The following is a 144,179-nucleotide window of genomic DNA, read 5'->3' on the forward strand; positions in this document are numbered from 1 at the left end:
CATTTTGCAGTGACTGCAAATACAGGGCTTATTCAACTGTCAGTGACATCAAGGTAGTCCAGTCACTGAAGAATATTTGCTTAAGGTGTGCCTGCTCTCTGTTGGATTGTTTTCAAGTGTCACATTTGTCATTACATTTGTCTGCCTCCACAGATGAGATAGTGAGACTCAAAATGTCACAGGAGGTGTTTAACTGTTGTTCAAACACAAGTCTACAAGCAAACACCAGCAGGTTCAGGCCCTTCTGTCACATAGGCAAACTTTTGTAGCAAGCACATATTCACAGACACCAACAAGAGGCTTAAGAAATGGAACCAACATTAAACACAACCAAGCACTGCCCATCATTTCTGCTGTGCTTCCCTAGGCCAATACCCATTTTCTCTGGTAGCCAGAATAAGACTGGAAAAAAAAAATCCTTTCCTGCATTAAATTATACAAAAGGAAGTCTAGAAAATGAATATAGGTGCTGTAGCTGTGATGATGGAAGGATAAAACGCAGAAGGCAAGCCCTACCAACTATAGCACTTCAAAATCAACTGGGGAAATTTTTCATGCCTGGAAAAACATGAATACTCCTTTAAAACCTTGTTTTTGAAGATTTTCTGGACATGAATCCATCAAACTCTACAGAAGCCCTGCACTGCAGAGGTTGCCCTAACTGAGGCTGTGTGACACTGCACACAAGCAAGCCCTGCAGCCCCCTTCCTCCCTGCAACATTGCTGAACATGTTGAAAGCTGATTCAAGAGAGTTGTGTCCCGGTTCCAGCTGGGGGAGAGTTCATTTTCTTCCCAGTAGCTGCTGCATTTCACATTTAGTGTGAAAATAAGTTGATAACATAGATTGTTTCAGTTGTTGCCAGGTAATGTTTATGCTCAGCTGGGTAGAATTCATTTTCTCACTAGCAGCTGCTAGCTTTTAGATTTAACATGAGAAAAGTGTGTAAAATGCACTGATGTTTTCAGTTGTTGCAAAGAACTCAAGGACTTGTTTAGTCTCCCCAAGTTTAGCTAGTGCAAAGGTGCAGAGCCAGGGCAGCTGAACCAAACTGACCAACAGAATATTCCATTCCACAACATAATGCTCAGCATAACAATGGGAATTAGGTTGGGCAGACAATCTGGGTTCTGCATTCAGGGCACAGCATTCTGTTATTATTGTGTTGGCTGAGATCTTTCTGCTCACTGCTGTCACTGTGCAGGATGGGCTAATCATTGGGCAGTGAGTAGTTGTATCTTAAAACATTCTTTTCTATAAATAAAATAGGTTTTTTTTACTGTTCTATTAAATTTGTCTTTATCTCAACCCACGAGTTTTCCTTTTCCAATTCTCCTCTCCATCTTTCTTTCTGGAGTGGTGCAGCAGGAGTGACAGAGGGACATTTGGTCAAACAGAAGTTCTGTGCCTTGCAAAGTATTTTTCTGTACTAGGAGAGAAAGAAAAAAACACTGCTGAAAAGCAGACAGGAAAGCAAATTGAGAAGCTGGCACATACCTACAGATCTGCTTTATGGTTCCCTCCCCTCCATTTTTTTGCCAAATAAAATGCTTCAATTCTTGTTAAAAGTATTTTCCCTTGGCTTCTGAAAATTGAAAAACATCAACTTGCTGTTTTCTGGTTTCAAGTTTTCCTCCTCTCCTCTGTTGTTATCATACAGTCCCTATCCAGAGGGATTGAGGTTGGATAAGCTACTAGAAATACAGAATTTATAAAGATGGGCTGCCTTGTAAGATTTTAGTCAGAAAAAAAAAGAAATCAAGGTGGTAGAAAAGTGGGATTGAAGAGACCTGCTTAAAAGGTATTCTGCAATTTGAATGCTTATTCTCTCATTTAGAGCAACTACTTTGTCTTCCTCAAGGGTACGTACACAGTCTCTCAAATAACATTCACAGAACAGCCAAAAAAATGTACTCAAACCAATTTTTGGTTTTTAATGAAATTTTCATTCAGCTTTAAATAGCACCAAGGGCTTTGGGGAAAACTTGTTTATTTTCCCATTCTTTGGGACAAATGCTTGGCTACTGCAGGGTTTGCACCTTTGATACCGATGAGTTTTGTTTCAGATTCATATACAACTGTTTTAGAAACAATGGGGCTGACCTTTTCAGTTCAGAAGTATCAACGAAACAGTAATGTTTGTTTACTTAATAGAAAAACAGCCTTGTCTCAAAATTTCTTTGCTCAGGAGAAAGAGACGTCAGCAATGGCTCCCAAAATGCATTTAAATTGAAAACTCAAAGATAAAATTTAAATCTAAACACAGGCTTGAGTTTTATTCAGAGAAAGAAAAAAAATAATCTCCTTAAACCATTTGTAAGACACTTCTGCTAAATTTGAGCGCTCCCAAGATCAGCTTGAAATGAGTTTTCAGCAGCCTCCAAATAGGACTCCAATGATATTTACCTGTGCCTCAAGTAAACATCAGAGATTACTTTACTTTCAGCATTCAAGGTTGAAACATGGAATTATAGAATAGCTTGGGTTGGAAGGGACCTTAAAGATCACCCAGTTCCAACCCCCTTGCCATGGGAAGGGACACCTCCCACTAGATCAGGCTGCCAACCTGGCCTTGAACACCTCCAGGGATGGGGCAGCCACAGTTTCCCTAGGCAACCTGTTCCATTGCCTCACCAGTCTCACAGTGAAGAAATTCCTCCTTACATCTAGTCTAAATCTGTCCCTCCCCAGTTAATACCCATTGCCTCTCATCCTATCATTACAGACCTTTGTGAACAGCCCCTCCCCAGCTTTCCTGTAGCTCCTTCAGGTACTGAAAGCTTCTGTAAGGTCTCCCCAGAGCCTTCTCTTCTCCAGGCTGAAAAATACCAGCTCTCTCAGCCTGTCCTCGTACAGAAGGTGCCCCAGCCCTCAGGTCATCCTTGTAGCCTCCTCTGGACCCATTCCAACCACCCTATATCCTTCCTGTGCTGAGGATTCCAGAACTGGACACAGGACTCTCTCACAAGAGAGGAATAGAGGGCCAGAATCACCTCCCTCAACCTGCTGGCCATGCTTCTTGTGACATTTAAAGGAATTATGAAATGAGATCTCACATCTGGTGTCTGTATACAATTTGGTCCTAAGGTGTTTGGGGGTTTTTGGTTTTGGTTTTTTTTTTGGGGGGGGGGGGGGTTGGGTTTTTTTTGTTTGGTTTTTTTTTTTCATTAAGAGGGGCAAGGCCTTAAACATTGTATTTTGCTCTTATCTCCCCTCATGCTCACTTCATATGTGTGTGTACGAACTACCTCAACAGCCTCCCAAGACAGCCCTGTTCATTAACAGATTTAGCATTCACCAAAGTAAAATCTAAGACCTTTAACAGAGATTTGAAACACCACAAAAAATAAAATTTGCAAAGAAATCAGAATTAATTATGCAAGGAACCCAGGATAATGTCATTTTTGGAAATGCCATAAGGAGGAAACACAGCAGTCTGGGAAAACCCAGCAGGTCTGTTAGGAGAGGAAACAGTTAAAGTAAACAAGATTCTCTCATTACACAAGTATTTGAACAATGGTTAGTTTCACTTTAGCTGCTGAACTTTTCAAAGGCTGGGCACACTCATAACCCAAGGTGCACCAGCCTCAAAAAAACATCCATCAAGCAAGGCAAGCGCAGTGGGTTTGCACTCACTTGTTGAACTTTTTGACTTGGGCTGCACAGTTTTGAATCAAAGTGTCATAACTCTGGGCTTTAGCTTGGATCTGTGGCTTTTAAAGCTGAGTATAATTTCCTGCATCCCACTACAACCAGCCCCCGCATCCTTCAGAACACACGCTGCACTCTCGCTTGCGGCTGCCTGGATTTGCCGCAGCGCACAGCCTAGGCTCCCAAGGAAAACATTGGGGAATGGGTGTGCTTCCTCAAGATCGTGCTCAACTTAAAGATAAGCCAAACAGAAAACAAAGAACACATTATAAGCAACTAGAATAGCAGCTTCTGAGGTTTCCAGCACTTAAATATGTTTAAAGTAAAGTGATATTAATGACAAACAGCCACTTTCTTTTTACTATAGGAATCAGGAGAGGACAGACCTTTTTGATAACAATGCATTTGGCTGAAGATATGTTTGTGATGTTCTGCATAGAGGAGAAAGTCAGTAACACTGTAGTGCGTGCCCACTGTAGGAAATACAACCTAGGATACAGATTTACAATTACATTTACACAGGTAAATGGAAAATGTTTGTTACTTTTCAATGCCTATCAGAGCTCCACAAAGCCTTCCAAGAAGTTCGTTCATTGGAGTGGAACATTAGTGAGGCATGTTGGGCAGCACATGCTCTAAATGGAGGCATACCATACATTTAACTATGTTCAACTATGTTGAAGTCTTCCATCATAAAGGAGCCTAACACACATTTCTCAAAAACCTCTCCCATCCCTAATGTTTGCAAAAAGCTTCTGATGCTTGGCAAGCAGAGCATCTACAAGTTAAAAAAAGACCTTGTCTTCATCTCATTAAATTCTTTGGTTCACTTTGATATCAAGTTGTTAAAAATCTCCATTTCCTTTCCCTAGCCTACCAAAATAGCAATTAAACGCAAAAGGTGGCTGATTAATGTCTCAAAGAAACACACATTCTGGCATGATTTTGGCTTGAATCACAGAATCACAGAATAACCAGGTTGGAAGAGACCCACCGGATCATCGAGTCCAACCGTTCCTATCAAACACTAAACCATATCCCTCAGCAGCTCGTCCACCCGTGCCTTAAACACCTCCAGGGAAGGTGACTCAACCACCTCCCTGGGCAGCCTGTTCCAGTGCCCAATGACCCTTTCTGTAAAGAATTTTTTCCTAACGTCTAACCTAAACCTCCCCTGGCGGAGCTTGAGGCCATTCCCTCTTGTCCTGTCCCCTGTCACTTGGGAGAAGAGGCCAGCACCCTCCTCTCTACAACCTCCTTTCAGGTAGTTGTAGAGAGCAATGAGGTCACCCCTCAGCCTCCTCTTCTCCAGGCTAAACAACCCCAGCTCTCTCAGCCGCTCCTCATAAGGCCTGTTCTCCAGCCCTTTCACCAGCTTGGTTGCTCTTCTCTGGACTCGCTCCAGAGCCTCAACATCCTTCTTATGGTGAGGGGCCCAGAACTGAACACAGTATTCGAGGAGCGGTCTCACCAGTGCCGAGTACAGAGGGAGGATAACCTCCCTGGACCTGCTGGTCACGCCGTTTCTGATACAAGCCAAGATGCCATTGGCCTTCTTGGCCACCTGGGCACACTGCTGGCTCATATTCAGTCGGCTGTCAACCAACACACCCAGGTCCCTCTCCTCCAGGCAGCTTTCTAGACAGACTTCTCCTAGTCTGTAGCACTGCATAGGGTTTTTGTGCCCCAAGTGCAGGACCCAGCATTTGGCCTTGTTAAACCTCATGTCATTGGACTCTGCCCAGCGGTCCAGCCTGTTCAGATCCCTTTGCAGAGCCTCCCTACCCTCCAGCAGATCCGCACTTCCACCCAGCTTAGTGTCGTCCGCAAACTTGCTAAGGGTGCACTCGATGCCTTCATCCAGATCATTGATGAAGACATTGAACAGGGCTGGACCCAGCACTGAGCCCTGGGGAACCCCACTTGTCACTGGCCTCCAGCTGGAGTTAACTCCATCTCCCACCACTCTCTGGGCCCGGCCAGCCAACCAGTTTTCCACCCAGGAGAGTGTGCGCCTGTCCAGGCCAGAGGCTGACAGTTTCTCAAGCAGAACGCTGTGAGAAACTGTGTCAAAGGCTTTGCTGAAGTCCAGGAAGACCACATCCACAGCCTTTCCCTCATCCAGCAGCCGAGTCACTTGGTCATAGAAGGCGATCAGGTTAGTCTGGCAAGACCTGCCTTTTGTGAACCCATGTTGACTGGGCCTGATCACCCGGTTCTCTTGCATGTGCTTCATGATAGCACTCAAGATCACCTGTTCCATGACTTTCCCTGGCACTGAGGTCAGACTGACTGGCCTGTAGTTTCCTGGGTCCTCCCTGTGGCCCTTTTTGTAGATGGGCACAACATCAGCCAGCCTCCAGTCCAGTGGGACTTCCCCAGTCTTCCAGGACTGTTGGAAGATGATGGAAAGGGGTTTGGCCAGCACATCCGCCAGCTCCTTCAGTACCCTAGGGTGAATCCCGTCCGGCCCTATAGACTTGTGACTGTCCAGTGGGGCTAGCAAGGCACTGACCACCTCCTCTTGGATCACGGGAGCCTCATTATGCTCCTCTAGCTCCTGGGTTTGTACACAGACGGAACGACCCTCCTTAGGACTAAAGACTGAGGCAAAGAAGGCATTAAGTACCTCAGCCTTTTCCTCATCCCCTGTTACTGTTGTTCCTTTTGCGTCCAATAGGGACTGTATGGTCTCCCTAGTCCGCCTTTTGTTATTTATATATTTGTAGAAAGATTTTTTGTTATCTTTCACTGACTTGGCCAATCCAATTTCTAGCTGAGCCTTAGCCCTTCTGACTTTTTCCCTACACAATCTCACTTCCCTCCTGTAGTCCACCCAAGAGGCCTGTCCCTTCTTCCAGAGGCCATAAACACTTCTCTTCTTCTTGATATCCCTCAAGATCTCTCTATTCAACCAAGCTGGCTTTCTCCCCTGCCGGCTTTTCTTCCGGACCACGGGGATGGCTTTCTCCTGAGCTGCTAGGACCACCCTTTTGAAGAGCTCCCAGCCCTCCTGGGCTCCCTTGCCCTTGAGTACTGTCTCCCATGAGACTTGAAGTGATAGTCCAATCCAAACCCCTCACTAGTGCAACTTGAGGCCATTTCCTCTCATCCTAATCCTTGTTCCCTGGGAGAAGAGAACAGCATCCACCTCACTACAACCTCCTCTCAGGAGCTGCAGAGAGCGATGTGGTCTCCCCTCAGCCTCCCTTTCTTCAGCCTGAAGAGCCCCAGGGCCCTCAGCCGCTCCCAGAACCCCTGGGCTCCAGCCCCCTCCCCAGCTCCATTGCCCTTTAAATACCCCTCCTGCGTCTCAATACAGCAGTTTGATTTTCATAGAATCATAGAATAACCAGGTTGGAAGAGACCCACCGGATCATCAAGTCCAACCATTCCTATCAAACACTAAACCATGCCCCTTAGCATCTCGTCCACCCGTGCCTTAAACGCCTCCAGGGAAGGTGACTCAACCACCTCCCTGGGCAGCCTGTTCCAGTGCCCAATGACCCTTTCTGTGAAAAATTTTTTCCTAATGTCCAGCCTAAACCTCCCCTGGCGGAGCTTGAGGCCATTCCCTCTTGTCCTGTCCCCTGTCACTTGGGACAAGAGGCCAGCACCCTCTTCTCTACAACCTCCTTTCCTTTGCTCCACGTTTATTTCATGTCCCAGCATAGCACAGAAACAGTGAAAAGCAGGATTAAACCCACAGTTTGGAGGGGGAAGGGGAAGTTCAAAACAGGATTGGAAAGATTTTAGGAAGCATAGAGGAACAAGCAAAGTATGCAACTTCCGTAAGACTTGGTTTGTTAGTGTTATTATGGACTGGTGACCACGAGGTATTAAAAACAAACAGATCCTGGAAGGCATGTGAACAGAATCATGGCAAACTTATCCAAACTGAGCCTTCTGCACACAGAGGCTTCACAGCTCCACACTGCTGCTTCTCCCATGTGGAGAACTCCAGTTTGAAAAAACTATCTACATCTTTATAATCTTTTCTTTATTTGTCAGTCCAAATGCTTTAAGACTTTATCGGAGTAGGAAAACATGTCTTATTTTAAACTTCCTCCACAAAGATCACACTTTCAAACACAGAAAACGGCAAACTTTAGACTTTAAACATCTTTTATGAACACCCACTGAGAATGGGGTGCAGACAGATTTTCCCAAATCTGAGAAACTTGTGCTTTGTCCTCCCAGCTTCCCTTGCATGTATGCCTGCAGAAGTCCCTATCGCTACACTCAGCTTCTCAAGAACTGATGAGAAGGAAAGGAGAGAGAAATGCAATTGCTAATGTCTTTCACAAGAATTTAGGCAAGTACCCATCAGGAACAAGACAGAAAGCTTAACTTCCCTCAGCCATTGAGAAGTGCAAGTAGAAGGACAAAGGTCCCAGAACCTTGTGAGGTCTCAACAGTTCCTGAAATCTCAAAAAACTCAAAAGGAACCAGAAAGGCACAGGTTTCAAAAATAACTCACATATTTTTCTGTTTGCCTACAGTAAGTACAAACCACAGGAGCAAGTTGAAACCCTGCTTTTTCTTTGCCCAGTTATTCAAGTGAGGCAAAAATTCTCTCTCCAAGGTGAATAAACTTAAGCCATAAGTAAAGCCCTGCTTAAATATTGACACAGAACAGTATATTCTTTACTACCCACTGTTTTGTTAGCAATTAAAGTATTAGATAACAAGGCACATGTACACAGCTGGATGAAGAAACCTCAAATTTCTGAACAGCGTCCCAGTTGCAGGAGTCAGCAGAGAGTCAAAACGACCTTTATCTTGCCAGTGCTAACAAATTTAGATTAAGTACACAGATACCAAATTCCTTGCATGATTTATTGACTAAGTAATGCTCATTTTTGTACCCACGCAGTTTGTACAGTCCCATTTCATGGGTACTGTATGAAGCAATGTGTCAGCTTATGACAGTATTGAAGACTAATCAGGTTGTTGGTTCTTTTCTTGGTTTATTTCCCTCCAAAAAATAACCTGTGAATGCCTGGATAACTGGAAGAGTGTGTGGTTCAGTTTGTAGATCAGACAGACAGAAGACTTAACCACAATAGGACAGAGTGGGAGTCCACACGCAAACAAGGACCTGCCTGCAGATGAGGACTCCGCCCATGGGCATTTTTAGGAGAGAGAAAGAGATGGGAACAGCAAGTTTCATTCGGTAGGTCAGAAAGAGGTGAGAATGCAGGCATTAGACCCACAACAGAGCTGGCCTGATTTAAATATAGCAGCATTAGGAACAAAAGGTAGAGGTATGTAGGTAAAAGCGGAACTCTGAATATTGCTCTCACTTTCTTATGTTTAAACCTCTTGTTAGGAGTCCTGCCATACAGATTGCAACACAAATGTGTTTATTTCTGGTTGACCTCTTAGTAGTATTTCAGTCACATATGTTCATATGTTATAGTTACATCTTTATATTCAGCTCCCTGAAAGAATTGCATTTTCATTTGTAGGTTTAGTCTGGCAGTCAGGATGCAGCAACATCGGTCTTCCTCCAAAACCCAAGCCATTTTAAAAGGTTTCCACCTCCACACCATCCACACGTGCCTGTCACCTCTGCATCCCTGTTCACTGTCACACTCTGAGCACATTGTGTTATTAGTGAAGTGATAAAAGCCATAAAACAAAAACTCAACCCTACATGCAGCCATTGTATGGACCTAGTTTGTTGAACTGGATTCCAAAAGCATCCTAGCAGGAATTAGGTGACTGCATACCACTCTGTCAAGGGAACTGTTTGCCAGCAGACCTCATGCCGCAAGACAGCATGAAAACACCTCCTTGTATTTCAGAATAAGTCACCTGAGCCTCTCAGCCTTCAAGAATTTGATAATAAACACCAATATACAACAACACACTGAAGCTCTGCCTCATGGGATACCACCCTTAAAGAGCAGCAGCAGCAAAGCTCTAGTGAAAGGTTGCATATTTAACCACAGTCACAGTGATAAAGAGAGGCAGGTCAGACATAACACTTATGTCCCGGTGAAAATAAGCTTATTAAATCAGGTCCTTTCAGTAGTATTTCTAGCTTTGTTTGTGTGCTGGAGCATGCTGCATCTCTGATTCATTTCTGTGAAAACTCAGAATAGTTATTTTTACAATTAACCAAACACAGCTTTGCATAAAAGAAGTCATTGAAGTGCACAATTCCCCGAGTACAGCTGTGAGGTCAGGAGGGCAGGCACTCATTCCCTCACACTTCCCCATCTATAAGCTGAAATATCATTAGCAAATCACACAGCAAAAGAAACAGACGATGGCTTTATCATCGTCAGTTGAACATTTCCCCAGAATTGTTGGCTTTAATAGGTTTGCTCAATGCTAAGGATACAACAAGAAGCTCAGACTTGCTTAATGTGCTGGTGGGGTGCACAAACCACTAACCTGTGGGATGGGGGTTAGGTGACAGGATAACTTACTACATGGGCTTTGCTGCCTGCAGCAGAAATGCCCAGTCCTCCAGGGAACATAAATCTGCTGTTCCTGTTTTCCTGCCCATTTGTCACAACAAAGAACGAACAATCACTCTGCTGAGAGCAGTTCAAAGTCAACTGGTCTGACTGGGGTGGACTGGGGTTGCTCCAACAAACCTGCAAGCATTCATTTTATTTTCCAAACAGTTAAAAATATAGTTTGTGAGAAAGATGCACCGCAAAGCAGTCAGTTACAGTTTATCATCCATTTTAATGGCAAGCTCTCCTTAACCTAGCCTGTTTCATAACACAGAACGCAAACACAAATAATCAGTTATCACATGTGATGTAGCACAGGATCAAAACTATGTTTCATAGAATCCTAGAGTTTGGAAGAGATCCATAAGCTCATCCAGTCCAACCATCAGCCCATCCCCACCTTGCCTGGTAAACCACATCCTCAAGTGCCACAGCTACATTCTTTTTGAGCACCTCCAGGGATGGAGACTCCATCACTGCCCTGGGCAGCCTCTGCCAGGGCTTCACCACTCTGTCAGTAAAGATATTTTTCCTGATATCCAATCTAACCCCGCCCTGGTGCAACTTGAGGCTGTTTCTTCTCATCCTGTTGCCTGTTGCTAGGGAGAAGAGCCCAGCACCCATCTCACCACAACCTCCTGTCAGGAGCTGCAGACAGTGATGAGGTCTCTCCTCAACCTCCTCTTCTCCAGGCTAAACAGCCGCAGGGCCCTCAGCCACTCATTAGATTAGTGCTCCAGAACCTTCACCATATCTTTTGCCCTCCCTCATTTGTTTAGGGCATCACTCACTTTGTATTTCTAGTGAAAAATGTACCTCAAAGTCAGGGAGGGTTGTGAGGGCATTTGAAACAGGGACTAAAAAGCACAGAGTCCCTGGGCCAGGGCCTCTCCACCCTCGTTGCAAAGTATTTCCTACTTGTGTCAGGTGTCAATCTTCCCTCTTCCAATTTAAAGCCATTCTCCCTCATCCTATCACTCCGTAACTTTGTAAACAGTGCCATCCCCCATTTCTGTCCCCCGCTCCCCCCAGCTTTCTTGTTAGCCCCCTTCAGGGTGTAGGATACACCCTAGACCAGCACAACCCCAGCCCTTCCTACCCTAGCTCACCCAAGAGAGCTTGGCCTGTTCCTTGTAAGCACTGAATTTCCTCCCTGTATGCTGTGTAAATGGGAATATTCAATACAAAGGGTTTGACTCTGCCCCCACTCTTCCCAGTATAAGTCAATAGTAATTTCATCAGAATATAATGAACCATGGAAGTCAGGATCTGGCTGGCAGGATACAGGCAACAGAAATAAAACATGACACAACTTGTGAGATTCAATATTGGCTACCATTTATAACTGCATGACAGTTCATCTTTGTGTGGCTTAATGAGCTCCAAGCACCCTAAACCCATGAAAATAAGTATTTGTATGTATTCCTAGAAAGCAGGTCATTGGGTTAGGTGTGAGCTTATAACAAAACACAGTCACGAATTTAAAAGAGAGTGATAAAATCTGACTTCACAAAGGAACCAGTCCAGAGTGCCTGATGAGCAGTGCATTCCAAACAGCTTGAATGATACATGTCTGGTGACATCAGCATCTACAAACTTGTCCCTAGGAAACGCATCAGTTGAACTGCTCTTTGAGATAATTTGCTGTCTTCACCTCATGGTTTCACAGGGCAGCTTGGTGGCTAAACGACAGCTCCTGCAGGGGCAGCTGTGTGCTAACCACTACAGAGCCCAGCCAGCAGTCACCATCACAAATCAAAACACAGTTTTTCTTCAGCAGATGTTAAAGGAACAAACTGCTGGGAGTTTCAAAACACAATATTACTGCTACACAAGAAGAAAGGAACACCTATATTTACACAGCTTTCTAAAGAAAATATAAAATTATGTAGCTTGCTTCAGGTTTTGTTGAAGAAAGACTTCAGAGGAGTGGGTTTAGTCACTTCACCAATACACAGAGTTATCAGACATTACAATTTTTACCACAACGCACATAGCTTCCAACCCTGGGCCTCGGTAACATCTTAGTCTTCACAAAAACAGATAATCAAGCAATGCTTCACAGGTTCTTTCCAAAACACTGCCATAATGCCCAGTTACTTGGTACCCAGAACAAACCCTCAGCCAAGCATCTGCCTAACGCCAACAATGCGGTAGGATAGAGGTGTCACAGCACATGGTCAGCTACCCCATGGAAAGGGCACTCTATGCAAACAAGGACAAGTTCTGAAGAGCCAAGACAACCTTTCTGAGGACACAGAGACGCGCAACATGCTCACACGATAGGCCAGGGACCAGCCAGTGCACTCACCTTGGAAGAAGGCTAGACACAGCCATAGCATAGAGCCCTTCCCAGGGCAGATGTAGACCAGGGGGAGGGGCACACAGCTCTATAGGTCTCTCCTCCCGGTGACGCCTCCAGATGGGGGCTCTGCTTGCACTTCTGCCACTTGCCAGACAGCCATGCCAGAAAAAGGGCAATACCTGCCCTACTCTCCCTGACCCCCCAACCTCCTGCATAGCAGTCCCACAATGAACAAAACTCTGAGGAAGAAAGCACCAGCAGCAGCACTTATGCAAATACCTCATCACCCAACTCCATCCACCTGCTGAGGGTTACAGCAAATCCCACCCCCCAGGAGGTGCACATGATCACACAAACACAGGTGCTGGAGCACCTCAGCCTCAACATCCTGCTTTGGCATCTCAAAGTCATCTTCAGGATGCAAAATGTCACATCATTGGGGTTACCAGAATGTCAAAGGGCTCCTTTTCGTGTTTACTTTTGGTGTTTAGGCTGCTTTGGAGCACCATCTTGGGCAGGTGCTCCTCATCTGGCTGATAGTCATTAAGGTAACAACAGCTTTAGCATGGGAAAGAAGTGCCCAAGTGGGAGAAAAAGCTAATAAGGAGATAAAATAAAGGGGTGTGGCAAGAAGTTCACAGAATTGTTTGTAGTGGTGATTTAATACTCATCCAGGGAATGTTCAGACACTGTAACACAGTGACTACAATCCCTGAATATCCAGATTGTTTCTGAGAACAGAGGCTCAGACTAGTGCTTAGCCTGATGATATAATCTCGAAGACATCAGTAGACTGGCAGTTGTAAGCTGCTTTTTTCTTTCTTTATTTCGCTGTTTAGCCAGTTCTAGAAAGGGGATCAACATAATTTTGCTCTCAGGATCACAGATGTAACTGTGTCCAGCATCAGGAGGTGTTGAGGTGTTGAACTGTTCCTTGAGCCCTGTGCTTTTAAAAGCCATTTTAAAAATGACTCTAAAGCAAATAATCATGACTCTAAATCCAATAATCTTGTCTCCTCTGAACTATTACACAACGTACAGCTTCCCGCCAGGCTGTGTTAGAGTGGAGTTTTAAATCCATTGTGCTCAAGAGTATACTCAAAAACATGAAGAAAGGGTTTGCTTATTACTGGATGTCTTCATATGAAAATCCCAAACACTAAATAGATGATTTGTATCAGAAGAAAACTATTCCTTTTAATTACAAAATTATTTTGTAATCAAATGACCACAGCCAGATCCCACGACAATAAGTTAATGACGTAAGAGCACACAGCTGACACAAAATAAAGCACAGCTCACAAACTCGGACTGCTTAAATTAATACAACTTCCTTGGTTCAATTTATATTCTTTTATTCATTTATACTTGCTGATGCTCTCATTTACTTCAGCAATTCAGAAACTTAATTTAAGATGTAATATGATCTCTGGAAAGAATCCATAACCCTCAAACATCTACAGAGATAGTCAACGGATCGATACAGCGATGGCATTGGCATGAATTTCAGCAGAGCGGAGCTGAGGGCTCGGGTTGAGCTCTGAGATACAGGGTGGTAAAATATTTATTAATAAAATCAATCTCTTCTGAAAGGTAAACCTAATCTAGCAATTCAGGATCCTGTCTCTGGTTTAAAGAAAACCAGATTTACCAGACCACCATTGGGAATCTCAGCTATTGGTCTTATGGCAGCTGGCTCTTCTTGAAACTCACATTTGTCTGTTGCTTTATCTGCCTGTACGATGACCTCCATGGTTGCTTAAATCAACGTTCAAGGCAATGAAGTGTTTGTCAGATTTAACCTCCCTGAATGCAGAGACTCCATGGACAGATACAAGTGGTTTCAACATTCTCATTATTAAAACTGCACCAGGATTTCTTTTCTGTTTCTCTATTTCCCTTCTTTTAACAATTGTCCATAGGGCTGATAAATGCTTTATGCTAAAGCTATTTTATCTGATACTGAGCTGTAAACACCCAGTTTCTCTCCTACTCCCATCTCCCCAGCTGTATTTTCCAGGAACCAGTACCAGTTCTTGCTGCCCGAGTCAGACCAATACCTACGTTTACTCCTGTACTTAAGACAACCCAGGCAATAAACCCTCAACGTAGCTCAAAGACAAGTACACAAAGGTTATCTGCAACAACAGAAACTTTCTTCAGGGGCAGCAAAACTGCTGTAGAGTCCTAGGTCCCCTCTTCTACCCACATGCTTCCCCCTGACATCTCCCTCTCCCTTGGTACCACCTGACGGTTTAAGAACTGATCGAACTCCTCTCAGTGAAGTGTAGCCTAGAGCAAAAGGCAGCAACAAATACATTTTCCTTTCCTTTTATACCCTCAAAATTAATCTTCTGTTATGCTTACAAGGCAAAAATTATCAATGTTAATATCTTGTTTGTTGTCCCTGTTGCCATCAGCCTGAAATGCCACACTCTCTTTTTCCTCTCTTCTTTTTGGAGAGCTGTGCAAATGTCTGTGGTGCAAACATGGCATATATAAAACTTAACTTCTGCTGAAGCAAGGTTGTGTTTCTGCATGATCAGAGAGGGCAGCACTGCAGTGCTCTGAGCTCCAAAGGAGGAGAACAAAGCCAAAGTGAATTCAGTTCAAAAATCCAAACAAATATTCACAGAATGCTTTGGCAAATATTCCCCAGGTCCAGTTCACCTCACATTTTTTAATCCATGACCTTTTCACATTGCCAAACTGATGAGACACTCCTCCTGTCTACAGTGCTGTCCAGAAGAACATCTTCATAATACAGACTTTGGAAGGTGATTAAATAAACAAAAAAGCCCTTCCAGAATGAGTTGTCAGCTGCCAGAAGTGATTTGTTTACATTTTTTAAGGACCTTCTCCTCAGGACAACATTGTCTTGAGCACTGTTAGCATCAACAGGGGCAGGAAGGTAATCCAGAGCTACGGTGCGTCTTGCATCTGCTGAACATGCTCCTGTACCCAAGGAGATACCTGCTCCATGGCCCTGTGCCTGGGTCTTGCTTGACACGGGGCAGTCAATGCACCTAAAACCACTGTTCTGCAGGCCTCATTGATGCACAAGCCCTGAATCTGGTCTATGATCACAGGATTTATGCTGCAGCTCCACTGCAAGGGAGAGGGAACCTCTCCACCTTGGAGTTTCAGAAAGCCCATTAAAATGAACAAGGCAGATACCCCTCCGGTCACATCTCCCAAGTTTTGTTTTCTGTTGGGAAAAAGTGAAGCCTCCGGTTCCAGCTACAGTAATGAGTTTCAGCCTTATCTGCAAGAGCGTGGTGTCCATGCACTTCATTAAACCCTTGGTGGAGGAATTAAAAACCCAGCAAAAACTAGTTCTGTCTTAAATAGCTGAAGCACAAAACAAGTCGCTTACAGCCACTGATATAACACTGCTGAGAAAGAATGAGCAAAATATGTACATGGAGCATACTTGATCCTCTAATAAATGATTTACAGTATGGTCAAGGTGGAGTAACTTAGAGGAACAGGAGAGAATTGTTCCCTTTCTGCATTAAAACTCTGCTCATTCTCATAGTTGTGGTTACCTACCAGTACAACTCCTTCAAGCTGAAGTCTGGTTTATATACCTAAACATTTCAGTTTGCAACTACACTCATCTGTTAATGCCTTCTGATCTCAGTTTGCATGCCAAGTCATCAAAAAAAACCCAACCCAAACCAAAGCACAAAGCCTGTCAGTGTTGTTAAGGGTGCAGTCATGGCTTAATCATTTTGGATGTCTTTGTAAACTCCCCCAAATCCTCACTGGAGTTCCTTATTGCTGCTGACTGAGGCCAGGGTGCTTCATCCAGGCAACTGTGCTGGATCCTGAAGCCTTCAGAGGCTGCTGACACTCTCGTTGCATTATGTACCAAGTTTGTACTATCTGTGATTTTACAAAATGCTTTAAGCATCCAGATATCCTGCTAGTCGTAAGTGTAATTTGAAAGTAAACATCCAATGAGAAGATCTTCTCTAAAGGCTGCTCCAACAAGTTTGTGTTGCTTTAGGAGGTTTTTGCATGTGCCTCTTGCAGCCCCAATGTTAAAACGACATTTTTTTAAAAGTTCATTTGCCTCTTTATCTAAAGCAAAATGTTCTGCAGTGATCAAATTGAAGAGCCAGTCTTTTCAGATACAAACAAGAAGTTGCTCTGCTGTGTGTGAAGTTGACTTCTACCCCGAGAAGGCAACTTCTCCAGGCAATTAATTCCACCCCTACCAATTATCTCTTGTGATGGAAGAAATTTTATCTGGTAGAAACTGTATGGAGAGCTGGTCTGAAAACATACAACATTTTGCCAACTGAACTCATAGCAGGGACTCTACTGTGCATATCTGAGGTCTCAAACTATTTGAATCTTAACATCTTCTCCAACCAAATGCAAATAAAATATAACAAAAATTGTCTAGCAAGTTCACAAATGTTTGTATTAATTTAATTAGATCTCTCATTTAAAGCAAGAGCCAGACTTGATACAGTTGAAGAAGTAAGCCATCATCCAATGAACAAGTTATCTTTCTTTACAGTCTATTTTTCAGTAAGTTTCTTTAGAGGAACTGAGAAGAAATGAATTCCTCTCTTACAGCAAGTCATTATTCAGAGATGGCAGTAATGGCAATGAAGTTTTGGCAACATATTGAGCTCATCACAACCCTTTGTAAAACTTAGAAAAAGAGCAGGTTTTGTGCTCTCTGCGAAGCTCAGTGACAGATGTAAGTGCAGCATACGAGGTCAGTCAGAGAAGGCTAAACTCAAGTGGATGCTTTTCATTGCCCGCCAAAACACAGCAGCCTTGAAACGTTCCTGTAGGAAGAGGGCGATTTAGAAGTGTCTTTCTGAATCCCACTGTTCCAGCTGCTTCTCAGCTTTCTGACTTCAAACTACACTCCAGCTGCTGGGATTTTCATTTCAATTATGTTTCGAGTGTTTTTTAAAGAAAATATTTTCATAGAACAACTATTAAGAGATTTCATCACGATCTGATTTCAAACAACAACTGCTTACTTTAATTGCCGAGATCGGGTCCAGGAGATGTAGAAACGTGTGTTTGGAGATTATAAAAATGTTAAAAGGCTTTCACTTGGCAAGCAGAAGCCTGAGAGCACAGTTTGACTCAAGGGATGCCAAAGCATTGAGTGCTGTGGTAAACAGTAACCCAGCCCCCCCGTAAGCTGTCCATTAATAAGGGACCTGAGGGACCCATTAGATAATTAACAATTGGAAATGTAAAAGAAACTCCAAATCCACCAGAGTGCGTGCAGTGTCCAGGCTATATGGTCCACGCAGTAGCTGAAAATTATGAATAGGAACAGATTCTTGATCTCCTCCGTAAGGTTCAGCTCAATATGTGGACTGCACAATGAGCACAGGCACTCGTATCCGAGTATCTCTCCCTTTTTGTACTATATGAAGAGCATGTACTAATTTATACACTCTTCTAGTTGTGACACATGTGAAAATAACATTGACACTGCATTTATTAACATGTATAACTTCACAGAATGCTAAATATTTCTTCAAAGGATAGACCACGGATGATGGACTCAAACCTCCAAATGTTTTGGACTCACTATAAGAATATCACAGCTGCTTTGAGGAAAAAGGATTGCATTCAACAGAAAATAAATAAATTAAATTAAGCTGCTTCTGCTTGATGGTGGCTTTCTGGAAGTCAGTTGCTGGGTGTACATAGAAACACCGTGGAAGTCAAGAACTCCAAAGCTATTTAAGACAGTGCTTACAAATTCAGCATACAACTTCACAGTGTTTGTTTGGTGTCTCTGCTGGTAATTAATGAAGTGGAAATGTTCCCCCCAGGAAAGGAACATACTGCTCATGACTGCTCCGAGTGAAAGCAGACATTGCGCCTGCTGCAACCATAAGTGACTTACCACTTCATCATCTTGTGCTCCATCTACCCTTGCTCCTATCCCAAGGCCAGCAAACCTCTGGGTTCTTGTCTTCCCCTTGGCTCTTTATGTCTTAAAAACTACATTTAAACCTTTAGGGGTGGGTTTGGGGAGACTGAAAACAACCTGGAAAAAATACCAGCTCATCTTTGTTTTCGCTCCTCGCTTCTCAAAGCTCCAGCTCCAACAACGTTTGAAAAGGACTCTGCAAGCGGTATCTGGAAACTTCAGCTGAACTGATTGATCGTGTTTAATTGCATTTTGGTTTCATAAACGCAACACCATAAATCTCCTGCTTGTCAAACAGAGGGGGTTGATTAATGGAGCAGTGGCTATCTGCAGTTGGGTTAGCAACCTCAGCAAAACAGGACAGTCTTTGAGGATGAGTGGGTTTTGACTGTTGTGCTGTGGGTGCGAGGGCAGGAGGCTCTAGCAAGAAAGATGCTGAACGTGGTGCTATGAAAAGCATGCCTCTGCTGCCTCTGCACCTCTCATCTGTTCTGCAATGAGTGAAACAAAGAGGAAAGAAAACCACAGAGGGTTTTTCCCCCTTGTTTATTGCAGCATCAAGACTAAAGGATGCTCAGCATGCATAACTACGCTGTTGTGAAGCCAACTTACGTACATGGAAAAATAGAGATTGCGAGATCTGAGTCTGGATCCGAGTAACAGCCTTTGTATTTAGGCCAGTTGGTACTGAAAGAGAGATCAGGCACGGAATTCTGGGGTGACTTTAAGACTTGTTGGAACCACTCTGAATGTAACTCTCGTTTCCCAACTATTAAGCCAGAAGAGGATCCACTGAGTATTTGTGAACAATGAAGCAAAAAGTCAAATAAGGAACAAGTAAAACACTGCCAAATACTAAGAGGGAAAAAAAAACCCCAACACTTCCAACACTTTAAACTCACAATAAAAACATTTCTCCTTCAGAATTTTTGTCCAGTTAGTAACATTTTTTCACTGTGTCTTCCAGATCCCTGTCATGATTACGTCCATTATTGACTACTGAACATTTTTGTGGCATTAACTTCATAATTTAGCAACCTGTATGGCTAAAAAATCCTTGTACAGGTTTAGTCTATAAAGATAATTCAGGAAAAAAATACTAGTTTTACTGAAAAATAGCAAAAAAAAAGGAGTATGGACCATTAAAAAACAAACCAGTGGGTCATACTTCATTGACCAGCAGATAAATAAATAATACAGCTCTGACACGAATTGAGACTGGGATTACATCAGCTGAGGAGGGTTCACCCTTTGTTAGAACAGCTGTCAGGGAACAGGTCTTGGAAATTTTAAATGACAGGGGAAATATGAATTTAGAAAAACATGTAGGCAAAAGCGTCTTACTTGCAATCCCCTAGCAGAAACCCTCGGGTATTTTTCTTCCTAATCTGTGACCTAAAAAAATGCAAATACTTTAAAAAAAAAAGAATTATTTAAAAGTATATGAAATATAATCAAGAAAGCTGGTAAGAAGAGGGAGCATTCATGAAAGAAAAGGCTTCAGGGAAGTGGGATGTGACAGCAAGATGCAGGCTGGCAGCTTCATACCAAACCCACTGGCAGCTCCACAGGAGATGAGCACACAGGCGTTGGGGCTGGCAGCTCCCAGGAGCTCATGAAGAGAAAATAGACAGTTTCATCAGCAAACACTTAGAATTCAGAGCCAGTGCCAGCTGCACAAGTTTTTCTCTCTCACCGCTTTTTCTCGTAGCACATTGCTCACTTGTAGCAGACCATTGCTCTCCCTTCAGCTTGCATCTTCTGCAGAAACAGTATGAAAGGCTGCACCTAGAAGATCCCTCATCTCTGAAATTATTTTGCACCAGCAGGAACTGGACACCGTGGGCTCTGTCTTGGCCGCTCCAAAACCAGCTGGTCGAGCAAAAAATAAAGGCATCCTTCTGCCACACTGCTGAATTGGTCTCCTCAGGAAACCTCATAACAGACCAGCTGCAGGTATGTGGTTGGTTCCCTCAGGAGCACTAGCACCAACATTTCAGGGTGGCACTGTTCTCAAGTGCTCCTGCCACTTAGGACTTAAAACATAACGCCTGAAATTCAGGCATGATCTAAAAGATGCAACTCTATTTTCATCAGTGTTGTCACACCCACTTTTTCCAACTTGGATGTAGCCTGTTTTTCTGAATACACAACCCATCATCCCCGTGGCAGATCCCTCACTTAGTCAACTGAGCACTACAGCAATATTCAGCTTTCAGCTTGTGCACCTCTGTGGCAACAAGCTTTTGGAGAAGAAAGTATTGTGTGCTGCTGAACAGCCCTAAAATAAATGATAGTTGCGCCAGGGAAGCACGTCTATACAAAATATTGCACCTTGGCTACCTTCTCCAAGAGGTCTTTACAATGGTCCTTGGCAGTATTGACTTTCTTTCCATAAATTGTACTTCACTTGGGTTCTAGTATAATGAGCCATAGATTTCTCCAGACAGCAGTGACACCAGGGCTCTCATTTGCTGTCCTATTTCTCCAGTCTCTCTGTGTTGCCTCAGACAATTCAAAGGCTCGAAGCTAGAGCAGAAGAGATGAGTTGCTCCTGTGCCACAAGGAAATATTAGTTCTCTCTGGAAATTGTTACTTTCTAGCGTAAAAAGGGAAAGATACCCAGATATAAAAAAAGGGATATTGAATGACAAGAAAACAACAGAAAAAGTAACAAAAGAGAAGCTATATTCCTGTCTGGTGTGTAGATCCCATGCTACTTGCTATATTTTAGTAAAACAGTAGAAAAAATCCAAAACAGGCGATAGGACTTATGTTTATGGACTTATGTTTATGGACTAGAGCCACAACAAACCTGATCTTTACATCCGTATTTTCTCATATATCACACAGAGTTGATTTGAATCAATATCTAAACAAGGGACGAGATACAATTAGGTGCTGCAGGAAACCAATTACATAGAGAACGTACTCCTCATTACCCATATCAATACAAATCCATTTCCTCACATAATGCTACTCTTCATTAGTGCTCCTGTTATTAATAGCAACTTTACTTTTAGATGATAGAAATCAATCTAAATTCCTAACCTCTACTTCTCATGAAAGAGCCAGAGGTAGGCATGGCAAAAATCATTTCCCCTTCGGACAAATTTCAGTGCCAACTTTTATATTCTGCTGCCCAGTTTCCTCTTGCAACTCCACCCACAGAGGATGTTGCATGAAAGGGAGTGCTTCTGGGCCCTGCTCTAGAGGCAGGGTTTTCCTAAAGGAAATTGGCCAGCAGGTCACGGAGAAGAAAGCCCTCAGATAGCTGTTAAGAATAAAAGCTTAATCCTGGGATTACTCTATAAAATACACTTGAGCCAACACTTATGAAATTGTGGTCTGTCTTCAAGGTGCAAAGCTAAATCTTAGCAAGTGAAAACAAAAATGAACAAAGGAAAAGCAAAGAAACTGTCTAAAACAAAGTCAGGATAACCAAATACATTCCCATTATTTAATAATGCCTTTGCCTTCATGTGTCCGTCTGTTGATGTTCTGTAATTTTAAAGGATATCAAAGCAGTAAAGGTGCATTTAAACTCATTTCTATATGAGCAGAGCAAGACTCAAGACTGTCCGAGATTCCTCAAGAGAATCTTAAAACCAGACATGTGTCATTAAGATGACTGTGGTTTCTGTCAGACAGTAGCAACCATTGCTGCTAATCATTAATAGATATCGCAGGGAAAAGGTACTGTTGTTCTGCAGCAGAGCCAGAGGGAGTTTTTCAATCAGATAATTCTTCGCTGAAAAACACCAGTTTTTAACAGGCACTTTTTTAGAAAGTTCCTTGGGACCGGTATGGGATTTCTGGTCAAAGTAGGAGGAGATGAAAAGAAACCAACAAATAGTTTGGCATCTCAAGCCCTTGTACAGCATGTGATTAAGATCAGGTTTGATAACCCTTTTCTGGCACACCTGCACCAGCAATGTGACCATAAAGTCCCTGTTTCTGTCTCAGGCACTAGCTATTTTGCTGTCTTCCTTCTGTTTTCAACTGAAAAAAAACCCTTTTATACTCTTTCCATGATGACTCCCTTTCCATCCGTTATGAGTTTTTATGACCATACAAGTGGTCCTCCAGCCTTTCCAGTAGGAATGAGAAACCTCACTAAATAAAAGGTGCAACCTGACTAAAGAAAAAGAGAATATAGTTTATGTCTATACTATGAACGCTTCAAACCATTCTCTAGCAAATAATGCTGCATCCCCCAAACACCAAAGATTGTACACATTTACTAAAATATCCCATGTTATTAATGGCCAGACATTTTGTAAGACAGAGGCAAAAGCATTACTACTGAAAGAATTCCTTTGTAATGCAGGATCTACGATGAGGGCAAAAGGAAGCATTCCTGGACGCGTTCCTTCACTTGATGTTCAGGAAACCATTTTGTATGACACCAAGGATTAGGAAAAATAAGCTGCATGACATTTATTTTGTAATTTTAACATTAATATCTGTAGAAACATTTTATTGTCAGTACAAAAGTTAACAGATTTTAATACTTCTTTGACCCAATTTAAAAAAAAATAAAAAACCAAACCCAGAAAACACCACCCCATAAAACAGTGGGATTTGCATTCCTATCGTGTGGCCGTATCAGTGTGAGTGTTCTGAAAGTAAAAAACACAAGAATGTCATTAAAAAAAAAGCCAAATAAGAGTGATATTTTAGCAGAGGCCAGTGCTGCGCCTACTGTTACGGAATGGATCAGAAGGAAATACTGGAGTCAGCACGAATTAAAAAGATGCTGATATTCCTATGGCAAAGTGTCATTAAAAACAACTACTCTCTTTTTAACTTAAGCTACAGTAGAGGGATAGTCGAAAAGGCAAAAGATCCAGGCCAAAAGATCTGGAACCCATTACTCAGGCACAGGGAAGAGAATTGCAGTTAATTTGATGCATGTGCAGCTCTGGGTAGAAGCTCAGCTCATTTTGGAGCTGTACGGTCTGCTCTGGTTATAGATAAATTCATGTCTTTCCTTCCTTTAGGAGCCCTCTTTAAAATTGTATTCTTATTTTTCTTTGAGTGTGGGGGGTACGACTCTGCATTTGGCCATGGGAAACATTGCTAAAAGTGACAGGTACAGAGAATAAAAGCCTTTGTTGTTAAAGGATTCGGTTTTGATAAAATAATCATCTGACACTGCAGCTTTAAACACAAATAAATCAAATGTTTAATTCCCCCACAATTAGTTATATACTGTAAATATTTCTTTTTTTTTAAAAGATCTGAAAACTAGTAAAGTCTGAGCAATATATCTACTAGTTCTCTGTGCTGCCTGCATAGAAATGCCATTTAAATTACAAAAACACAACAACCCTATAAACGATTAACTGTTTTGTACATTACCAATTAGTTAATAAATTAACGATATACCATTTTCCCTGAAAGCAAAGTATTTTCCACCTTTGGCTGGTGAAAATTAAGAAATTCTGTGTAAGAACAGCATTTAGCAAATAGCTGTTAAAAAAGAGACTAATCTGCTAGGTGGATTGGGACATCCATTTTTAAATCAATACAAAAAATAATTCATTGTAAATATATATATAATATATTTATACATATTTTGAATATATTTACATACATCCAGCACCTATATACTGCATCTGTGCTCTGTAAGTGTGTGCCAACATATATTTTCTCCAAATATTACAAAATAAACAAGAAAGGCAGACGCAGGGTTTGCCTCGAGTCCAACTGGTCCTTTGTACAAACAAAGTCTGCTGCAGCTCACAGGAAGCCAGGAAATGGATAGCGATGGGTACACAGCTCCTAAACATTCTTCTTTGTTGGGAATATTTAGAAGTCGCAAGTTATGAGATTCTTTATGCACGTTCTGACTGATTTCCTCCAAGTTCTCTTTTTTTTTTTATCCTTTTCTTGGTTTTTTTCTTTTCTCATATTTCATATGTACAAGCAGAAATATTCCTGGAGAAAAGATTTTGTTCTGTATACGGTAGGTAGCTTGATGTTCTCATTTCTTTCTCCCTCTGTATGATTTCTTTTCATGTTTTAACGCTCCCATTCATGTGTTGGTACTTGGGAAGACAAGGTTCATAAGGCATTGGATCGGGAGAAAAAACAGAGTCATCGCCTGAAGAACACGAACTCCTCGTGTCAGGGTAACTGGGTGAATACTGCTCGAGAGGTCCACTGAGGTCCAGATATTCCTGTGACAGAAGAAACAAACTGCATTTTTAGACAGTGAGTAAAACTGACAATAACATGTTACTGCTGCTCCGATCTGGCTGGATTATATAGTGGGTAAAAGGACAGTATAAAACTGTTTCTGTAACGCAATCACATTCCAAACTGCTTCTTGCTAAAGAGCTCATAAAACAAGGAGCTTGGGTAGAGAAAGGAATAACAAACCAATAGCACAGTGCTTTTCTGAAGCTCAACATCAGCAGCATTAGCCGCGTCAGTGGAAATAAACATGCCAACCACATCAAAAGAAGATGCTTCACTCGCAATGATAAAAATGAAATTTCATCCTAAATAGAACCATTTTGCTTTAGCACATGGTAATGATTTGGAGAGGGAAAGACACTTCCAACTTTATATTCCTTTGGTCACTTTGAATATCTGTTTTATATTCTGTGATATTCAGTCTGTGTTTCAACATACAGTGCAATACGTGCGAAACAGAACTGAAAGGAAAGCAAAATTAAAATCACTAGGTTTGGGTTTTTTACACTACATATTCAAGTGTGTGTGTGTCTGTGCGTCCTCCAGAGCAGCCATGACCAAAGCAGTCATTAAAAAAGGAAATAATATCTGCTGAACCCAAGTTTTGGGTTAAGGCTCTTTTGCTAGAAACAACAGTTTTGGCAGGAGAATAAAGTTATTTTTCCCCTTGAAATGTTCCTTCTCTTTCAACTTCTAAAGGCAGCTGCATTCATTTAAATGCAATCTCTTCATTTGCTAAACCACAAGTTGTGATCCTTCTGATGAGACGAGTCTTCCACCTCAGTCAGTCCTCTGTGCTGCTGTGCCTAAGTCTGAGGGAATTTAGCTCTTCAGCTTACCAATTTTTAATGGCACACATTCAACCATAACCATGCTATAGTTAAAAAATGGTACCATTTTAAAAGGGGTGTGTGTGTAATCCAAGTTTTAAAATGCCAACAAATACAGTAAAAGCACAAGTGAAGGCAGAGTGGATTTCTGATTACAGACCATCTTGCTGCCCGGTCGTTTAAAGAACACACAAGGGCAATCTTGACACGTATTTACTAATTAGCAAACCAGTCCTTCATGACAGAAATAATCAACTGCTTTCTCGATAGAACAAGAAAATACTCCAGTATTTGAATAAACCTGGCCTTGCCAGGCATGGCTCGTCCTATCAAAAGACTTGATTTAATTCAGTTACAAATTCAGTATTGAAGGTGGGATCCTTATTCCCTCCCCAGTCTCCCTAGCCAGTGCCAAGGGCCCAAGTCACATAAAGGGGCATAAGGAGTTTCCATTAGCAGGGTGGTTCTCGTGCTGATACAACAACTCTTGGTGACTTCTGCTCACATGGCTTGGGGAAACATTGCTCACTGCTCTGGGAAACGTGGGAAATACGGCCTCTGGGGGGAAAAAAACCCACAAATAAACCCCCAAATACCAAAACACCAATGAAAAACCCAATAGGTGGTGATTCTGCAGTGGGAAGAGCAAGTCAGTACCACTTAAGATGAAATATTTCTTTCCACAAATGCAGAAAAAGATATTCTTGGCTGCCCTAGCAATTCTTTGAGTTGTTAGGTAAACCAGCCTGGCCCAGTATCAACAGCGTTATTTCAGGGGAAAGGGAACATGCCACTGTGGAGAGGATAGGCAGAAGTGTTGTCACACTGATGCAGGAAGGACCTGCACTTAAGAAAAACTGTGCGATTACACAAAATCAGCGCTCTCCAAAGCTACAGAGGAAAACGGGACACACTGGAGTGCTCAGGAGACACTGAGTGACAGCATGAGAAGTTTTCAGGAACATAAAATGTGCTGCAAAGTGAAATAATTTGCCATCTAAGCCCAGAGCAGGTAGGACAAAAATGATATCATGTGTGGAAAAATCAGAGCTTAGAAAAGATTTCAAGAAGTGAGGGCAATGAAAGAAGAGACTGTCAGGGGGCGATGCAGAAACGCAGCGCTGGAGATCTCTAGGGACAAGTTACATAAACATCTGTCAGGAATGACAAACGTATAGTGGATCCTGCCATAGCCCGATCAGACAGACTGGATGTGTTCCTGAGCCTTTTCCAGCCGTTTTTCCTAGGATTCCAGTCTAAAGTAATTTATATAACCCTAAAGGCCTTTTCAGGTTACCTTTGAGATCATTCCAGGACCACGAGCAGTACAGAATTGGGAAGGCAAGCTGGTTAAACACACACAACAAAGAAAGCAATATCCTTTCCCAGGCTCAGAACTGCAGCCCAGAACCTCCCTCTTGAATTTGCAAATGCAGCTCCCGTCCAAGCCACCTAGCACTGCGCAGCGGCCGCCAGCCCACCTCCAACCGCCCTTGTGAAATCAGGCAGCAAGAGACACATTTGGGACTGGATGAGGGGAAAAGAGTTGGATGGTCGGTGTTACCAACTCCATGGGGAGAGCCTGTTCCTGCCTCACCTCTGAGCCACTCCTGAAGGTGCTGCTTTTCAGAGTTAAACCATACAAAACCAAATCCAAGTAAGCTTATAGCTGCTACTGAAGCCACAATCTTTTTCAACCACATCTCCTGGGCAAATGATGATCACAAAACATGGCATCTCTTTACTCAGGATCTCCCATCCTCTCTGTGGCAGCCTGTTTCTCCTAATGCTGCTCAAGAATTCACCTTTTGTTCTCTAACAGATCTGAAAACTTAGAAAGTAATGTTGAGGACAAACAAAGTGATCCAAATCTTGTTGTTCTACCTTCCCCCTGCTTATAAAGAAGGGCTGTAATCATAGCAAACCTGAAATATTTATTTTGAAATTATCAAAACAAGTTGTTGCAACTTTCCGCCGTAAGAGTTTTTTTCCTTTATTCCCCCGACCCCACACATTGCACACAGAATTTCTCAGAAGTGCTAGGGAGTTTTAAAATATTCCTGGGACACCAAGGATTTTCTCTCCAAAGAAATTTCCACCAAAAGCATCACCATTTCCATCACTTGTGATCTTCTTCAAAGGTGCATGTAATTTAGTGATAAGAGAACCAATTCCTGTGTGAATATCCTCATCAGCATGTTCCTTACTAAAACTAATAATATCTCAGAGCTCCGAAAGAATGCTCTTCAAATACAACCTCTTTGCATACCTCCATCCCAACCTGCAGCAGTGTTAGGCAGGACCTTTGGATAATTGGATGGCTGTTTGCATGCTCCCTGTGGGCCCTTGTTCCCTCCACAGAGAGGGATTTCACTGAACCTAATTCACTCTCAGATATATAATCAGGAATCTGCCACTGACGATTGCTCCTCTTCTGACCTACATATCATGGCTGGGAATCAGAGGCAATAAATTAAAAGCACCATGAACTCTACGGTTTCTCCTTCATGTGAAATCCATGTTGAAACACAAACTGTGCCTCTCGCCCTGCCACGTGTAGTCTCTCAACACTGCTACACTAAAAACATCAAAAGATGTAATGAGAAATAAACAAGAAACACTTTAAAGATGTGCTTCTGTTTAGTCACACAGATCAAGGCATCATGGCAAGAAAGGGAGGATTTCATAGGATACATAGTTTAGCTGCGTGCAACCTCAGGGGACAATGACAAACAGAACAAGAAGAGAGCTTGAGCAGGATTTCAGAACTGAATAAATTCCATCTGTCTCCTGAAGCATTTATCCTGATCAGGAGCTTATGAAGGAGAATGATTTACCTACCTCATTAGTTGTGAGAGTAAGAATCCGATCCAAGTCTTCTACCAACTGTTTAAAGGTCGGTCTCTGGGAAGGCACAGCATGCCAGCAATCTCTCATCATCATATAGCTGTAAGAAATACACATTTTCTTGGCTTAATTAAAATCACGCATCCTTCTCTTAAACCTTTGCATACACAGACAAGTGTTCTTCACCACAAGTCGAGCACCCCCAGCCCCACACAGGGACTGCAGACTTTCCCAACGTTGTGCAATGCCCCCTTCCCTCCACAGCGCATTCCTACTCCTGTATCTGCCTTGCCCAGTGTCTAAATTACCTTCGTACGGACCAGATTCTGTAGCCTTCTGTCCCAGGAATTTCCACAGTATTAAATTACACATGCCTAAATGATTTTTACATAATGAGGGTTGTGGTCTTTGTGAAATGAAGAAATTAAAATGAGAAAAACAATTAAAAGCAGTTATGAGCTACACTGAAATACCAGAGCGGTAAAACGCCCTTCCCTCATCACCAGGAGACAATGCTGGGTTAACACTGAAGTTCCCAGATCTATTGCTGTGTACAGAAATAGCTTGATGTACCTTACAGATGATTAGTGATACAAGTGCCATTTAGGAACTTTCACGTTAATATGATTGAAAGCAAACATACACGAGTGTAAAACCACTGACGGAGACTGGCTTGAAGGTGACCTCTTCTTCCTTCAATGGGATCCCAGCAGGGTGTGTTAAGAAGAACCCTCTGTCAACACCTCCTGAAAACCTTTCCTTTTAGATGTCTACAGACACATATACCCACAATTTGAGAGTCAAACAACTCTCAAAGTGTTTGATTCTGCTGGAGGTAGTGTTAACCATGTGAATTCAGTACTGTCTGTGATCATCAGGCCTGGCAGAGCAAACAAAGGGTCCTTACAGTTCATACAAAGGGTCCTTACAGTTCATTGGTGCAGTTGGCAGGTTTATCCATTCGGTGCCCTTCTTTCAGCAGCTTAAAAAGTTCCTCCACTGGGATTCCTGGGTAGGGCGATCCTCCTAACGTGAAGATCTCCCACATTAACACGCCAAATGACCAACTACAAATCAAAAAGAACATCACATTAGAAGATCTGCCTTCCTGCTGGAAATGGAGATGTGTGACAGATGTAGTGACTGCAGTCATACAGTCATGGAACGGTTTGGGTCAGAAGACCCCATCCAGTCCCTCCCCCTGCCATGGGCAGGGACACCTCCCACTGGATCCGGTTGCTCCAAGGCCCATCCAACCTGGCCTTGAACATCTCTAGGGATGGAGCAGCCACCACTGCTCTGGGCAACCTGGGCTGGGGCCTCCCCACCCGCACAGGAAAACATTTCTTCCTCAGATCTCATCTCAATCTCCCTTCTTTCAGCTTAAAACTGTTCCCTTTCATCCCATCCCTGCACTCCCTGATGCAGAGCCTCTCCCTAGCTTTCCTGAAGCCCCTTTCAGTATTGGAAGGTGCTCTAAGGTCTCCCTGGAGCCTTCTCTTCTCCAAGCTAGAAGTCCCTCTCAGGAGATGCTTCAGTCAGCATCTGCCCAACCTCCCTGCATGGGACATCAGTCTGTGAAATGCACCAGGTGCAACTGGGACTGACCCAAGCACGTTCTCAAACACACTCCTCGCCTTTCTCTGCTGTGCTCCAAGCATCTTTGCAGCTTAATTATTTACAGAACACTCAGAGCTGAGCTGGACTGCAATTCTGTGGCAGGATATTTTGGAAAAAGCAGGCAGTTCAAAGCAAATATATTTTGCGCCATTCTGCTTTTTATTATTATTATTTTATTAAGTTTCGTTAGGAAACTAAGGAAGGGACTTTTAAGCCAGTTTTCCTGCCTGCTCGCCGCCTCCCCCCGAATCTGCCTCATCACGCCCTGCTGGCAGCTAAGGGCTTTCTGGCAGGGTGCTTTGCCAGGTGAGCACCGCATCTCACTGGCTCCCCAGCCTCCCGGAGCTCCCCTAGCTGTGCAGCCATGTATTTTAGTAAACTGTTTGCATAAACTTACAATAATATTATCTTTAGCCGTCTTCAAAGCCACCACAGGGCCAACAGCCTCCAGGTTCCAGCACTGCAATGCTCGTGCTCCCTGGCTGCTGAGGAGCTCGGACTGACTCTCAGTCCTGAGCCAGTGAAGTAATTTACTTCACATTGACTTTGATTTTGCCAAGATATTATTTTAAAACACAAGTCTGATTCCCCCTTAACCTGTGTATACAGTTTCCTTTGTAGATAATGCAAAGATTGCAGGAAAAGCCTCAGCAAATGCTTTTCTTAAGGAGAGAGCAGCTCCAGAACTGCACTCAGGTTAAAGAAAGTGGAGCTACCTCTTATTTTCTTCTTTTTAACCCTGCAATGGCATGCTTAACCTTTTACACCTGTGCTGGGAAGCATCCAGCTCTTTAGAGTTCACAGCTTCTCTTGGAGGAACAGAAACCCTAAGATGTTCATCTGCATTGCATAAGAAATACACGTCTGCTTCAAGCACCGTGCACACAAGTGCTGGGCCTAGGAAACTGTAAGAAGAAGCAGAATAAACCCTGAGAGGTTGCATCAGCCAGCGATTCTGTGCACACATGAGAAGGTTTTGAAGTGTCAGAGTCTGATGATTTCCTACTACACGTGAAGCACTGCTGGGAAGCAATGACACTTTGAAAAACCAGAGCAAATTCTTCCAGTATAACCTATGTTTTATCATCCCTAACCTCAGCGTAAATTCTTATAAAGAGTTTTCAAGAGCTTTCTTGTCCTTCCTTTTCTCTGTCTCTCTCTTTCTTTTTTTAAACCCGAAGGAAGTCCAGAGTGCGGCAAAAGCCAAGAAAATTAGATAGACTCTTTGTAGCTGCACATCCGTAAATAAGTTCAAGGGGGGAAACTTCCGCACTGACAGAAGGAGGTTAGCATTCTCCACCTTTCATGTGCTTTGAAGCTGGGCAGATTAGTAACAGAGCACTGGTTAGCAGTCTACCATAAAATCCCCACTTTCTAAGGGCAAGTCCTGCTCCAGCTATTAATACATGAAACAGAATGAAAATGCTTAAAGGTAAAGGACAACAGGAAAACACATTTAAAAGAGCCAAACTTTAGCAAATACAAATCAAAGCAGCCCTCCTTCCCGGCCCATTCAAATAAGGCCACTTACACGTCACTTTGATGCGTGTAAACTCTGTCAAACAGAGCTTCTGGAGCCATCCACTTAACTGGAAGTCGTCCCTGCAAGTTTGGAGGGGAAGGAAAATATAAACAGTAATCATTTAGAGGATGATGTCAACACTGATCTTTTTACAAGATTTATCAGACAACATACCAGCCCATAATTAGCTTTAAAATTTTCAAGGGGAAAATAGTAAAACAGACTAAAATAGGAAGAAAAATAGATATAAACATTGAAGATAAAATTAAAAGCATTGAGAGCTCCCAAACAGTTTGCAGAATGCTTGCTAGAACAATAGGATAAGCAGCTCAAAATTAAAAACATCATTCCATTGTGGCTCTGTAAAGATAAAAAACTTAATCAGTTATCCTCTGAAAAACAGGCCTGCCTGCAAAAATGGGTTGATGACTAAAACCAGGAATTTTGTTTTCCCGTTCCACCTTTTGCAGTGACTGCAGTCACTTTGTTGCTTCCCACATGGCGTCTGCCCTGCTAGGAGCCCAGGAAACCACTGAATTTGATATAAAACCAGTTTGATTCCCTCCAGTGCGGACGCACCTGTACCGAGTTGCTCTGTCTTTTGGAAGTAGGTAGATATCACCATTAAAATGCCATTAACTATTTAGTGCTTTAGTTTCATAAATAAGCCCCTTAATAAAATTGCTAATAATAATTAATATTTATTTGTACAAAATAGACTCATGCGATCTGTAGAACTGAATGAATTCTGCAAAGTCCCCATTGAAACCCAAGTGCAGTTTGCCAGGATCTTAAGAGATCCCAAGAAAAGGGTGTAAGCTGTTCAAACCAGGCATCAATAACTACATCTGAGAACGTCTCATCTGCTTGATCTAGTCCAGGTTAAACAGCAAAATGGGGACAGAATGGGAGTAAAACTCAATTTTCTCCACCTCCAGGCCCACTCTGATCCTACTGCCATAACCAGTGTGTAACAAGCAAAGTCCAGGTAAAAGGTATAAAGCCGTACGTGCAATGACCACCTGTAAACAGGAGTTTTATGATGGTTATTGCCAGCACTGTTTATACAGTGGTTTTCAGGATCCTAGATGTCCTACAAAGCCAGCTGGAATCTGCAAAGATATTTCCACTTATTTCAAGTGAAGGAGTCAGGGAGAAACACAGAGCTATTCTTGCAATTTAGCATTTCCAATAAATCACCCAATACAGAAGCTCTCTGGTTATCTTTTTAACTGTCACGTCCTTGATCCTTGTTTTCTCTCTGCAATGAAAAGTGAGGCTGCAGTACCAGAAGCCCATTAAGTTTATAACATAGTTCTGAAGTGAATCATTGAAAGAAATGCTTGCTTCCAGAGATAAGGAAACCATCCACTTACATTAGTAGTCTTTTTGTAATAATCTATATTGTTGATGTCCCTGGCTAACCCAAAGTCTGCTATTTTCATGACGTTATTTTCAGTCACCAAAACATTCCTCGCGGCCAAGTCTCGGTGGATACACTGGAAAGAAACGAGAAATAAAAGCCCCACGAAATTAAACTCCTGTGAAAGTGAAATTACTCCTACACCATAATGAAGTCTACTTAAAATTAAAACACAAGGCAGGAAAGACACACAAGCCTGTGAAATAGGACTGTTTAAACTACTGCAACCCATCTCCTCTGCTCGTGCTTCCAAGCTGGTCAAGAAGCCTCTTAGAAAACCTTGTTTTATTTAAACCTTGTTTTGCAACTAAGGTAGAAACCTTGGGTGGTGACCCAAGCTGTGCCACGCAGTTTGTGATTCACACGTGCCGAGGTACAGGTATTGCAGCTCCTTCATTACAAAAACTGGTAATTAGTCCTTCATTAAGTTGCTTCTCCTAAATTCTATCATCTCAGCAGATCTAAAATCCGACAGACTGGATCAGTGCAACCATTTTTTTAAGTAAGAGATCTTAACGACATACATATCCACAATATATCACTTTAGCCAGATGCCAGGATGTATTTACTTAGAACTTGAGACTATAACAATTTCATTTAAAACAGAAAAAAACCTGCAAAAACCCAGAAACAAATACCAAAACCCTTGAACCAAACACTAAACCACCACAATCTGAGCTGGGCTGCTTGCCCTTTTCAACAGTTTTGATATTGAAACTAAAAATGTTATTTCCTCAGAGAATTCTCCTTCACGTCAGCACTATCCTGAAAATTTGGATTCTTGACAGTGAAACGCCGCGGTGACCGCCCTGGACATCACTCTGGTGTTTCAGTAGCCTCATTTGGGTTGATGTCAGCAGGAGCATGGTAAGAAACATTGCATTTAGAATCCCTCCAGGATATTCTACTTCTTTTCAAGGTAAATATCCCCCTTTTCTCCTCCTCAATCTTGGATCACTCTTCACGTTGTCCCCTTTATTTCAGCGCATACATAGACATGCTGGACTGAACCACTACAAAAAAAACTGTACAACAGCTAATTTCTTTGTAGCATTATAACTTGCCCCAGCAATTTTCTGAGATCTCTGAACCTGCCTGAGTAAAACGAGCCTACAAAGCTCCTGCTCCTCACTGGGTTACTCATGGGGAACCGCCAGGAAAAACCTGCTCCAGCACTGCCTTCGTGTGTGCAGGACCAGACAACAGCACATGCTTTCAGCATCAGATCAGCCTCTTAATTCAGCATCAGTAGTGCTGCAGTGGCAGCAACTGTATAGGTCAGCCTTCCTCCTTCCCTTTCCCTGTTCTCAAACCCTACAAAGAACATCCTCAGGAACACTAGGAACTCAGTTCAGTTGCCTAAACAGAAGTACATATTGTCGACAGAGCCGCCCTGGGACCTCCAAGGTATCTTGATGAGACTACCAGGGACAACACAGGATCCACAGCAGACACGTGCCCTTCCAGAGCATCAGGCTGGGGGTACCGCAGAGCATCTCAAATCATAGAATCACATCACAGAATTATGGAATGGTTTGGGTTTGGCCCATCCAGTTCTAACCCCTGCCGTGGGCAGGGACATCTCCCACTGGATCAGGGTACTCAAACCCTGGCCTTGAACACCTCCAGGGATGGGGCAGCCACCACTGCTCTGGGCAGCCTGGGCCAGGGCCTCCCCACCCTCACAGCAAAACATTTCTTCCTAAGATCCCATTTCAATCACCTCTCTTTCAGCTGAAAATCATTCCCTCTCATCCCGTCCCTGATCAAGAGCTCCTCCCCAGCTTTCCTGGAGCCTCTTTCAGCACTGGAAGCTGCTCTAAGGTCTCCTTGGAGTCTTCTCTTCTCCAGGCTTAACAACCCCAACTTTCTCAGCCTGGCCTTATAGGGAAGACCTGTAACACCTCTGTGTGAATACACCAAACAAGTTGAACCCCATCATCTTCAGTCAGTACACTCCTGTTTTCTCACATCCTACAGTTTACCAGTTGAGATTCTCCTTATCTTCAAACTGGTGTCATTACTGAGTTCCATAACTGACAGGTTTCAGAGCTGACCCTCTAGCTCTAAAGATTTGCTGTCTTTGCAGTGATCTGGGCCAAGCCCTGTACCTGGAGCTCCCCTGGGGTTCTTGCGCTTCTGAACGATGGAGAGAACACACGAGTTTTAAAAAGCATCCAGCCAGCTTAGGAACAACATCCACTTTCCAACAGACAATTGCTTGTAAGGCAAAACGTGCTGGTAAGGCAAAAGGTAGGCATCCAAAAATCTTCTTTAAATATTAGGGTTTTTTTCTTTTTTTCTGCTTTTATGAGGTCTCGGCAAGCTATTGGATTGAAATAACAAGAACCCTGGCCTTCTCACAACTCCTGCATGATGGAAATACCATGAGAAGGCCAGCTCTATTATTATTCCAGCTCAATAAATGGATCCCTAAGGGGAAAAGAACTACTGAAACACAAACAGAAATGGTGGGATGTCTGAAGAACTCGACTGTGCAGTTTTCCTACGTGCTGCCTTTGTTTTCCCTCCGCCCTCTGCCTTGTGCAACACCTCACATTCTGTCAAGTTGGGCGCAGCTCTGCTCAAGTGTTTTTGCCAAGGAACTGGATCATGGACGAGTGGTTCTGCCACGGGCATCTGCACCAGCTCACACCTTCTTGGCAGAGTCGTACAACAGCACCTCAAAGCTTCGCAGGAGGATGCACGTTCTCAAGATTTGCCTATTAAAAGATCTATTTTTTCCTTTCACAACGGTTCTATTTTCTTCAGACATGGCTCCTTGCCAGGCAAATGTTTCACTAATCCTAAAAAGAGATATCCAAAGGTGATTTATCTAGCACAGTATTCACACTCACTCTGTTAGAGTGTCTTGGTGTCATGCACATTGCCCTGTCTACCCTACTACACTAAGAATTACTGCTCCAAAGCAGAAGAATAAAATCAAAATTACACGTTGATCCCCTCTTTCCCCAGCCTCTTCAAGTGCAGAGAAGCAATAACAAAAAAATCATGACTCCATATACCAGGACTGAAGATTTACACTCAGCTCTGGTCTTTGGTTAAAAACAACTCCATACTTGGGAGTGGACATAACTGGAAATGGGCATAGATCCCACTGAGCACTCCACAGCTTGCAGGAAGCACCCATCGCCAATATCTGGTGCTCTGGTTTGGACACTGGATCCAAACACCAGCCAGGGTATTCATGACTGCTTGTCTACCAAGCCACAATATGTTTTCAGAGTCAACTAGACAGGACTATTTAAGAGTTCATAACTATAATTTAAAAAAATTGCCGGTTAAAAAAATTGTTTGAGGAAAAGTTGAAGGAATAAGTGTCTGGGGACATGACAGGACAAATACATTCTGTCAACAAGCTTGCTCTCCTGACAAACATCAGTTTTTAAGTAAAGTGCCTAATTTAGGCAACTAATTCACTCCACTTGTTTTTGCCTCTTCTGTTCATAATTTTTGCCCTGGCATCGTGTGGTCTTCTCCCCTCTGCCTGCTATCATTCTGTAAATCCTTTCACTGCCTGAATTGGTTTATTTTACATCACTACATGAGGTGATTTGGCCAGTCTGACTGGCAACAGAAGGCAAACAGTGCCTGCTGTCTCACGGGTGGCGTAACGTGACTTGTGTAATCCAGTGCCCACCTGTGAATTCAAAGTGCAGATATGTACATAATATTTAATTTAAACACGCTATTCGGGGCCTCATTTTAGCAAGGCCACTAAAGACAGATTTAAAAATTGAAGTGTATGAGTTTCTCACTGATCGTCAAGAGTACAGATCATGCAACTTGTTTGAGATAGAAAGGTCCTTCTTCCAGCAAACTCTTGAATACAAATGAGATGAGAACAAAAAAGCGCTGAACAAATATGTTTTGTGTGGTATTTGCTGAGTTCTACCTACTTTTTGGGAAGCCAGGTACTCCATGCCTCTTGCCAACTGGTAGGTGCATGACACCAAGTCTTTGAATGTCATCTGCTCTTCTGGTACTCTGTTGATATCAAAGGAATACTCCATCCCTGGGGGGCGGCGTGCTCGCAGGTATTCCCGCAGGTTTCCTTTTGAAGCATATTCTACTATCACGTACAACGGACCTTGGGATAAAAACCGTGGGAAAACCGGAGTGAGGTTGCAGGGTAAGAGGTATTCACGAAAGAAGCTTTCAGTGTTCTATAACAAATTAACTCAATTAATAAATGTATAACTGCATAATCAGTAAGCACTGCTTGGAAGAAAATGACGTCTGGACCTGGCCAAGTGGCTGGTAGCAGGAGAGTGGCAGAGCCACCATCACTGGCTGGAAGTACATCAACCCTTCTCCAGTGCTTGCTCTTCCCAGACTATGCCGTGTACCAAAAAGCAAGCATTTTCAATCAAAACATGCTGCAAGATCTCAGAAAGTGCTTCCTAAGACTGTTTTCATTTCCAGAGGTTTATGCCACTCTGCATCATTTTACATGACTTAATTAGCTTTTAATAAAAACACTGTGGTCTCTAAAGAGTAAAAACACTCATTTCAGATGCATGTGGTACAAGTTCCACTAAAGCAGGACTGACAATTCAGAACAACAGTCATAGCCAAAGCCCCTGTAAAATGTCATTTTTCCCTACAGTAAAGGATTAGAGAGTTCTCATATGATATAGTACCCTTTCTCATATTAAAGCTGCAAGTATAATGAGAGACAGAAGTTAAAATATTGCTGCTAAGCCAGGGAAATATCTAAAAATCCCATCACAGCATGACTGCTTCCCTAAAAACCCTTGAAAAATTATGATTAATGAGACTTTTGCAGACCTGCTGGAAAGTCCTGGTTTAGTTTTTTCTTTCTACTCACCATCCTGGGTACAGGCTCCAAGGAGATTGATGATATTTTTATGCTTCCCAATCATCTTCATCATCTCCATTTCTGACACCAGGTCAGACAAGTCTTTTTCTGTAGCATCATCTGTACAAGACACAGGGTCAGTTCATATTTTCTAGCGTGCCAGCCTAATCTTCACTGAGGCTCACCAGTTGGTATAAAACATATGTGCTTCAAAATGCAGAACACGGGAGTGGTTTTTCAGTGTATGCTGTACGTTATGCACAGCCGTATACTACGTCTGAACAAAAAACAGCCTCAACCTCTCTGATGGACTGAGCACATCTTCAGTGTTACATGTTAAGAGGCAACACAGTAATATCAGACAGAAAAACACTGTCCTTAGCTATCAAAGTTTCAATAATTATGCCTTTCCTGCAAACTAACCTTACAATTCAATCCAAAAGAAATAGTCCCCAACCCCTGGGACCGAGTGGGCAAGGATCTACACATGGGCAGCCTCTGACATGAAGTAAACCAAAAGCACCACATGATGCTAATGGATCTCCTGGCTCCTAAATACTCCCTGCTCAAGATAAACAGGCTGTCAGGGGTGCAGATTTACACCCCAGACGGCTGAAGGCTGAGGTCAGCTATGTGCTCTTTGACCCACCCCACGATGACTGAGTTCAGATGCCACAAAAGAAACTTTTTGTGGATGAGAACTGCCGTATCACCTGTTCTGCTCCCTAATCACCCAATTTTCTTACCTTTCAACATCTTCACTGCCACAGTCACTGCTTCTTTTGGCCGGTCTTTGTCAATTCCCACTGCTTCAGCCATGACAACCTGCCCAAAGCAACCTTCTCCCAGGGGTTTACCCAGCGTCAGCCTGGAGGTGGAAACAGAAGATTAACACACAGCATCTGCTGAAGGGATGCAGCCAGTGGAATTCCAGGGCTAAATATAAAAAGCTTCCAGCAACTCGCTGCGGTGTGAAACATTTATCATATGGAACTAATGAGCCGCTGGGCACGCATCAGCTTTCATGCATGCCACAGTGTGTTTGCTTAGGGATGGTAAAGCAAGCGTCTCATATGGGGAGATCACTTGCTAACCCCAGCTTTGAAGCTCTCCCTTTCCTTGTAATAAGAGGCTGTGCTGTACAGCCAGTGGGGTGAGACACAGCGCTGAGGGGCAGAGCTCTCAGAAAGCAGCAGGCCACGGCTGATATTTAGGAGCAGCCAGCAACACGAAAAATTCTCCTGTCACTGAAATACGGCTGGTTGTCTTCTTTTTCACAAGGAGATGAAAAAAAGTTTCTTTGCCACGTGGTCGCTCTAAGGCAGCTGATTTGTGTTTCATAAATGAGGGCACTAAGAGCAGGAAGATGTTTTAAATATCATTAACTCCTGTGATATAATGGCATGGTGCCAACAAAGGAAAACTAAACATGCTTACAGGCAGCTTAATTTGAGCTCAAAATTCATATTCTCACTTTCCGTTTGGGGACATGAGCCATGAACATTTGCCTAATGAACTCTTGCACCGAAAGGATTAGACAGGGCAGAGACAGCGAGTCAGTAGACACCGTGTACGGGTGCAGCTGTGGGTAATGTATCTGTGGGTAATTATCACATCCGTTTCTCTGTCGCATGGCTGAGGAGGTGGCCGGAGAGTTGTCATCTTGTGGCAGAAAGGAGGGAGGATGAAGGGACAGGAGAGGGAAAGGGAAAACAGACCAGCAACAAGTCTGCAGTGAAGGCTGTGGAGGGGTTACTGCTGCGAGGTAAAAGCGGCTGTGATGCTCACGCGCCTTGAACAGCTGCCAGGAGCTGCCCCGGCCACCGCTGGCTCCGCTCTTTGGCTGCAAGTCCCAGCGCTGCTCATGCAGAGGCAATGCTCGCCCTGCCTGGCCACACGAATGGTGCCACAAAACATTTGGCACAGCCAAGCAGCTCCTAAGAGCTGCCTTCTCCACAACCGCTCCAGCCACAGCAAGATCGCTCCTCTGCCATCCTCACGCATTGCCCTAGAGCTTTGATCCTTTAAGAGGCGAGACGGGACGCGTTATTTACCCACGGCTGCATCTAGCACAGAGTCTATTTCTTGGCTGTGGGCTCTTTGCTGCCACAAATGTCACAGATGAGGGAAATACAAGATGCCTCTTATCTGCAGCACTCGGGCTCTGCTAGGAGAGCGGGAAGTAGAGACGGTGGAAACTAAAACTCGGTCATAATCACAGTATCAGTGTAAGAACCCTTTCAAAAAGAGCAGTCGCTAACTGGGCTACGCAAATTGCATTTTGTGGAGCATATAACCTGGCTGCAAAGCCAGTAAACAGATGGACACAAAGATATTGATCTTAATTTCATGAAGATAAAGAGACAAAATTAAAGATAAACTTCAAAGCCTCTGGGCAAAATCTTTTTTGTTCCAGCCTAATGGCCAGATTCAGACTTCTTTAATTGCAGACAGTATCACCTAACATTGTGAAGAAAAGCCACGGTAGAAATCAGGGAAGATGCGTGGCAAGTTCGATGCTGCTAACGTTATCCTGTACAAGGGTCAGATTTGGATTTGCATTTTCATAACAGACTTAAGGTCTTGGCTTTCCATGATCAAAAGCAGGATTCACACATACGATACACATAGGGACTTATCCTTGAAAGCATGGACTTCTGTCTTCCTGCCATGAAATACAGGGAGAGGTGGTCATACCGTCAGTAGAAGAGTGCTGGGACTGGGGCTAAGAGGGTTGAAACCCCCTCTTATCTACTCTGGCAAAAGCCAGAAGCAAGAGGTGGGACGTCCTGAGGGCAGCCCACAGACTCTTGCCCAAACGCAGTCTTTGTCCCAGGGAGAATTCCTGGAGCTGTTTTGGACTGGTTTCTGTAGCAAACATGAGTTTAAGAAGGTGCAAAGGCTGAGGGGCAGCACGTGCTACACTGAGGTCACCCCACATTTTCTACAGAACTAAAACTGAGTTTAGGATCTTGGTAGAGCACAAACATTTGCATTGGAAACTGGTTAATTTATGTCCTATAGCCCTGCTCGGACTAAAGTAACAAACCCCTCATTGTGTGGCTCCTGCCCCCCAAACTAATAAACTGCCTCTAAATAGCCTCCTTTCATTGCAAATCCGCTCCACCTCCATTTGTGCTGAATGCTGGGTTTAAATGTTTAGTGCTCTAAAATTTTCCGCATTTAGTGTATTCCCGCAGGGTACAGGCTGACAGAAGCACATATACAGCCCCCACTGTTGACTCGAACACTGCAGGTGGCAATTACAGCATTTTGCACTAGGCTTCAGCTACATCGTTAAAATAATTTCCAGAACAGTTGTCAGAAGGTTCAGAATTACAGCTCTTCCATCCCAAAGTTACAGCCCTGAACTTTCAAAGAGAACTGTTCATGATAAAAGGTGTTATTTCTGCAAAGCCACCTCAAGACTTCTTAAATTTAGTACTACCTTTAATATATAATTGTGCTTCTACCTGTGTTAATATTCTCTCTCGTGCATGTCTTTTTTAAATTAAAAAACACAACTTTAATTAGATACTAGAATCATAGAATGGTTTGGGTCGGAAGAGACCTCAAGGCCCATCCAGTTCCATCCCCTGCCATGGGCAGGGACACCTCCCACTGGATCAGGGGCTCCAAGCCCCATCCAACCTGGCCTTGAACACCTCCAGGGATGGGGCAGCTACCACTGCTCTGGGCAACCTCGGACAGGGACTCGCCTCCCTCACAGGAAAACATTTCTTCCTAATATCCCATCTCAATCTCCTGTCTTTCAGCTGAAAACCATTTCCCTTCATCCTATCCCTGCACTCCCTGATCAAGAGCCCCTTTGCAGCTTTCCTGAAGCCCCTTTAAGCACAGGAAGGCTGCTCTAAGGTCTCCCCAGAGCCCAGAGAGGTAGGAGATGCCCAGTCCCTGGGAACATTCAAGGCCAGGTTGGTTGGGGCTTAGAGCAACATGATGCGGTGGGAGGTGTCCCACTGGTGATTGAGTTGAAGATGTCCTCGCTCACTGCAGGGGGGGGTGGAACTGGATGACTCTCATGGTCCCTTCCAACCCAAACCATTCTATGGTTCTATGGTTCTGTGATCATAACAGACTTTTTTTAACTAAAATAACCCTGGGAGACATCAGGAAAGATGCTTCCTCCCAACTCGTGTCACGTTTTTCAGATGTGCGCAGGCAGCGTTAAGGGGAATGGGCTACGTACTTATCTCTTGGAAACTCCCATTTGGGGTCTTCTGGCAATTCATATTCCGAGACTCCTGCCAGCATGGGGGCATCGGCAGCAGAGGAGAGGCGAGTAGTGATTCTCACCAGAGGTGTGTTGGAGTTCATGGAGGAGCTCGAGTCGGCAGACACCTGTGGTTGCAATACAAGATGCAAGAAGAGAAAAGAAGACAGAGATGTAATCTTAACCCAATAACCGAAAACCAGCAGTACCCGATAACCAAGCCAGCTCAGAATGGTGGTACTAGAAAGTGGCTGAATCCACAGTCGTGTTTCTAGCACCTTGTCCTCACACATTCACTCTCCCTTGCAAGCACAACACTGACTCGAATCACTGCTAAGGCTGTAACTCTGTCCCGTAGGTCAGCCTCCACGTAAGCTTTAAATATGTTCACAAAGAAGATAAATTAAATGCACTTTTCCCTCTTTTTGTTCATCAAATTAATATTCTTTAATTAACTAAGACTATTTACACCCCCACCCTCAGATACCCAAGCTGGCAGCTTATACTGGGTTACTAATAAGCTATCTTCTTCAACTTACTGCTAGCTCTCTGTGTCACCACTTCTTTTCCCAAATCAGCAAATAATTTATTATTTTTTGTGTAACTAGTAAATTGTTTAATTGAAAAATGGTATTTCTGCTAAGGCTCGCATATTTTTCATGATCAAGATCACATGCATATCACTGGAAATAGGAAATGCCATATTCTCTCACATGTTTTCTAAGTATTCAATATTGAAAGCATCAAAAGACTATCACCTTAATTGGGGGATACTGAAGTTTTCAGTTAACTAGATTCTTAATTAAAGATTCTACAAGCAACGTGGAGAAGAGCTCATAAGAGTAATTTATGAGGTCCAATGCTTTGAAGTGTAATTCACTTTGGAGTACAATATCTCATCAGCTTCAACACCACCACGCTTTCCTTAGAGCAGCAGTGGTACTTCATGATAACTGCTTTGAAGAAGGAGGCAGCTACTCCCATCCATGTAACAAACCTTGTTCTGGTGTGAATGGTGTGAATTCCACAAGGCTTTTTCTACAAACCTGCAAGCAGCAGCTTGCTCTCTGCTGACCTCAGAGTTTCAAGTGAATACAAACACAAATCAAAAATGCTTGTATTGCCACTCTGTCCCCTCCTTGAAGTGTGAATCCTCCTTCTCTCTTCAGGTCTTGACAGTCTTAGCTAAGCCCAAATCTGGTGGCCAAGGTAGGATGAATGTTCCGCACTGTCATCGCTGGTAGCTGTCCTCACACCAGGCAGCAGGAGGTGCTTCTTGGCCAGTATGGTCAGGACCCTGACCAGGCTGGAAGCCTGGGGCATAAGAATAACTACCACTCTCATCCTTTGTCCTCATCACCTGGAGTCAACCTTGACACCAGGTCTGCTTATGTAAAGTGCCACCAGGCTCTCATTTTGTTCCAGAGGTCTTATAAGTAGATAAATGAAAAGGAATTATAAGCAAACAGATCCTAATAGCATTAGAGTGCAAATCAGTGACATGCAGCAATATGAACACAAACTCTCCTTGTCTCTATGTCACCTGATAAGCACAACTTAATGATCCCTTATTTCAAGTCCAATTAACAATTACAGCGTCTCAGCCCATGTAATTACCTGAGCTCCTCAAAATCAGGCTGAAAGGCTTTTGCAACCACATCATGCTCTTACACAATGTTTGGACAAGACAAGGCTGAGGCTCGCCAACAAATTTCTCATCACGACTCTGACAACCTGCTTTGTTTGAGAGGTCTTTTTGCAGGTTAACACCCTCAAACTCATCTCATCCAATGGGGTTGGATCTTTGACACATTTTTCTAAGACCAGTGATTAAGACTGGAGAGAGGTTTCATAAAGAAGAAGAAAGAGTTAGGGACTGCTGTCAAAAAATTAACCTGGGTCAACAGTTTTGCCGCTGACTGACAGACCTTTCTTCATATCAGAAGCTTCTGCGTGTGAGATGTGGTATCTAAGGAACAAGAGGCAGCCATTCAGATAAGAGAGGTAGACTCTTATCCCCATTGTCCATACAACTGACGTTAATGTTAATATTTATTTTAAGCAAACATAAACCTGGCACATTCCTCTGGGATAATAAATACGGTGACCACTTGGGATACAAATAAAAACTCCTACTAAGGCAGCCTGCCTACCTCTAAATAAATCGGTAAGTGAAGACTGAAGAGTCCTTTGAGAGAGATGCTGCCATGCCCAGCCCAGAGGCAAACACACCTGCTGGAGCTGAGCAACTTGCTCAGAGCTGCACAGCAGGTCATCATGACAACCCAGGCTGGAATTAGGACTGTTACTTATTCCTTGCTCATCTTCATTATTTTACTACAGATACAAAATATTGCTTTGTGGCACGAATTGGCTCAGCACGAAGAAACACGCGAATCTCCATGCTGTAGCTACTCTGCCACCCACATCCTCCTTCCCCTGAATTTCATTTCTCTCATTTCTGGCTCCCATTTTTAAATTTCTCTCACTGCAAACCTACTTCTAATACTCTACAATCACTTCTAATACTCCACAACCACCTCCTTCACATTTCCAAAATCCACCCACCAGCCATTCTACCAAAATCTTTATTCAAATCCCAATTTATTTATCGATTCATTTATTAATATTGCTTTACCTTCTCACCTTCCTTAGTCATTGCAGCCATTGTTTCCATGGGACATCAGAAAGGCATGGAAGTTAAGCTGCAAATTTGAGATTGCAACCTTTACGTATCAGAAATGGCGCACAATGCTCTGGGGACAATTTTTCCCATGAATACAACATTTGTCTTAGACCTTGTTCAGATCTCTGCCAGGGTTTCATCCTTTCACTACCTCTTACATTCACATTCAGCAGCCTTAACATGCTTAAAACCTATTAACGTCAACTTGCAATAAATTGAAATACTCTGGTGATGCACTTCACACACAGAAGTTAAATAGCAATAAATTAAAAAAAAAATTATGAAAGGGCTGCCAGTTTCCCTTTTAACACCAGCGCATGTGTTTACTTCACACAATAACTAGATGGTTGGCTGGAGATGCTGTTGGTAACCCAAAGGGCATTAACGTGGAGAGGTATGATGAGAAATCCAGAAGAACTACTCAGTGTCTGGGAGAAGCAAAATGGAATGCACTCCCAGGGAATAGTCTTCTGGTTGATTAACTGGAGTCGTACAAGGAGTTACAGGAGCTCAAGGGCTATAAAAACCTGCTCCAGAAAAGACGAAGCCAACTCAGGCTGGTCTGTGGTTGGAGGAGATTTTCTGTTTCAAAACGGCCTTTCACTTTTTCTGCAACAGCAAAGGATCAACCTTTGAATGCATCCTTTAAGTCCTTCCATGCAGGTTCAAGAACCAGTGACCCTCCTGCCACAAATCCTGCGTTTCAGCATGGAGTTGCTGCCATGTACATGGATGCTCTCCTTGCTTTGTCAATGGAGTCAAGGTGCATAGGACACAGGCACAACAAAGACCATAGCGAGTTTCTGCAGTGATTGTACATGGCCAGCCTACAGAATCCAGGGCCACTGGTGTCTACCAGGTGCCAAGAAAACCAGCTGAACATCCAGTCAAAATGCATGAACGCCTTGGCCAATCACCCCGCTCATCAACATGTGCCTCAGAGATAAAGGAAATAAGCAGAGCCAGGGCAGAGAAGCAAGAAAAGGTATCTGATGCAGGTGAAGCAGATATCTTCAAGGTCTACTCAGTGTGTTGGTGACACCTCTTTGAAGTGATGACATGACACTACAGTAAGGAAGAGGAGGTTTCAACTGAATACTAGGAAAAAATTCTTCACTGAAAGAGTGGTGAAGCCCTGGCAGAGGCTGCCCAGGGCAGTAGCGGTGTCTCTGTCCCTAGAGGGGTTCAAAAAGCATATAGATAGAGCACTTCAGGACATGGTTTAGTAGGCAAGGTAGTGTTGGGCTGATGGTTGGACAGGATGAGCTTAGAGTCTTTTCCAATCTCAGTGATTCTGTGATTCTATGATTTAAAGTGCTTAATTAAAGCAAGGAATGTCGAAGTCAGCTTGACTTCAGCAGACCACTGAAAGGACCATTGTGGTATAACTTGACATTAACAGGAAGGCAGAACTCCATCATAAACTATTCTTCCTGTTCTTTCTTTCTGCTTTTTGGAGGCCAGAACCAAGAAAAGTGCCAGTCCCAGATAGATCTTTAGCTCCATATTTGCACTTCAGAGACAGAAAAGCCCCGTGTCAGAAAACCTCACACACCAATGCATAAGGATACCCTCATTTTAAGAGCAGATTTTTCCTTTGGCCAACACACTGTATTTAATCAGCTCTGAGATAATGCTTTACAAGCATTTCTAAGCAGTGGAGCATTTAAAACAAACAAATCTTTGCTGGAATCTTTAAACGCCATGTGGCAAAATCAGCTGCAGAGCAGTGTGTAATTGTCTGTAATTGATTATGAAGGGTGTTTTCCTCGGCTGATAATTTATACCATATCCTGAAGCTTAGATCTGTCAGTTCTGGCACTCACGCTGGGCGAGTTTAGCAGCCATGCAGAGATTTCCTATAGTTGTCAGTCTTTTTGAAAGCCCTACTATGAAAAGTTAATTTGAAGTCATATGCATATATGTAGATGAATATAATTAGTAATGCTATTAGCTGTTGATAGAAACAGCCCCTCTGAGTGACTGGACCTAGGAAGACACAAGGTTAAATGCACCACATGAATCTGAGGACACCTAACATGAAATATTTACCTTTAAAACACATGCACCACCCCTTGTGAAACACAACAAAATAACAAACGTGTATTGCTAAGCAAATCTACGGTTTCCATATAGAGAAATCCAAGGAAAAAGCAAGAAATTCAAAGAGATATTAAAGTAAGTTCCTTGCAATATATCCTATTGACAGATGTGTATTAATCTTTGTATCATATTTCAGAGTCTATTCCTTAAAATGGAATTTTATTCCTAGCCAGGGGAGGTTTAGATTGGATATTAGGAAAAAATTCTTCACTGAAAGAGCGGTGAAGCCCTGGCAGAGGCTGCCCAGGACAATGGTGGAGTCTCCATCCCTGGAGGGGTTCAAAAACCATGTAGACGTGGCATTTCGGGACATGGTTTAGCTGGCACAGTGGTGTTGGGCTGACAGTTGGACTGGATGAGCTTGACGATCTTTTCCAACCTCAGTGATTTAATGATTCTATACTTCTACAGCTCAATACTACATGAAATACTACACTACTTTACTTGTTCCTGATTAATTTTCTTGAAAAAAAGGAAAAAAAGTTCCAGTTGCCATCATCATTTTGAATCAGCTGTTTTGCTGGGTAAGCTGAAGGCTTTCTTTAAACCAATCAGCCTTTGTTCATCACAAAGGCGCTCAGTGTACCTTTTTGAAAGATTAGACTCAACAAGGACAGTAGATATCAATTAATGGGGATGTATTTAAAACACTAAGCATAAGAAATCATTAATCACAGAATGGCTTGCTTTGGAAGGGATCTCAAAGCCCATCCAGTCCCGCCCCCTGCCATGGGCAGGGACACCTCCCATTGGATCAGGGCATCCAAGCCCCATCCAACCTGGCCTTGAACATCTCCAGGGATGCGGCAGACACCACTGTTCTGGGCAACCTGGGCCAGGGCCTCCACACCTTCACAGGAAACGTTTCTTCCAAAGATCTCATATCAATCTCCTCTCTTTCAGCTTGAAACCATCCCACTCATCCTATCCCTGCCCTCTCTGATCAAGAGCCCCTCCCCAGCTTTCCTGGAGCCCCTTGCAGTCCTTGAAGCTGCTCTAAGGTCTCCCTGCAGAGAGAGCACATATACATCCAAGCTGAAGGTGTCCAAAGTCAATAGATTAACTGTGATAGCAATGCCAGAATGTTCTACTGATGGCGAACACTTGTATTTGACTTTAACTGGGCAAGGGACAAGCGATACAACTACCTTTTTGTTCGTTTCAATTAGAATTTGTGAAAACAGAAGTGAGGTCTACCAACCAGATGTATCAAAGCCTACTTTTTACCTCCTGGTTCAATGAACCTGTTGCCTAAAGTCTGTACTGCAAAGGAACTTGTGGTATCCAATCCTCCAAATGCTTCTCCCTGCCCCCTCACAAGCTGCTGCTTCCATGCAGACGATGGCTGCTACCAACAAAGCACTGCCCCTCTCTGCTTTTGTATAAAGAAGAGGAGCTGCTTGCTTGGTTTCCCCGTGAGCAGTTTCTATTTCAAAACCCAAGTCTCAGATACTAGTGAGGGGGAGGGAACTGATAATTCCCGACTTCATCATGACCCTTCTTATGAATGTGAAAAGAACCGCAGTTTGGCAGGAAAAAACATGCCTGCATGTGGGGAATGATAAACTCCTGTGGTAGCTCAGACTAAATAGTGCACAAGAATCCAGACCTGCAACCCAAACCAGATGTTGCTCAGCAAGACTTTTATCCCACTTAGACAAGAAGGCATCACAGCCCTACCAATGCCTCTTGGTGAACCAGGATTATTTTCATACCCAGATCCTTAGGGAGCTTGACACAGCAGCAGAGAGCTTTGAAAATAAGATCAAGAATTCCTCAATCTATGGCCTCATTTCTCTGGAATTCCAACAAATTCCATCACCCAGACCCAGACCTCTGTCCGGCTCACGCAGTCTACCTGCCAGGAGCATCTCCCTGCTTGCTCTCACCCATCCTCTCTGCAACTTGGCCAGTTCCTTCCCTCCCTCCCTCCTCTGCACAGCACAAAGGCAAAGGAGAACCTTCTGTGATCAACAGATAGATGGAGGTTTAGTGAGAAAACCATGCCAGGATAAAATAATGTGAGCCTTACAGTAGAACCGAGTGGGGTAATCCCAAAACACACATCAATTAAATAAAACACCTCCTGCGTTATTTTTTTAATTCGTGCTTTGTGACAGCAATTCTGAAATCCAAACCCAGCTTTAAAAGATGCAGAAACAAAACAACTGCTGCAGCCTTAGAGACCAAGGAGACATTCACTGGAAATGGAAGGAACCTTCATTTCGATGAGCAAGTTTTGCGGGACTGCTCATCTCATCCTGCCTTTCCAACGTATACAAACAATTGGTGAAGTGATCAGTGAAATCATCAGAACATCTTCTAATGCTTACAGCAGCCGTGTTTTCCTCTGCAAAGATAGGACAGTGGAGTCCCCTTCAATGAGAAACTACTGTTCATAAAAAAGCCCTCAGGAGAATCGCGAGTAGTGCAATTTTTGCTTGAAATACAAATTCAAACATATACTGATTTTCAAAAGATTATTCCCACTTTTAAAATCAAAATGCTATTTTGCTAAGGAAACCTATAAAAAATAAAGCTAAACCAATAAAAGCCAATCTGACAAGTGTCTCATAAGACAAGGGTTTTTCCTCTCTGAAAACAATAGCTTTGGAGCAGGTCCATATTGCATCACTGAATGATAAATAACTGAACTGAGGGCAGCGGTTGGCACTGCTGTCGCATGCAATGAAATAGCGCTCTCCCTCCAAGGCACCATTTCCTATTGGTAAAACTGAGGTCACACCAAACCATAGACATTTTTTATGCTGTCAACTTACCTCTGAGTCATTATTAAATCTTTCATATTCAAGCAGAAATCTCATAAATGCCTTTCATCTAAGCAGCTGATAGGTCTGTATCTCTGGTTAAGTATACACCATTTGAAAAGCCTCCTTTGTCCAGAAAGCTATACTGAATTTTAGCTATAGAGATGTGTAAATTGAGCACAGGGCTTCTCGTCCCTCTTTCTGATACTCAGTTTCCTCGGAGGCAAAGTCCCTCCCCTTCCTAGTGATCCCCAAGCAAATGAATAAAATCATAAAATAACAACAAAAACCCAGTAGCTGAGTCAGACAAAATCAAGAATTAACATTTTTGCTCTTAAACCGATCGTTTCTCAGCTCAAAAACTTCACGTCCCCCGCTCCAAGAGCTTGTACGACACTGCACTTTAGAGGGAGATGGCTAATACATGAGCAGAGGGATGGCTCTGTAACATTTCTAACCAAGGAGATTCAGAAACTCTGAAAAAATGGTTCAGGAAAAAGTAATAATGTCCAAATGCAGTTGTGTGCATTTGAAATGTGACATCTTCTTTCCCTCCTCACTCAAAACCATCAGCATCTTAATCAAACTGCCCGAGATCGGTTACAGTATCTCCCCTATTTTCACTTTACTACACTATTTTTTCTATTTCGGGGTGGTTTCTGGATGCTCAGCTATGAAATTCCCTCCCTCAGTCTTAAAATTCTTCCTGAAAAACACCTCTCTGTATCTGGTACCTGGTTACTGCGATAACAGTCACCTTAGAAACATAAATACACAATTAAATAGGATTCTGTTCCAAAGTCCATTAAGTCAGTAAAATTTTTTCCACTGCCTTTAATGAGCTGTGGGATCAGGTCCCAAAATACTTTAAATACATCTTTTTTTCCATCTGTAGACTGCTTATACAGAACCCATTCCAATTTTTACATTTCTCCTCTAGCACCCCTGCCCTGATGTCCTTGACTTGAGACATGTGTTGCTGTGTTAGGATGGAATTCCTTCCCCTATCCGATTCCCAGGTGCCAGGTTAAATCCCACCCCCAGTACAATTTGATTTAACGTTTATTTCAAAACTTTCATTAGAAGGATGCGCTGGCTTGGTTGCTTGGTAAAAGGTCTTCAAACTCTTTATCTACTTTCTGTTACCTGTCTGCGCAGAGGGATTCGCTTTGTCAGCTTGTGGACGGCGGGCTGGCTGCTGAAGTCGGGTTTCTTAGTGGTGTTCTTCATGCGACACATGATGACAGTCAGCACCATGCAGGCGATGAAGAAGACCCCTACGCAGTAAATTACAATTTCCACGTAGTCGGGAGATGTCGGGTATTCTTTTTCCTTCTCCGGAGCTGGATTGGAAGTTTTTAGGAGGGAATAATCATACCACAAAGTCAGCACACGGTACACGCATAGTTCAGTACAGCACTTGGAATGAGATGAAATGGTAAAATGTCAGCAATTCTTGCAGTGACTGGTGACATAAAGAATACTGCAAACGTTTAGGTCATCTTGCAAACCAAGAGCAATTCCTCTTTCCAGATCACTGTTTTGATTTCTCAGTTTGCCACCGAGTGTCAGCTTGTGTATGTATGTATAAATATGTAGACCTATACATGTGTCAGGTAAGAGGCTACATACACACACACACACACATATATATAGGATAATCAAGCATAATTTTAGGGGAAAATAAAAAATTGAAGTTTTCAAAACCAAGCTCAGGTTCATTTTGTTGCTCAAGTCAAACTTTATAACACATTAATTCTTTTTAATCACGTAAAGATACAACTAAAGATAAAATATGGCATTAGCAAGCCTAAAAGAAAAGTGGCTAAATTCACAAGTAGACATTTGGGCTTGAGTCTGCATTGCCTGTTTATCCAGAATTTCCCATAGGATCTCAAAATCCAAAGGGAAGGCAGGAGGAGTGGGTCCCTCATCACATTTCTAAATCTAACGGTTAGAGATTTTGAGTGTTTCAAGGACCTGGCTGCCCAGCCGCTGAATTCGCTGTGGTTCATGCTGGGTGTTGAACTCCCCTGAGGTCCTCTGAAGAGCCCAGTACGGGATTAAAAGGCATAACACAAGCGAAAGCCGAACTGCTAGCAATACACTAATTAATGAGCCCTCTTTTGTGAGGGCTGCATATTTCCAGTGCCCTCCTATCAGCAGTTACCAGTCTAGGAGATTAGATTTTGGTGGGAGTGGTTCTACAGAGCTGTTGCTCCGATTGAAACCATTTTGAAGTTATCTTTGAGACAGTTGTATGCGCAAACACTGTCCCTAATCCCTTATCTGGGATCCAAGCCCCGGATAAACAGCATTCCACAGCAATCAGCAGTCACTCCACAAGCAATGCACGTTCAAGCTGAAATTTCCTTGTGCTTCATTCTAGGCTTATAAAAAAATATTTCATTCAAGAAAATTGGTTAAAAAATACACGCTGTTCAAGCACTTGTGAAATGCAAACGCTGCTAAGCAGAAGCGAGCTTTCCACAAGCACTGCTCTGCCCGCTCGGTGCCAGATCACGCAGGCTCCGTGTTCACGTAAGAGTTAGATGTGATAAAATGCCTTGTTTGACAATATTTTAATAAAGGCTAAGAAATTATTTGTAGAGAATGGGAACATTTCACTCCCATACTGTGAATGTCAGCAATATGCACATGCGGGTTTGGTACCTTTTACTCAGGATTAACAATTAATAATAATAAGCACAAGATGACCCAGCAAACCTCAGGTGGTTCCTGTTTTTCCCAAGGAACTCCTAAGGCTGCTGCCAACAGTTATAAACGAGAAACTTTAGCGTCAAAACCAACTAAGGTTACATCTTCTAACAGCTGAGAACAATTTTCAGGCAATAAAAGCACATTGATGTTTGTTTCTTTTCAAGACAGAAACACCATCAACCCCAGAACAGCGAGACATGCTTTGCAGCAAAAGCAAATGACTACTTTTCTTAGAGCATGCGATGTTTAAAGATGCACAGAGCTGATTTCAAAGATATGGAAAGCACTGCTTCTGTCCACAAGCCATTGGCATTGAAAATACTATTTCCATTAGAGTTTTGGGTGATAGGTAAAAGCGAATTTAAGCACATTGATTAGCTTGGGTATTTTGATGAACCAGTACATGGTTGTAGCCAAATTAGTCCCAAAGCTTCATAAGAAACTTTGAATTTCCTCCTCTTGGAAAAGTTTACAATGATTAATGTGCTGATTTTCAGCTATCTCACTGAAATGCTAAGGAAATGCAGCTCTTCAGCATTTCTGATGAACATTTGACAGCTGTAAAAATATTTCAGCTGAGTGCAATCAACATTCCCCACCCCCTCTTTTTTGTTGTTTTCAGGTATTTTGAGTTGCAAATCTGCAACAAGTCAATTCATTGCCTTGAGACAGCTGGGTTTAAAATAAAATCATTGTAAAAGTCCTTTTCTGAGACAGAAGCCGTGCTGATTCTGCAGCAATCAACAAGGGGAAAAAACAAAAGAGGAAAAACCAAGGAAAGAGAGCAGTGTATACCTGGCAGAACTGTCAACCATGCAGTGTGAAAGGATATCCCAATAGAATTACCCGCCAAGCATGTATACTCCCCAGCATCCTCAAAAGTTACATTCCGTATATAGAGAACCTCAATTTCTTTGTCCGTGGTGTTAACACCGGCAGCCTACAAAAAAACAAGAGGGAAGCAAGAGAAAAAGCTAGACATTGAGAGAATTTTTGTGGATAGGGAGATGGAGCCACAGGGCTTTGCTCTTTGTAAAGGCAGAGGTGGAGAGATGCAAAGCTCCTTCCCCATCCACAATCCCTCATCCAAAAGGCGTTTACCAACAGGGCCCAGCTCACCTCAGAAAGTAATTGACACCCTTCACCAGACCTAAACTCACCACCTAGACATGCATGCAATCAACTGACATGGAAAAATTAACCCACAAGGCTTTATTTTGTTTCTTCTTCCTTTTTACATACAAGAAATTTGAAAGAAAAGCAAAGAGAAAACAAAGTAGGACAGAATGAGGCATCCTTCAGGTGTAGTTGCCTGCTTCAGAGGAACAAATATAGTACAAAAATATTCTCCCGAAGGGTTTAAAAAAGGGCAAATTCTGTTCCCAAGGACACAACTTAGCAGCTGCCTTAAGCAGCGCATGGTCCTTGCATCAGCCACTGCACCACACTTCAATTTTGTACATTGTGCGGTGCTGCCTGATCTCAGTTTAATCTGAACTCTGGGAATGTGTGGTGGGTTGCTCAGAGCACGGTGGAGAGACAGGAAGGAAGCTCAGGTCTTGTTCAAAAGACATCAGTCATGGCTCTCTGAGATGTGGAGAAAAACAGGACCCGAAAGGTTCAAAAAGGAGTATATGGAAAAAAATATATATTTTTCTAAATCTTAGGGAGTTAAAAAAATAATCATCTAGAAGGGTTTTTTCTAGTTCCCTTTAGACTTGTGGGAGGTGTCCCTGCCCATGACGGGGGTTGGAATTGGACGGGTTTTGAGGTCCCTTCCAACACAAACCTCACCATGATTCTATGAACTTCCCAGCCATCCCAAGATGAGCCCAGCAGGGCATCAGCATCAAGATCTCCATGATGGAGATTTTAAGAAATTATTGTTTGCTGGTTTTCGTCTCTGTTCCATTAAAAAAGATGTTACCTTGAAACACATGTGGAGGCAATCAGCACAGACCATTTCAAAATAAACTGAGTTGGGAACTGCAGTCACAGTGTTGCCAGCCTTTCTTGCTATTGCTGGGTTATTCCCCAGTGAACAGCTGGAAAACCATTCCACCTTGTGCAGTTGTAGGAGATGTGGGATGGTATCAGTGACCAAATAGAGCTGACTCGTGCTTCAGTGCCTACTTATGTGAACATTTCATATATATACACAAACACACACACACACACATATATATTTAAACATACCCTAATTGGGTTGTAATTACATTATTCAGGGAGTACCCTATAAGCACACTTCAAAGCATGCAGAATTAACAACACTGGACACAAAGACACAGGCACAAAGACACAAAACACAAGAGAACAAAGACCAGTGTCAGAAACCAGTGCCTACAGTACACACAGAGTATTGTGGGAATTTTTCCATGGCTGCTGGCGTAACACCAGTTGCATCACCGAAGAAGGATTACACATAGACCACAAGGCCAAAGAGTTATCCTACAAGCTGCCTGCAGTCTCCCAAAGCACCACCTTTTCCAGCTTCTACATCCAGCTTGCTTTAAAAAACATTGTTACCTGGTATACTCGGCAGAACAGAGAGCCAGGCAGACTGGTTGGCCTCCCCTATATAATTGGAGACCTTACAAATATATTCTCCAGCGTCCGCCTCTGTCACATTGTACAGTGTCAGCACTTCAGCATTGGAACTATTTATCCCCGAATGCTAGAATAGACCAATAACACAGGAGAACAATGTCACTGCTGCCCAACATGGACACCAATCTGTCTATGGTCCCACCACCAGCACCTCATAAGAACATGTCTTCCGCTTCAAAAAGATCAAAACATTGAGAGTTCAGGGTTGGGTTGGGTTTTTTAAATCCAAAGCATCATAGGAGGAGATAGAAAACAGCGGTGTGGGAAGTAAAAAAGGACCTGGGCTGGTACACCGGCTGCGTGGAACAAGATGTCATACAGCCGGTTGTTCTGCCAGCCAGCACGCTGAGTTTTGGCAGTGCCACCCAGCCTGGAAACCTTTGGTGTGTCCTTGGACAGGGTCACTCAAAACGCCTGCCGACAGGAATGACACCACAGATACACCGGTGAAAAATGGTCATCAGGCTCAGCATCCAGAAAACCCAGTCCTGCCAGCAAGCTTTTGGCAGCAGGCGCCACATTGTTTCGAAATAAAGAGGCAGAAGAAAAGGGTAAGAAATGGAGCACATTCCCCTGGGTATGTTTGGACACATTCTACTGAAACATAAATGTCACGGATGTTCTTTAAGAGTTTTTACTGTTTTCTGAATAAGTCATGCCTCAAACATTCAGAGATAAAGGACTTCATGAAGTAAAACAAAGAGCAAAAGTGCCTACATGCTGCACAATTAGCATCTACAACTATCAAATGTTTATCTAACTCATCATTTCATTTGTAACATAAACACTTGCATTTTCAAAAGAAGGTCAGATCTCAACATTCCTGGATTTGTAACAAATAAATTCAATGTTTTAAAGAAGTCGTCACCACCACTGGCATCTGTAAAGCCTCACCTTTAAAACCTGAAGATACGGCAGCCCATCTGGTCCATATTTACTGCCGTTCCTCTCTACATGTTTTATCCACTGAATATGAGGCTGAGCATCGCTGTAGACTTTGCAGACAAACTCGACGTCCCCTCCAACGACAGCAGAGGCATTGGCTGGAAGGCCAGCTTGGAGGATGGGTCTGTGCGGTGATCGCTCTGTTTGGGTGGGGAGGGGGAGCAAGAAGAAGCAGGAGAGAGAGGGAGAGAAATAAAGATGCATAAATAAGCAAAGCTGCCAAGAAAACTGTAAGTGAACTCGAGCCAAAAAGCCCTGTAAGCCTGTTGGCTGACTCCTCTGAAATAACACTGCAGCCAAAACGTATAACAAAAAGTACAGTTCAAAGGAGATGACTTGAGTGCTCCACTTGTAACAGAAAGAATGGCGATTTGGGGGGAAGGGAGAAACCCTGCATAAAATCTTCAAGCATTTTTCATAGTTCAACTCAGCAAAAGTTAAGTATAATCACTTCCTTTTCTTTTGAGCTATTGCAATAAATACCTCTGGGTTTTAAAACGTCCTTATTGGATGAAACATCCACAAAATAGGAAGAAATAGTATTGATTCATTTTAAAAATAAGAAGAAATAGTATTGATTAGTTTAAAAAAATCATTAATGTATAAAAATGAATCAACGGGAATTTCTCAAAATGAGCAGCAGAAGCCTCAGCCCTGAAACTCCTCAGGCAGGATGCAGATACCAGCCAGCTCAACTTTTCAAAGCCAGTCCTACCAAGATAGCTGCTCTCCGTTTCACCCAGACACAACAGCAGAAACACCAGCTCGTTCTTATTCTGAGCAGGACACCAGGAAATACAGAGTTCTCTGGAAAACTGTGGTGTATATAACGTGAGCCAGTACAGCTTTTAATCTTTGGACTTGCTTAAGCATTTATCAAATGTTCTTCTCCAGAGAAAGGGCCCAATCTCAGATCCTGGGTTCAGTTTTGGAGGACCGTGAGGGGCTGGAGAGAGTCCAGAGGAGAGCAATGGAGCTGGGGAAGGGTCTGGAGAACAAGTCTTACAAGGAGTCTCGGGACGAGAGGGAATGGCCTCAAGCTCCGCCAGGGGAGGGTCAGGATTGGTATCAGGAAAAAATATTTCATGGAAAGGGTCATTGGGCACTGGCAGAGGCTGCCCAGGGAGGGGGTTGAGTCACCTTCCCTGGAGGGGTTTAAAAGACTGGTGGATGAGGTGCTGAGGGGCATGGTTTAGTGATTGATGGGAATGGTTGGACTTGATGATCTGGTGGGTCCTTTCCAACCTAGTGATTCTGTGATTCTGAGTGAATGAGGGCCCTGGGGCTGTTCAGCCTGGAGAAGAGGAGGCTGAGGGGGATCTCATCACTCTGCAGCTCCCAGAAAGGAGATTGTGGTGAGATGGCTGCTGGTCTCTTCTCCCAAGGAAGAAGTGATAAGACAAGACAAAAGGACTCAAGTTGTGCCAGGGGAGGTCTAGACTGGATATTAGGAAAAAAATTCTTTACTGACAGACTGGTGAAGCCCTGGCAAAGGCTGCCCCGGGCAGTGGTGGAGTCCCCATCCCTGCAGGGGGTCAAAAAGTGTGTGGCCCATGGCACTTTGAGATGTGGTTTAGTAGACACGGGGTTGGGGGTGGGGGGTGCTGACGATTGGACTGGGTGATCTTGGAGGTCTTTTTCAACCTCAGTGATTCTACGATTCTTGGTCAAGCTTACATCACTGAACACAGAGCAGGCTCCCTGTATCATCTGGGCACCCACCCAGCAAGCCACCTCAGCCAGCATTCCCAGACCAACAGTGTGGATGCAATGGATTCAATATACACAGTCTTTGACAAAGCACTGCTGGAAGCCTCACCCTCAGCTATGACAGCGAGGCCACTTCCCCTCACCCTCACTACATCTGATTTAAAAGCTGCTAAATTCTTCTGCAGGTTGGAGAGGGCAGAAGCCCAGCACCCCAGCCCCAGGGCCACCCCAGCCTTTTTCTGCTGGATAAGGCAAGCGGGGAAAGGATAAAAACTTCTCATTCACACATGGCTTAAGAGAAAGTCCTGGAAATGACAGCCCTGGTCACCAAATCTCTTTACTATCCAGTAAGCAGGACGGATGCTGCCACCCTCGCCATCAAACCTGCCAAGTGGGGCCGTTTCATCAGCCTAGTTGTGAACTCACCGCCCTCTCTGTGCAAAATTAACTCTGCCTATTTCTTTTTATAAGAAAGTAAAGTTAATACTGACCCACATATGCTTTCAACCTTGGAATTAGAAGTGAAACACCCACTGCCCAGCCCCAGCCCCTTCTCCAGGAATTCTTTCAAAGACAAGTAAAAAAAGTGGATCTGAATATTTATTTTTTGAGGCCATTCACTGTAAGAGCTTCGCCAGCACAAGCCAAATCAACTGAATTCCAAATCAAGCACTCCTTCTTAAACATACTAGTTTCCAATAAACTGTTTCACAAGCAAACATTGCAAGTGTAATAGCAAATAATGATGCCTGTGGAACAATAGGATCTTTTATACAGTCCAATATATTTGGCATGCAGCAAACATCTACTGGGAATTTATTCACTGAGGCTATGCTGGCAGCGTCCTACAAAGCAGCAGTCATTTTACTCATGGCAAAAGTGCAGTTGGGTTGCAGTTATTAAACTATTCCATGGCTACATGTGCAATTTTCAAAGATCTAGGAACAGTTTAATATTTTTAATTTGTAAATTACAGTAGAACATATAAATTACTATTTCACATTTCTGCAGAGAACTTTTCGCTTCTCACCTTATACTAAATAAGCTCTAATTCCATCTCCCTCACTCCTTCATTTAGGCACAAAAACAGCAAGCGAAACCCTTCTCTTTAATAGAAACCTTACACCATCTTCCAAAACTTATTACAGCTGCCTTCAGTATAAAACGAAACCTTAGAGAATGTTATTTAAAATGTTTTTTAGAAGTCAGTAGGCCTCATGTTTCATTTCTCCACATCAGGGTTTGATTTCCTTTGTGACCTTATTCTCTGCCCTTAAACAAACCAGAGAACGAGGCCTGAAATGTCTTGGAAACATTCCTACTATGCCAGCACCAACCCAGGAGAAGCGTTTAGCTTATCCCGATAGCCATCAATGATTTAATCTTTTATCGATGACTGTCAAACGTTTCCTCTACTGAAGAAGAGGAGGCAAAGCAAAGAAGTAAAAGCAAAGGTCTTACATTCTTGGTACCAAATTGCTTTAAAAAAAAAAAGAAATAAATTGCGTGTATATGGATGGGTAAAACATTGATGAAATTTCTTTTCTAAGAGTAAATGTGTTAAGATCAAACTTTAGCCACTCCTCAGCACACAGAGCAATGATTGCTGTTTGTCAGCTCCTCAAAGAGAGCAGGAGGGAAGATTCTATGCCCCACACAGGCAGACAACACAGAGGAATGTAAACATCACAGTGCAAATGAGGCGGGGTTTCACAACAATCCAATTCCAGTACCACAATAAATGCACTCCACAATGGGGAAAAAAACCCAATTATGGAGAAAGTTCCACAAACTACAAATGACCAAGTGCAATTCCGCACAGCATCACTTCTTTGAAATAGTAACTTTGGGACATTACCCTGTTTGGGATGCAAACCACCCACATCAAAAGGACTCTGCTTAAGCACAGGAACTGTCAAAACCATATTCATAAATCTCATATCACTATTTCACATTCAAAATACAAGCCTTTCATTTGTAAGCAGATATCATCACTCAAACAACTGACTACGCTCCTATTCGATGGAAACAGTGTGTTCTGTTTTACTAATCCTAGGAGAAGAGTCAAGCTTGCCTTTTAGAAAAGTCTTAAAGACCCGTTAAACAAATTCTATCATTAGCCTTACATAATTTAATAATCATAACCAGGATCAACACTAACCTATAATGACCATATACATCTCTAGTTACTTAACTCAGAAAAAACAAGTCGGCAACCAATCTCGTAGCTCTGTAGCCCTAGTGGTTTCAATATCTCCATTGCTCATTGATATGGAATTGAACCAGAACATCAAGAAATAAATCTTTACAATTTGGCCACTGAAATTTTAGTGTTTCACCACTAATACGACATGTTTCAAAAACAAGTCAAAAGCACATGCAATAATACAGAAAATCACCCCATAGATGAACTGTTTCCAATCATCCTAAACAATACATCATAAGACCGTAAAAAGTAGTAGATGCCAATTTTATAAACCTTCAAGCTTCTCATAGATACGCCCTGCTTTCTTAAATGGATCTTCCTGGCCCAACTGAGATGCAGTAGATGTTTAAAACAAGATGGAATGGAGGTTTAAAAACTTGTAAAACTGAAAGGAGGTCATTGAGAGGTGGGTGCTGGTCTCTTCTCTCAAGTGCCAGGTGATAGGACAAGAGGGAATGACCTCAAGTTGCATGAGGGGAGGTTTAGATTGGATATTAAGAAAAATATCGTTACTGAAAGAGTGGTGAAGCCCTGGAAGAGGCTGCCCAGTGCAGTGGTGGAGTCTCCATCCCTGGAGGGGTTCAAAAAATGTGTGGCTGTAGCACTTCACTACATGGTTTAGCAGGCACAGTGGGGATGGACTGATGGTTGGACTGGATGATCTTGGAGGTCTTTTCCAACCTTAATATTTCTATTCTACGATTCTATGAAAAATATTTTCTGCACATCGATCTGAAAGTAATTGAGCTAAACTGATAATCATGTGTAAGTCTCCATATGTTACATTTCATTTTTATTCTAGTTCTTCCCCAAAGTCTAAGTTTACAACACTTTTAAAAGAAAAAACACACTTAATGCTGGATCCCACCTCAAGAGACACACACAGGCTGCTTTCTCCAGCCTGCAGTTCAGACTGAAAACACCACGAGGCCTGTTTGAAGAGTCACTTATCTACCAAAGGCAGAGTAAAAATGATTGCTTACGTGAGGAATATCACATTCAAGGCTAAAAGCATCTACATTTTACACCATCATAAAAGTGCCCAAGGCTTAAGCATTTCTGCTCAGAATTGCTTGAGCAATTCTCCTTGCTTATCTATGGACAAATAGACTTGCTATCTGAAAAGACAATTAGCAACAAGACCTGCCCAACAGCTTAGATGTAACTGTCATTTAGCCTGTTAATGATAAAGCTTGAGAATACCTTCCTCCAAGAAAGAAAACTGCAAAGAATCCAGGAAAGCTGGAAAATTCTGAGTTTCTGAAAAATTGGTACAGTGGACGGAGCTGCCCAGGAAACTTCCAGCCCTAAAGGACACCTGGGGATGGGTGGGAGCCCATCCTTCCATCCTGGGAGGGAGAAGTGGCTGGAAGAACTATCCTGTAAATGACTACTGGAGCCTGCACACCTCAAAGTGTCCCAAGGATTGGCTTTTTAAGAAATTTAACTCCTTGGAAAGGTGGTTCCTACAAAAGGGCTCATCTCTCTCCCATGCTTGGCTTTATCTCCTCCAATCCTTTTTGCTGATGAGCTAACACAGGGTGAAACAAGAGATGAAGGAGACAGCAGAGGGAAGATGCAAACGCACTAGATGAAGATGTTGGATTATGGGGGTGGGTGACAGGGGCCAGACCCCAAGTTTCACAGTCAACAGAGCCCAGAAGATGTGATCCCACCACCCTGGTCCTAGTGCACAGGGTCAGGAGTGGAAATACTGCAGGAAGAGAGCCTGCTCACCAAGCTCGCCAGTGGAGGAAAGATGTAAGGCAGGATTTGCTGTTGCCAGAGGTCAAAGTAGAGCGTATTGTAACTGAAAGAGTGGCTGTGCCACTACTGGAGTGCCTTGGCAGGGAGAGGAGACAATAGCCCCGGAAGGGGTGAGCTCTGGGGCCCATCCTCAGGCCAAGTCTCCTTAGCAACCTGGCTCTGCCAACAGCTGAGAAGAGCTCCAGGAATTGTCTGTCCAAGCCTCCTTGCCACCATAGCACAGACAGTTCAGGACCTTTCATGGGAGCTAAAAGCCAGAACCAAAGCCCATTGAAGGCAGGGGACAAACTCACATGGAATTCAATGGGCTTTGGAAAAGGCATTTGATTCATTTGGGGAAAAAAAATGAAAACTACTCTTATTTTCTCCTTTTGAATGTGCTTGTTTCCTCTTCTTGCAAATGTGTGATTCAAGTGCAGCCTAGAAATAAAAGCTGAATAGCAAATGCAAAACCAAACACGAGTTCTGGGCCAACAGAGATGCTCAATAAAGAAGGGGGAAGGGAGGAAAGAAAAGTTATCTAATTCCTTTCCACAATGATTAAACAAACACATTCATCAGACTCTTTCATACCAGTTTTGAGATGTTACTGACTCCAAGGAGTCATTTTGGTGGTTGCCACTGCGAAGCTCCAGAGGGCTCCCTCAAATGACGCCTCTCACTGCAGCATTAACCATTCTGGACCAATAGTCCCTGGTAGAGGTACTGTGTATTCAGTCATCACTGAATAAAAAGCAGTTCCCGCTGCCTCTCTTATTAACTGAAAGCCCAGACCTGCCACAGCCTCTTCACTCACCCCGGTCAGCACAGCACGTCCAGCTCTTGTCGCCTGTTTTGCCCGATGGAGCGTGGGAAGCCTTCAGCAGTGGGCTGGACCCTGGTCAGGGAAAACACAGCCCATTCCCAACCACCTTCCTTCTAACCGTGCAACATCTGTTCCTGTTTGGCAAATTCTAATTAGCATGTAAATTACGCATTTCAAAAGTGTCCTACAGTGGTTTAAGCCAGACTGTAATCCCAGGCTCTCGCCTTGCCGGAGCATCCCAAACTTGCAAGACTGACTCTTCAGCCTTAAAGACCAATCACAGCTGTTTCATCACACATTGGGACTGAAATGTTTCTCCTGTGTGTTGTAGCAAGCATTCTCCCACCACTTCTGAGCCACATACCTAACATAGCAGGTCCCTGAAGGCCACCGAGCTGAGGGAGCAGCACTGCTGGTGGAAGAATGTGTTGCTACATGGCTCTGTCCCCACATCAACTGCATGGGTCCTCTCCCATCCAACAACAGGCCATGTCTGGGGATTCTCTTGGCAGGTACTTTACAGATAGATGTACATCTGCCCAACACATCCTTCATACCACCAACTGACCCACGCGACAAGCCACATAGAGTGGGAAGCCAGTGGTGTCACCCATCTCTGGGACACCCAGAGCCCTTTCCTTGTGACCTCTTCTAAACTACACCCATGTTACCAAAACTGCTCCAACACAAACGCAGTCAGATGGCAACTTCACTGGCAACTTAACCACTGCCTGGAGACACCAAGAAGCTGAAAGCTCTCAGGTACAGCTCCAGCTTTCCACAGAGACCAGTGTCCCCACTGCCATCTCAAGGCTCAAATACCATGTTTTCTCAGAGTGCCACTAATGGCCACGTCACGCACGGTTTGAGGAAACAATTCTCTCTACCTGTGCAAGCCGCTCTGTCTCTACGCTCAATTTTTGGCACCCCTGTTGAGATACTGCTATTTAACAAGCATTGGAACAAGCTTCTGGTGAATTCTCCATCCATGGAGGGATTCAAAACACAAGCAGACATGGCACTTCAAGACATGGTTTAGTAGGCACACTGGGGTTGGGCTGACAGTTGGACTTGATGAGGTCAGAGGTCTTTTCCAATCTTAACGATTCTATGATTCCATACTATCGCTGTCCCTGATGAAGTTTTTTGGTGGTGTAGATACCTACCACTATGTGAAGGCATTTCCTAAAGCCACGGGGCCAGCCACATGATATAAGTCTCTGATCAGTAGCTATTTGGGTGCAATATCAACCATAAAAAGAAAAATTAAATCCTTACCAATTTCTCACTTTTCTGTGAGCAAGACCTTTCAAGTTTCCACCCTGCTCTAGTTGAGAGCAGAGGAAGCAGTCTGGAAGAAGAGACACAAGTATCACTGTCCTTCATCCCACTTACATGAGATGCAAATCCTACCTCACTTCCCGAGCATTCAAGAGGCTGGATTAATTATTGCTCTCCGAATTAAGAGAGCTCTTTTGAGGAGAATTCCAGGAGCAGCCATGGCAAAAGCAACTGCAACTCAGATTTCTCTATAAATCCAGCATTTTCCAGGTTCATACAAAGGACTTGATTTGAAACTACACTTGCTCTCCATACCCCAAGTGAAGCGGAGTAGGAGGGGTCTAACCAAACAGATGTCAGAGTCCCCACAGGAATTTCCTCCTTCAGGGTAGCTTTCCACACACGGCCAAGCCAAACCTTTACTTCCTTTCTCCAGCAATAAGCAATTGTTTACGGGGGTCTGAATGCTATGAAATGCTGGAAGGAAAACACTACTAACACTGCTAACTCCACCATTTGCTCCATGGCGTGGAATAGTAAGGCTGAGTGCTGGCTGCTCTTTCAGAAGATCAGAAACAACTGAGCAGGTGTAGGCAAAACACCTCTACTAATTAATGTCATTCACAATATAGACGTGAACTAGCAGTTGAGCAGCTTCTACCAGCTGCACGTCAGTTTGGTTTACTCTCTGCATAATATGAAGCGCTGCGTGTTGTTTATAGCCAATTCAGAAATGCTGCTGAACTGTCATGTTCTATTTATATGTACATACATAGACAGCCCTCAAGTCATCGCTCCCTAGGTAATTTATACACGCCATGGGAGCATCCCCAGCGGGTTATGGACAATGTTCTCCTCTCAAACTCTGCAAAATCAGAAGATGTTTTAAGTCTACAACAAATAACAGATCACTGTCATTAAACACAAACATACAGACCATCCCCAGCAAGAACACTTGATAAAGAACAGGAGCTTTTCAGGTAGACGAGTAGAATAGCTCATGGGTCAGATCAACAGTACCAGAGCTGCTGAAATGCCACACAAATTCTGGCATCTTTTATCAGTAGGTGTTAGCCAACAAATGTTTCTGCTATTCAGTGTTCCTGTACAGGAGGAGTTTCCATGCATAGCATTGCCTACTGGCCCAACGCTACTCAAAGAAGTCGTCTCGGTGGCTGAGAGCTTAAAGAGGTCTTAGCTCCAGGTTCAGAAGTAAAGCTGGCACAGCCTGCAGCAGCACAGGGACCTGCTCACACTGATGGGAGTGGGGGACTAACCTCCAAAACCACTTTCTAAGGTCCTGCTGTCCTCAAATTCAGAAGCCTTTTATATAAACTTAAGGTATTTCTTTCTGCTGCTGTCATGTACTTCATCATTGCTAACTACTGGGGCTCAAACATCCATCTCTGCTTGGGTTTGTGGACCGGTACAAGCAGACAGCATAAGCTGAGACAGTAGGGAGCCAGACTTCATACGTTCCCTGCTGTTACTGAATACTTTCACATAAAATTAAACACTCAAAAACTGTCTATTAAAGAATTCTAATTCTAAAGATTAAAAGTTTGTCCCATGCACCAGGAGCAGATCCATCTGCTACCCACAGCAAAGCCTTCACCCCCTCATCTAACTCCCTCATGCCACTCGAGCCTTCCTGCTTACCAAGACCACTCAAATAAAAGGCATTGCCTTTATAAACCTTTACAGAAACTAATGCAGCATATTCCCACTCTTTGTCCTTGGCATCACCCCCTTCACCTCCAATTTGAAGTAATGGCACTGTTTCTCCAGCAGGCAAAGCTCCCACTGATATTATCCCATCTGTCTCTTTGGATAGCTCTACAGCAGAGCTTCAGCTTGCTGTCCTGTGTGCATTTTAGCTAAAATCCATCTTCGCATAACACCTTTACAGCCTGAATTCATCTGCATACCTCCTTCTCATACAGCACAAAGCCAGGGAAAAGAAGGCAAGCAAGACTGATAAGACATAAAGAAGAAATTCTTCATGCTGAGGTTGGTGAGGCCCTGGCACAAGTTGCCCAGGGAAGTTGTGGCTGCCCCATCCCTGGAGGTGTTCAAGGCCAGGTTGGACGAGACTTTAATCAACCTGGTCCAGTGGGAGGTGTCCCTTCCCATGGCAGGGGTGGGACTGGATGGGCTTTGAGGTCCCTTCTGACCCAAACCATTCAAAGATTCTATGATACGAAACCTATCAATGGCAGTGAAAACAGGACTGGGGGGGAGGAACAACAATCAGAACAAGTTAGAAGCTCTCCTTTCAAATCACATGTGTATCGGAGGGTTAAAAAATGCAGGAATAGCCAGCAAGGCAAGGTGACTGCTCTTGTTTTAAAAGATGAAATTATTGACAGGGTTTTAAGAGAAGTTTGTCTTTAAAGCAAAGCCCTATTATCAAGCTACTGCAGGGTGGGTCTCATCAGCCCCATGGAGCCAAAAAAGTCCTAGCAGCAGAAGTTGTACCCCACTAATCTTTGAGCTCACGTGCAGGAGGAGCCTTCACATCGAGTGTGCATAGGCAAAAGGTGTCTCAACAAAGAGGGGAGAGGCCTTGTTCTAGTGTGAAAACCCATGAGTAACGGAACAATGAGGAGCTGCAATTTCCATTGAAAGCCTTTTCGATGTACCCAAAAAGAAAGAGGCTACAAGAGAATTTGAAAAACAACTTGTGACTTCTCACAGACAAGTGGTAAAATTTTACTGTCCTGGCCCTTTCCAGAGACTGCATTAATTTTTACACACAGAGATAGCATCGTTTGCACTGTGCACTGCTCCCAACACCCGGCTGCTTTATAACCTCCAGAGACAACGCCGGGGTCCAGCATCGTTGGACTGGGCTCTCCTGTAGGCTCTGCCAAAGGTTTGCTGTATGCCTGGCCAACAGCACCCCTCCCACAGGGATGATGTCCTCTCCCAGCTGCAGTGGGCTTAACTCACCACCAACACCATAAAACACACAGTGGGAGTCATTATTGCTGTTGTTATTGTGACCTGACTGCATATTTTTCATCCTCCAAGCTGCCTTTCCTGAAAACAGCTCTGCCTTTAAAATCAGATGGAAAAGATTACGTAAACCTTTAAAAGCCCTCTTTTATTTCTACACTTCTCCCCCTTCCCTCATCGAGCACACCCGCTCTATTGAGGAACGCAGGTGTGAAAGTCTCCGAAGGACTTCGGTATGCTGCTCCACCACTAGCCACGGCTGACCCACGAGATCTGTACACAGGCTCTCAGGGCAGAAGAAAAGCTCCAGGTCCCAGAGTTTCAATGCTCTGCGCTGGACCATCCTGGCTCAGCCTGGAGACATGTCCATGTTGGACCTCACTCAGCTTTCAGGCTTGCCTCCCCCAGTGATGAAGTTTGCCCTCGCGTGATCCCATGTTAGGAGGGGAGATGTCCCTCCATCAGGATAACACTCCTTTCTACAGCACATTAACCAAAACCTGTTCTAAGCCTTGAATCAGATGCTGAAGACAACACTGAATCCAAAACCTGTTCTAGATATCGGACCAGATGAAACATTGGGCAGACCCTGATTATACCCATTTGCCGTTATATTTTAAGTAATACAGGTAAATCCAGGTACAGTTTGCAAGATGGAACAGCTTTCATAGCAAGCACTTAGCCTGGCCACATTTGGACACAAAAGTTGAGATCCAAACCAAGAAAGTTTGTCTCTGTTGTTTTCTACAGTTCTTGACCTCTCTTCTGCACCCACATTTTCTTGTCTTTCAGCATAAGCATGTGAGTGGCTGGCTTCCTAGAAAGCCAAGACAGGGGAACACAATCCCCAACCTCAGATGACAGAACTGCTTTCTGAGAACATGAGTAGGACAAAAAAAAAAGTAATTTGTTGGAATATCCATTCAAATACAGACCCCCAGTCAAAAATTTCAACATATTCATGCAACCTTTTAATGAGCAAGTTGAAAATATAATGTTTTATATTTGCAGAGCAGTTCAATACTCAAAAGTGCTTTAACAAACTCTGATTTTCAATGTGGCTTTTAAATTATAATTAAATTAGATTTCATTTTATTTTTATGTTTAACTGAAGCAACTGCTGCCGAAGCTGCACCACAGGAGTGGGAGCGATCCAAAGATGAGCTAATGACTTCAAATCCTGAAAATCTGTAAAATGCAGCCACCTCTGCATTTCCAGTCACACAGGGGTGTGCAGAACAGGGAGAGGGACAGCTGGAGTTGATGATCTTAGAGGTCTTTTCCAACCTTAGAGAGTGTACGATTCTAAGGTTTTTAAGTGCAGCCTTTCCTCGAATGCCACAGAATTTCACATTTTACTCATTTGCCCACACCATCTGACCTCTCACCTCCTTACCTATCTCAGCCTGGTACCCAACCCCCAAGTTTTTTTCTCTCCTGCACTGCAAACCTCTGGGAAGGCTCCACAACACTCTTTTGCTCCTGTATCTTCCCAGTGCAATCAGCCCCAGTCTCAGCTTGTTAAAGCCATAAACAATCCCCGATGCCTTCCACCAAGTGGCATCTGCATCCACTTCCACCTCTGCTACATCTCTTTTAATCCTAGTTCAACCCCCAAAACCACTAAGGACCTCAGGGTTCATCTTGCCCACCATGGGCAACCATCCCATTGCAGCCACAGGGTTGTCCCACCTTGGTGGTTCCTCTCATTTTCAGGAAGAACATAGAATCATAGAATGGTTTGGATTGGAAAGGACCTTAAAGATCATCCCATTCCACCTCCCTGCCATAGGTAGGGACACTTCCCACTGGATCAAACTCATATTAAAGAGGAAGACACAACTAATAACCTTGTGTTTGCTTTTATAGGGTCCATTCATCCCATTTGTACCACAAATCATTTATGACTTTTCTATAGGTGATAACTTCAGCTTTTTTTGTTTTGTCTTTTGTTCTATTTTTAAGAGGTTTACCAACTTTACAAATTCACTGCCAAAAATGCTGCCAATATTTTCAGTAACAAGATTGTTGAGAAAAGACTGGCCCAGGTCAGAAAGCCCTTCTGATTAGCACAAACATGGCTTTCAACACATGCCAACTGCACATTTAACAACGCACCAGTCTTGTTATCATCTTCAGACAACTCCTGTAAATTCCTACTTGTGTCTCCATGAGTAGGATCCTGCGTGAATTAGAAGGCATTATTAAAAATGATAACAGGGCTGAAACAATATCCTGTTCATCACTCATCAAAAGAAGGAGAAATACCTGCCTTGGGGCTGTAATAAGACAGAAAGTGGGACAGCGAGAGCAGTCCTCCCCCAGCAGACTCTGCAGGAAGCATTCCAAACATGACAAATTCGCTGCTCATCCTGCAGATGAAGTAATGACACCAGTATTTGTCCATAAAATGTAATTTAGCCAGGCTACTCCAATGAAAGCAGAAGCTTTAGCGCTATAAAACTAGGAGGTTGGAATATTTTCACCTTATTAAGAAAACTGAGGGGGAAAAAGACCCATAGGCTTTCCTTTTCCTTAGCTGAACCATCACACTGTGGTCTTTGTTTTCAGGAGGGAGCCATGCAGCCTCCAGCACTTCACAATTTGTGTAATTTCTCCTCTGATGCACACACCTCACCAAAACCCTGGTGCCAGGTGTAAAGTCTGCACTTGGGCTTATCCATACATTAAATAAAATCATTTTCCTTCTCAGCCCATCCACACACCTGAGGGCAAGAAGGAGCAGCATGGATTCCTTCACGCTTCCAGCCCCTGTCTCATCATGCCCCATGCCGCAAGCACTTGGGGGAAGACATCAAGCCAAAGCTTGTCCATGCAAAGCGTCAACAACGAGAAGCAGATCTGCCAGCAATGCAAGTTCAGGCTTGGTTGTTAATACCTACACTTAACTCCTGCCAGACACCAGTGATGCAACGGCCCAGGCATGTGTTTAGCTCGAATCAGAGAAGCGCTAGGTTGGAAAAGAGCTTTGAGATGATCGAGTCTAACCATACCTGTCCACTACTATGCCATATCCCCAAGCACCTTGTCTACTCATCTTTTAAATCCCTCCAGTCAGTTCCTTTTCTATACAGAACATGAATCCTAAAAAATACTCCTTTGGAAAGGAAGGAATGCGTTACAGTCAAATCAAACCAATTCTGAACTTGATTTTGACAAAATAAGACTTGGCAGAAAGCAAATAGTGATGCATATGTTTTTATGAATTTGGGGATGATAAAATGGAAACATGTCTTGAAAAAAAAAAATGTATTCGTGCCATGTTCACAGCCAGAGCACATGAAAATCCAAAAATAAAGCTGACTATAAACAAAGGCAAAGTCTTTTCCTCTGCCTGCATTAAGGGAAATATAAACAATGAAGTACCAAGAGCAAAAAGTTGATGCCATTTTAATAGACTTTTTAATAATGTGTTGTAAAAAGCAAGAGTAAAACTCATCTTAAAGCCCTCTAAAACGTCCAGGAGTTGAGAATAAAAGTGGTTTTCTGCACATCCATCAGTAAAACTGCTCACACATGAGATTTCTGGCTTTAGGCTGAGAGTCGTTTAAAATGCTTCCTGGATGAGAAGTTATTCTCACACTATTTTCACATAAAAATACGAATTACTCTTCAAGGACAACTGTGTAGTGCTCTGCCTCCTATGAAGCTCGCTCCTCAGGAACGAGGACTGAAGGCATGGCTATCAGGTAAATGAGAAACTGCTCAAAGAACAGTGAAACTGGCTGTGAAAGGGTTTGGAAAAAGAACTTATTTGTGACAAGTTGTGTTCATTTTTATAGTAAACAGCAAGGCCTGCTGACACATTTCTGGAAGATGTGTCGTGCTGTGGCAGCTCCTTATAAAACTCAGTAGATGAGGTAATGTGCTGAACTTCATCCGAAACTAAAGCATCTTTTGTTTCCCTGGACAATGACATTAACTAGGACAGAAAGAACTACCTGCAGGAGGAGTGCTTGACAACGAACCTGTCTTCTTGCCACTCAAATATCAATTCAATCAGTTACTTGCACGCTTAAACAGAACTGCCGCTGCTGAAATCGGACCCCAGCGATAACTGCAATCCAAGAGTGATCTAATTATACTCAAGTCCCAGCAGCTGCATTCCCATGTTGCTTCCTACAACCCGGATTCACTACGATACAACTGTTAAGGGAAAACCACATTGATGGTTTGCAATCGGCCTCCCTCAAGACTGCATGACTTTACATACGTTTAATGACAACACAGTCAATCTATTAGTAAGCTGACTATAAAACAAGAGGTTCTACCTGCCATTAAGTACGTAAGAACAGAAAGGCACTTCAGCCGCGCACAAAGCTTGATGGGCTGAACCATACAAGGGAAAGAACATTCTTTTAATTAAGGTACTGGATTAGGATTCAAGTACCAGCTTGACTTTCTGGCTCTGCCACCAGCTTCCTGTGTGACCCAGGGCAAGAACTTTCATCGCTCCACGGCTCAGTTTTTCATCTATCAAATGGACAGTGATGGTTCCTCCTCCCGGTCTCCCACAGTTCAGTTGTAAGCAATTACCGTGCACTGGCACGTTGCCTTGTGCAATAAGTATCCAATATTAATTAAAGCCTCTGGGTAGCACTCCAATTGAAAGCTAAAATCCACTCATGTCCTGCTCATGGGATCCTACTGGGGTCCCCACTGGCAGCTCCTGCAACCTAACACATCTGCATCCCTGAGCAAAGCCCTGCACGGCATCCTGCTAAAGTCCTTGTTTTGAAATGGAGAGGGAGGAGAGAGGAAAAGGCAGGCGATTGGGGGATCCCCGACAGTTAAAGAGTAACTTTTTCCAACACATCTGTCCTGGCCAACAGGACTGGACGATTCCCCACTAACACCCTCAACTCGAACAAGCATCCTGTATACAGAGAGGCTGCCAGTGACTCCCAGCTTTTTTCTTGCTGCTTTGCTCTTCAGTATTTTCTACTCCCATTGTAAAAAATCCAGCGCGAGGGGTTTGCCAGGTTTGTAAATATGAATGAGCCCATCCAGCCCAGTTGACTATTTTAAGAGAGTTCTTGTGAGTAATTACAAGGTAAAAAGGAGAACACTTCACACCTACATTCTGCCTGAAAAACTGCTCAGCCCTGCTGGCTCCAGGATTTTAATTGTCAAAAGAGTTCAAGGTTTGGAAAGTTATTGGCATCAAGTAATACTGGATATTCCTAACCAGCATTGTGTCATGATTTGGCACGATTTTTGCTGGGATACCTCCCAAATCTGTGACATAATCAGAGGTTTCTCTACATTACACCATACAGTCAGATGCTCATGTTAGTGGAATACGTTACCGTGTTTTAATACCATTTTCTATTACTTACACTTAATCAGCTCTGGAACCAGTTAAACCATATAGGAAAAGCAATTTCAGAGGCTTTCGACTGACAGTTTTCCACACACAACTCGACCTAAAATTACAACCTGAAGTTTCTGAGATGCAGTCTGCATACGCAATTGCTTCCAAACAAACACCCACAACTCTCCCCAGCCCTGTGGGAACCAAAAATTCATGCAAAAACAAGACAAAAAAAAAGCACAAGATTAACTTCTGTAGAACTGTCCTAACTAGAAAAACTGTCAGAGTTTCCCCTTCTGGCCAGCTTTAATTTACTGCTTCAGCAATTTTATGCCCAACCTCCACAATTATTACAAGCTTTCAGCAGCACAGAAACGGCTGAGCTCTCTACCATGAATCCCCAATTTAGGATAAAGTCCCAGTGCGGTATCTCTTGAAAGACTCACAGTAAATTCAACTTAGGGCATGCATTCCCACATGTATGTTTTCACAGTAAATAAATAATTCCACCCTCTAGCTCATCAAATTATAGGAAATAAAATTATTAAATATGCAGAATTTAAGAGATGCATATTTAATATTCAAGATCTCCAAGAAGTCACTTCTGGACTTCTGGCTTACTATCTCACTGGGTCCGAGCATTAGAAAATACTGAATATAATATACAGCTCCGGGCAAATCAGGGCTCCTTTGGGTGCCATCAGCTGGCTACCCAGCACTCCTAATCCCTAATCACTTAAAAAAACCTCATTGTTTACGCCTCTGCCTCTCTATAGGAAAGGAATAGTCAAATTCCTTTTGGAATGGTTTCCAAAAAAACATTTTGGAATGGTTTCCAAAAAACCATTGCATTAATTCACACAGGTCACTATCATTTACTGCCAGAAAAAATAAACTTCTGCATAATATTCCTCGCTGTAAGACACTGAAAAGGCTTGAAAGGGGAGAGGGTTTATGACAAATATTTGCTCAAGTGACGGCATCACTCATGAACAGATTTGCTAGAATAAATGGGTGAAGAAATTTATAGTCAAGATGGAACATGCCAGACTGGGACCGGGTGGTAACAAGGAAAGGGAGCAGGGGACAGGGAAGGGGAATTTTTAAGCATTTTCATTTCAGCAAAGAAAACTCCCAATACTGAAAAACTGGCTGTTGTCCTCCCATGTAGCCTACTGAAAAACAGTTTTAAGCAAAACCAAAGTTGAGTCAATCTGAGCTCCCAAAAGGATTAAGAAGAAAAACCACAAAATAAAAAAAACCAAAAACCTCCAGTGACTCATCATCCCCTCACATTCTTCCTGGGCCAGGCTTCAAGTCAAGCCTCGTCCCTGGCAAGCCCAGCCGAGCAGCCTGGTACCCTCCAGCGAGCTGGTCAGCGAGGGCTGAGGCACACAGAGCATGATTTACCACCAGCCCTGGCAGCCGTGGCTGCTGCGCCCTCCATAAACTTTGCTTAACCTTAAGCAAGTGTTCAGACAACAATGGCTTTGCCAGTTGTTGGGTTCACCTTAACAATAACCCAGTGCTCTCTCTATTAAGCACGACAAAATATCACCATGGCTATAAAATTCCTCACTGCTTTCAGTGTTGACTACCTAAAGCCAAGCACAGGCGAGCTGGCCTTGAAGACTTAAATGTGTTGGAGATAGTGGTAGGGCTTCAGTTTAACAGTCATTTCTTGCTACCTGAGGAGTTGGCACTTGTTTTCTTTTGGAAGATTTAGTGCAGATTTGAGTGGCCTCAGACAAAGCAAGATACTATTTTTAACAAATGTCCAAAACAATGCAAGGGACGCATTTTTATTCATGAAAAAACCAGTTGGGATATAAGGAAATGAAAATTTTGCCACTGTTTTGGTCATATAAACCCAAACTCACAGTGAGATTCTCCACTAGGCAGTCAGTCACCAGCCAAAAATAGCTTACAATAATCAAATTCAGTTTTGCTTTCAATACTGATTGATCAAAAGTTTTCTTCACAGAGAAGGTGATGCTCGGATCACCCTACAAGCTTGGAGAGTAAAGCCCATTCAAGACAGACTTCAGTCACTGAAGCTCAGACACCCAGAGGTGTTCTGCTACCAACATGCCCTATTGCAACAGCCAAACTGACAGCTTTGTAGAATTTGTCCTTATATATATAAAGCCATGTCTTTACAATTTTTGTTGCCTGTGTTTCAGGGATTCCCCGCTGCCCACACAATGGGCTGCGGTTGGATCTCTGTTACACTGCTGTGGATGCAAAGTACCTTTCCTGAAGCTCCGGATCTGCACTAACTTCATCGAAGTCAACACCTAGCTTTTCGTTACAATCTAGAGGATCACTTGACAGTTTCCATAACTGCAGTCATTTAAACGTGTTAGCATAATTGCACAACTAACAATTAAATTATAATGCTAATGATTAAAACGGCATTAGTATTTATTATTTGCTCTTCCTGGTAAGCCTAAAGGTGTATTGCAACAGCAAGAACTCATTTGCACACATGGATATCACACCTTTGACAAGGTATGTGTAGATGAGTCCTACAGACATGAGCAAGACAAAATTAATATACAAAGCTGTAAAATAATTATTTATGAAGTGCAATCTTATCTTTAGACTACTGCGCAATCACCTTCAAAACTGATGCAAACTGCATCAGTTTAGTTCAAAATATTTTAACAAGCTCATTAATTACGAACATTGCCTTGCATGTGACAGTTTTACTCACCAACAACATCGAGATGGTAGGTGTGATTGATGGATCCGTACTGGTTTTCCACAATACACGTGTAATTTCCTTTGTCAGACGGGACCACGCTCTCCATGATGAGGCTCCAGTGCTGGTTGCGGACCTGGTGGATTGTAACCAGAGAGGCTGAGAACTTTGTGGCATAGATTCACCCTCTCCCCCTCCAAAAGAACCGTTTCTTGAATAGTTAAACTTTTGTAATCCATGTTTAACAGCCTCTTCCGTGCTCACTCGTCAGTTCCAGCACTGAAATACTTTATTGATGCTTGAACCGTATGGCATGGCTGCAGCAGGGAAAGCTTTCATGCACTCTGCTATAAATTCACCTCACCCCTGATCCGAGCCCCGTAGACAATGGTGCACGCTCAGAGCTACCAGCATTACAAGGACGGCCCAAATTAGCAGCAGTTGTCTTACCAGACTTTACCTCTCAATCCACTCTGAAGTGAATTCACGCCCTCACGACATTTCCCATCTGTCTCCAAACAATCATCTGATGTTAACTACCCACCAGCAGTACTGGATGGATACTGCTCCCCTAACCTCTATGTCTCCGTCTTTCTCTAACAGCTCGATTACACAGCTCACATTTGTGAGAAACAAAGACATTTAGCAAGGTTTGGAATCCCTCCACAGGCACACAGAGTGGCCACATCTCTAGGGGTATCACAAGAAAGAAGTGAAGATGCTGTCTCATGAAAAAAGCCTGAGGAAAATCCTCATGGAAACAGAGCATAAGAACACACATTTATTGCATACAATTCCTCTTGGACAGAATGCATTAGAGGTGCTGATTCTGTTCCCATTTGAATGACTCAAAAGGAGTGCTGGCATCGCTCTTGCAGAAAATAGGATCCAGCCCAATACTGGAAGGATATCGAGTCATCCGGTACACATATATACATTTCCTGCATCATAAATTGGCTCCCAAATTGACCTTTTGCTGGCTATCCACTAATCCCTTGTTTTAGCATTACACTTTTGACAAAGTGCTCGAAGATCCTAACATTGTGTAGCTGTAATGCACACCTCTTCCAACTGTAAAGTAGGTATTTTAGCAAATGGAATGAAAAGACAATCTGGTACAGTCATTTTAATCAGCCAAATGGAAAGCAGTAATTCAGCGCAGCACATCAGAAAAATTGATGGACCATTCCATGACACTTCCAGTAACTATATGTTCTTAAAAGATCATTACAACTGCAGGTCTGAAATTCCACTTTGTGCCTTACTGTTGTGTAGATGCTCCTCCAGCAAGAAAAGGCTGTGCGGGGCTGCGTCCCCCATGCCAACAGCTTAGCTCTCGCACTTGCCGGAGGTAAAAACGCCTTCAGTTCAAAGCTTGGAAGAAAAGAGTCTTCTCTGTAAGGGGCTCCTGGCTTTCCTGGTCCTCTCAGCTAGTAATTACTTTCTTAACTAGTTATTACTGTTATGTTCAGTTCCATGTTAATAATATCAGCTAACAACTGTCCATGTGGGCTTTGAAAAACAACACAAATGTAGACGATCCTTCAGCAGCAGGTGAAGGGCAGGGATGCTCACCAAACATCACAGAAATGTGTGACAACATGACCCTAAACTCTCCAGCTCAAACTTACAACTCCTCTCCCTGCCCCCCCATATAAATCAAAACTATAGATTTTTTTTTCATGCTACAAATAGCTAAGAATGAAGTTTATAAAGAAAGAGTTTATCAGTGTTCTTTTATTGTCCTGTTATTCTGCTAAGCAACCTTGAAAGTCAAAGTGTGGGTCAGGAAGAATGACTGTCATAAACCCCTGGCAAATAACAAATACAACAATGACATATTTTGAATATTTTACTTCTTTATGAGCTGTTTGGAGAGAGACTCGGTCAAAGTGACCGAGTCATTTTTGTCATTATCATTTACATCACGCTGCTCAGGATCAGAGCAAGTGGTTTTAACCTATCTGACTGCAAAACAGGAAGAACAAATCATGGTTCCATGGAAGTTAAAGCATAATAAATATTGGTAACAAGCTGTAAGTAATTAATTTTATAGCAAAACACGATGTTTAGCATAGAATAAAAAACACAACTAACGTAGATCCACAAGTGGATATCACGGATGACGATATAAAACATTTGTGCAATCTCCTTCTTGTAACTCCAGTGACAAGAGATAACATCTTAATACAGAAACAACAGCTTAAGCCTCCTCAGTTTAATCTAAACAACTGCTGCAGAGGCTCAAAGCATTTCTGACACATCATCACACAACGGGATTTATGTCCTGGATCTGGATTCAACTAGATCCAACTTGTTGGCTTGTTCATTTCTGACTGCAAGTGCAAAATTGCAAAGCCCAGAGAATCTCCCCTTGGCTGGGATGACAGAACCTCATCCTGCTTAAGACTCCCAACTTGACCCTTTCAGTCTCAGACACACGACACTCCTGCCACGTCCCTGCCACCACGCAGTTTGCAACTCCCCGACTGGAGAGGTTTGTTAACATGGCCTTTCTACATAATCTGCCTTCGCTACCTCATCCCAACAAACAGATGGTCTCTTTGGTGGTGGCAGTTTAACGCCATTCACTTTCTTTTGGTTGCTCACCAAGGCCCTTCTAATGGAAGGCATGAGCTCTCCAAATATTCCCTAAGAAGAATCACAGAATGGTTTGGGTCAGAAGAGACCTCAAAGCCCATCCAGTCCCACCCCCTGCCATGGGCAGAGACACCTCCCACTGGATCAGGGGCTCCAAGCCCCATCCAACCTGGCCTTGAACACCTCCAGGGATGGGGCAGCCACCACTGCTCTGGGCAACCTGGGCCAGGGCCTCCTCACCTCACAGGAAAACATTTCTTCCCAAGATCTCATCTCAATTTCCCTTCTTTCCGCTGAAAACCATTCCCCATCCTTCTATCCCTGCACTCCCTTTCAAAGCAAAGAAGAATTAGAAACCAGCCTATGATTCCCCACAAAATCAATGCAGTTCAGAGGTCTACTGGTACTGCTTAGAGAGAGAGAACAAGTGTAGAACATTCATGCAAAAGCCAAGGCTTTTATAGTTCCTATGGAGTCAGAACTCTTTCTTCGCTCCGTGTTTACCTGGCTGAATTTAAATGTGTATAAGATGACTGTAGTGATGAAGTTATCAAAATGCAGATGTGAAAACCCACACCTGTTAAACAGTAACAGCTGACAGAAGCACGTTTACTCTCCGGGTGGTGTACGGTGCAGTAAAGGCTCCCATGGGGTCTCATAGAGGATTGAGATTATTCACTCACAGAAATTATAAAATGTCTTTAAATGGCCAAGCAAGAGCTATTATCACTTTAAAGACAGATTTAAAAGACTAAAAAAGGTTCAGACATTCAGTAACTGATCATTTTCTCCTTGCTGTAGGAGCTTTGGGCACACCTTGAAAAATCAAGAACGGTTTGATTTTGAAATTAGCTACCCAGCTTGAGTCATGGTGGAGGAATTCTGCTCTGGAAGCTATCTTGGCCAGCACATACACCCTTCTGCTAGCCTGCTAGTGCAAATTGACTCAAGGCATTCCCCAGTCAGTGCAACAAAGTACTACAGGCCACTATCTGATTGTGATAAAGAGGGGGGATTTCTTAGCTTAAATAGGAGAGAGGTGGCTGGAAGACTACTGGAAAGCTTCACGTTTTCGTTCTCTTTCTTTTGTTCTTGAAATCTTCAAGGGACGGTTGCCTCTTCCGAGATGGTGTTACATCAGCTGGTGACGGCAGATACAGCCAAGTTTGCTTCTGGCTACTCTAGTTGCCCAAAGCATTATGAACATGAAGAAGTCCTGAAGAAATGCTTCACACACAGCAATATCTGGGTTCGAGACAAGCTGCCGTAGAAAAATTATTGCAAGTTCCTGTGATATCTGGCTGAACACGGACCAACAGGGAAAGACTGAGACCTTTCTGAGGGTTCCTTCATTACAACTTTGTCAGTACAAAGGCATCAAGAAAAAACAATTCTTTCTTTATCCCAGAGTGATTTTGAATAAGCCTACGGTGACCTCATCCTGTCCCTTTAACAAGGAGGACACAACTTCCAGAAGCTCTGGAGGCCTCAGTCTTTAACACTCATTCACTGAAAACAAGATTCCACCTTAAAAATGGTTATTCAAAACTATATACATAGATTAGGTACACAATAAGTAAATGCTACCAGATCATTAAAAATGTGATGTCTTTCTGAGCAACAAGAAAGTCTAAAACCTACAGCCGTACCCCCTCTTTTGTTCCTTGAAAGAAGTGTAAGAAGTTATGATCTAGAATTACAGGTATACACTTCACTTATCCAGCTGGCTTTAGAAACGGGCATCTGTGGTTTCCTCCTGGAGTACATACCTAAGTGAAATGCGTACAATTTCCTAACAGGCACAAATCTCGATGAGCTCACCCAGACCCCTAACACAGGCCAGCAGCAGCAGCACGGAGCCCAGCACAGGTTGATTTACCCTGCCCAAGATCCACGCCCACAAGCCAGAGGGATCAGGTATCTCTATCCTGCCTTCCAAGACCCACATTTTCCTTCACAGTTTTCAAGAGCGATCTCTGCATTTCCTCTCCATGAGAAGTAAAGGGTTCAAATGATGTCTCAGTTAGTACCGAAACAGTTACTGTTATTTTCCAAGACAGGATTAGTTCATTTTTTTGGGTCAGTTTTGGGGTTTTTTTAACTGGCTTTTTTTTTTGTTTGTTTTTAAATAAGCACTGCAAAAGGTGAAAATCACTGACTTGCAGCCAATTCATTACCACTCCACAGTGTTATGAAAAGCAGAAGGTGTTGCCAGGTGTACACTCATAAGCAACAGTAATTTATGGTATAAGCAAACATAGATGGAAAAGTCTACATAGATAATTAGTGCTCACACAGGGAGATTTTCTCGGCTTCACTCTCTGCTAACACCAATGTTGGAAAAAGTGACACTCTCGACAGTAAATGTATCTAGAGAGTAAAGGAGACTATGGCTTGTCTTCCCCTGCACTGGAAAACAGAATTTTTTGTCCCAGGCAGGATCTGAGTCAACAGCACATGAAGCAAAATACACCCTGGCTCCATCAGGGCATCACAAATGCAGCACCCTAAAAATACCGCGATCGCTGGGGCGAGGCAGCCCCAGTACACGGTCTCAAGTTTACTATGTTGTCTGGGAAAAGTCAGCTGCTGTCTTAATGACCATTACAAATTGCTCTGAGCTCCTCAGCAATAGGACTAAGATGAGGCTTACAACTGTGACACGACGTGATCAACTCAAACTTCTCATCCTTTGAGAGAAGCTGCGGAAGTGTTGGGGTCCATGAGGAGGCCACAGCCAGAAGATCCACAGAAGAGGGAAAGAAACCTCAGAAACAAGGGACAGGATGGCAAAGGTCGTGCTTGAACAGCGATTTGCCATCAGTCACGCACTCCCACTCCCTATGGGGAGTGGGATAAGATGACCGAATCCTGACTTCTGGCCTGACCTAGGCAGATATCAGGAGGTCAAAGGTGCGTGCACTAACCCACAGATTTAGCTGCCCTCCCTAAAACTCTCTCTTAATCAGTAACCACCAATTTAGAATGAAACATCTAATCTGAAGCTGTTTAAAATTCAAACAAACCCTTGTAAGTAATTGCTGTTACTTTCCCTCAAATTCTGCTTCCCATTTCAGTGTCACAGATCATAAACTCTATAGAAAATAATAACTTTTGACTTTCAACCCTTCCTTTATTACGCTATCCTCACTTACTAGAGTGGATGTTCATGTTTTTAACAATGCAGCTGAAAATGAATAGAGCTTTTCCAAGTAAATCTCTATAAATAAGCCTAGTTCTACAAGCTTGAATTTGAGAAAAAATACAGAATTAATGCTCAGCAACTGCCAAAGAAACTACCCACCCTTCCCCAGAAGAAAACAATTACTTTTCTATGCTTCAACATTTGATCCAAGGCCATTAAAATATTTTCTGTTGACTTCAGCAAGTTGGAGGATTTTTCACAGCTTTGGTCAAGAACAGAAATTGCAAAATCACACCATGAGAACATACCTTATATCCTCCAATACGATGCTCTTGTTTAAACTCCTTCCCATTTTTCAGCCATCGCATGGTTGGTGTTGGGTTCCCCATTGCCGGACAACGAAACTTGACTGTGTTTGCTGCTGGCACCGCATGTAGCCTCTTCTCCATCTTGTCCGTGTGTGTCCAATAGGGTGCCCCTGTTCCAGAGATACACACAGAAACATCAGTACTCAAAATCTGAGCTCCCTTCCACAGACATGAAGTGCCGCACGTATTCGTTTTAGCAGAGCCAGTGTGGCTTAGAAAGAGCACACGCCTGGAAATCATACACCACAAGTGTTGACCAGAGTTTTGCAAACAGCTCGGTCTGTAGCCTTGAGTGCATCGTTTACGACAAAATTAACCACAGATATCCTTTGTGCAGGGACCAAGTTTTCATCAGACTCAAATGATCACATGCTTCCCTGTCAAGTTGAGTTCCTGTGAGTGCTGAGCAAACTCTGAATTCTCGGAACCTGGCTCTGAAGCCAGACAGATCTGTTGGAAGCATCTGCCTTAATCCTCTCCCACCTGTTAGAAGGGGGATAAACACACCTACCTGCCTGGCACTGAAACTTCCAGCGTACCACAGCACGGTGAACGGTGCTGTTATCCTCACACAAACCACTAAAATACATTTACAAATGGAATACATTTCTGAAACCTTAACCAAGGGGACCAGCAAAACTCATCAACAGTGTTTATAATTTCGCAGGGAATTTCCATTCTCATGATCCTGCTGAAGCCCAAATGTTCAGTGGTGTCCAACATCATGACACAAAACAAGTCTCTCTCTCAGCCCGTATTCACCGCAGTGATCGCTTCTACCAGCTCTTGGCAAAGCTCTCCTGGCTCACTCCTTACCATGCCCTGGCCCAGCCAGTGCCCACATGAGAAGCATGAGGAGCACACGGAAAACCCTTCTCTCACCCACATTCTCAATCATTTGCCACATACCGGTACAGCAAACACAGCAGAACAAACCATACAGCTACCATGTGCTTTTACCCTCCAAGAAATAAATTTGGATATGGATCCAAACACAAGGTTATCCCCATTCTGGATCAATACACCGCTTTGGCTGCATCACACAGTGCCTTTGTGGCATCGCTTCAGCTGTCTCACCATAACAGTTATTAAAAAGTTAACGATTCAAGATCCGTTTAATAGGAGGAAACATTAATTTCTTTTACAATGGGCTTTTCCTGAAGCAAATCAGATTAGTGTGGAATTTTTAGGAGTAGAGGGGTCCAAAAAAATAACTTCATTTCTCCCAGTCCTGTTTCATTTCCTTCATTAGCGCCTAAAACTCCACTATAAATAAAGTCTTCCGTTCCTCAAATATTTATAGCAGTTCTTACAATCAGTGCAAACCCAGAAACACTGCCACCCCCCGGCCCCTCCCAAATAAAAATACAGCTGGATAGAAAATACAGAAATAAATCCTTTAACAACGTCCCTCTCAGAATAAAGAAAACATTCCAAAAGCAAGCCTTATAATGATGCTAAGAACGATAAGTGATTTTTTTTTGCCCGAAGTAGCAATTAGTGTTAAAATTAATGAAGTAGAAAAGCAAAGCAGATTTGTGTGTGTAATCAAAACAGAAAATCAGGTAACGATTGGAAATTGGACTGCAACACTAAGAAATTGTTACACAGACTAAAGTGAATTAGGGATGCAAGGAAAACCACCGTTAACATTATTTGCTAAAACCAGGACCACATTACAATAACAGAAGGAATTAAGTACTACACGCAAAGGCCAAATTACATTACAAGTATACCAGGCAAAGGTGGAATTGCATGTTGGTACCAGTATATTAAAAGGATATTTTCTCTGGATGGCTAAACATCTTCCGCAAGGCAATGCAAGGTGACCACTACCGAGCCCTACCCACAATTCCAACAAAGTCAAAGTAAACAGTAGCAGGTCAAAGCCAATCAACCATCTGAACCAGTTATATCGGTACAGCAGATGGAGCAGAGGACCTAGATCTGACCCCAAAACTAGCAACTTTGCCCCAGCAACTTTGCAGCCAGCACGGTCTCTTCTCATCATGTTCATCATATGCACCTTCTCGTGCCTTGAATGTGTTCCATGCCAGGTTGGATGGGGCTTTGAGCAACCTAATCCAGTGGGAGTTGTCTCTGCCCATGGCAGGAGCTTTGAACTGGATGGTCTTCGAGGTCCCTTCCAATGCAACCCATTCTATGATTCTATAAGAGCATAAAAAGCTTAGAAACATCTGCTGGCAAGCACAACCTCTGAACCACGAGCTCCATGGCTTACCCACGTGAGCACAGGCTGGATGGACCAGGCTCCAGGGCACCCCAAACATTTGGGCATTTCCCCAAACAAGGCTGCTTTGTGCAGCAAGGTTTCTACTCTGCTACCAGCCTGTAACACGTTACAGGGCAGCTCAACCTCTGGCTTATGTGCAGAACCCTCCTTTCCATCAACCTTCATCCCTGAAAAAGCTCTGCCCCTGGAAGAAAAGCACTCCAATGAGACTCAAGCAACAATGGCACAAGGAGGAAAAACTGCTCTATGGAAGCTGCAGGAGCAGAGAGGAGGCCAGAATAAAAAGAAGCAACTCAGTTCTATGCCACGGGAAGAGAGGGAAAGGAAATTCTCTGGGCTGAGAAAAAGGACTCTGCAAAGCTTCCCTTTGCACCACTCTCACTTCAGCACAATCTGCAACACTCCAGAATTACAGGGGAGCTTGGAGAAAAACATGCCGATACCTTGTGTTGCAAAGGCCATCTGAAAATGCTTTGAGACACCCCATTGCTCTCTAGAGAGGATACTGGCAGCTCGTATAGATTCAGAGAGTTTGGAGAAGACCTGGAGCTCATGCAGTGCAACCATCAGCCCAACCCCAGTGTGCCTGCTAAACCGTGTCTCGAAGTGCCACATCTACATGCTTTCTGAACCCCTCCAGGGATGGAGGCTCCACCCCTGCCCTGGGCAGCCTCTGCCAGGGCTTCAACACTCTAGTAGCAACATCCGCAAGCAGCAACATCCACAAGTGCCCTATTTTGTGCTTCCACACAGTGACCAATCCAATGGCATTTCTCTTTGCAGATTTAAGTATCATAAGCTAAAAGCACCTTTTACTACTTTTATTTGTCTTAAGAGGAAAAACATCCAGATTCAGTAAAGCAAGCAACAGAGTTAATGAGTATAAACCATCAATTGCAAAGTCTCACAGACCCCGTCCATCGCAACCCATCTAACTGGACAGGTGGATGTAGGTAGCACCGCTGTTCAAAGTTCACAGCAACACCAGGGCAAACTCCGGCATGTAGCGGTAACGAGCAGCAGGGGAACGGGTGGGAATTCCTGATTGCTTTTAGAGCTCTCATTAGTGAAGAAAATATCCTGCTGACCCACACTGCACTCTGCTGCAAACATGTTACATCTAATCAGGCAAAATCTCCTGCATGTGAAATTGAAATTAGGCAGCCCAGGGGACCACTTCACTTCAGGACGCCTGAATTTGTATTTGGACTTATCTAATACAAAGAAATACAAAAGTAGGCAACTCTGTGCCTGCCTGACAAGCACCTCGAGCAGGCAACAGTGTGTCTGAAATGACCACATTGCCCCCCCCCCCCCCCCAAGGTTTTCAGTACTATTGTATTTGACCTTTAATTAAAAAACACTTCTAGGCAACATCCAATTTTTGCTGCTCCCTTGAGTGGGTTTCCACTCTACAGGATTTGATGAATTTGAACCTCGTTTCATCCTTTCTGAAACTGTTCAAGGCATGAAAAGAACAGCATGTGGATTCCATTTGGATGCTTTTTGTTCTCGGTGCCAATTTACCATAGCTTGGCCCAGAAGAAATTGTTTAAAGGGTGATAAGGAGAAAAGAAAAAAAAAAAAGCAGCCATAAAGCTTCCAGTCACCTGACCAGAACTCGAGGCAGAATAGCAGCATCTTCAGGGTTACCCAGGGACTCCAGAAGAATTTATTTTTGGTGGACCTCAGTGCAACCATCGTTACAGCTGCTGCTTTGCCAAGGCCAAGGCAGAAATCCCTTAAATTAGGGCCACCTCTCAAACTCATGATAAGTCAGAAGTACCAAAAATGCATTCTCCACTGCCGCCAGTAGGAACTGATGATGATCAGCCCTTGGCTTTGTAAATGGAAGTCCCACATCAACATCCTTGGAGGTGGCCCTCCACAACCAAGCTCAGGCACCTCCTTCAGGGCAGCAACAGGGAGAACTGAGGCGTCAAGAAACCCATTTTATGGAGAGAGAAGACTGTTTTGCAGTGGAACCCACCCTGCACCTAATCCCTTCAACAAAAGCTGGAAGCAATAAAAAGCTATTCAGGATGCAGTCTGGAACAAATCTACCATCGTGTTCTTTCAAGACAGTTAAAATATCTGACAAACTAGGAGGACACCAAAGGCAGGGTGAAATCTTCTTTGCATGCCTTTTCCTTAAAAATACACACAGGGCAAACGGTCTAACACAGTGTAGACATGAGGCCCCTCCTCTCCCAAGAGTTGCTCCTCACAGCTACCAAGCCACTTACAGCCTCTCCTGACCCTACAAATGGTTCTGTTTTCTGGGCAGCCTTGAAAATCAGGCTAGATTTCCCCACCAGCCTCTCCATGTGCACTGGAAAACCTTGGCCTCTGAAAAATACAGTCCTAGCAGAGGCACAGAAAATAAAACAGCTTAAATGAATACTTAACCATTGTAAACAAAACAGCTCTGAAAGGTTTCCTTTAGTTTTAAATATGCAGGAATGAGAATGCCTAGGTTCAGCTTCCTGGGGAAGGCACTGCAGCCATTTCCTGCCTCATCACATCATAATTAACATGCCAGGACAGCTGGACTTTATCAGAATTGTTTCATCAAAAAGCAACAATCTTTGAAGACTATGGCCTTTTGTTTCCATCAGCCATAGCCAGGCCAATTTCCATTGCTTATCCTTAATGATCGCAGCTGTAATTTGTATGTAAATTATCGGTTAAATTGTTCGAGATCTGCAAAGCTCAAACCAAGACTCAGGAAACACTTAAGAAGGACTTCTCTTAAAAAGCAGCAACCAGAGGCCCTTGTGAGGTTCTGAACTTTCCTGAGTTCTGCCTAATGAGATGGTGAAGGCCATTCGACCATCACACCACCACCTTAGTAGATGGTAAAGGCTACTTGACCATCACACACCACACACTCATGGGGGACCAAAGACTACCTCTCAGCCCCTCATTCACATTTCAATCTGTCTTGCAACAGTTTCTTCCATTAAATGTGGCCTTTTGGATGAGATGTAAAATCCAGAAAGCGAATGGCAAATAACAGTAATGGGAAGGCTTAGGAGACGCAAGATCCACAAGTTTCAGTGATTTCAAAACCTCCATACAAAGTTGTATTCCTCATAGAGCTCTGATCTTGCCAGATCACAGCCCTCTTTCAGCAAAGTTGTATTAATTCAACTGAGTTGCTATGACGCAACTTTTCATTGAAAACAGACAGGGCTGTGCCATGATCATTCTGGTTCCAAGTCTTCCCTTAAGCGCTCAGACATGGGGAGTAAGGCTTACACTGCTCCCTGGACCCATCTGGAGCTTGCAAGAAGCCCCAACAGTTCCTGCGCAATCTCACAAGGACTTGTTTGTGCACCGCTCTGCTCAGAAGCAATCCATCCGCTTGCAGTTTCCTCCCTCCTGCACTTCAAGAGTTTGCGTTCTCCCCACCATCAGAGATGTTTCAATGTTCACACTCTAAACGCGTCTTTCATTTTGAGTAGGGAAAGTGTGACTGACCCCTACTGAAGTACACACCACATCCCTGGCAGACGGAAATTGTCAGTGGCCTTTCACCAGCTCCTGGAGCAAGATTGATTAACTGTAGCTTGTAATGTGAGCCATAGTTTTAAGAACATCACAGCATTAGAGGACACCACTAGTCAGTTCTCCCTGTTGTGTGAAAGGAACAGATACCCCAGTGGTACAGAGCACAGCTGACTCGAGATCAGGTCCTTTTTTCTTACTCTATGTACTTCAAAGATCCATTTGTTCTTCCAGTGAACCTCCAAAGACATCAGCATGGACCAGAACAAGTGTCTTGGCGAACACACCAAAAATATTCCAAGTCCTTCTCTAACCAACACCAATAAACCTCCAAAGTGCTAACAGACACAGGGATGTTGCCTAAAGGGAATTTCAACCCCACAAGTCCTTTGCAGGGGAAGGCTAACATTGCCTGCGTTGGTTTGTTTTGCCTAGACAACTTCTTTTAAAAGCAGTCTCCCTTTTCCAAACTGGCCAATTATCTTTGCCACCGCATTCCTTTGTCAGAGCAGCCTCCAGCTGCTTAATCTCAGCCCCTTCAAGCTGCACCTGTGAATCAGCACGGGTTACTCGCACTAACAGATGGCAGGGACCCAACAGGCAGCTAAGAACTCCTGTCATTTGAAAGAGCATCTAAAATTTCACAGATCAGACCGGAGCAGCCGTATACAACAGTAACTAACCAGGAGAGCTGAAATCGGGCTCACGCTTTACCATCTGAACAAGTGTTTCATGCATACAGTATAGCTGCCACATACTAACCAGGCTGAGGAGCAAACATGCTGCCTGGCTGCTGTGTTCAGTACCTGGCTGACACCTCCCACGAAGGATTCCCATGTTCTGCCTGTTATTGCCTGCTCACAGCAGGAGCAATAGCAACCTACCAGTCCCCATGGGCTTTTACAACAGTGCACAGGGGCATAAGGAACCAATATGAATCCTACATTTCTTTTTCTTAGCAACTGCTCTATTTAGAGCTTATTAATAGCTCTTCCAATTCTCCAAAGGGACTGAAGTTTAACATTCAGGTAGGTTTAGGACTCTTTTAGCCCATTTTCATCATGTACAAGCAACATAAAACGTGGTTTCAGTGCTGAATTGCTTTCTTTGCAACAAACCTTGAGGTCCTCTGCAGACAAAAGAACCTCATTGTCTCCACGTTAATTCTCCCTGAGGAGATTTCTGCCAAGATTAAGGACTGAAGGATTTGAATCATTACAACTTAATTTTATTTTAAAAGTTTCCATACCCCCTTTTAACAAAGCGAGCTGGGTCTTTGCTGCTTCTCTTAAATTTCAGCTCAGGTTTGGAGCAAGTTAGTTCATCTGTGAGATTTGAAACCAGACAAAGACTGAACTTGAGTTCAGGATGAAAGGAAACTGCAGAAAAGCTAGTGAGAAGGGAGAAAGAAAGTACAGACCAGTAAAGTGTGTTTAGAAGAATATTAGTTTATTTTCCGTTTTCTTTTCCAAGTTATGAACTATGTGAAACAGAAGATGGAAAAGGACAAAGACACCACCAATTGACAGCCCATGCAGTTAACAATCAGGAAGCTCTGAAGGCAGAAGAGTGAAAGACGGGACAGTATTTTTCCACGTGGATCTTGCTAGCGACTTCTGGCAGTGGGCTGTTACTTACTCATCTGGTTGCTGTCGTTCACAAAGTCCTCGGACCCATCATTGTCATCTTCATCATCCCCAGAGGAAAGAGCATCTGCACATTAAAAATAATCGAATCTTTAAACCAGTCTATTTTACAGACAGATACACCAATACGCTACCTCTTAGTTTATCTACCATGGGGAACAGATGTTAGTTTTGCAGAAGCTACAGAAAATGAAATTCCAACCCCAAATTGGGCGTTGTTGTTATAAAATCTGAACAAAACTCGCTAGTAATCCTGAAATGCTACAAAGGTTCCAAAGGAAGCTTGCTACCTTGAAGAATCTCTTCCCACTTATAATATTTCTTTTCCTTAAAGACATTCAGTTGAACAGAATTGAGTGTCTCCAGAACTTATCCCTGAACTTACAGGCTGCAGGACATCCTTTTTCTTCTGATGCAGGGGGGAAACAACTGGTATTTATTCTACCAGCTTTATCATCAGCACAGCAGCTCTGTATAATTTAATCCTGCCATAGCAGCATAAAACAGAGCTATTCAGCAACTGCTCATCACTACAGATCCCATAAAAAGAAGGAAATGCAAATGAATCCATTTCAGGGTCAGACCAAAGAGGAAAATACTTGAAACAACTACAGAACTCAGCCTAATTCGCTGTGCCTAAGGGGACTGGCCCAGGTTGCCCAGAGCAGTGGTGGGTGCCCCATCCCTGGAGGTGTTCAAGGCCAGGTTGGATGGGGCTTGGAGCCCCTGACCCAGTGGGAGGTGTCCCTGCCCATAGCAGGGGGTGGGACAGGATGGGCTTTGAGGTCCCTTCCGACCCAAACCATTCTATGATTCTATGACTGTTTCACATTGTACCATAATGTGCCTTTATATCACATTTTACAGCTTCTATATGCAAAAACCTGTGATGAACTCACCTGTAACATTTACAATGAAGTACAGAGTATCACTGTCTAGGGTCCTAACAGCTGTGCAAGCATAGAGGCCCGAATCTCTGGGTGTAGCATCCTTAATTTGTAAGTACTCCCCAATAATCACTGTCCTATTGTCGGGGCCCAAAGGGACCCCATCCTTAGTCCAACTGATCATGACGGCGTCTTTCAATTGACAGCGCAACTCAAGCGGTTCTCCTGGAAGTGCTGAATATACGTCTGGCTGAGAGATTTGGTATTTGGTTGGCGGCTCTGCGAAGGTGGAAGGAAAGGAGGAAAAAGAAGAAAGAGAAAGGAAAGGAGAGAATTTCCAACAAAAGTCAGTGAAGGCCCTTTTCATCCACAGAAATCAAGTAAGTCATGGTCAATAAAAAAATTGCATCCAGATTAGCCCAGCAATCTGTCTCATAAAACTGAAACATATGCAGGTATGGGACAGGCTTTATGTTCAAGAAGTTAACCACAAATAAAGCTCATTCCCTTTTTATCAGTGCCTCGGCATGTGCCTTGTCCCGGAAAAGGTACTATGCTTCTCGCTGGTCACAGAACAGACTCTGGGGAGATGAGTGCTGCTGAACCTGGGGACTTCAGACAATCTGGTAGTGCCAGGGGGTGTTTGAAAAGCTAATTCAGTTTTATGTCTTAGCGTTTGTGCCTGTAATTCAAAAAAAATATTTAGCTCTCCCCATCTGATTTTGTAAGTTGCTTTTTTAAAAGAAACCCTGAAGAGAGTTGTGTTGGGAGAAAATGACAGCCCAAACCTCTTCACCGGCCAAGCTGATAAACATGAGCTCCTATACACAGCATGTAAGTTGTCCTTTATTTTCCTTCCTGTGCTCTTCTGAAAGTATCTACATTCACCTTCTACCATGTCTCTGCTCCCAGTGACAGTAAGTTTTTCCTTTAATTTCTTTTCCTTCCTTTCTTATTTCACAGCCTCTCCCAAGCTGTGCACAGCAGAAACCCGGGAATACAGGCAAAGCTTTCAAAGTCCCAGTGTACACACAAGTTCAAACAAAACAGCTCATCCACCAGCTCTCTTTTGTAACCAAATAATGAGAAGAATGTCAAACCTCACTCTTTTTCCAAAAAACATCCTTGGGAAATTCCATCTGCCTATAGTTATGAGGGCTTCATCACCTCCTTCCAAGGCCAGCTCTCAGCAAGGGAAAGAACCATAGCCCTGGGGACCCAGGACAGAAGGTTGGACAGAACAGTTCGGCACAGGGTGGAAGGTCCCTCACCTCTATAACACACTTGGCTGTGTCAGATTGAGGAACCGATTTTGTAACCAGTTTCTCCCTATAACCACAGTATCCCTCTCCCACGAGCCTCTGAGCCTCACCAAGGCCAGCGTAAAGAGTAAATAAGGGAAAGCAGCATGAAGGCATCTTCTGTTTGCCAATGAGGAGGGTCACCACGCATAGCCAGCTGCTCCCCAGCACGCACCCCAGCACACATCCTTCCCCGCGCAGGCACCAATCATGCTCCACTGTATGCACACAGCAATAAAACACGCACCTCTGTTTGTCTCAGAGTCTGAGAGAAGATTAAACACATGACGCCTTGGAGTCCACAAAGACATGACGCCTTGGGAGTCCACGCTTGCTTCTAAGAACACATAGACCCTGAAACCAGTATTCTTCATCCTTGGGGCATGGTGGTGTCACTCCTTGTATCACACCTTCAACAGAGAAGTCTGAAACAGGCATCATATCTAAGCTAACCTGTACACAGGAGCTGCTGAAGCTGCCAGGAGTTTAGTTTTAGGTAGTCCTGCAAGGAGCAGGGAGTTGGACCCAATGGTCCTTACGGGTCCCTTCCAACTCAAGAAATTCTAGGATGCCACAAGTACCAGAAGCAGCCACCACAGCAGGACATGAATTTCAATATTGGGTTACGCTGATGAACTTGGAAATAGGCTGGCCAAGTCCTCATCCCATTCCTCCTGGAATCACATAATTTGAGGGAGTTCAGTGGGAGTCTGCCTGAAGCAAAGGGAGAATGAATCCAACGATGTGCTCCTGCAAAGCATGCCAAGCTTCTCCTGGCTTTTTCCCCAGGGCAAACATGCTTCGTTCAAACAACAGTTTTGACACATACATCACACCCAGACAGTGGCCAGAAGTACATAAAACCCTCTAAATAAGATCAGCTATAGAAACTGCAAAGATTCTTGGATTTCAATTTTATAACAAGGTCTGTAAGCTTTCTAGCATGCAAAATCCCATCTAGGATGGTCTAGGACCAGCTACAATACAGCTTTATACTCCTTATAAACTAATTCAGGCTTGCTGATAGTCATGACTCCACGGCTCTGCACTGCAGGTTTCACTGAGCACCAGACTATGCTGATTTCCAGAAGGAGCACAGGTTCCTTCCTACATACTTTTCTTATCAATAATGATTATATTTGAATCTGCTAGAGATTTTTTTAATTCAGATTCCACTGTCAAATTAAAAAAAATTAACAAGAGTCTTTAAAAATGTCTTTGTTTAAACTTCTTAAAAGCCACTGCGAATTAAGATAACCCTCCTTTAAGTGCGTCAGGAAAGCCAGGGGAAAGCTATGGGAAAGCCAGGCTGCAGCATCCTCCTGGGCAGAGTGGTTGTTTGCATACAATTACAGGGAAAATAATATTCCATCCCCCATCTGTGATTTCATCTCATTTTAAACTATTGTACCCAAATTTACAATGTTTTTCTTTCAACACAAATCCAAATCCAAACTCAAGAGCAGTAACTTATTCCAAAATTACAAAAATATTTTCTTTTTGAGGAAAATTACTGAAGAAAAACAAGTTTCAAGCAGGTATCAGCATTTGGTAAATATTATCCTCCACCCTTTCTTTCTCTCTAGGCATCAGGGAAGAGGCAGCACAAAGTGGTGTCATGCAATAATGACGTCATATGTGGAAATAATGAGTTATTTCAGGTAAGCCTTTGTGTTGCCAAACGAGAATGTTGCAGCGCTTCAGACTGTCACTTTTTATAATGTTTGCCTATAAACTTTTTCCAGTGTGGGTTTGAAATGGTGCCCAAAAGCAAACACAGAACAGGTGGGATTGAGGCAGGAGTCAGCCCAAAAAGCAACCACTTTGAACTGTTAAAGAATTCCCAGCAGCACATCAGCAACTCTCTCTCTCTCTCTCTCTCCCCCCCCAGAACCCTGCACAAGGATTTTTACACTGCTCTGAAACTCAGGGACTAATTATCAACTCATGTGCACACTGTACCATCAAGGCATTGAGACCTTTGAGGCTGACATCACGATTCTTCCCCTGCTCCTAAATCTTTTGAGCATATCAGAGAAATAAGGCTGCAGGTTTGCTCAGCCCTCACACATACCTATCCTCCGCTATTTTCAGCAGCATCCTCCTGAATTTTCCCGTAGTGCAACTAGCTGGGTGGCAGAAGGAAGAGATAATCCTACTGAGCCTGCAGCACCAAACAAGGCTTGATGATCTGCTTCAGCTCTTCCTCCATGCCCTCGCTGAAGTTCTGCCTTGAAACCACATCCTTGTGCCACCACTATAAAGCTGCAATCAGCCCTTCACTGGACGAGCTCTGCACGGCTGCGGAAAGGCTGCGAGGGATTCCTTTCTAGGCAAGTTCTCCTGCAAATCCTATAATTACGGTATTAGCTCCTACTGCAAAGATGCACGACTCAATGTGAATAACACCTGCTCATCACCCTTTACAAACCAAACACGCAACAAAGGCACTGGCAAGAGTGCTGGTGGTGTTCTTCAACGCTGGAGGATAAGGGAGGGCACGTTGCTGCTGCTGCTGTGTGCTCTCGGCTACATCCTCATTTGTAATAGCGGCACACACGGGGCACTTTATAGGTGGAGCTATCAAACAATACTGCCGTGGAAAACCATGCTGCTGTTAAATAAACAGACGTCAGCTTTTTCTTGGCCTGCTCATACAGTCTTGCAGCACAGTTTGTATCATCCAGCCATCAAATGGAGTAAGCAGTGTTTGTATAAAAGCCACGACCACAATAGAGGACTGGGGACATTCCGTATGTGCTGTTTCAGATTATTATGAGATAAGCAATTAGATTCCAAACCATGCTTCTGTTCAAGATTCAGTCACTGAAACAAGAGATTTATACTACCTTAGGATTTAAATTGTTATTATTTGTCTCCTTTTATTAAAATGTTAACAAAGGGCTACTTATCTTAGGGCTCAAGGCATTTAGTTACTTAGTTACGGAGCCCAATAATTAAACAATCAGCTAATAGCTAACCCCAGCAAAGATTCTCACACTACTCTCCATAACACAAAAGCCTCAGACCCCATCAAGAAACTCTGGCTTCAAAAGGCTTTAGTAAATAACTAAACGCTTACCATAGCATGCCCAGAAGGGTCAACAGACCTGATCTGTCAAGAATCCAAGAGGTTCATTTCAAAATTGAATGTCCCCATAGGGAACACCAGGCTGCCAACTCCTCCTGTTTCTCCTACCCCTTCTCCCACTTTTCCGGTTAATGAGGAAGATCAAGAAAGACCATGGTAGGTGAGCAACGTGGGACGGGAACATTGATCTGTGCCTGAAGCATAAGAGGGCCCCGTGACTTTGTGAGTTAAATCCAAGCCTTTCCGCTCTCTCCAAGTAGCAGCTACTGCAGGATCAGGAAGCCCAGGTACCATCAGTCAGGTTTGCAGCCTTCCCTCCCACCTCCCTTCTACAAACGATAGGTTTTTTGCCTCGGTTTAAGCTGGCAGGCTACTATTGGAAGTAGCTCCACATCCTCTTCATACAGGATGATGGATGGTAAACTCAGCTGGCAAAACAAAAGGCCACCAGTTTAAAAATTCAAAGAGCCATTCCTGGCCACGGTGACTATCACAGAATCACATGGTTTGGGTTGGAAGAACTATCTCCCAGCCAGCTACCAGCAAACCAAAGCCTCTCCTTACACAAAGGGGGACAAAATCCTGTTTGCAATTCATCCATCTGCTTCTCCCAAGTCACTGGATCCCCGCTGTCTCGTTTGTATTGCGTTTCCGCCAGCGAGCTGCCAGCTATGCCCAGCTCTGCCTCCGCCAGGCATAATCAGGAAGTCCCTGCTCTGATAAAACACTTTCCTTTCCAAGTTACTGCAGTTCCTTCTATAATTTTAAAACACACAAAACATTTTTACAAGTCCCTTGTCACTGTGACCAACACCCAAAGGGCAGGAATTATTCCCCTCCCCCTAAGGGTAGGAAACATTAATTGTTCAAAAAGACCTGAGTCTTGTTGAAAACTTCAAACAGCACCGAAGAACACGGAACAAACGTGGTAGTGAGAAATTTAATTGCAGCAGATTCTATGTCTTCACTTGTTCCTTTAAAACCAGCTCCTAGGCTGCTCTGTTTTAAAGCAGAGGCTTCCACAGATAAAATAAACTGAGGTATTTTCCTTTCCTGGTATCTTTTTTAACCCTATTCTCCTTCCTCTCCAAGGACCCGGTCATCCAAGAGCTGTACAAGGGATGAGACCAGGCACGTAAAATGTATCCAAGGAACAGCAGGAATCCTTTTGCCCTGGAAGTGAACATTTGCAAAACAACATTAAGCGCTGCCACGCAATACGTGACTCCAGCAAGTGCAGAGCTCCAAGCCACACTGCCTGCTAGAGCATGGACCTCCAGCATCACGTCAACTCCTACTGAATGCTTCATATACCAGCATCGTTTAAAGAAGTGAATCGCATCCAGTTCAAACACTTGCCAATGTCATCACGGGTAAGGGAAAGTATTACACTGTGCTAACTTGTTTTCCTAAGCTTTGAAACTCTTTGAAGCAAAGAGTTTCACCACTTGCAGGACCCCCTGGCCTAGGAAAAAGTTCTGTGTATGCCCTTAAAAGTTATCCCCACATGATTACATTTGTCTGCCTTGTGTAATCTTTGGCAGATGAGCAATTCTGGAGGGGCAGCTCCTTGAGGTAACTAACTGCCCCCTGGCAGCATTTAGCCCTGGCTACAGACACAAGGGCCTCATCACACCCAGCAGAAGAGAGCAGTGGGGGCAAAACTCATGAGGTTCCCTGCCACGTCAGTGTGTTGGTTGAAATGGGGTGAGATGCATGAAGTATTTCAGCACTGTTTTGATGTCTGCAAAGCAGTTGAGCTGGTACCTCACGCTCATGAGGAGAAGACTCCTCCTCAAAAGGAAAAAAAATTGTACTTGTCTAGGCTAGAAATTAAAAATCCCTACAGCTTGTAGCCTGCTTGCTCCTACCTGTCTTTACAGTTGTGATCGCTGAGTTATGGCTACACAAAACGCATCCAAAATGCCAAGTATCACATGCTTATGGGCTTGGCTGTGTGCTTTATGCTTTTGGAAGCCAAGCCAGGGAAGCCTCAGAGCATGCCAAGTTCAGAGTAAACACCAGCAAGACCAGCAAGGCCACCTCCTGCTGCTGGGAACTGCCCTGCAGTTTCTTCCTGTTTGTCCCCATTCTTCACGGTCTGCTCCTTACAGGATGAAGGCTACTTTACACAACAGTCACCATAGGATCTGTCTCCAAACACAGGACAGAGAAAGAAGCAGCAAAGCATCAGTTTGTCTTCTACAAGAAGGCATGGCGACCAGGGAGGGAGACACAGGGGTGTGTCGAGCAGACACACCAAAACCCCTAAAATTATTGTGCTGTCTTTTAAAATTTCATCAGGATGAGGACAAACTCATCTCAGGCCATCTTCACGATCTGAACCTTTGGTTCCAGGCACCAAATCTTGAGCACTTCAGTTCAAGCCATAAACTCCAACTGTCTGAAGTAACAGAGCGATGGTTTCTGTGCTAAGTGTACCGAGGAGTACAATATAAGCCTAACACATCTGTAACACGATCTCAAACATAATTAACTACTCTTCAAACTCATTACTGAAGAGCCTTCTCATGTAATCTATTACACAATACAAAGGGGAAATGTTTCACCTATTACCAGAACCTCAGATGAAAAGCTGAAAAAAAAACCCCACCACCTTCTCTCTACAAAGCAGAATCCAAGACCAGGATCATTTTCTCATAGTTTTTTCTTTCAGCAACAGCAGAACATCAAATCTTCTTGACCATATTCTGCACATAACCAAGCTGCAGAGCAACTTAACCAGCTTTCATTGTCCAACTTCGCATTAAATCTTCTTGGGAAAGGCTCCATATAAGACAAACAGCCTTCAGAAAAGGTATGAGCACATATATTTAGTTGCAAAGAGGGGTTTCTTGGGTTTAACATTTTCTTGCATCTATTCCAATCTGCAGCTTTATTCAGGTTCTTTATTTTCATTTCAAGAGCAAGATAAAAACATAACCAAACAGCATAAATCCAGACATAAAAGCCCAACCTTTTTCTTCCAGGGCTGCCAACAGCCATGCTTGTGACTATTAGTACTCAACATGCAAATAAATAAATTACAACTGTGAGTTCAAAATTGCACAATTCCATGTTGGAGTGTTAGCTCTGGCTGCAGAGAAAATCTATTCAGATCCCCATAAGCAAGGCAGCAGTTGTTTCTCTTGTACACAGGCCCATTTCTACTTGACTATACAAATCCTCTTAATTTTATCAGCTCGCCTGGAAGTCTCATCTTGCCCGTTCCCCTGCAATTCATCCTCCCTTGCTTCCTAAAGCAGGATTTGACAAAAGCCACTGGAAAAAAACGTCCCCAAAACATCCCCTCAGCACTTCTGAGAGTCCTATCCGCAAATCATCTACACCATAGGATATTGTCCAAGGACTCCAAACCGTCAACACATACCAGGCTCCCTTTTAAAACAGCAACATTCAGCCAAAAGACATCAGAGCTAATTTAACTCCAGCTTCACAGGGAGCAGCCCCAGTGGGACCTGGGGACAAGGAAGGAGCCACAGAACAAGCCCCAAAGCTCAACGCTAGCCTGGCTCTCAGCACTTCCAGGTGTCCCACAAGCATGTACACAATAAGGGTTATTTTTAACTTGCAGACACCTCCGTCACTCCTGTGGCAGTGGCTCCTGGGTACTTTGCCACTCAAATGGAAGACGGTTCACATGCTTCTGAATTGTTAGGAGAAGAGCTATGACCGAGCAGTGGTGCCCAGCAGATTTATTACAGAGCCTAAATGTTAATCCTGCGTCTCTGAAATACCTGTGTTACCCAGGGGAATAAACATCATCAGATAAATCTGGGTACTTCAACTCCGTAACATCTAAACATGATTAATTTTCCCATGATTAAACTGTGTTTAACAGAACTAAATTCAGGAACTGCTCAAAACTAGGGCGTCAAAGTGATATTTAAGAACTGTTGGGTGGCATTCAGAATTATAAACCATGTTACTTGCCTTGAAACAGATTAAATATTGCAACAGGGGACCTTACAAACTGGCAAGGTGAGTCTCCCCAAAGCAGACTCTCCTTTCCTGCCCAGCAGCCAGTCCTGCCTGCAGCTAAACCCCTTTGGGCCAGTGGCAGCCATCCCAAGGAGCATCATCAACCTGATGTAGTTTTTCTACGCCACAATTTATTACACGCAAAAGCAGATTGAAGCACATTGCTCTGACCTGTCCGACCACCGTTTGTATTGGTTGGTACAGCCTGGTAAAGCATTCCCAGCCACTGCATCCAACTCCAAACCCCACTTGGGAACAGCCACAACGTGGACAAGCTCCTGGGAGAAAGCCTGAGGTGATAACTACCAGGTCACAAAACTCCTTTCAAAACAGAAACTGATTAAAAGCTAGGAGAAAAAGAAGAGAAAAACAGCCAAAATATGATTTTGTCCTCCCCTCCCTCATCCTCCCTTCCCGTTTGCCAAGCACACTACCCTTCCCAGTAAACCTCCACAAGCACAAGCTGGGTCCTTCATGCAAAGGGATTCTTCCTGCCTCTCCATTCCTGTGGGTTTGCCATCAACATCGGTTAGTGCCCCAAACCGATGAGCCAGTTCTTTGCGGAGGAGGAAAAGCAATAATTACACACAACTTGCAACGGCATGTGAGGAGAGGAATGAAAGTAGGTCAGACCCCAGCTCCTCAGCTTCGCTGAGGTTCAAATGCTTTCACTTACAGTCATTTTAAAAATACAACTGCAATAATAATAGCATGGCAAGCAAAGGAAGCAGCATGCTAAAATTCAGCTAGCGCTTGGCTCACCTTTCTGTCCATCTCTTTGATATAGATAATGTGATTTTTGTGGTGACAAGCAGCAAAAGGAGCCGAACCAGCAGAAAGCGAAGTGCATTAGACACATCGCTCTACCAGGTGCTGACTGCTCCAATACTCAAAAGTAAGTCCAGGAAAGCCAACTCCTAAAAAAGGGGGTCTTTTTCAAAAAAAAAAAAAAAAAAAAACAACCCTGCAGCGATAATTAAGAGGTGGGAAAGGACAACCTGGAGCTGAACATAACCGGTATATGAATCATAAGCCGTTTTTAAAAGTGAATAAACTGAATATCCACATAACTATTTACCCTCCTAATAGAATATCTTATACTGCAACTGTCCTCATCAGGAGGTGCAGTCCCGAAGCAGTAAATGCTGATGCAGCGTGGCTGATGCTCTCCACCCTGACTGAAACCTGAAGGACCAAACTTCCAGAGCAGCTCAGTGCTTCCAGCACACATTTCACAATTACAGCAGGAGCTGTTGGCTGTTGCGCTTTTCAAAATCTGTTCTTTATTTGAGTTGCCAGTATTCTAAGTAGCTCAAACTTCTCTTTCAATCAGCTAAAAAGCCAGTTCAGTCCCCAGCACTACAAGACATCACCTCTGATTCTGGGGGCACGCTGTCAAATGCAAGAAGAAAAACACTACAGACATGTCCTATGATGTACTGAGCCTGGACTGAAATTCAGGCTGCTCTTGAAATCAGTTCCCAAACTCACTGTATGGATAATTTTACCCCCGGGCAGGCTCCATGCCAGATCAACCACTGGTCTGGTTTCCCACAGCCACCACAAGCACGAATCGGTGCATCCTGACTGGCTCTGCAGAAGATGCTCTTGCTTGACCAGTTGTGATGGAGGAGCACAGCATGTCCAGCTTGTGACCAGGGAACCAAGCCCTCAGTCACCCTGCTGCAAAACACCACACTGTTTATCATTTAGACATGTTTTGGGTACCTGATGTCTTTCCAGCATGAATTTTTAACTACACTGCAATAAATTTTCTCTTCTAGTTAAACCAGGTGCACTATTACAACTGGACAAGACACAACTTGCCTAAGTGGGTGATGGTTCTCTTAAAAACAGACTCAAACTGCTAAGGAGAGCTGCTTCAAAGAAAGCCTCCACTCTCACTGTAAAGCTTCAGCCTTGAAGCCTCACAAAATGCTTAACACTTAAAAATCTGACGCTTCCAAGAGGGAGTTTTTCTCACCTAATGACCAAAAACAGGTTAATGAAGCATTTTTCTCACATTCCCATCTGTCCCTAAACTAAATATTTGTTGTAAGAAAGCACTAATCTTCCAATGCATTAAAGGCAAATGATTATTTCTACCGGATACAGAAATGTGTTTATGAAAAGCTATGCTAGGGTTATTACTAAAATATCGGCTCATGCACACACAGCCTTGCACAGCCAGAGAAATCAGCATTTTCAGTGTAAATTCTGCTTTCAAAGGTTTGTAGTTTGTCTAGAAGAGTTACTTCAGCCTGAAACTTGCTGCGAGTTCTCTGATAATTTAAAATTAGCAAACTGCATCCAGTGGAGTTGGTCACTAGTTTGGGGGTTTATCTATATAAATAGTTTTTTTAAAAAGAAATTAATAAACCTCCACAACACAGCGTCTTTGAAAATCTTCTGCTCAAAAAAAAAATTTAAAAAAAATCACTAAAGTAATCAAATTCCTAAAAGTTTATGTTTTCTCTCTCTTCAAAAAGCTGGCAGATAAGACTGAAATGTGCAATTCTTCGTGTTACTTGACGAAACAGTTGCCGCTGACACATTACTGACTCATTACCAACTCGCTGTGCCTCATCAACACCATAAATAACAACCCTACCCGTGCCCAATTAGCCCGCAGCTCCAGACCAAGCCCCAGCAAAAGGACTGAGGATTTGAAACGCAGAATGGACACAAGAAGACTGATTTAATCTGGCTGCTTGTGCAATTCCCCAGAACCTCAGCTAGCAATTCCTGTACTGGGCCAAACAACTTACTGAACCGGAGCCCTGAGAGGGCATCCAACCCTTACCAGAAGCTGGGGGGATGTCACATTCCTCCATAATGGGCTGTGATAATTGCCCTTCCTTAAAAAAAAAAACACCCTACCTCCACTTTAATTCATTGTTTTGAATTGTTAATCAAAACTTGCAGATATCAAAGCCTCTGCTCTTGTTTAATAAAAAAAGGTAACAAGGGGACCCTGAGTGAACAACTTTTTGCTTTATTTTTCCTACCAAATTGGAAGCGGTATCCTGGTGCTTCTCCACCACCTCTGTCCTGGGAAAAGGACCACTGTGAGGGTTCCCAGCAGCCCTGCAACCTCATGGCAGGGTAGCATTGGCATGGAGAGGACCAACAGGGGCACCTCAGGATGGAGAACATGCTGCTCCGGGTGGGAAACAGGACATCCCATCACTTCAGCATCCTCCCTCCACAGGCTGCAGCCTTGCCCGCTCCCTCTGAGCCTGAGAAACAGCTCACAAGAACCCACCTCCTGATTCAGGTGGGTCACAGTGTCTAAAGAAGGTTCTCCAAGGGGCTGACTACAGTAACCACAGCTGACGTTAACCTTTCAGCACTGCCAATATTTTCTTAAAAATGAAAGTACTTTGCTCATATTATGTGAGATTTTTACAATAAAGGAAGGAACCACACTGAATGGGTTTATATTTCTATGTCATTTAATGCCAGCAAATAGCTGTGACTGAGCTGAAACCCCAAAGGATCAATCGTTCCTCACTTCAGAGCCCACCATAAGCACACATCACCCACTAAAAAGGTCTCTCTCTCCTCCAAAGCTGCGCCCAAATGCACATTTAAGGCCATTTTGAACTACCTTGTTTTTCATAGGACACAGAATTAGACTGTCCCTTATGGAAAGCTGAAATTAGTCCTTTGAAATTTGACCTAAATTAACTGAAACACATTGTTATTGGACCAGGCACAGGCTCAGAATGGGTGCTCCAAGGACAGCGTCAAGGCACTGCACAAGGGGAAGGGACTAAATTAGCTCCCCGGCAGAACGATAACACAAAGCTTGGGCGAAGGGAAGGTCAAGGGAGAGCTTGCTATTTATCAAATATATGTCTAAACTAATTATTCAGTTCACAAAGTAACCCTTCAACTCGTGTGTGCGGTCAGAGCCCTTTGGAAACGTTGGCTATCATCAAAGGCCTTCCTAGCCTGGGCACACAGAAAGAGAATGGCCTCTTTGTACACATCACAGTAGACTTGTTTCTAAATATTTAAAAGTAGAAAGTCTATATGCCCCCTAGGATAAAAAACATACACGTAAATACTTGCTGCGAGGCATAATTCCATAGCCAACAGTCCCTCCTACAGGTCCTGTTTCTGCTCACAGTTTAACAGCTTCAGATTTTAACCATCACTCCGTAAGATGAAACACCCCAACCAATAATAACCACGGTTGGGATTCAGCCCTTGGTGAGCACTCACACTATCAATGTCGGACACCATAATTGACACTATACCATCTTTGGCGTAAACACTTTCTTATGTGCCAAAGTAATATCTAACAGTCATAGACAAGACTCAGAACTCAACAAGTCCAGTATTTCATAAAATCACCTGAGAGTCTGACTGTGGAAAACCAAAAGCACCTTGATTCATGACAACATCTTGCCTGTATCCTGCATGTACATCACATCCTGCACATTCGTTGTTTGTGCTGAAGAACACACTTTAACAGACAGCCTGAAGAAAATGACTGCAAATGTTACGTTTAACTACAAGACAAGAGCCCATTCTCAGCTACAACCAAAGGAAGGAGAAGCCACAAACTCAATTCCTGTTGTCCCATATAGCTTTTTGGATATTCTGAATTGCTAAGTCAATGAATGAATAGTGGCAATAAAAGCACCTAACATCACAAAAAGACAACATTTAGAGGGAGCCCATGAAGGAAGACTATGGAACAGATAAACACATGTCATGAAAGGTCACAGCCCTGCCGACCTTCTCAGCTGGTCTGAAATGTCATAGCTCTAATTGACCGCACAGCCAACAGCCAAAAATTCACATTATTAGAGCACCTGACCCCCAAAATTAGCTGTGGCCAAAACGTTTGGCATTTACTAGAATAGAAAAAAAAAAAAGCAAAAAAAAAAAAGCTTGCTTTGTCTTTGAAGAGAGTTTTTGGAAACGTTTTTTGTTTTGTTTTCAGCTGAGAGCACTTGTGGGTGGCAGTGATGGAACCCAGGGAAGTCAATTGTCTAAAACATTGGATTTTGGTTTTTTGTTTTGCCTTTTTTTTTTTTTAGAGAGGTTTAAGGAAGTGCATAAAGGTTTTATTTCCCAAATCTCAGATATAAATCCCACACAATTCCCTGTATTCTCCAGCATGAAAGCTCTTATTATGCCATTAACTTAGAAGCATGGTTTTTTTCCTCCCTCCTGGTAATAATTTGAGTTCTCACGTCTAAAATTGTTTCATGTCAGTAACATTCCTGCCCAGGGAAGAGTTTTAAATCCTTTTTAACAATTTACACTTTGATAAAAACCAGATTCCACCCCCTGGATATTCACTGCAGAAGAAGCATACTTTTACACTGTGCTTTTTGAAATAATAAAAGCTTTTCTTCTGCAAAAAGCTGAAAAACTAGCAGGCATCATTCAAAAAATATTACTCTTCTCCCTGTGAAATACTTCAGCAACCATGCAACCACATTCTTTCTGATTTAACCCCGAAATGAGGGGACCTCATTACAAACAGCTAATCTGAAACCAAAATTATTCATGATTTGGTCATTCCTCTGGCAAGCCAAAAAAGGCACCAGATGTGCCATTCGCCAATTGTACAGTAAGGGGGGAGGAGGGGGGGCTTTTTTTTTTATTCTCAAGTTACCTCCAAAACAAAATAAAAAAAAAAACACACAAATATCTCTGCTATCAGCCATCCCTGTGGCTGACAGATGACAATAGTGCTCTACTTCATTTTTTTTCAAGAATGCTTGCGAGGGAGGAGGGCTCCTCGCCTCTAAATAGTTCATCCCTTGCCATCAATAAAAATGTACTTGGAACGGGTTCTAAAAATGTGTTAGCTGGTGACGTCTATTTTTAGAGGCGGTGGATAGAAACAAATAGGTTTTGCATGAAAATGTATTAAATAAAAACAAAGCCGTATCTGTGGACGTGAGCAGCAGATTGTGTAAAAGCCAAATTCTCCCTGGCCAGCTGGATCAGGGATGCTCTACAAACTACCACATTGGTTTGACAGTTGAGTTATTAGAAACGTAATCACTGCTCTGAGGTACAGGTAAAAAAATTATGAAGGAAGCCCTAAAGTGCCCAGAGAGCAGGAAAGAACCTACCTAATACAGCAAAGTCATTCTTAAATATAATCAGCCTACAATATTAAAAAAGCAGCCTCTTGTTAGCTCTTTAGAGAAGAAAAGCCCTTTGCAAAGCCAGTTACAAGAACATAGCAGCAGGTGCAGGCTCAGCATAGGAGACTTTATCAAACCATCTCTCAGAAGGCAAAGGTTTCAATCAGCCCTCGCTTTCTCAGTAATGAACTGCAATCCTTGCCATTCAGAGCTCAACATTTACACTTCCAGAACTCACAATCCAGACGCTGCGCCAATTGTTCTTGGATATAACAACAATAGGGAAATACATGCTAAGTACAAACACCAATCAAGCTGCAACACTGTTTTTGCAGAGTACATGGTCAAATGAAACATTTAGGCCACATGATTAAAACCTATGAGGATTTCTTCTGCCCTGAATTTCTCAGGTTAAGAGAATCACAAGGACAAGCAGCTGCACAGGCATTTCATTTCATATTATGTAGGTGCAACAGGTTGCCTTCCTTAAAGACCCATTCCTGAAAACTTTTGTCTGTACACTCGGATTATACAACGCGATGACAGTCCCAAGTGAAATCACTAACACCACTTGTTGCATAAGATTAAACCAACGCATGCTCGCATGAGCACAACCCATGTGTGAGCGAGGAAAGTCAAAAACCATAACTCTTGAGGGCTAATCTGTTACTTGCCTTAGATTTACCAAAGCACGTAAAGATGTTGACTTCTATTTCAGATGTTGAGGCATTTAAATTAACTTAATAAGAAAGGATTCTAGTGTGATTTACCTTCAGGTTCCAGCGTGGCATCTTCAACAACTAAATTAAATGAAGGTCGAGCCAGGGAAAGTCCGGCCATGGTGACCACCACCAGGCAGATAAGGCAACTCGAATCCCAGCTGACCATCTTTTTAGAGTAAATTCCTGGTCCATTTCCATAGCTCCATGAGGACTTTAATCCCATCTGAACCCCTCTAGAGAAGCATGGAGAGAAAGCAGTGCCTTCGGCCAGGGTAATACCTCCTCCCTCGGAACGGTGGCTGCTGCTGTGGGGAGGAGAGAGATTGAACACCGTCAGCAAAACCATCTTCAACAGCGCACCGAAACACTTCAGAAAGCCCCGAACAGAGCTGCAGTGAGGGGGGGGAGAGGAGGAGGATGGGAAAAATAGTCTTCCAGCTCCGAGAATATGCGAAAAGTGAGTGACTTTTCATTTTCTGTTAGCAGTTTCCATCACCACCTGAGGCGCAACCAAGTCCTCTTTGTTTTCACAAAATCACTTCTCAGCACATATTTAAAGAGCTATTTTACCGACAGAAAAATATACAGATTTTAAACACGAGACAGACACATGTGCAGGCGCAGAACCTGTAATGTTACAAAACTACCGCAATTAAACAAATGGCATTCTCATTATTGTTTGAAAGTTTATGTAAGTTTGCCCTGGTTTTCATGCCTTCACCCAGGCAGCTCTGCAGCCAGCTGAATTTGCAAGAATTCTATAATTTTTCACAGAAAAATGGCTGAAAAAATACTCTGTAGACTTAGATAACCCATAAAACTGTTTCACCTCAGGACTTCCAGCTCTCCTGTGGATGGAACTTCTACCTCAGCTCAGTGTTCCTCAGCCCGACAGCCCAGTACAGGTGAAAGGCTCCAGCAGGGACACCAGGCAGCTACACTGCATCACAGGCAATGAAAATCTTTATAAAGTCTAGTCCAGACTGCAGTTTCAGAGACCTCCCCAGCCATCATTCTCTGTTTATCTGTGCTGAACCACACAGCACGCTCACACGTGCACACACATTTCTGTTTTCAATCTCCCTCTCAACGATGCTCACTGATATACATTTTTCAGATGGCAGAAAAAAAAAAGTGAGAAAGAAAAGCCTATTTTATCTGCTAGAAAACTAACTTAAACGGATGGAGTTGATGGCAATCCAGGCATAGGCTGATGGAAGAGAGAAGCGGTACCAAAGTAATTGGGACTCCCTTCAGGGGACCCTGTTGCCACCACACTGAGATGCCAGGTGAGGGTCAGAAGAGCATCCTTGCAGGGTGATTTAACAGCTCAACCAGAAAATTAGACCTGATTTTCCGCTTCAAAAATAAAAGATGGTAAAGCTCAGTAAAGGGATAAAACAAGGAACTGCAGCAACTGTTCTAATCTGGCCAATGATTCATCCTAGATGTGATGAAACCCAAATGAAGCTTAGAAAGCACTTGTCTTGAAGAGAAATATAACATAAAAAGGTCTTTTTCCCTCCTAACTTCACCCTTTATAAGCAACCAAATAAACAAACTGCGTAGGCATAAAGGCAAACTGCTCAAAACTCCCTGTCATTTGGATGCAATACCTCAACACACAAAAAGTGGAAACAGACAAATTGCACCTTTATAAAGCCAACTGCTAAGAAGTTTGCTTGGATTTTATTAGCCTCTTGCTGCCTGCACATACAAACCGAGTTCACAGTGCTAAGGACAGAAACACCGTTGAGGCATCTTTTATCTTCAGCATGATATAGAGTAACTTCTGGAGTCAGTAGATAAACAGATTTTAGATGTCATAAAGAAGGAAAATAACAAGTACACGGTTTTTCAGGTGAAGCCCTGGTGCTTCAAGGCAAGCTCTTTCCACCCCAACTGGTACCACCTCAAAGCTCTGTCCTTCCTTTAGAGACTGAAGCATAGCGTAAGCGTCCCAGACCACAACCTAGCAGCTACTATTAAATCTCCAGCAAAAACACCACCAGACCACTGCAAAAATATTTGCAAACAGCTTGTCGAGCCCTTCTCTAAACAAGCGCAGGTGTCGAACTGAAGGGTGCTCTGTATCCGAGACCGGTTTGCGTTTGGTAAAGGGCTGGAGCGAGCCCTCCTGGACTTACCCACCTGGTAAGCCCGACTCACTGCCCGACAGCTCAGTTTATCCAGCTGTAAAGCGGGTAGAAACGCTAATTAACAGACTGGATGCAATGCTAATTTAATTTCCCTAAGTCATCCCATAAAGCCCGATTAAAGGCTATGGATATAAATGCAAAATTTAATCATATTTTTGCAAAAAGAAAGCATACGAGAATGCTGGCGTGGGTTCTAGACTCTTTAACAACATTAATTCCATTTACATTTCCGCTATTAAAGATTTTTAGGCTCCATTAAACACCACTGAAAGCTCACTTGTGGCTCCTACCCTCATCCTAAGACCCAAAGCACGGCACGAGGCCACTTGACTGTGCATCTTCTCACCTAAAGAGTTTTGCCAGCTCCTGCACCTGAGCAGTCACCACCAGAAAGAAGGGACTCTTCATCCACGGGGCAGTGAAAAACTCAAACCCGTGGCTTCCAAAGGCGTAGCAAAGCAAAAATCAGAGCTCTGGACCCATCCATGGAGCCAAATCAATTTTTTACCACCACGACAGCGACCACGGCTCGAGAATTGCCCTTTCCCAAAAGAAGCGGAGTCCAACAAAGACGTAAAGAAACCGAATTCTTTTCATAGCTCAGTCACCACAGTTGCTGGGGGACGAGTCTCTGGAAAGACCTCCTGCGCCGGATAATTATGTACCTCTATCTCAATGTTTGGAACACAGCCTCAGCATGCTTTTTGGCCTCCACAATTCTGGCTTCCTGACTACAATACCATAATCCCTCCTGGAGTCTCAGACTCAGTGAAAGCCACACGTAGTGTTTATTTTTCCCCTTGAAAGGGAACTCTGTCTCTCTTCTCAGCCTACACTTTGGGGAGGAGTTGTCAGCCTCCAGTGATTGATGGCTCTCCTTGCCACTCGCTCATCAAGTCAATTTTCACCTCGTCACATACCTGCCCAAATTTCTTTGCCAAGTTGACAAGCATGGGAAAGCAAGACTGGTTTGGGAGCCCAACCAAATTCCTCCAAGCTGTACTTCAGTTTAAACACACTCACACACACACACAAACAAGTAGTACTTGTTCAGCAGTGGCATTAATTAAACTCAACGCTCAGTGTTCTTTTTAATCTACTCCCATTGTTCTTTATAAGATGTTTATCGCTCCCTGGGGAGAGTACAATTTGTAGAGTATGTTAACCAAATCAATACGTGGTACAACTCTTCAGCATCCTTCTCTATTAGGCAGGGAAAGGCAAAATACGGATGAAATATGAATATCTTCTCCCCGCCAAGAAACCTCCAGCGTCCTAAAATCCCAGTAGCTTCATCGGAAAATGCCCCGAAGCTTCAAAGCTAACAGGTTTATATACATACACACACACACAAATATATATGCATCTATAAATACATAAGTATCCAACAAAACTCTTCATCACAGTTCAATCTCCAGGCAAATTTGAGCATCCCAGCTATTAAACATTAATTCGGGAGGACTAATGGGAACCGGCTGGCAGCTTCAGTACTTTTTCATTGTTTGAACTTCTTTCATTTGCTTTCCAGGACTATCCTGTTTTTCTCAAGTCTTTTGCCACTAAGAGATCGGGGAGGGAAGGGGGGAAATCTGCATTTTAATTGACATTCCAGAGAGAGAGAGAGAAGTCCAGAGGCTGCTGATTGCTGTCTATTCAGCCCAAACAGGCTTTTCAGATGAAAATGAGTAAAGGCTAGTGGAAGATTTACAGGGATTTGGTACAAAGGAGACAATGAAGTTTTAAATGTTGATAGCGTTTCACACCAAACGCATAATGGGTCCCTGTTCTAGCCGGCCGGTTCGCATCTAAACCTATATTTCATTGAGGGTTTCTCTCCCCTTTCTGCGGGACGGGGGCTGCTCCGCACCCTCTCCCCGCAGCATCCCCCGCTCACGGGCTGCCCTGGGCTCCAGCCGGGGAGGCTGAGCCACCCCATCCTCATCCTCATCCCCCGCTGCCCGTCCTGCCGGCACCAAACCGACCCAACGCCATCGGGAGCGGGGGAGATAAGCCGGGGACAGGGAACCCAGCCCCACTGCAGCCCGAGCCCCCGCATCCCGAGCCCCGAACTCCCGCATCTGGAGCCCCGAGGGCTGCCCGAGCCCCCGCATCCAAACCGGGAAGGAGCAGCCCAAGCCCTGCACCATCCGGAGCTCCAAACCCCGCACCGGCGCATCCCTCCCCGAGCCCCCATATCCAGTCCCGGGAGAAGCTGCCCCAGCCTCGAGCTCCATATCCAGACCCTAGAGGGGCTGCCCAAACCCCGCACCATCCCGATTCCCGCACTATCCTGACCCGGGAGCTCCCCGAGCCTCCGCACCCCGTCCCGGAGGGGCCGCACAAGCCCCCGCACCGGCGCATCCCTCCCTGAGTTCCACATCCCTTCCCGGGGGCTGCCCAAGCCCCGCACCATCTCATCCCGACCCCCGTATCCCGTCCTGAGGGGCTGCCCGAGCCCCGACCTACCGCATCCCGAGTCCCGCACACCGCGCTCCGAGTCCCCGCATCCCGAGCTCCCGCATCCCGAGCTCCGCGTCCCGAGCCCCGCACCTCGAGCTCTGCATCCCGAGATCCGAGCTCCCGCACCCCGAGCTCTGCAACCCCAGCCCCGCACCCCGAGCTCCGAGTCCTCGCACCCCAAGCCCCGCGGTGCCGTTACCTGCGGGCGCTGCCGGGCGGCGGAGCGGCGCTCACTCGGCGGGCAGCATCCCCCGCGGGGGCCGGAGGGGAAGGAGCAGCGGCAGGAGCCCCGTCCCGCGCCCCGGGTGCGGCGCTACCGCCTCGGAGGGGCGAGCCCGGCGCCGGCTGCCGCCTCCCCGCTCCCAGCCCTGCCGGGCTGCGCCCCGCGACCCCCGCTCCGCTCCATCCGGCCCCCCGCGCGGGACAACCGGCCCGAGGATGAACCTTCCAACCTCCCTCCCTCTCCCTCGTCCTCGCGCTCTCCGCCGGGCTGCCTCTCCCCCTCCCCTCCCGCCCCCGGTCACTCCCCTCCCCGCTGCAACCCGAGCCGTTTCCTGGACGGCGCTGCCGGGCTCTGCCAATCGCGGCGGAGCCCCGGCCCTTCCCCGGCCCCATCCGGAGCGGTGCGGAGCGCCGCATCCCCGCCCCGAGCCGGCGGGGGGACCTGAGGGACCAGCTGCCCCCCTGCACAGGGCTGGGAGCCGGGCGGGGGCGTGAGTGTCACAGGTGACCGGTTAAACATAGGGGTTTGGACGCTGAAGCTGTAAAATCTGATGTAAAAACACATTATGGTATAGTAACATCATATATGATGGGAAACATAGAATCGTAATGGTTTGGGTCGGAAAGGACCTTAAAGCCCATCCAGTTCCATCCCTCTGCCATAGGGGTGATGTGAATGTTACAGGCGAACATACGTTTTTGCATGTAGAAGCTGTAAAATATGATATAAAGACACATCGTTTATAATAATATATTTAATATATGATGTGAAACAGTCACAGAATAGTTTGGATTGGAAGGGACCTTAAAGTCCAGTCAGCTCCACCCCCTTGCCATAGGGATGATGTGACCTTTACAGGTGAACATACTTTTTTGCATGTAGAAGCCGTAAAAATACAATATAAAGACACATTATGGTATAATAATATATATGATATATGACACGGAACAGTCATAGAATGGTTTGGGTTGGAAGGGACCTTAAAGACCATCAAATTCCAACCCCCCTGCCATAGGGGATGAGAGGTGAGAGGGTGGTGTGTAAATGTTACAGGTGATGAATTAAACATAGGGGTTTGCACGCAGAAGCTGTAAAATGTGATATAAAGACACGTTATGGTTTAGTAACGTCATATATGATGGGAAACAGTCATAGTATCCTAATGGTTTGGATCAGAAGGGACCTCAAAGCCCATCCAGTTCCACCCCTCTGCTATACGGGCGATATGAATGTTACAGGTTAACATACCTTTTTGCATGTAGAAGCTGTAAAATGTGATATAAAGACACATTATTGTATAATAATATATTTCATATACAATGTGAAACAGTCACAGAATGGTTTGGGTTGGAAGAGACCTTAAAGCCCAGCCAGCTCCACCCCCCTACCATGGGTTGGTAAATGTTACAGGTGAGCGCGTTAAACATAGGCTTTTCCACGTAGAAGCTGTAAAATGCAATATAAAGACACATTATGGCATAATATTTTATATAATATATAACACAGAACAGTCATAGAATGGTTTGGGTTGGAAGGGACCTTAAAGCCCATCTGGTTCCACCTCCCTGCTGGGTGTGTAGTAGGTGTGTAAATGTTATGAGTGAGTGGGTTAAACACAGGGGTTTACATGTAGAAGCTGCAAAATGTGATATAAAGACACATTATGGTAAAATAATATGTATAATATATGATGTGGAACAGTCATAGAATTGTTAGGGTCAGAAGGGACCTCAAAGCCCATCCAGTCCCACCCCCTGACATGGGCAGGGACACCTCCCACTGGATCAGGGGCTCCAAGCCCCATCCAACCTGGCCTTGAACACCTCCAGGGATGGGGCAGCCACCACTGCTCTGGGAAACCTGGGCCAGGGCCTCCCTACCCTCACAGGAAAAAATTTCTTCCTAAGATCCCATCTAAATCTCCCCTCTTTCAGCTTAAAACCATTCCCCCTGTCCTGTCCCTGCATTCCTTGATCAAGTGCTCTTCCAGCTAGGGAGGACGATTGGATAACACCCACTCAAAAACCACCCTCCGTTTCATGAGAGCCTTTTAGTGCGAAGCCTGATTTTAACAGCCTTATGAATCCATCTGACACTGGGCCTTTACCAATTGTGTGTGTGGTGCCCAAACGAGGAGCTGTCAAACAGTCATGCAAATATCATTTGCCTGAACACGCAGATTTAAAACTGCATAATATTGGTATTCAAAATTCAGTAGAACTTACCCCAATGCTTCCTTAATAAAACATTTGCTTTAGATACCATTAACTAAAAGGTTCCTAATAGGGAACCCATGTAATGCTTGCTTCATAGAATCAGCTTGACAACAAAATCAATAAGTGGCGGTTGCCTCAAATTAAATCAGTGTTGATCAATTTAATGTTATTTTATTTAAGTGTAGCCCTACTGTACATTTTTTATATTGTGTGCCATATTGATCGAGGGGCTTTCAAGGGGTGGGGCTGCATAGCATAGTATAAATCTCTATTTATGTACTTCCAGACACTGAAAACTTGAAAATTCTGTTGAATATGTACTTAGTCCCCAAAAACGCTTTCCCACCATCAACAGCAGCAACACAGGCGTTACGAGGGGTGGCAGGCAAATTTGTAATTGCTTAGAAACATAGTTTAATTTTTTTTTTCCTGTCCCTAAATTGACAGACATCTGAATGTTCTAATTGAGAAGCTGAGATGTCACAGTCAGGATCCGATTTTCCCAGCTCCGGGCATGTCCATTGCCCATTGAAAACATTGTTAACGCATTCTCACATAAATTATTGTCCAGCACAGGAAGCTGCGATACCTTTCCCCATTCATCAATATCTTTGCATACTCTGAAAGAAAAGGAAGCATTCCACTAAAAAAAAATGACAAATCAGAACACCTATTTCCCAATGTCTGGAAGCACTTGTCAGAATTTATTCTTTTGGGGGATGAAAAGATAGCAGTCTATCAATAGCAGCCTTTTCTCTTAAATGAGCCACATTCTCCTTAAAGTGGCCCACAACTACTCCATCTGAGAAAAGCAGAAGCATGTTTGGAATTAGGGGGGGGGGGAAGGAATCAATTCTGTCATCATATTTAGGCTTCAAGAGATCTGAGTGGGCCCAGGGAGCCTTTCATAGCAGTTAGGCCGCTGAATGAGAGCATAATCTCTTTACAGTTCTTCCCTCCTCCTCTCAAAGTGGCTGGGCTCCTTTCTGCCAGCCCTCCTGCACGTGAATGGGGTGGCTAATAAGCCTATTAATGAGGTTCCACAGCGGAGTGTGAATAGGTAAATAAGCCCCAATCTGTTGAGGTTCAGGAGCAAGGGCAGTAAAGCCATCATGAACTAAAGGTGACAGTTTGAACTGAAATAGGAACAACAGCTCCAGGTTTCAAGCGAAAGAAAGGACAGACAAGGCGCACATTCAGGCTCCCTCTACCCCCTACCGAGTCCTATTTTCTTTCCCATTCTTCCTCCTTTATAAAATGTCTTGAGTAGTCACCCATTTTTTCAAAAGCTCTTGAGACGTCCTTTTTCATCCTGGCAATGATACATCAATAGGGAGGAAGGAAAATGAGGACACCAATGCTCCTTTGCACCCGCGCGTTTCAAAAGCGGGACAGGCGCTGTCCCCCCTCGCCTGTGGCAGCGGGGGAGGAGAAAGAAAGTTAAATTGAATCTTTCAGCCCTGCCAGCTCTTTGTCCCCGCTGTCAGCTGGACCCCGGTCTCCTCTCGGGGACACAGTTAATGTTCAACAGGGGCAGGGTAGGAGCGAGGGGCTCCAGCTGCAGGGAGGGCACAGTGGGGCTCGGCCACGTCTCCCTCGAGGAGGAGATGGAGCCCTTCTCGCCTGGCATCGCTTTCACCTGGCCAGGTGAGGTGAAGATGTTCCTGGCTTCCTGGGCTGCGTCCAGGGGAGCCTGGATGGAGGGCGTCTAGGGATGAAGGTAGAAAGTGAGGCAGAAAACAGAGAGCTTGCGTTTATGGAGAGATGAGGCGAAAGAGGCAGGCGATGCCTCCGAGTCGCGTGGGAAAAGTCACCTTAGGGAGAAGCATGACACAGAGCTGCTCAGTTATACCCCTCGCAGAGCCTCCGGCATTTCTGGGAAGCGCTGGAGATGTTCATGCAGTCAGGGCTCCACAGAAAGCAGCTCCTCCATGGGCACCCAGCGAGGACCAAGCCCCAGCTCCTGCCTCAGAATCACTAGGTTGGAAAAGACCCAGTGGATCATTGAGTCCAACCATTCCTATCAATCACTAAACCATGCCCCTCAGTGCCTCATCCACCCATCTTTTAAACACCTCCAGGGATGGAGACTCAACCACCTCCTTGGGCAACCTATTCCAGCGCCCAATGACCCTTTCCATGAAAAATTTTTCCTGATGTCCAGCCTGAACCTCCTCTGGTGGAGCTTGAGGCCATTCCCTCTTGTCCTGTCCCCTGCCACTTGGGAGAAGAGGCCAGCTCCCTCCTCTCCACAACCTCCTTTCAGGTAGTTGTAGAGAGCAATAAGATCTCCCCTCAGCCTCCTCTTCTCCAGGCTAAACAACCCCAGCTTTCTCAGCCGCTCCTCATAAGACTTGTTCTCCAGCCCCTCCACCAGCTTCATTGCTCTTCTCTGGATGCGCTCCAGAGCCTCAACATCCTTCTTGTGGTGAGGGGCCCAGAACTGAACACATTATTTGAGGTGCGGTCTCACCAGTGCCCCATCACAGACAGATGGGGAGGAAGGCAGATTCTCCAGTGCTGGGCCAGCTCACAGGGCACGTTTCCATCTCCCTGAGCAAAATAAGAGTCTATCACAGAAATTTAAATACATTTAAAACATATAAAAACAAAACCCACGCATTAAAGCTTTAGAGAACTGTGAGGAGAGCTCCTCTAGATCCTAATTCAGCCACATACATCACTGAAGGTTTATCTTCTCCACAGATGACAACACCAAGTGACATTTCTTCCCTGTTATTCAAGCTGCCCTGACCAATAGTTTTGCTTGACCATGCTGCGTACAATTAAATACTCGTCCAAGATTTATTTTGTTTTTTAAAGTTCTTCTAAAGCTAAGTGCCTAAACCCAAACTCTGGCAGTTAAAATGTTTACCTGGTTTCCAAAGCATTTATGGCTCCGATTCCTGACAGCTTTGAACTCTCTTTTTTTCATGGTGCCAAAGAAGCAAATCAAAAAAACCCATGACAGAAAAATGTTTTCTTTTCAACAACAGGCAAAGTTGCAACGTATATTTGTCAGTGACTTGGGGGGGGGGAAGTCACTTCATATAGATATAAATCTTTTTTAACATAAAAGACTGCTACCGAGAGACTTCCATTCCAGAGTCCTCAGTATGGGAAGGACACGGATCTGTTGGAACGGGTCCAGAGGAGGCCACAAAGATGATCCGAGGGCTGGAGCACCTCCTGTACAAAGACAGACTGAGAGAGCTGGCGTTGTTCAGCCTGGAGAAGAGAAGGCTCCAAGGAGAACTTATAGCAGCTTCCAGTGCTGAAAGGGGCTGCAGGAAAGCTGGGAAGTGGCTATTGATCAGGGAGGGCAGGGACAGGACAAGGGGGAACAGTTTTCAGCTGAAAGAGGGGAGACTGAGATGGGATCCTAGGGAGAAATGTTTTCCTGTGAGGGTGGGGAGGCCCTGGCCCAGGTTGCCCAGAGCAGTGGTGGCTGCCCCATCCCTGGGGAGGTGTTCAAGGCCAGGTTGGATGGGGCTTGGAGCCCCTGATCCAGTGGGAGGTGTCCCTGCCCGTGGGAGGTGTCCCTGCCCGTGGGAGGGGGTGGGACTGGATGGACTTTGAGGTCCCTTCCAACCCTATATATCTTTGTGCTAAGTTGCAGAAATGATCACTTTTGCCCATCGATTTTTGATCTCTCTCTGCATTGTGCATAGCAGAGTTTTCCAAGAGCCACTTCTCCAGGCAGTAAGAACAAGCAGTTGGAAAAGAGATCATTTTCACTGCTGTCAATGCCTTGTGATGGCATTTTGAGTATCAGCATTCCCAGCAGATCCTTAGGCCTTGTAGCCATGTAACCTTTCTTGTGCTCCTCTCATTTTGTAAGTCTTAAGGAAAAGATTCAAAACCTAATTGTTGTTGTTATTACCCCATTGCAAGATACATTTAAGCAGGAAATATAGCGTGTTATGAGCAGGGTATTGTGCTGGGGTACTGACATTTGATGCTTTCTGCCTTTCTACATCAGCTTTCCTACTCAGCCCTGGGAAAGGCACCAAATTTGTCTGTGTCCAAGCTCTCCAGCTATGAAATGAGAATAATAGGCGCTTCCTGTCTCCCACCCTTTATCCAGTTCATCTATTTAGATGGTAAGCTACTCATTTCTGACCGTGTTTTTATGCATGGCTTAGAACAATAGGACACTGATCTCAGCTGGAACCTCCAGGCACTTCCATAATGCAAATATTGAATACTAAGTAATCAAAATAAAAGCAAATCCTCAATTTATTATGTTTTCTCTCATAAAGAATTTGTCACACACTGTCCTGGTGGAACACCTCTGGCTCTTGGGGAACATTATCTGTTCCCAAAGAGTGGGAAGCAGCATCCATTGGAGAATATCTTTGAACAGCGAGCTCCCCTGAAGCAGGCCCCAGAGAAACCATATGAATAAACCCCTTTTCAGTGCTGAGCTGGGCACAGCAAGACAGAGCCAGACTTATGAAAATGAGAAGACAAAGGCTGTGAAGACAACTTGGCTTTCTGCTACAGATCTTGGATATATTTGTTTGTTGGCCCCTGCACTTCTTACTTCTGTTTCCAGTTGATCAATACACGCTGGTTTGTTTTATTGAGGCTCTGTTGTCTAACTAGACCCACTGGTGGTTGTGGCAGCTTCCCATGCAACATTCCCATGCAATAAGATTGGATTTTTCTCTGGTGACACCACAGGATTCAGCAAGCATGCTCTGACTTCCAGGCACAATCTCAGAGCAGAAGGTGTGAAGTTGGGTTTACACCAGGGTTCCTGTTACACTTTGAACTCTGGAAGGGGCAGAATACTAGGGCAGGGATGCACAGCATAAGCATTCTGTTTGTTCTGGGCAGGGTCCCATGACCCAGCCATCCCATGACACTGAATCCCTGCAGACCCCTTCTGCTTCCCACTTCCTTTGCTGCAGCACCAAGCTCTGCACTCTCATTCCAATCTTTCGGAGGCCCAGCTGCAGACACAAGCAGGCACAGTCACTCTGTAGCAGCTCAGAAAAATGAAACATCATTTTTTCACTTTCCATAACCTGGGTAACAAAGCACTAATTGCCTACAACTCTTTCCCTGCCTCATTCCTCAAACATCTTCCAGTCAGCTCTCCTCAAGCAGTTCATAGTATGTCTTCTCTCCCAATCCTTTGCACATAGTTTTATGTCTATCTCCTGCCATAGTTTTCACAGGGATCTGCTTCTTCCTGTGTCTCTCTTTCAGTGAAAGCCATCTCTTTTATCAGCTCCCGTCCCCACTATAAGATGACCTCTTCCTTCACTTTGCCAAGTGATAAGGTACCCACTTGAGAAACTGGATTGCCTTGGAGGGAAGCCAGTGACCTACCCAAGAAAGACTCCATGTAAAGAGGCGCATCAAAGTTTAAGATCCCTTCCTCGTTAATCCTGTAACCACATTCACAAGCTGCAGTCCAAAAATGGGATAAAACATTAACGGCCAGGCAGGTAAAGCCCAAACACAAACAGGGATTTGCTATTTGATACAGATGGGTGGTGTTCCTTAAACAAAAGCCATGGAATCACAGAATCATTTAGGTTGGAAGAGTGTTTTAAGGTCACCAGTCCAATGGTAAACCTCACACTGCCAAGTCCACCACTAAACCACATCCCTAAGCACCACATCCAGATGGTTTTTAAACCCCTCCAGGGATGAGGACTCCACCACCACTCTGGACAGCCTCTGCCAGGGCTTGGTAAGTCTTAGAACAGAAATCATAGAAAGGTTTCCCAAGTGACCACACAGACCCAAACCATCCTCTTTCTTGTGCTCACACAGACCCAGAAACATACTTTCCTCTTTCACTCTTTTGTGTTATAAAGGAAGGATTACAGGGAAGCTCAGTTTGCATGAAAAGTAGACTTGCATTACTAAGTATTCATACACTAGCAATGAATATTCATATAGGTATGAATACACAGCAACATTTTAGAGTGGCTTCTGATTTAGATGGCCAAGCTGAGGTCCTAAACATCCTTTCCACCTCTAAAAGGATAGCAAAGACCATATCAATGATTGTTGGATGAGAATAAAAACAATAACAATCTTGCAGCTCTTCTGATTTCAAGTGAGCAGAGGCACAGACACTGTCGGAGCCTCCCAAGACTGCTAAATGCCATGGATCAGGAAATATTTTACATTGTGGATACAAGTAAAGAGGCCAGAAGCTTGATTACAGGGGAGACTTGGTTAAATATTCACTGGGATTCATTATGTGAAAACCACTAGAAAGGAGCATGTTTCTACAGGAAGGGTAGGGCAGTTTTATTCTTGCTTCTGTTGTAAAATGCTACTGATGGATACGTACACCAGCTACCGTCCTCTAGTGGGAGGAATACAGCAGGTCTGTGCGGACGTGCAGAAACGCTTTTGCTGGTTGTTCATGTTAGCTAGAGGTAGTTCTTTAATTTGCCGAGCAGAGCCTTGTACAGCCAAGACAACTTGATTATCTGATCACCTTGCATTTGATCAGCAGGCAACAGGAGCTTTTTGGGCAAGAGGAATGTTATAAACAAGGTTTATGATGCCTTAGAGCTGTTGGTTGTTCAGTCTGAAATAACCAGGAGTTAAAAGACTGAGAGCAAGCTGTGCAAAAGCTTGGAGACTGAGGAAACCACATGGTGCTCTCCATCAGGCCTTGCCACAGAAAGGTGATGGCTGCATCCCAGCTCACACATCCCAGCCAGCACTGGTTTGACCAGGTGCCAGTGAAGCCAACACACTGCTTATCCCACCTTGCAACGCACGCATTCCCCTTGGCTGCAAAGTGCTGAGTGAGCACCGAATGCTCAGGGACCTTGCTCGGTGCTGCCTTCCAGCTGGCTGTGTGCAACACGAGGTCGTGCTTCCTGGCCCAGTCCCTCAGCTGTTTGCAAAGATCAGGCTCCAAGAGCATAAACACAAGCAAAAAAAAAAAAACACAAAAAAACCCCAAAGCAAAACATCCTAGGAGATCCCCCACGATGCTTCCTGCAAGGAAGCAGCATGTGCAGGAGGACCAGGGTGGCCCCTGCCTTGCACATCACTCCTTGCCCTGGGTGCAGCCCTGGCTCCTGCCTGGGGACCCCCAGGACCCTGTCCGACAGGCATCTGCTTCCCAAGAGAAGAACCCTACACGCCATCTCCTCTCCCCACCTCCCTGGGCTGGACGGGCCCCAAAATACTGCATGTCCTTTGAAAAGGGCTGTGGCGATGATCAGTGACAGATGATAAATCTACCAAACAAAGTTTTTAAACCAGGCTCCAATTTTTACTGGTATACTTGGCCTCATTACATGCAAGTAAGCAATTCTGCAATGAATCTGAAAGCAACAAGTTTGATTTTCATCACAGAGTACTAGAAAAGTGCAGTAAGGAGCCAGGAACTGGGGAACTGTTGATCCCTCGCTTACAGAAAGTGTTAGCACCAAGAGGAGCTCTTCATGGAATGCAAAGGGTGAAATTCCGTGCTGGCCAGTGAGGTAGCTCTACAGTAAAAACATACAAAGCAGTTTCTCTCCTGTAAATTTTATTCCCTGAAGCCTTAGATTCAGCAATCTCCTTTCTGAGAGGGAAAAAAAGGACTCTGCAGTTCCACCCTACCCAGCGTGTAGCAACAGGCTCCCAATTAAACCCTGGAAAACAGAGGAGCTGAAACGTTTGAAACAGAAACTACTGTGATCTCCAGCGTACAAGGAAGAAGTAGTGGGAAGGGGAATGCAAGGGGTGAAAAATTGAGCTAAAAACAAAAGAGCTGCCTTTCTGATTGTCCTGGACACGAAAACCATTGTTTACAGTCAAGGCATTACACACGGTTTAACCCTGCTTCTGTAAAAAATAGGCAGCAGTAGCCATGAGAGACCCATCTCCTGTGCCCCTGTCGGGCCCAGGGGTCAGAGGGTCCCTGGTTTGGGGAGAGAAAGAAGAAGGACCAAAACGGAGAAGAAGCTGAAGGAGGAAAGGAAGGTGCTCACATGATGCTCCCTCTGAAACTGCCATGAAGCTAGGACATGACGTGGAAATACAAGGTTTCTCCACCCACACCATGGCCTGCTTCAGATCCCCTTGTTTCTGCTGGTTTGAGGGTAAAGAGCAGATCAAGAGCATTTTCCAAAGGAATGTGAAAAACAAAGTTAACCCCCACCTTCCTCACAAAAGATCCTGGAGGAAAATCACGCTGTGATTCATGCTGTCTAGTTAGAGAGACCCATTTGTTTATTCCTCCAGGAAATCTGTCTGGTCCTTGGATATATTATATGCAGGGTTTAGCACTGAGGCTTCCTTTTCTTGGATGCTGGGAAGATCACCAAACAGACCCAGGAGAAAATTCCTCCTCATGTTCACATCCAAAAATCTGACAAATCTGTCACCCATGTAGAGCTCTTCTCTTAATAGAGAGAATAGCGCGAGAAGGAAATTAACTTCAGCAGAGGAAAAAAAAGTCTTCCAAAAACCATGTGTCCATGTTAGAATCATCAAATGGTTTGGGTTGGAAGGGATCTTTAAGGGTCATGAAGTCAAACCCTCTTGCAGTAAGCAGGGACATCTTCAAGTAGATCTGGTTTCTCAAAGTCCTGTACAAACTGACCTTGAATGTTTCCAGGGTTGGGGCATCCACCACCTCTCTGGGCATCCTGCACCACTGCCTCACCACCTGCATTGTGAAAAAATTCTTCCTTATATCTAGTCTGGATCCACCCGCTTTTTGTTTAAAACCATTACCCCTTGTGGTTTGCTACAGAACCTACTCAAAAGTTTGTCCCCACCTTTCAGGTAAGATTCCTTTAATTGTTGGAAGGCCACAGCAAGGTCTACCTGGAGCCTTCTCTTCTCCAGGCTGAACAATTTCCAGCTGTGCCAGGTTCTGCACTTGGGTCACGACAGCCCCATGCAAGGCTCCAGGCTTAAAGAAGAGCAGCTGGAAAGCTGGCCAACCTACTTCACCAAAAGGGCTGTCAAGCACTACAAGAGGCTGCCCAGGGAAATGGTAGAGTCTCTATCCCTGGAAGGATTTAAGAGGCAGTGATATGGTTTAGTGGGGACACAGCAGTGTTAAGTTAATGGTCGGTCTCAATAATGTTAAGAGTCTTTTCCAACCTAAGTGATTGCATGACTCTAATTCTCTCAGCCTTTCCTCTGATCATCTCTGTGGCCACCCCCTGGACCTGCTCCAACAGGTCCTTGTCTTCATTGTACAGGGGTCCCCAGAGCTGGACACAAGAGTCCAGGTGGGATCTCACCAGAGCAGAGCAGAGGGGCAGAATCCCCTCCCTTATCCTGCTGGCCGCACTGCTTTGGGTGCAGCCCAGGACTCGGTTGGTTTCTGAGCTGCAAGGGCATATTGCCAGCTCACATCCTATTTTTCATCCACTTTTCCACCTGCTGCACAGCTCCAGCTCCAGGAGAAGGTAAGCCCAAGAGTACAATGCTTGCTGGAGAAGAGGCAGCAGCCTCCTGGTGATGCAGACCCCCACTCCAGGGAGGCTGTGCTCCTTCTCCCTGCCCAATAGGGTGAGGGTGGTCTGCTGGGGTGGGAGTCACATGCACTCACAAAGCAGCAAGGAGAAGCAGTTTGCAGCTGTTTGCATGATACATATCTTACGAATAAATAAACCTCCTCTCCAGTGCTGCCACTCTCTAAACATCTATAGACACGCATTCACTCAAAACATCCAGAAAATAAACAGGGAGAGTGCTGCTCAACTGAGCCCTCCTCCAGCCAAAACCCTGTGCTGTAAAACCAACACTTTTCAGTAAAATCAAAACTCTCATCAGCCCCCAAAACTTCTCTTCCCAAAGTGCGTTGCCCCAGAGGCCACAGGCCAGGAGTGCCAAAACATGATGTACACTTTTCCACATGTACAGGCAGAAAAAGGTAAAGAATAGTTAAATGCAGCCTGACTGAAAATCAGATCAGAATGCCGCAAGCTGCAGTTCTGATGAATTGCAAGATAACCTCAGTAGTTTCAAGACCGGAACAAGAACAGCCTTAAATTAACATAAATACTTGCTCAGCCATTTTCATCTCAGGATTGATGTCAGGCTTGCTTTTTTTTTTTTTTTTCCTTCTGTCCTATGGCAGTAGGACCGTTTTTCTGCTTCTTCAGGGAAAGCTTTTGTAGTTCCTGGTCAAGGATGTGGGAATGGTGAAAGAAGTCACCGGGTCTGTTCAGCCTGGATAAGACTGAGGGGGGAACCGCATAGTGGTTTACAGCTTCCTCACAAGGGGAGGAGGAGGATGAGTTCTTTGGTGACCAATAACAGGACCCGAGGGGATGGCAGGAACATGCATCAGGGGAGGGTTAGGTTGTACATTAGGGAAAGGTTTCTCACCCAGAGGGTGGTGGAGCGCTGGAACAACTCCCCAGGGAAGCAGTCACGGCATCAAGCCTAACAATATTCCAGAAGGATTTGGCCAATGCCCTCAGACCCATTATGTGAATTTTGGGGCTGTCTTGTGCAGGACTCTGTGATCCTCATGGGTCCCTTCCAAATCAGGACATTCTGTGATCCTGTGTGTAATTCCGTGGATGTGGGACCCAGGGGGCGTGGGGTGCAGACACCCTCTGGAGCTGGGCTGATACTGGTGGGTGTGCCTGGGGGTTATGCAGCTCTGGAACACCCAGATTTGCTGGAGTTTGGTGAGAAGCCATGCAGCTGCCTCCTGCCACCTCCCCTTTATGTTTTACCACAAGGCAGCTGTGACCATTTCTAATGCTTTCATAAAACTTTTGGGTTGTTTAACTCTCCTGGACCATGCCCAGAAGACAGATGTGTCCTACACTACATTCCCATTCCCACTCAGCAGTACCTCCAGTGGCGCTGCAGCCCATTATTCTGGGGTAAATACTGGGGATTTGGTGACAACTCAGGAAAAAAAATCCCAAGAGGCACCTGTTGCCCCCAAGATAAATTTTTGCTTTACAGTCACCTGCAAAGCTACCTGGGAGCCACACCCTGGCCTGCTGGAGTACAGATAAGCTCTCAAGAACATCAAAGTGATTGCTGAACCAAACTGCAAGGAATTCCTGCAGAAATGTAATATGCAGCATGTGTCTGAGGGGATGGAGAAGAGCTGGAATGGTTTAGATTAGATAGCACTGTTTGGCTTTTAGGGGCTCAAGGAAGTGAAGGACACATAATTGTCTTTTCAAGTATAATATTCTACTGCAGAGCGGTTTGAAGGTAAGTGAGGGGAATTATTGCTGTGTGAGGGCTGGGTATCGCTATCACACAACTAATCTCTCCATAATCAGTTTCTCATCTGGTTCATCATTGTCCTGGGGGAAGGCTCAGCTGTACACGCTTGGGTATAGTTGCTCCTATCACTATATTATTGAGTGGACCCAACTGATAGCCCTGTGACCTCTACATCATCACAGTTAACAGCGTCAATGCAGAGACGTGTTGAGGTCTCAGTCACAGGAGAGCTCACGTCCCAGAAGGACAATGCCTGCTCACCCCACTGATAACCACCCTTCCCATGTTAGCATTCCTCACTCATTAAAACATAGATATTTCAGAACCTGCTGTTTTCAAACATGAAACGGGGCATTAATTCATCAGAAGAGTAGCAAAAGGGAGAAATATGCTAATGCCCACTTTCAGTTAATGTGTGCAGAAAAAGAAGCCTCAGTCAATCTGAAATCCTTTTTACGACCAGATAGAAATGTCTGGACATGACTTGGGCTCCAGCACCAGCTCGGTTGCTACCTGCCCTGGGGACACTATAAACACAGTGGAGATGGGCAGCCTCTTACACACTATTTGCATGTATCCAGTATTCTAAGCCCTCTACATCTTACAAGAACATCAAAATAAAGGTACAAGCAGTTGGCGATACCATCCACACTGTCCATGACAAGGGTTTTCTGCCCATTAATACCATCCACTTTGTCCATGAAAAGGGTTTCTGGCCATTGCACCCGTGCCTTTGCCTCATCTACTGGAAGTTTACCGATACCTTTAGTCACTGTTAGGTTCCAGCTCTGCTCTCTGAAGAGACCATGTACAAACATGAAGGCTTTCACAGATCTATCAGGAGTTTACGGTATGCGCTTTCTTGTTAACAGGGTGGGTTGTTTTTTTTCCTGTTTGAAGTCAAAATCTTTCAAGATGTAAACAGAAGGATGCGATTCTCCTCCTGATGGAAGGTAAACCCAAACACCCAGTCTTTATGGAGTTTCTCCTTACGTGAGTACTCCCTTTTGATATCAAGATTTGTTTTCCTTGAAGAAACGTGCCAGCCCACACCAACAACCTGAAAAATCACTGTGCATTTGCCAGCAGAAACATTTACTCTGGAGTAAGTAGGAGCTTGAAGAGCAGAGCCAGAGTCAAGGCTAGGGCACTGAAGATTAACAGTTTGTGCCACCAAGTAATTTATTGGCCAAACAGCATGAAGCATTTGAAAATGCAGTCTGCCTCAGGCCAATAAAGAAATACCTGCCCAGCAAAAGCACCTGTACATGGTTCTCAACTGCATGTTTTGAAATGCCTTGTGTAAATCTCACCACCTTGCCTGTCGGGAGGGTGTTCTGCCCTGCTTAGCTCATAGTCTCCATTCCAAGGCAAGCTCCAGCCTTAAAACACCACCCTGTGTGTCTCTGCTGATGAAAGCCGTGAAGAAGTTTCCCAGCTGTCAGCCCTGAGCGCAACCCAAGCATCACAACCAAGCAGAGCTTTCCAGGTCTGCACCTCCTTGCCAGGAGAAAGGAAAATTCTTCTCTGTTTATTTTCAGTAAACACAGGGACACAAACATATGCACTGTTCCCCAAGACACTTTTCAATAAAGTATTCTTTTTCCTTCAAAAGTGAAATTCTTGTCGGTAAATATATTTTTTTTTCCTAAATGTGTCATTTTTTGAATGAAAGCATGAATTTTTCTGTTGGTTTCAACACCTATGGAGCAATAAGCTCAAAAGTAACACAGGTTTGTGGAGCTGCATTATATACAATGGAGAGCAATTTAGCACTGGCAGAAAGATGGGTTCTGGCTTTAGCATGGTACCAAATCAAAGAATCATTGTCCAGTGCTTACCCCTTGGGCATTACCTGATTTTTGCAATATCTTCACATGAAGTAAATTGGTAATTCATGTCGCCCCTACCCCTGCTTGGTTCACAGTAAAATAATACGTAAAAATAACAACCAACGTTTATTAGGCTGATTTCCTAAAGCACAAGGGAGGGAGTCTGACAGATACAGCTGTGGGGATGGGGCTGAGGGTTGATCAAACCAGCTGACTGAATACATTTAAATGCAAAATCACAGGACATGCTGGAATCTCTACATCAATTCCCCCCAAAAGCACTTTCTTTAACCTACTAATTCAAGATATTACAAGAAGACTCATTCACGCACCCCACAATTAACACTCCCTGTACATGCTGGTTCACCACTACCATTCAGCACTCCCAATTCCTTCGCCTACGTTATTGTAGGCCATGCTGCATCAAACATCTTTAAAGGGCAGAGGAAAACTCAAATAGGCCTCATGTATTTGCCTTTCTTTTCCTTTTTCTTCTTGGTTCTTGTATAGAAACAGCTGAAATAAGCACAAAGATTTATCTCAGTCTTCACTACCAGATTAATCTGGAAGATCTGTGCAGTGCTGGAAGAGGATGCAGGGTACTGATGGGTTACAGGGGACGCCTATACTGGATCACATCAAAGATCCTTTTCTCACTTGCCTCCTCCCGATCCAAAAACTGTTCTTAACTGTTCAGCACAGCCATGGTGACAGCTTTGTTAGCTCCTGCCAGCCAAGGTATTCCCAGCGGTGTAGAAACCATTTCCATACCCATCCCAGTTAATTTGCAGGGGATTGTGGATTTGGAGGTTGCTTGGGCAGGTAGTAGTGGTTTGGATGACACTGCACTGCAGCTACAGCTCCTCTGCAAGGGACCAGGAGGAGAAGGAGCAGGAATACCATCTCAGGAAGGCAGCCTTGCTCCAGCCAGGGAGGTCCACAGCCTGCCAGCCACAGGGCCTTTTGTCAAGCTCCCTTCTACACAGCCGTATGCTAGGGGAAGAGTAGAAAAATATACTCAATAGCTCAAAGTCACTGTCACCACTTAACCTTGCATTCCTTAACTATTTAAGCACATGGATTGTTTTTACAGGAAAATGAGTAGAAAGAGGGCTGCTGTACTCTGCAGTTCATTACCTGGCCGGGGTGTTGCTTGCTGAGTTAGCCTGTAGCGCTGCTATTCCAGCAGGCAGGCAGTAACTCATTCCCCAGGACAAGAAAAGAGATCGGGAAGCTCTACAAAGGTGATCCAACTCCTTTTAGGTCAAGCACATTTTATGTCAGTAAGAAATTATTGCAGGAGTAGATAAAAACGTAAAAATATATCACAGAAGAAACAATTCAGAAAATGCCATTTGTTCTCATTTTTTCTCCATTTCTTCATGCAGAGGAGGTTGAGTTAAGATTCCAAACAGGAGGGTAAGTGATGCTTTAATATACTATTCAAAACATGTTACTTCACCCAAGTGGAGACTTGCAAGCTCTGGTTTGAACTCCTGCATTGCCTGGGTCATGTACTTGCTCCCAGCACCTCCAGCATCAAGACCATAACTTCTGGTTGAACCAGATTGTTTAGAAAAAAAATAAGCCCATCTTAATTTAAGTTTTCAAAGAGAGAATTCATCGTGTCCCTAGGCAAATTGTTTCAGATATTAAATTTTCCAGTGGCCAAGAATGCACACCTTATTACTGGTCTGAATTCTTCAGCTTTCAGCTACAGAACCTCATTATGTCTTGGCTTCATTAAAGAGCTCTTTCTCTACACCAGAGCCCTTGTGCTAATGGTTTGTCCACGCAGTGACGCACAAACTGTCGGAGAGAGCTCACATGGAGTAGCCAGTAAACCGAGTGTAAATTTACTCTACAGGAATTTCCTAAGTAACCTAAATTAAGGCTGGTTATCCAATCTTTTCTATAGACCAATGTAACCCTTAGAGAAATCTCAAGCACGGGAACATTTCTAGAACACATCAGCTGGGCCACATAACCTACAGCAGAGGCAGCACATCCCAGGTTTGCTGGTGGCTCCAGGTGGTAAAGAGCCCTCAGAGCCGCACACCACTCCTACTCCCCCGTCTCCCTCCCTGGTCCCCATGCTCCAGCCAAGGGCAGCAGCCCGGGGCGTGGGCAGCCCTGGCCCCAAGCACACCTGTCACACAGGGCAGTGCTCCTGGGGGGATTGTTCTCATCACCAAGTGCTCCTTGTACCATCCTTGTTCTTAGAGGTTACTCCCCTGCACCATGATATGGTCCACCTCCTTCTGAAAAGCCAGTGGTCAAGCACCTGTAGCACTTCTGTAACTATTCTCTTTCTCAATTAAATAGCAGATTAAAGGAGAGAGATGATTTGCAGCAAATGGGTTAAGGAAGCAGAAGTAAAGTATAGAACCATAGAATCATTAAGCTTGGAAAAGATTGCTAAGCTCATCCAGCCCAACCATTAGCCCAAACCTACCCTGCTTACCAAACCATGTCCTGAAGTGCCATGTCTACATGATTTTTGAACCTCCCCTCCAGAGATGGTGACTCCAGCACTGCCCTGGGCAGCCACTTCCAACACTTCACCACTCTTTTGGTAAAGAAATCTAACCTTCCTCTGGCACAACTTGAGGCCATTTCGTCTCGTGCTATCACTTGTTACTTAGGAGAAGAGCCTAGCACCCACCTCACCACAACCTCCTTTCTGGGAGCTGCAGAGAGCAATGAGGTCTTCCCTCAGCCTCCTCTTCTCCAGGCTGAACAACCCCAGGTCCCTCAGCTGCTCCCAGAACCCTTGCATTCCAGACTTTTCCTGAGCTTCATTCCCCTTCTCCAGATGCACTCCAGCCCCTCAACACCCCTGTAGTGATTGGTCCCAAACTAAATACAGGATTTATTCAGTGCTTTGTATAACAAAATGATTGAAACACAAATGGAACTCTGGGCCATTTACAGTCTGATGACCCATCACTGTTGCCTTTCATCAGGCTACTCAGTAACTCGCAGGGTATGAGGCACCGGGGATGGAGGAGTGTGCCAGAGTGGAGCCTTTCTTGCCCTGTTGAACAGCCAACAGTCTCACCCCAGGTCATGGGCAGCTTCTCCCAGCTTTTGGGCAGAAGAACAGTAAAGCCCAGCATTTCTGGCAACTCACTGAGCAGAAAGACAGAGGGAAGTTCTTAGGAAAGCTAGACGTATTGTCTGAAAGTGAAAAGGGGACTGTCAGTGTGGAGGGAGTCAAAAGGAGAGCTCCCAGAAGCCTGGTCTTGGGGCTGAATATATCAGATGTTTTCATTAATATTCTTGGCACAGGAAGTAAAAGCATGCTGATGAATTTTGCTGATAGCCTAGTATTGGGAATGACTGTCAAACAGAGGAAGACAAGAACATCCTTTCTGGGAGAAGAGGAGCAGAACAGATTGAAATAAAGTAGACCGAATTCATTGCTACAATGAATAGCGTTATGCTGTTCAGGATTAACAATAACAATTTATGCCAAGCTTGCCAGCTGGCAATGACAAAAATTATGGGAGATACAGAAGTTAGCTGGAAGTTAGAAGATTTCTAGCTATTGAGGGAGATTCTGAAATACTTCTCTAGGTAGTAGTGAGGGCAACTTCCTACCTAACCTTAAGCTACAGGTAGATACAAGAGGATGACATGACGTGGTTGCACCTGAGACCTGATGACAGGATTCACTGTCCCCAGTAGAGGAACTTTGAACTCACAGAATGTCCCAAGCCGGAAGGAACCCGCAAGGATCATAGAATCCAACTCCTGTCCCAGCAAAGGGCAACCCCAACATTCACACTGCAGGCATTGGCCAAATGCTTCTGGAATATTGTCAGCCTTGGTGCCATGACTGCTTCCCTGGGGAGCTGTGCCAGCACCCTCTGGGGAAGAACCTTTTCTTAATATCCAAACTAACCCTCCCCTGGCATCTTCCTGCCTTTCCCTCAGGCCCAATCACTGGTCGACAGAGAGAAGAGCTCAGTGCCTGCTTTTCTGTGTTCCCTTGAGGGAACTCCAGCTGCTCACATTTGCTCTGCAAACCAATGGGTGCTTCGGCTAATTAAACCCTATTTAGGATGACTACCTCTGTTACCTTTAGCTATGTTTTTCTTAGGGTCACCACTGCAGTCAAGCTGAACATCATAGCTCCATGTGTATGTTTCTTTGCCAAATATTCATTCAGAAGTGTTCAAAGCAGACCTTGCTCTAGATTGCAGCATCTTCTTACCCAACAGCAGAGATCTCCCTCGCCCTCAGCAGCAGGCCTCTGTCTACAAACAAATCTTTTGTGAAAGTGCTCAACTTTGTGCATATCAAACACTATCACACTAAACCCATCACACGCTTCAGAGGGAAAAGGCAAGGTACATAAGGTCACTGTCTTCTGAAGTTTCTGCAGCATGGCTAGATGAAAGCACAAACCACCTGTAAGAAGATGGTTTGATGCCGAACAGACCAGAGGAGGAACACAAGCAGTAAAGCTGGGGTGCAAGTAAAGGCAGGAATAGGCTTTAGCACACCCTCAGTTCCAAGCGAATTGTTACACAGGGCACCAAGTCTCTATTTCTCCTGCAAGGAGTAAGATGTTTCCAGCAAAACCCAAGTTAGAAATAGAGATATTTGCAATGCTTTTATTACCATTCTAGTTCATCCAAGATGATGTGTCTGGTTTGAAAGTCACAAAAAAACATACTCTTGTTAAAAATGCTGCCAAAAAGCTAAATGAAAACAGCCCGCTGCCGAAGCCTGTGTTTGCAGCATTACCAGTGGTTTTTTCAGGGGTGTTTATATAGACTGAGTTTCATTTAACAAGGCAAAAGCCGGAGCTCTCACATATTCCATTATTTCTCTGCAGGTCCTTCTCACCAGGGTTAAGTCTTTACACTACTTCCAAGCAAAGCAGCCAAGAAAAAGAAGAAACAAACGCTACTACTACTGAGTATAGAGGCCGCCTTTGCAAGGAATATGATTTATGGAATGAAGTTCCTGGCATGTCTGCCATGGGCTGTCACAACGTGTGCCTAAAATCCAAGGCTGAAATCTGATCCCCATTCCTTCCAAGGCGCATTGTGGCTTCTAGTAAGTTCTTCTGAAAGTGCAAGCAACCCTTTTCTCAGGAGCTGTGCTCTTTCTGCATGCTGCTCTGCCTTAATTCCATCTCCACCTATCGAAGTGCTGTTTAGGGGGGGAGGGCCCTCCTAATTTCCCCCAAAGCTGGTGTCAGTGAGCCCTGCTTTGTTCAAAGCTCTGGAAAGTGGAGACTTTTTAATGCAGTTTGGAGAACTGATGCACTTGGAGAGACATGGAGCAAAGCTCATCCTGGGTAAGGCTCTGTGTCCCTAGTGTCTTTACCTCTCCACTGCCTACATTTGGGCATTGGACACCTGACTGCCAAGAACTGATCCCTGATGGAGATCTTTTTCCATAAGCTGCCAAAATGGCAAGGAGACAATAGCAGCTTCAGGGCTTTCTGGCCTTTGCTGACCCTAGACTGTTGATATAGAAGACATTTCAACCCCTTTTGCAGTCCCTCAGTCATTCCTACATGAAGCAAATGCCTTTTCTGCATTAAGCTTTTCCTCAGCTGCATTTCAAACCCAGAAAATATTTTACCTCTAATAAGAAATCCTCCTTATTTTGCTGCTGTATTTAAAGCCAGTGAGATAGCAGCATTTGTATACCATTGTGGTCTACCTCGCCTTGCCACAGCAGAGAGCCCATTGTCGTAGGACCCCTTTTTGCCAGCCTTCCCCAGGTTGTAAGCCAACCCAGCCCTCACCCACAGGTTTCATCACATCACATGCTGGTTGTTTCCACATGAGGACCTCAGGTTGGGGAGCTGCTGAAGAGAGGAGGTCACAAGCTCCTGATGGACTTCATTAGTGAGGGTTGCAAACACACAAACAACCAACTACGATTCTGGATAAAATCCAGTTCTACAGAAGAGAAGCATTGCCAACTTATACTATCTGCGTGATAAGCAAATATTTTCTAAGAGTAGCAGCTAACGAACTGACAAAGTCTTCCCCAAAACAAAGAGACAGGCATAATCAAGTCAAACCAAGCCAGCCTGCCCGGTGACTGCGTGTTTGCTTCAGTGGGTTTTGGCACTGACCCCACTGGAGCCACAAAGTTTTGAAACCCTTGCATTTCTTCATTCTCATCTTTCAGTTTTACAGTAGATGGTTTTTCCCACAAACGTCTCCGAGGCCATATGGGCCGAGGTCCAGCTCCCATTAAGGTCAGTGGGAGTTCTGCCACCAGCTTCCCTGTGGGTCTCAGCCCTCTCCCATTGTATTACATTTCCAACTGCAATTGGAGACAGCTTATTTCAATTTTTTCCTCTCCTAGTGCCCACAATGGGCAAAGTACTTTCCAAACAGAAAAGAAGGTCCCACTGAATGTCCCCAAATTCTCAAGAGATCTGCAGAAAATTTTCTAATTAAATACATTTGACATGCAAGATCACTTATGTTCTCTAATAATTTAAAGTCTTCTCTCTCATGTAGCTTTGCTTTACTGTAAATTAGCAGGGATTAAACCCTGTTTCTGTAGAAATTTATGGGAGTTTTTCCAATTAGCTTCATTGGGGCCATGTTGTTTTCCTTCGTCTCAGTCTTTAACACTATGAGACCACTACTGAAAGTGTCCCACCAGGAACCACTGATGACGCAAGGGTCAGTTAGTTTGTCACTGCCAGTCACATGCTTGTCTGGCAGATTATCTTAATAAAAACGCACCAGAAAGATCCATAAAAGGGATGGAAATGCATGCAAAATGTATTAATTTATCTTCAGAAAAACAAAAGCCTCAAGCAGAAGTTAGTTGCACTCAAGGAGTAGCGAATACAAAGAGCTAACAGTAAAAACGGCAGGGCGGTAGCTCACAGCTCTTACCCAGAATGGCATCATACATCTAGAACTATCTAAATTAACGTTACACATCTAAAAACATCACACCAGCATAAACAGTTAGGAAGTCCACAGTGAGGATTTAAGAAATCTCATGTAGTTGAAGATGTTCCTGCTCACTGCAGGGGGTTGGACTGGATGACCTTCATAGTCCCTTCCAACCCAAACCATTCTACGATTGTAAGATTCTATGAAATGCAACAATGTTGAGAACCACTTGCAAGTGGGAACACGAAGCGTAATTCTGCTTGCAGAAGACTTCAGCCCCTTATTAGTGGCTGGTTTGGATGACCTGACTACTCTTTGGAAAAAAGAGTAGAGTTAGTAAAGCTTCCACCAAACAGCAAACCAATGAACAGTAAAATGTTTGTTACACTATGTGATGTGAAGTATTAAGGTAAACTACTGCTAGCAGGCACCAACCTTGAACCGTTAGATGAAGGCTTCAAGACAGTTAGTTTAAAGACATCATGGACATCCCAAAGCGGGGATTTCATGAAGGAGACATGAATTTAAAATCATGAACAAAACATCTTTAATCACGAAGAGCTCAGTCTCTTCACCATAACAAATAGATTTTTTCATAGAATCATAGAATAACCAGGTTGGAAGAGACACACCAGATTGAGCCCAACCATTCCTATCAAACACTAAACCACGCCCCTCAGCACCTCGTCCACCCATGCCTTAAACACCTCCAGGGAAGGTGACTCAACCACCTCCCTGGGCAGCCTGTTCCAGTGCCCAATATATTTGGAACTCAATCTGGGTAGTAAGGAGCATTCAAGCAATGACTGCCAGCTACCAGAAAAACAACTGACAGTGGGTAACAGCCCTCATTTGCTGCATGTGCTACAGCAATCCATGACATCTTGTTTTCATTCTTCAAGGGAAACCAACCCAGTTACATTTTGTATTCACAATCCAGACCTGAATGCAGAAGTCACTTCATAGATGGTCCAGATACACAACTTCTTCCATATTTTGGGATTGGTTGGTATGGATTGGTTGTCATTGTGCATGCACTATAGTGACACAGATTAATTACAGCATCCAACGGTGCCATTTTGCATACTCCTCCTCCTCTGGAGTTTTTATCAATTATCCCTGTTATTTGGCATGGTGGTGAATTAGCCTTCAGCAGCCTAGAAGGGCTCTGCCTCCTTCCAAGAGGCTGCCTGTATATGGAAGATCCTGCGTTTAACCAGTGCCCCTGCCAAGACATTTGCATTGTAGAGCCAGGCCCAAATGCATCAGGGGAGATCAGAGGAGAAAAGCCATTGGAAAAGCCCAAAGCAAGTAAGACACTGGGGTGGAGATGGGATCCCTAATGGGGAACATTCTCCCAAGTGAAGGCACGTATTTCTGCTGTGCCAAGCCTGCTCACTTGCTCAGGCAGTCAACATGGAAACGTGTCTTAATTCTTTTAGAAATGGACATCATGTATACCTAGGCATCTTACTTTTGGTCCATTATTCCCTGCTCTACATTGATCTCATGAACATCTGCTATGATTGCTGTGCTGCTCCATCAGCCTTGACAGCATTAATTCTGCCTTTTTTTGCTTGCTAAAAACAGGTTGTGGTCACCAGTAGCTCCTCAGCTGCCATATCACACTGCATTTATCAAGGTAATGAACACTACATGCACTCTTTATTTACCAACAAAAAAACACCACACTTCTGGGTAGCATGAAACCAAAGGAAGAACTCCAAAACTGCTTCCTGCTGCTGCTGGAAACAGGCAGAGCCAGGAAGCCTCCAATAATATCAATCTTGGCTGAGACTGCAGCAGCTGGGAGTGAGATAGAGCATCCCTCCAGCCTGTCTGACGCGGTGCGTCAGAGGAAGCCTTGATAGAGCTCCAACAGCAAAGGTGTGCAGCAGAGGCCACTTCTATGCACTGATTTCTTAGTTATCTGCCCTTTACACTGGCCTCCAGGCCAGCTAACTGTCTGCTGTGACCAAGAGGCTTGTGCACACCTGAAAATACATAAAAATTCTACTCAGTAAAAGAAAGATACGAGCAAATCCTGGAGCATGTACAGCAATAATTAAAGTGATGAGTATCTGATTAGGATGTTGACCCACAGCATCTTCTGTTCCAGGCACAACTCAAAAGCCACATTAAATTCTTGTCAGAGAGTTTAGGTTCTGCCAGTCACCTAGCAGAGGATTTGGAGGGCATGTCAGGCTTAGTCCCTCTTTATCCCCCTTTTTTCCCTTCGGCATTTTAATGGGCGGGGAATGAATAAACAAAGAGCATAACTGAAGTGCAAATGCCCAAGCTGGGAGTTCCCTTTGTTCCTCTGCCTCAAGAGTGACCTGCCAAGCCCTTCTGACTGAGTTACACTAGCATGAAGAAGCTTGAAATAGCTACCCCCTTTCTGGCGGACTGCTGGTTTTTGCAGCTGTAGAAAGAGATACCTCCTTGATTGATGTGCTGGGACATGAACAAGAGAATCGGTTGTCATTTCTAGGATAAATGACACATCTGCTGTCATTTCAGGTAGAGCCCATTAGCCAGCTGGTTGCTTCTCAGTGACTTCAGTGCCACTTCCTACTGGTGCTTGGACGGAGATCTGGAAATAGAGCATCCTCAGTGTGAAGATCTCACGGCTTAGAAGAGAAGACAAGTTGGAGACCTTTTAAGTGGCACCATATTTTAAGTTTTTGCACTATGAAATCCCACTAAGGACGGCAGACGGTTGATCAAACCAGACAGGCACCTACAGGGAATCTTAAGAGGGAGAAATACACCACGTCTGTTTCTTTAACACTTTAAAGCATGCATAATATCACTTCGAATACTTTAAGAGTGGTTTTATCTGTAACTATCAGGACAAGCTGGACAAGTACCATCATCCATGACCTAAAACATAAACCTGGAGCCCCAAATTAGCAGAACTGTTGTTATTGAACACATCTAAGCCCTACTTAAGCTCATAAAACTTAAAGGTATTCCTACATCATTTGTTCAAAAAGGATCAGCTCAGGGATGTAGAACTTCCAGGGTTCAAGGAACCAGGCTAAAGACATTGTTCCTGGTTTCTCTTCTGTTCTTAGTATTCATATGTTCATTACGAAACATCTCACTTTTTCTCCATCTTTTACAACAAAGACTGTCCAGAACAGCTGTAGACAAGATTCCTCTCCCATTTGGGGCACATAATCCTTAGTGTTGGCAATATAAACAGGCTCAGCTGAATAAAGCAAATATGGATTTTGCTAGTGGTTTTTCAATATCTAAGGAAACCTACACTATTTTTTTAAACATCAAAAAAGTAAAAAAAAAAAAAAAAAAAAAAAAGAGCGTATGCAGCCAGAAGTGGTTATATACTTTGCAAGTATTATTAAAATGAGAATTGTCCTGAACATACTGAATGTATTTTCCTAGCTCCCCATAATGGAGCCTGGGCTGGCATTGCTTTAGACGTTTCACTGCAGAAGAAATGTCAAGCATGCACTCATCCCCCTGACTGCAGTTCAAATCAAACAAACTGGGCTAGACATCTAATAACAGGCTTTGTTCGCTCAAGAACGGCAGCTATGGAAATATGCCTCCATTTATATATTATTATATGCACGATCTGAAAAGGACCCTGCAAAAGCAGCAGGGGCTGTTTCTGTTTGAAATGACCAGTTGCAGGCTGCTTATGAACCAGGTTAAAATCATACATAGGAGTTTCAGTCAGAATGCCTTCATAATTCAGTTTCCCCATCACAGATTCCAATTCATATAAAACCCCTTTTCTTACTAATAGAAGCTGGAACGTGTCCAGAGGAGACTAGAAGATGATGTGGAGGCTGGAGCATCTCTGCTATGAGGACAGACTGAGAGAATTGGGGTTGTTCAGCTTGGAGAAGAGAAGGCCTTAGAACAGACTTCTGCTACCTGAAAGGGGTTACAAGAAAGCTGGGAAGGGACATTCTACAAGGGCGTGGAGTGATAGGACAAAGAGGAATGGCTTTAAATTGGAGGGGGGTAGGTTTAGGCTAGATATAAGGATGAAATTCTTCACAATAAGGGTGGGGAGGCCCTGGCCCAGGTTGCCCAGGGAAGTGGTGGCTGCCCCATCTCTGGAGGTGTTCAAGGCCAGGTTAGATGGGGCTTGGAGCAACCTGATCCAGTGAGAGGTGTCCCTGCCCATGGTAAGGGGTGGAATTGGATGGGCTTTGAGGTCCCTTCCAACCCAAATTATTCTATGATTCTACAATATGTATACAGTAACCAGTATTACCAAACCTTGAAAGTAAATCAGAGCTAATAGCTTGGAGTTGATTTATGGCATGCCTTGTTTGCTAGTTTTAGCTAGCTGCAATGCTAAACTGAAGAACAAGCAGGATTTATAGCTTGATTTTTAAATAAAAATTAAGATTTAAATTTTAATTTTTTGTTTAAGAGATGGGCTGAAGACAGAAGAGCCCTTTGCGAGGTTTGCTGCTGCTCTGCCTTCGGTGTGGTTTGCTATTTTCCCTTTTAGAAACCAAAAGCCCCTTCTCAACTGGCATCTGACAGCTTTGCAAGGTTCCACAGCCCATTGGCCTCCACTCACATCTCACTGCACTATCAGGAATCAACTTTAGATAGTCCTGACATAGCTGGAGGTGCCTTCATAAGTGGACCCCGAAATCAGCAATCTAGTGCCTTTACATAAGGATATACATTAGTCTCATTTTATTTCTGAATTCCTACGCCTTAATTCTAAATATTTACCCTAGCAAACATTACCCAGCCTATGGATTCCAGCTGCAAACAGCACGGTAACCCCTTCTCACGGCTGGGCTGAAGGCTCCCAAACGTCCAAAGCACCAGACCTACTTTCCTCCAAAATAGCTTCTTATCATGGTAATACAAAGGGTCGCAGTAACAGTGTGCAAAGGGAATAAATATGCAAACTGAGCCATTAACAGTGCCCAAAATAAACTCCTGTGCTTGGTCGCCAGGACTGCAGCATGCCACATCTTACCTGCACAGAAATGCTTGCTTACACATGAGTCGAGCAGCTGTAGAGAGCTGCAAACCAACCGAGCACTCTCTGACCACAGAAATATCATCTCAATTAATTATAATATGTTGATATCATGAGCTTAAAAACATCAAAGATCAGTACAGGGAGATCAAGAGAATGGGGTTTCACCTGTTAGCCCGCTTCTTTAGTGCTCTTGCCAATTAATACTCACATCAAACAAGGGGCACTTAAAAAATAATTTGAAAAAAAAGCCATCCTGGAGGAGCACATTACTCCTGAAAGGGCACTCACATGATTTACCAGGGAGCTGTCTGCACCACAGAAACTGCAGCAGAGATGCACTAAAAATGAAAATCAACAACGCTAAAAGCAAACATTCTGATTGAAGATAGAGCAAAAATGCTTGAGTCAGCTCTAATAAAGATTTTTCTGATTAGTATTTTCCTTATCAGGCTTGCACAGATGATTCACCCCTCTTGTGCTTCCCCAGGGCTCCCCAGTGACTCTCTCTCTCCTCCAGCATCCCTGGTGAGGTCCTGCTCCCTCTGCTTTCTGGAGCTGTCTCATTTGGCTGTCCTCACCCCTGGAGTTTATTTTCCTGCTGCTACAGTTCTCCTGTTGCTGGTATAAACAGGAGTAGAAGTCGCCTGCATCACTTAGGCTCCATTTGCTTTGGTGGGAACTCCTGGTTCCACATCCACAAAACCTGAAACAGGTCCTCCAAGCACCAACCCTTTCAAACCTGGGCTCCCACCAGAAGCCTCCCATAGATTTCATAGCATCACACTAAAGCTGTATCAGCATATCACCCTCACAGGCTTTCATTACATCTCTCCTTAATCTCTTACCTTCACATTACAAAGCTCACAGAGCAGGAGACACAGCTCCTTCTGCTTTGAAAAGCTCCTGATATATTCTGGCAACACCAGGAACAAATTAATCAATCCATGTAAATCCCAGTTTGAAACAAGCATCCAAACAGCTGAGGGGGGGATCAAATAATTGATAGTGACAGGTATTAATGGGGCAAACAAATTTACTAGGGCTGCAATTACACCAGGTTGTACTGTTAACTGTCTGATGAGACTTAACACCTAACTAATTAGCTGTAAATAGTCATTTCCACGTGCCACCACCTTCATTTACTCACCGAAGGCAAGCAGAGTGTCTGACAATTGCCGTGGTGATCAACCCAGGACTAGCAGCTAATCCTGTTTTATTACCATCATTAGCCAAATCCATGGACCATTCCCAGAGCAGCTGTCTGCTCTCCAGCCTCTGCACCTCCACATACCAGATACTGCTTCTCCACACAGGTTACTGCCTTTAAGAGCTCCTTTCCTCCCCTTTATCCATCTCACAGGAGAGATATTCAGGCTACACAGCTGGCCTGAAGTCCTGTCTTCTTCTGGTCCAGCATGGTCTGGCTAGCACACCTCCTCCCACCTGGAGCTCCAGGAGGGGCTTCCCCACAGCTGGATTTGGTTCCAAAAGCTAAACTCCCTCTCTGGAGGCTGGATGTGTCCGGTCCTCCCTGAAAACTGCTCCCACCTGGGCTCCATTCAGTCATCTTCATCACTGCTCCTGTGCTTTGCTCTCCCCCAAACGCTGTGCTCTCAGAGAAGGCACTGCTAAACTCTCAGTAAAAGGGTCAAAGCTGGCCAAGATCAAAAAGTGTTTATAAAAAAATCCTTAAAAGATTTAAAACACAAAAACACCAAGGAGAGAACATGTACGCAGTCTGCAGGATCGGGCCAGGGGGGGCATGGGGATTTGCAACACCTGAGAGGTGAAAATGTGCAAAGAACCATGCCAGGAAGCAAAACTGGGGAGACTAATCCATGAACATTCAGAACTGAACCTATTTCAGGGAGAGGCGAGGAGAATAAATGAAAAGCATTGTTGGAGCCTTGCATGAAACAGTTTGCAGACTTTATTTATTTAACTTCAGCTGGTCCTTAGACTTCTTTTTCCAAAAGGCATGTGTCTTTTCATTAAAAATAGGTGGCAAAGTACAGCTTTAAAGAATATTTTCAGTACTCAAGTTATTTTACCTGCATGGCAAGGAGCAGGCAGGCTTTCTTCCAGCTTGCAGGGAGAAACAAAGAACAAACTCACACCTGTGCCTCATGCCAAAGTAAGTAAACAACTGCACTGTGAGTTATGGGACCTTCATTCTCTCAGCTGCAGTCTCTCGTTTGCTCGCCCAACTCCTTTTCATCGTGGCAGAGGGCCATTTCAAAAATCCTTTATCTGCTACTATTTACATTAAGATCTCTGCTTTACAAAGCACGTCACGGAGAGTACAAACCAACATCTTCAAGCCCGGATGCCCAGCGTTGGGTTTCTCAACATACACTCCCTGTCCTGAGCAGAGCTATCCAGTTCCTCATTGGACAAAACTTCACCGGACCGTTTTGTTTTCTCAGATGTTACGATTATGTTTGTTCCATTACAAATGCCCCAAGCCAGACACTCAGATTTTGAGCTGTTCGAAGTCTGCCCCAACTGCTTGTCATCCACCCCAGGAATCTGTAAGTATATCGATCCCCACTTGCTGTGCCAGGAACCCTGCCTGATAACCAGGAATACTACCAGATGGAAGAAGAGGGATGAATCTTGGGACAGAAGAAGGGAACGGAGCAGAAGATACCAGAAAGTAACCTTAGTGACATCATATGCTAACTCAAAGCGCTTTCTTTCTGCACTCTTTACCCAGCGTCAAATGACAGAATCAATAATGCTATCATGCACCAGCCTGCACAAGCCAAGCCTTGCCCATCATCCCTCACTCATTCTCCCTGCGCTGTGCCGCACTCTGCCATCCCAGTGAGCTGAATTGCCCCTTTGTTATTTCAGGTACAGTCACTAGCCCTGGTACAAGCCCATTCCTCCTCCTCAGAGTCCCCATTGTCCCTACTTGTTTACTGTGGGCGCATTTGCGCTCTGTAGCATCGGGACATCTGGTGACTAGCAGCACTAAGCATCGCACAGCCGCCCAGCCTCCTCAACAAGGCCCTGAAACAAAGCTCATCAGTATCTCTTTGTATATCAGCATCTCAGATGAGAAGGGATAAGATAAATCAGGTTTCTGATCCAGGGACTTACATTTCATTTCCTTCACAGTGTGATAATCCTTGATAGGAAAGAAACTGAACTGACTGCAGCTTGTGACCTCCAATTCACAAGGCATAAAGTGATGCTGAGGCACCTTCTAGGCAGCGAACGACTATGGAACAGCCTGGTGTTCTGTTTGTGATATATATTCTCATGCCATGCCGTGTAGTTCAGTGATCCCAGGCCAGAACCCTAACTGGAAACAACCAGTGGGTGGGAGGTTTTCAAAGCAGCATAGATGGGTGGGAAGAGTTTCCAGACACTCGGTGTTTCCCTTGTCATTTACTGAACTCCAGTTTCACCAAGAAGGGCTTGGAACAACCTGATCCAGTGGGAGATGTCCCTGCCCATGGCAGGGGGATGGGACTGGATGGGCTTTGAGGTCTCTTCCAACCCAAAGCATTCTGTGATTCCACGATCCTATGATCTTCACTACCCATGCCCTTTTATTGTAAGAAACAGCCAGGAGCTGTGCTCTGGTCATGTCTGCCTGGACTTGATCAGGTTTCCCTCTCTCCTCCAGATCAGTAAGCTTGTTTCGCAAACAGCTTTGGAGAGAGCAGGTTTCCTCAAAGACAGCAAGGAAGAAGGCAGAAAGGAGACATTGAGACTGACATAAAGGAGAGAGCAAGGCTGGGGGAATTGAAAAGGTGTGAGGCACGGCTTGGGGTTGAGTGATTGATGCGAGGTCTTAAAGCAAAGCCCAGACTGTGATGAGTTTCATTTTCATAAAAAACAGTGCAGTCATTATGTGGTGGCCAGAAGGCTGTACGGCACTAAACATTGCTGAAATTTAAGAGCTTCTTTTTAAGAGCTCGGATCCTAAAATATCATGTGTGGGCACCAGCAAGCAGTTATTTGTGGTAAGTGGTTACCAATGGACAGAGAACCCAGCTGCCATAAACATTGCAACTTTATTTTCTTCCTTTGTACTGCCGTTCCCCAAATGTGCCAAATAAAACACATTCTTCTTAACAGACCTGCTATTATTTTACGGGCTTACCATGCTGGCTTAGAAATTGCAGTCATGAAAACATCCCTTAAATAAATAATTAAACCCCATATTCCTCAGACAGGGTCTTTCATCTTGAAGTAGCCCACGCAGTCTCACAAACCAACCCCCCCTTCCACCCCTGGGACAGGTAACAGCATTCAGCAACACCTCTCAGGGCCAGAAAAGGTGGAGTAAATACTGAATGGCAGTTAGCAAGCAGTGGAAATGCAAGTAGTAAAAAAAAAAAAAAAAACCAAACCAATTATCCTTACTGGGAAGCAGGCCAAGAGGCTGGAGCAAACAACCCTCCGTGGAACCATCAGATCAGGATCCTGTTGCTACAGCTCCTCAGGGAGATGGGCACCTCCAGCACTTAATAGTTCCTAGCAGATTGATGAACATTAGCTTTAACATTATGGATGCCCAAATCCCAGATGTTTTGTGAGCCTTCTCCCACCTAGCCACTGAGCACGTGATATCTGATATCATCTTGGTGCTCCATGCAGCTCCAACATGACAAAGCACAAACTAATTCATCTCTTGGAGCTTATTACAAAAATATAAATTCTACTTGATTCCCATGCTGGTTTCATCCATCTGCAGAAAGCAGCTTTGCTGAAAATACATTGATGGCCCATGAAAATACCCAGTATGCCTCTGCATCGCTGTTTGTGTGCCTCTGTGGGTGTGTTTTGCACACACAAGTAAAAGTTCTACCCCATAGATTTTACAGCTTACTTTGCAACAAAGCAAGGCAATGACTGCAACTGAAGGATGGAAACAAGAATTGATTCCCAAGACACAGGAAGAAGCGTGTGCTTACGACAAGGGTACATGTGCTGTAAGTTCTAGAATGAAAGTCAACATGGAGAGGAAAATGAGCAGCTTACCAGAAAGGATGGATGATAAGAGATTTACAGAGCTTTTCCAGGGGAGGAAAAAGGCTTTGGCTGACGCAGGTTCAAATGAGTCAGAAATCTGAAAAAGCCTACTCAGTGCCCAGTTATGAAATATCTATCTTTTTAACCTGGTCACAGCATTTCTGGTGATCCAGACTGAGAAATATGGACAAGACCGCAGCCTCAGAGGAAAATATAACTCCTACTCACCACTTCATTGGAAGTGATGTCTTCCTGGAGGGGTCTCCAGCCACCAGCCACAGTTGTGGTGTTTGGTCACTCAGTCACACCCAGGCAACATTCCCTTTCAGCTGGAAGTGTAGTCAGATCATAGTTCCACAGGAGATACAAGCTGACATTCAAAACCTGATGCAGCAGTGATTACTTCTGTGCAGAGACTTTATTTTTTCTTAATAAAAAGCTACAGTACTTAGGAGAATCACCTCCTTCAAGGTGAATCCACTCATTTCTTTCCATTCAGCTTTGTTCTGAGAGACAAGTTCATTATTGTGTGAATTAAGCTGGTTAAACATCACCTGGCAGTAAAAATACATTTCAGGGATTACTTCCATTAGCATCCCACCAAAAATAAATCTTCTCCTTTTATACTTCTTGAATACATTGAGAAAATAAATGAGAAAACATGTTGCAGGTTTTGTCATTTTGCTTTCATTAATTTTCCTTTCAGGTGTGGAGGGACATATCAAGTAAGGAAGCAGAGCAGAGGACCATTTGGCCATCATTAATCAGAGAATCATAGAATGGCTTGGGTTGGAAGGGACCTCAAAGCCCATCCAGTTCCACCCCCTGCCATGGGCAGGGACACCTCCCACTGCATCAGGGGCTCCAAGTCCCATCCAGCCTGGCCTTGAACACCTCCAGGGATGGGGCAGCCACCTCTGCTTTGGGCAACCTGGGCCAGGGCCTCCCCTCCCTTATAGGAAAACATTTCTTCCTAAAACCTCATCTCAATCTCCCCTCTTTCAGCTTAAAACCATCCCTCTCACCCTATCCCTGCAGTCCCTGATCAAGAGCCCCTCCCCAGCATTCCTGTAGGCTCTCTTCTGTAGAATTGAGAAGAGCAAGAAGGACAAGAACAAGAACAACAAGGCCATGCCATAAAGCCCCATCATGCCCTCCACCAAATTCTGCTGTGGCAGGAATGTCAGGAGAAATGCTGGTTTTCTGTCATGCTCTGTGGAGCAGCTCTGCCCTGGAAGCAACGCTGAGGCACCAGCACAGCCCTGAACCACGAGTGCTACATTTGAAATGTTCCTGAAGCTTGGATCTAGAAAACGAAAGAAAATCAATGTATTTCAAAGAATCCCCTCTAAATGAAGTCTCATTTAGGAAACGTGTGTTTGGGGGTTTGTTTTTAATTTTAAAGCAAACAGTTCCATGTGGAGTACTGTGTCAAAGGGCTGCTCTTAGGAAAGCAGCCTGGGAGGAGTGGGAACGCTGCAGGAGCACCCACAGGTGCCAAAGGAATGGTGGGGATATACAGGATAGAAGAGTCTGCTCACCCCACACGGGTGCAAAGGACCCAACGCCTTTTAATTCCTTTTTTGTAATGAGTGGTGGGAAAACCTAAAGCCATTTAGGCATTTAATTACCTAACTGTTCTTCTGCATTAGTCAGGCAATCTGCATAGTGACGGCATTAGTACCACAGCAGATGAGATCTGCAGATCCAGGCTCACATTTGATTAAGGGTTCAAATCTGTGGGTGCCAAATTAAAGGCTGAATTCCAACCAATATTTAAAAACTGCCTTTTATGTGGTGAAAAAACAGGCTCCACCCATTCCCCAGCTGCCTGGGATTTATCTGGGCTGTAAGCTTGCCCAGCATCACTGGCAGGTAAAGAAGCCCTCAAGCCTGGTATTCAGGGCCAGAGAGAGTTAAAGGTACTTTTCTACGTAAAGTTCATTTGGGAAAGGAATGCCTTGAATGTTGATGATATTCGCCTGGTTCTCAGCTACCCGGTGGTAACGCGGAGCAGTGCTACTGCCTTCCACTTGCAATGCTGAGGAGCAAGCATTAGCCACAAGTGAGCACTAAAGGCGGGGGATTAAACAGCAGGGCTGCCTTCCCCATCCCTCCCGCTGAAGGATGAGGAATGATGCAGCAAATAATAGGATGACTGCAACAGTCAAACAAAAGCTGAAACACCTTTAAAAAGAAAAACAACTCTCTTTTAATTTGTTCTCTGGCAGACTCAGACAAAAGGTGTTTCCTTCACATTAGGTGACCTCTGGAGGATCATCTCCATAGCAGTTATTTTCAGGGGTGTGCTCCTATCAAATGGCTTTTCCAAAGCTGAGCTGTGACAATATCCTATATCCGAATCCTAATTATGAGCTCCTTGCACTTAGGAGCAGAATGTAGGCTGTTTTTTCACCAGGTTCTGGGAGAGCTGGGCACAGCTGAGAATTGGCACAGGAGACACAGCTTCTGGGCAGAAAGCTGCAAGGAGCTTTGCTCTGTGGTGTGCAGACTCAGTCTTTCCACTCAGAGAGCCAGGCCTGAATGCAACGCTCCAATCCTCTCGCACCATGCACAGAGCCGCAGGCTTATTTTCCTATGGGGAAAACAATAGCAGAGGCACCAAGATGACAATAGTCCCTCCAACTCAGCAGCTCGGATACTGTCTCGTGGGTAGGGCTGGAACTGGAGGAAGGAGGAAGCTCTCTCTAATCAACTCCGAGACTCTATTCCAGGTTTTAAAATGTAGGTGAGACCCAGAGGGAAGTCTGTCCCAGCCCCGCATAACTTCCTTGTGACTCTCAGCAGTCCTGCTGCTCCACTCCCCTTCTCCTCTGCTGGCACTGGCGCCAGACAAATGCTGTCAGCTTGTTCACCACGCTGGCACGTCAGGGGGGAAGCAAAACAGATGAAACTATTCATTACACAAGAAGGAGAGAGATGCCTCCCATCACTCCGCCAATGTCCAGCCATGCTGACTTCTCCCACTGGCAGTCTTCAGATAAAGGCTTCGTGGAAAATCCCACTCTGCTCCATCCTTGTGACCTGGCTCCTGCCCTGCTTACTGCCCTAAGGAGCATGGGGGCACATGGAGAAGTCCCTACAGCCACAGCAGTG

General features: G+C 44.2%; 1 protein-coding gene across 2 annotated transcripts; it reads right to left on the reverse strand.

The window, feature by feature from the left end:
- Nucleotides 1–22,766: 22,766 nt before the first annotated feature.
- On the reverse strand, nucleotides 22,767–109,128 carry FGFR2 (fibroblast growth factor receptor 2). Of its 2 annotated transcripts, none has more exons than XM_069863728.1 (18): nucleotides 108,935–109,128; nucleotides 104,165–104,424; nucleotides 88,894–89,160; nucleotides 87,987–88,061; nucleotides 80,525–80,694; nucleotides 74,483–74,606; nucleotides 55,654–55,844; nucleotides 54,679–54,826; nucleotides 50,578–50,774; nucleotides 41,851–42,002; nucleotides 38,387–38,508; nucleotides 37,650–37,760; nucleotides 36,718–36,908; nucleotides 32,751–32,873; nucleotides 31,384–31,454; nucleotides 29,162–29,299; nucleotides 28,227–28,332; nucleotides 22,767–24,536 (listed from the first exon to the last, which is right to left on the reverse strand). In XM_069863728.1, the coding sequence occupies exons 2-18, from the start codon at nucleotides 104,337–104,339 to the stop codon at nucleotides 24,372–24,374; spliced, it is 2,526 nt and encodes an 841-aa protein (XP_069719829.1). In that variant the 5' UTR covers nucleotides 104,340–104,424; nucleotides 108,935–109,128; the 3' UTR covers nucleotides 22,767–24,371. The 2 variants fall into 2 exon arrangements, with proteins under 2 accessions (XP_069719829.1, XP_069719828.1); XM_069863727.1 differs by having other exon boundaries at nucleotides 104,165–104,415; nucleotides 108,935–109,067.
- Between the last annotated feature and the right edge of the window lie 35,051 nt (nucleotides 109,129–144,179).

This window comes from Phaenicophaeus curvirostris, chromosome 9 (genome assembly GCF_032191515.1).
Source record: "Phaenicophaeus curvirostris isolate KB17595 chromosome 9, BPBGC_Pcur_1.0, whole genome shotgun sequence".
NCBI classification, from domain to species: Eukaryota; Metazoa; Chordata; class Aves; order Cuculiformes; family Cuculidae; genus Phaenicophaeus; species Phaenicophaeus curvirostris.

Coding starts and splice junctions, on each gene's coding strand:
- FGFR2 (XM_069863728.1), bottom strand. CDS start 104,339: ATGGGATTAAAGTCCTCATGGAGCTATGGAAATGGACCAGGAATTTAC. Junction 37,761..38,386: donor GGCAGTGAAGATGTTGAAAG/GTAAGAAAATTG, acceptor TGTCTTGTACAG/ATGATGCTACAGAAAAAGAC. Junction 31,455..32,750: donor ATTACAAAAAGACTACTAAT/GTAAGTGGATGG, acceptor CCAAACTTGCAG/GGACGACTTCCAGTTAAGTG.